The 144,179-nt window shown below is 38.1% G+C and overlaps 1 protein-coding gene across 1 annotated transcript; it reads left to right on the top strand.

Moving 5' to 3' along the window:
• Window positions 1-63,799: 63,799 nt before the first annotated feature.
• PAM (peptidylglycine alpha-amidating monooxygenase) lies at window positions 63,800-141,316 on the top strand. The gene is made up of 25 exons (XM_082497971.1): window positions 63,800-64,121; window positions 65,267-65,387; window positions 73,042-73,099; window positions 79,757-79,844; window positions 84,855-84,940; window positions 86,639-86,722; window positions 96,270-96,318; window positions 96,820-96,887; window positions 98,402-98,482; window positions 98,598-98,674; window positions 98,953-99,056; window positions 103,533-103,720; window positions 104,297-104,368; window positions 117,280-117,585; window positions 122,652-122,781; window positions 128,096-128,212; window positions 128,705-128,777; window positions 129,316-129,523; window positions 130,202-130,433; window positions 133,134-133,272; window positions 134,254-134,353; window positions 135,734-135,787; window positions 138,103-138,306; window positions 139,871-139,927; window positions 140,467-141,316. The coding sequence occupies exons 1-25, from the start codon at window positions 64,030-64,032 to the stop codon at window positions 140,646-140,648; spliced, it is 2,970 nt and encodes a 989-aa protein (XP_082354097.1). The 5' UTR covers window positions 63,800-64,029; the 3' UTR covers window positions 140,649-141,316.
• Window positions 141,317-144,179: the final 2,863 nt, after the last annotated feature.

Here is a 144,179-nt window from a genome sequence, read left to right as displayed (position 1 = left end):
CAATATAAATCTCTAGAAAAGAAGGGTATCTCAAAAGTTTAAAAAAAAAAAGTTGTTTTAAAATCACCTGTCTCTCTGTCGTGGTCCCTAGTGTGTAGGGTTAATCAAGGCTTAAATAACTTTTAAAAGTTTGCTTATGAGACTCCCATTGGATGTTGCAAGTGGCCTGCTTGAATTCAGTCTTCTGTGTTGGTGTACGCCTCAGGTCTTTCATACTTAGTAACAAAAAGGGATTATTAGTCTTTCATACTTGGGAACAAAAAGGAATTATGAAGAAATGTTTACAGTGAATTTAAGATTGGTGAAACCTTTCTTTAAAAAGAAAAAAGACGACTAAAAAATACAGGAGTAGATTAACCCTAGAGGACCAATATAAAACTATAGAAGATTTGGTTCTCTTTTATTCCCTCCACCCAAGTATGCAAATGAGGTTTTTATTAGCTGTACATTTGCTTTCTGTTGCAGGCCTGGAAATAATGTCTTTCAATCCCTATGATAAAACAATTATTTATCTTAAAAATTATTATCCACAGCATACCCCTTCTGGCTTGTTTCAAAAATGTCTAATTTCCAGCCTAAATTATTCGCAGCCTTCGTATGCTCATTTGTTCTTGTTTAGTGTCATTCAGTAGCTTAATTCTTAGTTCTTTCCCTGTGATTGGTATATACTTTGGTTTATTTATAGAGATCATGTTTACTTTTAGACATTATGTTGCTAGGCTGAACAATCCAGGCTGTCTTTGTCTCATTACATACTGGAAAAATTGAAGGCTTGTTGTGTTCAGCTTGGAGAAGGATGAGGAGTGCTCTCATCACCGTCTACAGCTTCCTTGGGGCATGGGAGGGGGAGTGGGGGGAGCGGTGCCGATCTCTCCCTGGTGAACCAGGGATAGGACATGAGGAAATGGAATAAAGCTGCATCAGGAGAAGTTCAAGTTGGACATTAGGAAAAGGTTCTTCACTGAAAGGGTGGTTGGTCACTGGAACAGGCTCCCCCGGGAAGTGGTCACGGCACCAAGCAGCATCTGGACAAGACTCTTAGTCATATGGTTTAGTTTTAGGTAGTCCTACAATGAGCAGGCAGTTGGACTCGATAGTGCTTATGGGTCCCTTCCAACTTGAGATATTCTGTGATTCTAGTAGCCCTTTCTCCTACTGCCTACAGTTTGAACACATCTTTCTTGTACATGGTGACGGGGACTGTATTTGATCTTGCATGTGAAGACAGTGAAAATAGTGTAAGCAGATTGGTAACGGAGAGAAGTTGAAATGACTAAATACCCCTTAAAATTGCTTTTTATTGTTGCTGTTTGTTATTTTGAGTACATCATAGTAGCTGTGATCATGTAATCAGCTGATACACCTGTTCTTTCCAGCTGATAAACTGGTAGCTAAGAGCAAACAGTCCTGAATTGTTTGACATAAAAGCAGAAATAAAAAAAAAAGATACTTTTGTGGTTTTGGTTCTCAAAATTACCCATTTCTTTTTTTTTTTTATGGCGCTCTGATGTTCTGTGAATGAGTAGTACCACTTCAGCCCTTCTTCGGCAGATTCTATAGGTTGTCTCCTATATTTTGTGCCGGTTTCCTTTATGCAAATGTTAAGGCTATATTTTTGAAACACCCTTAGTTAATGAAACTCTATCACTTGACTCTTGTGTCAATGCTAGTTGCAGCTGTCTTTGTTTAGCTACTCATACTGATATTTTTAATTTTTTTTTACATCTTCTAATCCAGTTTCTTTGCGTTTAATAGTTTTCCATGTTGTAGTATAGATAAAAATATACTGAATTTCCCCCTCGCCCCAGACCAGCCCTACTGCATTTTCTTTTGTCTGGGGGGAGGATCTTCTATTTCATGAAAGAAAGATGGTATAATCTGCCAAGATAATGTAAGTAAATTCATATTTCATTCTTTTGCCACTCCATTTTTCGTTTCCCTCTGTCTCTAATTATTCTTTACTTCAGAATCTGTTCCATTTCCCCTTCTCTTTGATTTTGTTTTATTAAAAGCACCTTCAGTGAAACTAAAATCAGTTCATGTGCAGGTACATAGATGTTAAGTAGATGTAGCTCCAAGGTATGTGTCTAAACTACAGTATGATGGTCAGCCTTGTACACTTAAAAAGGCTGTCTGATACTTCCTACAGTAAGTTTCTGAGGTCTGTAGCTTATAATGTTGACAAATTGTTAAGTATTGCTGGTGAAGTCTTCCATGTCAAGGTTGAAGTGTTGCTTTGCTGTGAAGAGAATAGAGGACCCAGAAGCTGAGATCAAAAGAGAACTCGAGGAGAAGTAGGTGAACTGGGAAGAAGAGGAGGAGTTGAGATGGAGGTAAGTCTGCTGAAGCAAGCCAGTGTGCAGAGAAATGTGGCATCTGTAGATACTCTTAGGACCGTGACCCAATAGGGATGTTTAGCCAGGAGAGGGAGAAATCCTGTGAAGTGTGGGGATGGGCTGACAAGGATGTGGATCAGGTGAGGAACTGGAAAACTGTAATAGGAGAAAATTATTGACCAAAAAAATTAAGTGAAAGATGGGAAGATTGAAGAGTAGGATAACGGTAGAAGAGAGGAGGAGACAGGAAAGACAGACTGGAATGGGTCATGCCTCTAGCCTCTGTTGCAGCAAATGTCTTGCTTCTTGTGTCTTTGTTAACAGGTACTTAAAAGATTACATCAGTAATTATTGAGTATAGTCGGATGCTTTGTTCTGGGAGGTTCATTAACATGCACTCATAATCCAGCATCAGTGATGCACAATTATACTTACCTTCTTCATCCACATCTTTGCAGGGAGCCACAGGCTTTTCTTCTAGCAGCAGATACCTGTCTGTCACCTATGATTCCTCCCTGAACCCCTTCCCAGTTGAGTCAACTCTGTGTGAAACTACACCTTTACGTCTGTTCAGGTACTGAAGTTGGTTGTAGTCCAGTGTTTTATCTATGATGAGAGTGCTTATTCCTTTGGGACTGTTTTTGTTCTGGAGTGCCAGCGATTATTTTGCTTTACAAGTCAGCTTCCTTTTACACAGTTTTTTTCTCCTTGAACCTCATTCATGGGCCTTAAAGCTGGATATTTACAGTAGTGAAGAAAAGGAACTTGAAAACTGATCAAGTCAGCCTGGCATGCTTACAGCAGTCCATTTAAAGAGAAGGAAAAACATTATGAAAGCTGGCATTTGTTTTAAATCAGCAGTGCTCTGTTGCAGACTTCTATGGTATATTCTTTAGTTTTCCATGGATTATTTATATTCAGACTGGTTAAATTCAGTTGGTTTTAATTCCTTTCTCAAGCATGTTGTATCCTGAACTCCAGTTAAGGAGCTGGATTGCATGGTACTAAGAATCCCAATCTCATTATGGAAGAGATTAAGGGTTTCTGGTGGATTTTAAAGGATCTTTTTATCCTCACTTAAAATAGCTTTTGCTTTCTGCTTGTTTGCTGACATTTGTATTGAAAAAGTGTTAATGTATTTTGATCGCAAAATTATTAGTTTTTAAGTATGTTAATTTAGAGTAGTCCTTTCAGAAGAACTTTCTGTGATACCTAATTTTAGAGAACTTAGCTATTCCTATAACATAGCTTTTATTACATGTGACAGTTATGAGCATGTTAATCAAACAGTGATTTTTAGTTTTGTTTCTTTTTGACAGAAAAAATGTAATTACTAATATTTCTTTTTCCTTTGACTGTTTCACCCAGCTTTCTCCCTGTGAGATTAATATAGAATCACAGGATGGTTGGAGGTAGGAAGGAGCCCTTGGAGATCATGTAGTATAACCCCACCCCCCTAGTTAAGCAGGGTCAGCTAGATCAGGTTGCCTAGGACTGTATTCAGTCAGGTTTTGAGTACCTCCATGGATGGAGTCTCCACAGATTCTCTGGGCAGCCTTTTTCCATGTTTGACCACCCTCATAATAAGCAAGTATTTTCTTTTGTTCAGACAGAATTTCTTGTGATTCAGTTTATGCCCGTTGTCTCTTGTCTTGTCCGTGGGCACTGCTGAGAAAAGTCTGGTACTCTCTTCTTTGCTTCCACCCCATGCCAATCAATCTGATATTTGTATGTATTGATCACGTTTCACCCCCTCCCCAACATGCCTCCTCATTTCCAGGCTGTAAACAGTCCCACCTCTCCTCCTGTGGCAGATGCTGTAGTCCCTCAGCCATGTTTGCAGCCCTTTTCTGGGCTTGCACCTATCTGTCAGTGTCTCTCTTGGACTGGGTTGTCCAGAACTGGACACAGCCCTCCAGGTGTAGCCTCACCAGTACGGACTGGAAGTCGAGGGGTCATCTCTCTCAACCTGCTGGTGATGCTGTTCCTCAAGCAGCCCAGGATGCCCTTGGCTGCCTTTGCCATGAGTGCACATTGCTGGCTCCTGTTTGCCTTGTCCACTGGGGTCTTTACTGCAAAACGGCTTTCCAGATGGTCAGCCCCCAGCCTGTACTAGTGCATAGGGTTGTCCCTTCCCAGATGCAGAACTTCGCGTTTCCGTTGGTTGAACTTCGTGAGGTTCGTGTCAGCCCCTTTCTCCAGCCTATCGGGGTCCCTCTGGATGGCCGCATGACCCTCTGGTGTATTCGCCACTCCTCCCAGTTTGGTGTTATTTGCAACCTTTCTGAGTGTGGACCCTGCCCCACCACCCAGATCATTAATGAAGATGTTGAATGGGACTGGAGCCAGTATTCACTCCTGGGATACGCTGGTAGTGACTGACCTCCAGGTGGACTTCATGCCACTGATTGCCACAGTGCTTTGATCGTGGAAGTTCAGCTAGTCCACCTAGCTGTTTTTCTAGACCATATTTCACCAGTTTCTCTGTGAGGATGTTACGAGAGACTGTGTAAAATACACATACTTGGTTGACTAAGTCTGTTTAGTTAAAATACTACTTCTCCAAACCAGTGTGTTAAATGCCTGTTCTGGAGATTCACAAAGAAGGAGAAGCCGTGTCTGGGGGTTCTGCATCCACCTGCTGCTACATGGTAAGGGTCCAACTCTAGCAATTGCTTGAGGTTGTTTTTGCTGACAGCAGGTTTGCAGGCCTGAAAATGTGTTTCTTTAGGATGCGATCTCAAAATCTAAAGTGGGATTAAATTGTTAGTTAATAAAACAAAGTGATTTCTGGGAAAATACCTTCTAATACCCATAAAAATTTGCCCATATAATTCACTTGGGAAAGACAATCACCTTTCATATTTTCCATAAGTCACAAGCTGTGATGGTAGTGGCAGTGAGTTATTACGGTCTTTCTTGGAAGTGTTCAAGGCCAGGTTGGTTGGGGCTTTGAGCAGCCTGGTCTAGCGGAAGGTGTCCCTGCCCCTGGCAGGGGGTTTGTAACTAGATCTTTAAGGTCCCTTCCAGCCTAAACCATTCTATGATTCTTTTGTGGAATGGACCTTAATAACTCTATCATGCCAAAGATGTTTTAACATTATAGTTTGTATGAAAGAAAGAGTAACTCTTACCGATGAGAATAATCTCTGTTTCTCTCTGTAAGAGGTCAGTAGTACATAGAAGTGGTTATAAAGCAATCTATGTGAGGGTCATCAAGGCATGGGGGTCTTTCCACACACACCCCCATTTCCAAGGCTCCCTTTTCTGGCATCCTCAGATGTTGACCAGTGTACACATCTCATAAAAATTGTCCTTTTAGTTCCCACCAGAGTATCCGTTGTCCCCAGAAACATGCTAGGCAGGGGGGACTTTGGGCTTCACTTTAAACCCGCAGGTTGCCAACAGGTGTCGCTGCGGGCCAGTGCGATGCTGAGGCTTCTGGGGAGGACATCCTTATCTGCTTTCTGCAAAACACATGGAAAGCACAACTTTTTATGAAATGTATGACATTAAGGAGTATCGGCTAAGTGTTCTGAAATTGAGAACGTAGTCCCCGGCACCTGGGACAATGTCTTGGCAGGGATCACTGTAAACAAGATTGTCTATCCAGTGCCAAGAGACACCCCTCTTTGGTTGCAGACAGGAACCTAGTGCGCATTGCTGCAGGGTGGTGGCCTAACAATGGTTTGCCAGGGGTGTAACCTTGGACTCCCGCCCTGCTATTCAGATTTACTAGTGCTCATGCCAACACTGTTGGCCAATCCACCAGAGTGTGGGTGGGTGGAGGAATTCACCATTGGTTTTTTGGTAAGGCATTAATATGCTCTGCTAGACTGGCTCCTCAATGTTGATGGGATATAGGATAAAGCCATGCTACCCGCTTTTCACCAGCCCACTGCTAGACCATTCGTCCTGGAAATGACAACCATTATCTGATTTAATACACGTGGGATTACCTAACCATTGTCTTAAAAAGTGAAGGCCTTTTATAGTGGCCTTCTGGTCAGCATGGGAAGTAGGCAATATGGCCAGGTGGTTGTACATGTACCTGCCATCACCAGTATTTGTTGCAAACCCTGGCCTTTTGGAAGTGGCCGGATGTAATGTATGTCACGTGTGGCCTGGGGCCACCCACTGCTCTATCTTTCCACAGGGCTGTTGTGGCAGTTTTCTTGCTTCTATTAATTTGCAGATCTGGTATTCTTGAAAGGCGTTTCAAATGGCCTCTCAGGAACAAGGAGTGCCTCTATTTTGTCCCCATTTGTAGGCAGCAGCTGTCCCTGAATGGCTTGACTTTTTAGGAGCCCACTCAGCTGACACTTCCTCATTGAGGAATATTGTAGAAATATGTACTTTAGCTAACTGATCATCATCAGCATTGTATTCCTACTCTGGCTCACCGTGATCTTTCATGTAGGCACCTACATGTCTTACCCAGAGGGCAATGGTTTTGCGCTTGCTCCCTAGTGTTTACCAAATCCTGCCACCAAAGAAGTTTACAGTGTATTGTCCAGTCATCTGCTTGTCATTTATTAGCCTACCTTTATATACCACCCAAGAGTCAGTATAAACATGTCTGAAGCTAGTGGTTCCAGCACCATGGCTACTCCCCCATCTCTTGATAGGTTAGGAAGGTTTGCCCAGCTGTCTCAAAGGCTGCTGCTTTTCATTGCAGTTTTTCTTTCCCATTGTCTTGCTGACCCATCAGTGAACCATACATTCTGCTCTTGGGTTAATTGCTCGTATGGTGTGACCTGCTGTGCCCAAGGTGGAAGCAGACCAGGTGGTGGAGGCACACTGTCATTACCCAGGCCAATTTCTGCTGTTTTCTCCTGTAAGGCATTTCGTTTGGGCTGGGAGATGTAAATGTAGAAATGTACCATTTCCATTTCACAGTGCTAGTGTCTTGTGCCCTCCCGATTTACTGACTGGAGTCACTGGATGGTACCCACTGCAAAATTGGGAGCCCTGCTGTCAGTAACCTTGGACTCTTGGGTGATTCTGTTTCATCTAGGGCTGAATAAGCAGCCCAAAGCTGTTGTACTTTTGTACTGATGAAGCCAACCTCTGAGACCGAAAGCCCAACAGTATGTGCCACCTGTCCCCTTGCTGCCAGAGGCCCTGATAAGCCGCATCCTCATCTGATACTAGGGCTTATTGGCTAGTTTTCAGCCTAAAACTACTGCAAAATGGAAACTGCTTTCTTTTCTCGTTCAAAGGCAGCTCTTTTAAGTTTTCTTCTGGAAAGAACTGATCATTTTTTTCTTACTGTATTATATAATGATCTTAATATCTGGGCCAAATATGGTATAAATTGCCTCTGAAACCCAGAAAGACCAATAATCTTCTGTGTTTCTACTTCACTCTGCATTTCTGCCATATAAAGTATGGTTTCTTTAGTTGATTTGGGCATCATTCTGCAAAGTCCCTGCCAAATTATCCTTCCAAATTTTACTTCTGTGGCAGCTCTCTGAATTTTCTCGGGGTTAATTTCCCAACCATGATTTTGCATTGTCCCAGAAACATTACTCAATGCTTCCCGTACTTCTTGTTCAATGGGACCAGCGGTCCCCCCAGCGATGCAGATAACACCATCCGCATAGCTGAGCGATTTATGGCGTGTGAAAGTATTGAAATCTTCCAAACGCTGGGCTACCAGCCCATAGCAAATCGTTGGGCTGTGTGGATACCTCTGGGACAGTACTGTGAAGGTGTACTGCTGACCCCAGCACGAGCGTGCAGATTGCTCCTGTGGTGCATCAGCAGCTGGAATGCCAAAGAAAGCTTTTGCTGGATCCCACGCAGAGTGCCGCAGCTTCAGATACAGCTTGCTGGAGGAGAGCGGTGACATTAGGCGCTGCAGCTCTGAGTGTGGGGCAGCCTTGTTGAGCGATCATTAACCAGCTGTCACTCTCTGGGAGCAGTCAGGCACTTTCACTGTCCAGATGGGGCTGTTGAAGAGGTGAATGGTTCTCTGGATAACTCCAGCCTCTAATAGCTGTAATCCTCTGGGTGATCTCTATATGACCTCTGGGCAGCCTGTAGTGTTTGTATGCAGCCCATTTTGAGGGAGGCTCCAAATTAGCAGGAACTATGACCACTTTTCCCACAGTGATGCTGTAAACCCCAAAAGAATATTTGCCCCCTGTTGTCTTGAAAGTTTTGCCTGCCAGCAAGTCATGCCCAGTAAAGTATTTTGCCATAAAAGTCAGGTAGGAACCCAGTTGGAATAGCAAAGAGATTTAACAGGCAGGTTCTTCTACCTCTGGTTCTGCCGTCCTCCCACCCCCCCTTCCCCTAAGGGTTTAATTTTAATGAGTTATATTTCAGAGGTTTGGATGGGTCCCTTTGAATTTCAGTGACCTCAGACCTGTAACCATTAGAGTGATCACCCACTGATGGTTACAGCTGCTCCAGCGCGCTGTCAGTGGAATATAAGGGTAGTTACCTCCCTGTGGGACCCCAGCCACCCATTGCACCTTGGGGGGGGAAGATCCTAATCTAGTCAATTGGTACGGGTTTTGTTATGTGAGCCACCAGATTGGGGTAGTTAATTGGTCCTGATGTACTCTGCTTTTCCCCACTGAATGGGGGAGCAGTGGGTGTAATCAGTCTATCCACTGATAAATATCCCGATTTCTTTGTGGTCTGTTTTTTCCTTTCACTTGTTTATATTTTTTCCCATGAATAGAGGGCGGTTCCCTATCAATTTTGTCTTTTGGGACTCCATAATGGTGTAAAACTAAAACCATCTCCTTTTGGGTAACTTTTTTTCTGTTACAGAGGCTATATCCACAGAGCGTACACAATACATCTCCTGACAGGCAAGGGGGTTGTCTCTTTCATTATACCCACCAGCACGCAGCACATGCCGGCACGGGGTGCTCCGGCAGATTCCCTTGCAGCAGCTGCCCATGCTGATGTAGGGGCTTCCCAAGCCTTCAGTACGAGGCGTGATAGAGCAGCCATGGCTTGCCCAAGATCATTAACTCCTCAAATGCAATGTCCCCCGCAAGGGCTACCGATACACCTCACAGTTTGTTGAATTTGAAATGATTGGGCCAGCGTTTAAAGAGGAGATCGTGAACAGGATGTTTCAAAGCAGGCTTCTTTTTAGTGTAAAAACAGAGGTCTTTTTCAGGCTTATAGTGATACCACTTTTGAAAGCAGAAGTGCACATAAGGAGTATTTGTACATTGATGTTGTATGGTGAAAAAGCTGGTAAAGCTGAGACTATATTTGACCTGAAACTGAGTCAGTAATGGCCAGACAGATATCATGAAACAGAGCATGTTGCAGTGAAACTTTCTCGCCTTTCTTTCTGAAGAGTTGGTCAAACAAAAGGACATTGTATTTGTCTGCCTCAGTTTTGGACTATGTTCTGCTTCTGTCCCGAAAAGTTTGTTATCGACTTTTCTCCCCCATGGGATATAGAATTCTCATTGCTTCTTTGTAACTGCTTTTATCTAATGTGATCCGTTTCATCTTCAGAAGAAATTGAATTGAACAAAGTGAATAGCAACCACATCTTCTCCTGTTTTGCTTGTGGCAAAGAATTAAAAAAAAAAAAAAAAAAAAGATATTCAGAGCTGTATTAAGAGACCCATTGCTAGTTTTGTGTGGTTTTCAAAAGACATCTCTGATTTGAAGGTTGGTCTTCTAACAGTAGTCTCAGCGTGATGCGATACTTGGCCTTTTATTCCTAAGGATGTCTGAGGATAATACAGATAGATAATTCAATCCTACGTTATCTATGTTATTATATTGATTCAGGAACTGTTGTTGCAGTTATGATACATATCAGTGGAAATTGTTGACATGCATAGTGAATTGGTGATCAGTTCAGTTCTTCCACTTGCCATGGTCAGCTTTTGAATATAATCAAACTGGATGCAAAATTGTGTACTTAGTTGGTTTTGGTTTTTTTTTTTTTCAAATAGGCATCAGAGCTAGCAATGTGTTAAGGAATTGGGAATGATTTTTGGCTGCTTGCAAATGAGCTTATTGGATATACTTCTACCATTATGATAACCTTGTGGGTCTTGTTTATGCATTGTAGTAATGATTCTTTTTGATAGTGTGCTGTTTCTTTACCCTCCTTTCGCCTGCTGGTAGAGGTATTCCATAGTTAGCTGATGCAGCAGAGAGTTGTCTGTTCATTTGATTACTTGTGACTATTTCTTGCAGTAGCTGCTGGTTCAGAAATGAATTGCAAGCATGATTTTGATTGATCAGAAGCAATCTACTTCAGGAAACTTGCTTTGAAGTGACGTTGCTTTCCTCAGATGTCTGTGCTTAGTCTCAGACCAGGGCTTGATCATGGGAGAGGATCTTTGATCTGTGGAAATGTTTGGTTCTTTGCTCTTCCCAAGGCTGTACTCTGGCTTGCACTGAGGTTTGTCTTTATCCTCTTCTTGCTGCTTTGGAGTGAATAATTAATTTCTGGCACTGGTTCTCTCATTTTTTAGGTAATAAAGTAGTAGAAAACTTGCTGGTATTCTCAGTGGATTCATTATGCGAATGTTTTTTTTCTTCACATGTTATGTTTTGCAGCCTTGAGCTTCAGGGAGATGCCTGAAAGATCAACTTTTATTTGTTACTTTTCTGTAAGAGTCTAAATATAAATAAGTATTCCTATGTAACTAATCTTTGGCTTTACTGCAAATATCCTCATACTTCAAAAGAGGGTTTCTCCGCAGTGTTGTTGATATAAAACTTATTAGCTGTGCAACACTTAAGAGATGAACCCATAACTGTAGAGTTAGAGCGCACTGTCATTGGGGAGGTTTGGTGATGTATTTTGAGCAAGTATGTAATTGAGATTGTGTGAATCTTTTTTTAAGATAACATGGGATTTAAATGATTATCAGGGCGTTAAAAGAAGCGTGTCCTGTGCGAACGGTGTCACTCAGTCTGTAAGTTCTGTTTAAAATGTATTTTAATACAGTAGTTAAACTAGGTATTTTTGTGGCATATGGATTTTTTTTTTCATTTGCTACCTTTTTCTTGTTTCAGGGTAGTTGCCATCACTAGCCAGTTTTGTTGTTGTTCTCATCCTATGTGGTCTTGCTCCTCCCCCCATTTAAATTTTAAAATTTTAATTTTAAATTAAAATTTAATTTATTTTTGAAATGGCCTTGCTCTAGATCCAGAAACTGTGACTAGGTAGGAAATGAGATCTAACAGACCTAGTATAACTCTTATCTCTTTAGGGAACTCAGTTTTCTTTACAAGTGCTTCCTTTATTGCCATCTCTGATACTTGAAATGTGTAAAATTAAAATTGGAAAAATGCCTTACTAGTGTAAGAACAGCGACACTGGTGTTATATCTCAAAGATAAAGTGAAATAAAGCATCAGCATAGTGTAGCGATATTAAGCAAGTGCTCTCAAGTCAACATTGGTGCTTAGACGTCTTAGAAAATCCACATTGGGGCTTTTACAGTTACCATGTCACACTCCCCACGGAGGGCTGGAAATATTAGTTTTGCCTCAGGAAAGTACTTCTGGGTGAGTTTAACAGTGTTCTATAGAATCTAGTGTTAGAGCCTAACAAAGTGAATCAAAAGCCACTGGTTTTGGGCAAGCATATTACATTGATTTTAGTAGTTTCAGGGGGACCTTCCTCGTAGTGCTTCGTAGCCTAACACCTTTGCTGTTTTCAGGATCCTGTATGACAGTGAGGAGTAAAAGAATAAAGTGGTGTCAAGAAGGTTTTAAAATGAGTTCACATTGGAATATAAGCTTTAACCAAAAAATTGACCAAAAAAAAAGCTTCAGAAACTGTAAACTATTTTTCTCAGGAATACAGAAGTAACATCAGTGTTGAAGATGGCTTGTATAAAATACTGCACACAGAGTACTTTCCTAATGTCAAGCTGAAGTGTTTTCTGAAAATGACTTGCAAACAAAAAGGATTAATGATTTAATTAATCTCAAACCCAACTCTCTTTATTTGCATAAGTGCAGCTTCCTGTCATCTTCAGGCAATTTGCAGATTTTTGCCACTATAAATAGTGTTCTCATTATTTAGTTACTCTATTTGACCTCTTTTATTCAGATTCTGTTCTGACTATCCATTTAGTGGACACGTTTGCACTAAATACATTTGCAAAATAAACTATAAATTATTATCTTGTTAGGTGCTTTTTGAAGAATTTGTATTCACTGTGAAATACAGTATGTAAGCTTCTCAAGGTTCATGTTTCTTGGGATGTGGGCAGTTTCAGCTATAGTACACCATATGTAGTTACTAAGGTTTGTTGGTAATCTTGATGGACAAATATGCGTGCCAGAAAAAGGGGTAACTGTGGATTAAAGCCGCCTTTTGTCATTGAGGTTCTTGATGCTGCCAAGATTTTCTGGATGCAAGTTAATGGACCGTTCTGGCTGTGGGCAGAGCTGCCTGTCACTCCTGCCTGTTGTTTCTTGTCCCCATGGCTCCAGATCCCCGTCCTCCCAGTTGTCTCTCACCCAGGCTGACTTTTTCTCTATCGTGTTCTGTCTCTCTGATTAGCCGTTCTCAATTTTTCATTTCTTCAGCCAATCAGCTTTCAATGTGGATCATATTTTCTTCAAGGTTGCTCCCATTAATTTCTTTCTCGCCATAGTCAGGCAGACTCTGGTTTGAAATTTGGGGATTTCTCCCCCGTTACAATGGCAAGGAAGTTGGGGGAGGGGGAGAAATTAAGGGAAAAATAATTTTCCTGATTTAGTTACTGGATCTGTAACCTGCCCTTGTCAAAACCTTTTATGTTGGAGGATTGGGGGGGGGCGGGGGAGTGCTGTTTTGACAATACTGCCCACAAATATGTGAGTGTTTGAGCTGTTAAATTGGTACTTGTAGTCTTCTTGGTTTGTTTTATTTTTTCCACCAATCCCATTTAGAACAATTGCTTATCAACAAATACTGTTGCTGGAGGATAATCTCATGTCTTTGCCATACTTCTGAGACCTTTTCCTCCCCTCCCTCCTCCCCCCTATTTTTGGAGACTTTTAAAAATAACTATCAGCTTCATAGTTATGTTTTCAAAATACTCATTCAAAAGAGTTGTTTGCTTAGAATCGGCTTTTCTAAATTGGGCTGGGTTTCTGTAGTTATTGTTGTTTCCTATTTCTATTCTGTTCATAGTTCGTTAGTTTTATGCCCTCTTTTGAACTTGGTTTACTTCTGTCATGCGGTATTTTCATTTAATACTGAGTACTTTTCTCCCTGAGCAACTGAGTTGAGGAAATCAATAGGAGTTACTGCTTTATTGAAATTTAGAAGGCCGCTGTGGAAAAATTCTTCATTCAGACTGACCTGAACTTCTGAATTTATGTTCTTATTAGATGTTTTCAGGAACAAATATTTCCAAAGAATGGAATATGTTTTCTAGTAATATATAAGATTTAATTTTTTTGGTCAGTGCTAAGAAACTGTATGTTCACAACAGGGCTCTGTCTCCCTATAGTTATTGTGGTTTTCAGTAAGCACTAAAGCTTTTCTTTGGATTATGTTCAAATCATGAAGATCTCCATCTGTGTCTTATTTCATCTTCTTTCATCCCTGTCAAGACAACTTGACCTACATAAAACCACAGTAGTTTGCTTAGGAAAAAATTTTGAATTAGAGTGTATGTGTGTATATATTAATGGAATATGTAATCTCTTTTCAATTGTAATTAGTATATATACAGTTATTAGTAATGAATTGACACTTAGACTGTGCGCTTGAAATTCATCTTTGTCAAGTGTTACAGTATCTGGTTATTAGGTTTTTTTTGAAGTTGGGGAGTGTTGTTTTTTCTGTTTGTTTTTTACTGAATGGATAGTAGTTGTCAAAGGCACAAATTACCACTTACTGACCTTGTTCTGCACTGCAAGTTGAAATTTCACTTGAGTCTAGATTGGCGTGGTTGCATCTAACAGTGACTTGGTTTGTTTCACAGCTGCATTGCTACTTCAGTGAAATCAAATTCTGAACAGTTGTGTCAATCATTTACTGTGAATATAGCCTGTTCTTTTAAAATCTTGGTGGAGTGTGATGTGAGTCAACCTCGGCTGGCTGCCAGACCCCCACCCAGCTGCTCTCTCACTCTCCCTCCTCAACTGGATGGGGGGAGAAAATAAAATGAAGCGGCTCATGGGGCAAGGTAAAGACTGGGAGATCACTTACAAGTTACCATCATGGGCAAACAGACTCAACTCAACGAAGATTAATTTAATTTATTGCCAATTAAAAATAGAGTAGGATGGGCTGTCCGTGGGCTGCAGCTCACTTGTGGGCATCTCCACGTGCTCTGGCATAGGGTCCTCCAGAGGCTACAAGGTGGGTATCTGCTCTGATGTGGGGGGCTGGAGGGGAATCTCAGCTCTGGCACTCGGAGCACCTCCTCTTCTCTTTCACTAGCCTTGGTGTCTGCAGGGCTGTTCCTCACTCGCACTCCTCTCTCTCACACTCTGCTATGCAGCATTTTTTCCCCCTTTCTTAAATACTCTTTCCCAGAACTGCCACCACCTTGGCCAAGGGGCTCAGCCGTGCCCTGTGGTGAGTGGGTTGGAGCCAACTGGAACTGTCTGTGTCTGGCACGGGGCAGCCCAGGCTTCTTCTCACAGAGGCCACCCCACAGCCACCCGCTGCCGGCACCTCACCACCCACACCCAATAAGACTGTCAATGAAAAATCAAAACTTGATGTTAAAAATAATATGGATAATCCATTTTGGGTACACTTGTGCTCCTTGGTTTATATAGTCCTGTAGAACAAGTTACGTGTTTAAATGGTTCCATGTTTCCTGGTTATGTTTGCACATACATGCCCTTGAAAATACCTGGTGAAGGGTAAAGTAACTATGAGTTTTCTTTACAAAATCACAGAATAGTCAAAGATGGCAGGGACTCTGGAGATCATCTTGTCCGGCCACCCAACTCAGTCAGGAGCACCTAGAACAGGTTGACCAGGACTGTGTCCAGATGGGTTTTGAAAATCTCCATGGATGGAGGCTCCACAACCTTACTGGACAACTTGTGCCACTGCCTGCTCACCCTCACAGTTGATTCCTTCACTCTTTGAGTACCTCTGCCAGTCTCCATGATCAATCAAAGATTATGGAGAGTGGCCTTGAAGTGACATCGTCCAGCTCCCTCAGCACTCATGGGTGCGTCCCATCAGCGCCCTTAGACTTACGTATGTCCAGTTGGCTTAAGTATTGCCTGACATCATCAAGGGTGTGTCTTCCTTGCTCTAGACTTGACCCCAGTGTCCTTGCCTGGGATGTGAATAATGTAGTGATATTTAGTATGACATTTCCTCTCATTTTCTGGTTCAAGTAAGGTTCATTATTTTCCTCTACAGGGACATAATGCGCTTTATGCAGTAATACGGTGGGTTTTATTTATTTTAATGGTGGTCGTTGGTGCTGTTAGCAGTTTCAGCTCCTTCTCTGGGTTAGCTTCCATCTAGTATGTGAGAGAGTATGGCTTCAGTCGGCTGTCTGCCTTGGAGCAGTCTTTTCTGTGTGTCAATCTAGTGTTGATCTACAAGTTCAGAATATGCTTTTAATGAAAACGTGATGTTTAGGCCAAGGCACATGCACTAGGCAGGTGGATGGGCAGTTACTTCAACCCCTGCAGCTCTTGTCAGCCGCATTTTTACACAGATAACTGAGTTGCTCCTTGCCTGCTCTTCAATTTCAAACGTGAGCTTTGTGTGTGTGTACTCAAAGAATGTCCTCTGAGCCAATTAGAACAAATATTATTACAGTCAGGATTTTTGTCTTTGATTTAACATAGCTTCCTGAAAAGGGATGGTAGCACAGGCTTTGTAAAGGAGCAAACTAATTCTCATCTTAAAAGCAATTCTAGTATCTTGCATATCTAAATCTTCTACGGCCATTTCTCTTGCTATGCATGAGGTGTCAGGTGGGTTTTTTTTCTCCTTGCTGTTAATCTTTGAGATGTCTGTAGCAGATCTTAAATATACACAGTTATAACTTTCAATGAACTATACCCTAGTTATTTCCTTCTTTCAAGGGAGGATTAGGGAAAATTATATTGTTTCATCTTAATCACACAATATCAGATAGGATTAAGCCTGGCATATCCAATTTTGTGACTCTCATTAACTCGTTTGCAAGCCACAGCTTTCTTTTAGAAGTGAAGCCTGTCATGTATCCATATTTAGAAAAATAACTTACTGGTAGTATAATGAAACATCAACAGTTATGTAAAATATAAAGCAATCGTACTGCACTGTGGACATGAAGAGTGGTACACCTAGTAGGAGCATACTGCGATGATACTTTGACGTGAATTTTTCATTTGTATCAAATTCTAAGTCAGTTTTTCTTCTGTAAGTTCTTGTGAGCTGTGTCAAACTGTCCTTTTGTTCTCTAATTTTGCTAAAATTTTAATGCATATCTATCTCTCTAGTATTTCTTGAGGTTCATTTTGTAGACCAAGTACAGCAGCTACATAGGAGGTACATTATGGTTTTGGGCCTTCTTTAAGTGCTGTGTTGACATGGCAGCGTCAGCTCTCAAGTATAAATGCTGAAACTGTCTGGGGGTAAGATATTTGGGTATCGGTGTGGTGCATGTTGCTTGAAGGAATGCCTCAAGCATCCTCTTCCATCATTGGGAGCTAATTGAGAGCATGTTCTGTGAAGTTCTGTCTCTGCTTAGGCAGGGGAGGAGCTCATCAATTACTGTTACTTGCTGCCACCTGACAGTACTACACTAATCTAAACCAAAACCAAAATATGATTTACTCAATTAGATCTGCTAGCTCATGTTGTATGTTCCCTTAGCTCATCGTTTTGCTTTCTAAGCAGTCTGTGATTCCCGGTTAATCTTTAGGAGCCGTAGCGTCATATCCGTTGTTTATATTTTTGTTAGAGCTGTTTGCTCTTTGTTGGTGAAACTGAAGCTGATTGTTACAGGGAGTATTTTGTTTTTATTTAAACTGGTGTTAAGGGCAAGAGTTGCATTTGTTACCTGCAGATACAGGTTTAGGATTATAACTGCATGAGGGTTTTGTTGTTGTATTTGAAGGACACCTAATACATCAGAGGGATCTTTTAGTGGATTTACATGCAGATAAGCAAAAAGGTGCTTTGAATGCTTGTTAAAGTCCTGCTTCTCTTAGCATGCTCTGTCTTTCCAATTTACTTTAAAGAAAATCTTTTCACTGATTCTGTTTACTCTTTGTTTTCTGCACACTGCCAAAGCAAGTTGCACTTAAATGACAAATCTTCATCAAAAGCAATTTTCTACATGTTTTATACTCTGGCAAGGAATTATAAATTTGCATTCTTTATGCCTGCGTAGGTCTGTTATGCATAGAACAAAGAAATATTTCAGTAATAAAACATGATGCAGTGGTAATGGGTTCTGTTTTCTTTTTATATCTGTGCTTTTCTTGTTTGTATGTGAAACCTTGGAGAAAACATTACAGCTCTAGATATTGTTGTTGTGGTTGTTTTGCAAAGATCACCACTCTAAGTCTCATTTCACTATTCGGTATAAAACCTTTATTTTAATGGACTAAATCAAGCATGTCTGTCGTCTGTAATAAATTTGGCCACTTTGAGTCATCTTTAAATAAAAATAAACCTTCCGCCATAATCTGTATTTGCTCACCTGTAGGGCCAAGGTGGACAAACAACTGGCAATGCAAGGTGCTTATTTCACTGTGAAGTCTGTCTCAGCTGAGCTAATTTAGGGGTCATGGCTTGCCTTGCTCAGCTTGCTTACCAGATGTTCTGCAAGGCATTCTCTTGTCCTGATTAGATATTAAATGTTCCTTGATCAAAATTTACCTTTTATATTTCTTTGTAAAAGCTAGACAGGAGCTACTGGAAGACACAGGAATAACACACTCCATCTGTAAAATATCCAGTGCGGAGATTTACCAGTTGTACAGCGCTGTGACACTGTAAATCATGTCAGCATGAAAACAAAGTCAGATATTCTAACCCTTCTTACATGCCCCTCTGTCAGACTTTTAATCGTTACAGGAGGGAGATTGTAGCTACAATGTTAAATTTTCTCATTTTTCTGTTCAGTTGAGAGTTGCTTATCTGGAAAAGTAACCCACTTAATTTGGGACAGTGGGTCTTTTATTTGTCTAACTGAGAGTAGAGTTTGAGGGTGGGAACATTTATGGCAAGTAATTCGCCCTTGTGCCATAAGCAGGCTGAGGTCCTTTCATAACTCATTTTGCTATAATAAAAGCTAGAGGCATCTTAAAGTGTGATGATTGTGGAAAGGTCCTTCTTCTGGAGATAAATTTCTGGCTCAAGAAAACAAGGTATACATGGGTCACTGAGACCTTTTTGAGATGTGGAAGCAGTGTGAACTCGTACGCTCCCTGAAGTGGAAGTGTTGTTAAAGTTACTGCAGGATGCTGGAGTGGAAATAGGAATTTAAAGGGATCGGTATTTGGTTCTCAAGCATTTAGCTGACCTTTGGTGCACCTTATTCAGCTCCCATGCCAGCAAAGCAGTAAAGAAATGGTGGCAGTCAATGACTGAGGGATAACCCTATTTCAGGACAAAGCAGGAAATTTTGCTGGAAGTATTGAATGAAAAGCTGTGTTGTCATTCCATTGCCAGAGCTGCAGAAGGTATGTGATAATTGAACATGCATATATAAAGCTAAGGGTGTGGAAGGAGGTTATCATGTATTTCTTTTTCACTGTCTCTGTGAGGAACAGTCGGACAGAGCAAGACTAACATTTTTACATGATGGAAAGTTGGGATTTACTTCGGCATTTTTGTCTGAAATGCAGAAATGTAAAACGAAGTGAAGTTTGAACAGTAGAGACAGCAGTCTTGGAAAGTGCCTCGTTGTTTGCTCTCTAACAGGGTGATGTGAACTGCTCCAACCTTACAAATAAAAGTAAATACTATTGTGTGCACTAATGTTCCTTTTAAAGATATGTATCAGAGTTATGAGAGGTTTTGTTTTCTACAAAAAAAACCTGCTTGTGTGTTTCAAGGATCCATGTTTATAAGCATTAATTGCATGTGGGTATTGTGGTGCAGTGTTGTAAGTAGACCTTAGTCTTCAGGGCTATGCTTGAACTATAGGAAAGATCTACTGAGCATCTTTCTTACATTTTTTCAAATGTGAACATATTAATACAAGTGCCCGTTTGTACATGCTGTTTGCAAATATGTTACACCATATCTTTTCCAAGCATTGTCTCATTCCGATTTTCATTTTTGTAGTTAATCCCTGTGTATTACATAGAACAAATTTGCCCAGGCAGGAGATGATCTCTTCAGAACTCTAATTTAAGGGATGCATAGAAGACTTAGAAAAATAGGATGTGTTTCAGGCACTTAAGGGGAAAAGATTTGCATAGCTGGAGATGGAATCACCTGTTCAGAACCGAGTTATGCTGCTGCTTTTTTTTTTTTTTTCTTTTTCCCTTTTTCCTTTCCTTTCCTTGAAGAGTGTACTTGAAGAGATGGGTATTGGTGGTCATTCCAGAAGTGTGTACACATGTTTGTCCCCTCCCCCAGCATTACAACATTGGAAAAGATGTTTGTCATGAAGATATGTGCAGGAATAAACAACATCTGAAAAAATAAAGTTGTGTTAGCATTCTGCTATTTAGTTTGGTAGTAGAACCACATGAAGTAATTAAAATACTTTATTTGGCCTGTAACTGCTGTATATTACTCATGTGTGTATACTCTATGGTATGACCAAATTCAGGAATCGATGCTATAGATTAAGGAGTTGTTGCCTAAGAGTACTTTCCCTCCTTTTTAGCACTGGTGTTGGTGGTGATAAGAATTGAAGCTCTGTTTTGACAACATATCACTGTAGAAAATTAGATGATCCTTTGGTAGTGTACGTATATGAAATAAAACACAATTATTTCCTAATTCAAAATGTTTTCTAATTGAATTTGGTATTCATAATCCGTTACATTCTGTCATACTAATAGTATATTTTTTTATGTATAATACTAATGTATCACCTCCTGCTTTGACAAGTAATCATCTGATTATGTTCAGCAATATTCTAACGTTGTAAATGCTCATCAGTTTATAAGCTGGTGCTTCTTATAGCTTGTCCTCTACCTACCTGTTTAACAGTTACTGACTTAAATGGCTTATGCCCAGGTTTCAATATGGATGGGGGGTAAAAGCTGCTGAAAATGTTCTAGGAAACAGTGCTAAATTTTGTGTGTGTTCTTGATCTCTTTTGCAGAAATTGTGGGTGGGGAAAGAGCTCTGCAGAAGAGATGGGAGTAAGTAGCTTGGAATGTCTCTTAATAAGAACAGGACTTCAGAATATGCCATTGTGATTGCTTGAGCTACTCGCTTTCATTCTTTCTATTGCTGTAGAAATGAGATTCTTGGAAGATTATGGAGTCAGTCTAATAGTCTTAGAAGCTTAGGCATACGGGGAAACCGTTACATGTGTCTGCAAAAATGAAGTCAAGATTGTTCTACATACCAACCTTAATTTCTTTAGTACTTGACTTTTTGACCTTAAGAAAGAACGTGTGCTGTGCTCACATCATTATTTGCAATCCTGTTCTAACCTATACTGATATCCTAACCTCATGCCTGTCTACAGGCATATAAAATAATGTGACTTCTTATTGTTGTTGTTTGGGTTTTTTTTTCCCTCTTGGAACCCACACTTTATCCAGCTGAAATGTAGACCCTAAGAAGCATGCAAAATTGTCATTTGGCATTTTTTCTTCCCTTCCCTCCCTCCCTGCCCCCTTTATTGGAACTTGTATCTGATCTAATTTGGTTAGGTTTCTCTGGGGATTCCAAGAGATTCTAATTGGAAAAAAGTAAGCCCCTCACTTAGCTATTGAATCAAGACTTCTGAGTTGATGGATTTTTTGGATTTATTTATTATTACATCCTCTGAGGGGATGGATGTAATTTACTAGATGTGGCAGATGCCGTCTGTTCCTCTTCTTCCCAAAACAGAAAGGAGATTCTGGGAAAAGTGTTTTGGATAGTTTGGAGCTACTTTTGTGTCATCTAACAATTGAATATTGTATACATCTTCATTTTCATCCTCTCTAGCTGCATTTTCAACTTCGTAGTCAAGAGAGTAGTCCTTCAGTTCTAAGATAAGCTTTTATATTTGGCTTTGGGCTGATCTACGTAGGTTTGGTGTTTGGCTTGTTGTTTGTTTTTTTTTTTTTTAAACTATTTACTTAATTATGAATTGGAGATGGTAAACACCTTTGCATCTTTCACACCCTGGCTTTAGATGGAGTTCCACTGTTCGTGTTGCTGTGGCCCTTTTGGCTTTTGGGCTTCCTAACATGAGCTAAGTAACCTGTTACACATCTCTAAAAGTGAAGTTGGAGGGAATAGACTGGGTACTATCTTCTGCTTTTGTTGAGCTACTATTTTGAGCTGCTATTTGCCTCTATATCTATGCATTCATATAGATGAGTGCTGTTAGTGTCCTTTAGGGACCTCGTACCTGTCTCAGCAGAGAATCAACCAAAAAACCCTAGTTATGGCTTTCTACATTGCTGTAGTTAGAGGGAACTTATTTGAGTTGTATATATAACTTTTTTCATAAAGACAATTCTCCAACTATTTTCTACTTCTGTTTGCTATCTTTTCTTTTCCCTAAAGTGTGCATAGAATTACATGCATAAAGCAACAGAGACTGTGATGGAGAGCAGTACACTTCATACTTTACATCAGTGGTTTTGAAACCAGGTGTGTGTGCAGAAAGTTTGCTATGAAAAGCCCTCTATGTACATGAAGTATCTGAAGCATTTTGCACTTGTATTTGAAAAGGGGCCACAAAGTGGTTTGTTTTTTTTTTTTTTTAAAAAAAAAAAAAGGCACGGTGTAAAATTTAGTCTGCAAGATTTGTCATGTTGAATGACAACTAACTGTGGAAGTGATTGGCCCAGCAGCATTCTTAATCTGTCATTTCATGATCAGAGTTTTCAACCTAACTGTGGAAAGCCCAGCTTCTTCGTGAGGTTTTGGAATTGAAAAAAGGACATTCATTAAACAACCAGTTTACAGCAGCTCTTCTAGATACTCCAAATCAGAGGAATCCTAACTAACTGTGTGTTGAGAATCTCTGTGTGTGGGTAGGAAGCTGACATCAGCCTCCTTCATAGGAGGCGACGTTGATTTCCTTAGAAAGAGATATTTTTTGCATTGTCAGACTGCAGTCTAGTCAGAACTATGCATGTTTTAATCAGCCCTGTGTACTCGATACTGAGTGACAGTGGCTCATAAAGGAGGTCAGGTTGCTGACCATACAGTTCAGCACGGTGTGCTATGTTCTTTTCCCACAGGTGCGGAGTATGAACTGACTGCCTCAGCTGTGACATTAAAGAACTTGTGTAATGAAGAATCCTGTGAACTATTTTTTTCTTTGGAATAGGTTTTCCGATGAAGCCTTTAGACTTCTAAGTGTCATAGAAATTAATGAAAGCACTGTAGCATTACTTTTGAAAATTGATGTATTGATACATTGATAAACACCAGTGGGTTTTGGTTTAATTGTTTGGTTTTTTTTTTTTTGTTGGTTTGTGTGTTTTTTGGTTTCATGGTGTGTTTTTTTTTTAATATCTAGCAGTTGTGGGGAGGGGGAGGTTAGGATTAGTTTGTAATAGAAACTGTCAAAGATTACCCAATAATCTGGTCTTTAAGGGAGAAATAAAATTAATTTCAAGATTCTAACTTGCAGCTTTGAGCCAAACTAAAGCCAATGTGACTTGGAGGTTTCTTTAGTCCTTTTTCACCTCCATCCCCTATGCTTCCATTTTCATTTTATGCAATTCTGATTGGGTCGTTAGTCATGAGTTTATTCTTTAGTTTTGAAAAACCAAATAAACCCCAGCTGAGTTATTTGTATGCAAAATGAAGTGGTAATACTGCAGTCTTCTCAAAAGCTTAGCCAAAACTTCTTACTCAGCTATCCATTGGCCATATCATGTCACCGCTGGTAATATTTACTTGAGCTTTGTCCTTCCTAAGTGATATATTGGCAGAGAGTTATTGAAGTTGAGAGAGACATAATGCTGGGATAAATACCTCACATTACAGCACGTCAGTTTATATTGTACCTGAGCCTTAGTATTAGGACTTTAGGTTCTGTTGTGATCAGTCTTTGACCCTCTGGTACAGAAGAACGCTCTATACTTAAAACTATGCTATGACTTGCAGAAGAGAGCATCTCAATGTGGGGGTATCAGTGTGTGCAAACAGAAAGAACAAAATACAAATGCTTATGAAATTGCTACCTGACAATATTACTTCTTGACCTGTGACTCCTGGCAGATCTTGCAGATGTCAGAAAATTTCAGTAATGGGTTCAGGCTATGACACTTGTCATTTAAAAAGTCACATCACAATTAATAGATTCAGGATTCAGTGGGGTTTTTTTCTGCATAGTGTCACACTCGTTGCCTCTGTGACAACCTTCATTTCCTTCTGAGCAAATGGAAGCCCAGTAGCACGAGCCTCAGGAAGTTGTTAAAGCAATTAAAGGCTTCTCTCTCTCAGCACATTGCATGGTTACCATAGTATCCTCTGCCTCCAAGTCTTTACTGATGATGTCAGTATGCATACAGGGGCTATTCACAGCATCTACATGAAGATGATTCAGCCCTCGCTAAAGATCATAAGCATCTCTCCATATGTTCTGTTATCTAGTGTAATTTTAGGAATTTGCGAGACTGGAAGGTAAGTGGCTTTTTGCTTTTTATTTAATAATTTTTATGTATCCTTACACTGTGAGGTGTCAGGGTTGCTTTTTTTATCCTTTGTTGCATTGTTCACTAAATGCATAAAGTGTGTTTTAGCTGAACCAATTGCATAGCCTGTGTAATTGAAACTTGGCAAAGTCTAGCTAATCTTCAACAATATGAAAAAAAGGCAAACTAAAATCTTCTGGAGTTAAAAACTGATTTATTAAGTAATTAGAGGTTTTTCACCAATTAAAATTCCCAGAGCTTTTTTTAATCATGAGAACACAAATTATGTAATGGGAGCATTACCTAAGAGAAAAATCTTCCAGCTTTTTTTATTAAAACAAAACAACAACAAGAAAAATTAACCCCCAACTTACCTTACCTTTTCTTTTTTCTTGTTTTCTTTATGTGTATAGTAGAATAGTGGATGAACATACTGTCATGCAACTATTTTGCATGCAATTTTGTTTGTATAAGGAAATGTGAATTCTTATTGAAATCTTCTGTTACTCTCTAGGAAAGCAGAGGTTCTGTTGTTTATCTTGAACAGTGGAAAAACATAATAAAACATTGAAGGAACTGATTTTATGAGAAACTCAGGGGACTCCTGCACATTTTGGCCTTGCAAGCTAAGTTTATTTGTAAGCCTGAGATGCTAAGCTGTTAAATGTTTGGTTTCACAGTTGGAATTCTTTTCCTTCTCCCAGTCCACTTTCTGCATTGCTTTAGATTACCATGATTGCAAATGGCCATGCCCAGTACGTAAAGTGTCTGATTCTGTCTTTACCAAAAAAAAAAAAAACCAACAAAAAAACACCCCTAAACAAAACAAAACTCCCCAACCCTGCAGGAGCTAAGCTGCAGAACTATAATAAATGTACTTTTTTAAGTCATCTTTTAATGCCTTATAACTTCATTTTCGGTTTATTGTATTTTGATTTTCCACCCTGAAAACTCAGGGGGGGGTTACTTATAAAACTATGTATTTAATACTTAAATGTAGACAAATTTTAGGATGCGGTTGGGAAATGGGGAAAGAACTCAATGTAAATGGAAAGAAATTTGTAAAAAGGGAGTTTGGTGTTGCCGGAAATTCTACATTAAGATGGTATGTTTTGTACAAGCCCCCTTTTACCCCTCTTCCCCTCCTGCCTCCCATTAAGTATACAGTATGCAAATAATTTTTCTTTCCCTCAACTTGTTTTGTTTTATGTTTTCTGACCATAAAGTCCGTTGGTTTATTTAGACACTAAGTCTTTTTGGGAAAGGGGGTCCTTTATTGACATATCTTAAGCAAAGTGCTTAGTATGCGCTGACTAATATGACACTTAGCCAGTCTAATGCTACGCACAAGGTGAGATGTGGAAATACTATTACTCACAATAGACATGCTGCATTAGAAAAATGAAGACGACAGTCTACCATGGGGTTGGTATTTTTAAGTCTGTGTAGGCTGAGGACTTTTTGCTTTCTAGTACAAAGATATATGTGCTATTTTTTTCTCTACTTGACTGCCTAGCAATTAGTTTGGATAGTTATGTAGAGAAGAAGAGTATTTCAGGTACACTGAAGAAGCCAACTCCTCTTCCAATGCTGATATCTAGTAACTTTCATATTTGATACTTGGAAAAAAAAGTCTGTTTATGTATGAAATGCAATCTCATATTGTACTGCTTTATTTTATGGCTTTAGGTGTTGTTGATCTTTTCTGGAATGTTATCTAGGACATAAGGACAGCAAGGTGCATAAAATGTTCAGGAATAGAATATTTAACTATATTACTCTATTTAACTATAAGAATTTGAATTTTTTTAAAGTTGCTTTCCAAGATTTTGGAGAAAAACCCACCAACCTTGAGGGTTCTATAGCCAGAGCTTTGAAACTCCTTTGGTTAAATGTCAAAAGTTTTCCATAATTGTGCAGAAGAAATTAAGACTTAAGATCCACTCATAATTTCCCCTCCTGTAAGCTTTGAAAAAAATGCTGATTCTGAGGATATGTTGATTGTCTTATGTAGCTTCTCATGAAGTTGAGAAGGCTTAAATGCAAACAAAATTATGATCCCAAAAATCCTGTTTTCAGCCAGGAACTGTTTTAGAAGACAGGTGAAGATTTCAGTTAGGAAAAAAGTGCATAACTGCAGTACGTGTAAGTGGACCAGGCTGTGTACAGTTTTCATGTATTTATAAATTGTTTTTATTAAACAATTTTCTGTGTACTTTTTTGCATGTTTTTTTCAATAAGCCAAAGTGAACCTATAGATACCGAGGTGATTTGCAAGTTGAGTTATCATATATACAAAAGAAAAAACAAATACTTTGAAAAAAGGAAAGTCTTATACTTCAAAATCATATTTTAAATTTACCATCAATTAGTGTAATTGTCACATTCAAGGTTAAAATTAATATGATGTTTTATCATAGAAAGTGTAACCTGTTGATCTTACTTGAATAAGCACTTTAAATGTGCAAAAAAGAATTAAAAACTTTACATACAAACATAAATACTTAATCTTTGCCAGTACAGTTACTCACTAACATTGAGTACCTACTATATTTAAATGTAAATGGACCCTGTTCCAGCCACAAGTCAAAGCTGAATATAACAACATTTTGAAAAGTTGTTAAAATGAGTTATTAATTCAAAATATCTTATTCAGATGTAAGTGGAATTTATAATTCTACCCTATTGAATCTAGATATTAGCAATAAATGTTGTAGCATATTTAACCACTGAAATGGAATTAGCAGTTTCCAATGTTTGGGGGTTTTTTTGTAGCATGTGCTAGCAGCAATGACATTTTTATAAACTTTAGGATTGTATTTCTTGTCCCAAAAGACACTATGGTATTAATTACCTTTTTTATGATGGTATTTTTTCTCAAGCATGTGCGTTTGATTTTAACTACAGTCCCAATTAAAAACAGCATACTACAAGTCATCCTAAAGTTGTTAAAATGACAGTTAGCTATTGAATGTTACTTCCTAAATTTGCTTTTAAACTGCTTTGATTGTGTTATTTTGTGGATGCAAGCAATGTTACAAAGGCATCACTGAAGCAAAACAAAGGCCCGGGGGGGGAGGGGGAGGAAGAAGTCATTTTGAGTCATTTTGGCTATTGGAGAGAATTCGTTGAAGTGTTATCGTCAAGGCTAATGATCTGACCACAGATTACATTGACTGTTTGCTGATGATTTGCATACATAGATGGAGATTTTCAGTTTCAGTTCTAGTTCATTTTACTTCTGCATAATAATATCCTGAGCAGCTCATTAAGTGACTTTAAAAGAAGGAAGGAAAAGTAAGCTGTGTTCAGCGAGTAGCGGACAGCTGGCGGTTCCTGTACCAGAGGAAGCCTGATTTTTAATTTTTTTTTTTTAATGTTTTTCTTCTCTTCAGGAATTCTTCCTGCTTTGTATCCTGGCACAGGAGGAAAAATGAAGTTCTGTACCCAGTGAAAACTATTTTGTATTGTTTTGGGGGAGCATTTGTAGGATATTTTTTTTTACTTACTTTACTTTACTTTTTTTACTTACTCCGTTAGACGCAACCATCCACTGAGTAACACATGTAACAAAGGAAAAGTGATTGTCCGAGGCACAACTTGTCTTAATGACTCTTTCTGTCTAATGACATAGCAGTAGTTTGGTGTTGGGGGCTTCTGTTTTCTGCTTTATTTGTAGGGTTTTTTTCCCCATCAGGGCTTTTGACTCTATATTCAGATTTCACATTCAAACAATTTGTTACAGAAACAAGACTTCTGTTTGTTGTTCCACTGTAATCCTGTTAGGTCATTTATAGGGGGCATGTTTGGGTGTACTCTATTTGTATTGTAGTACTTGTAGAGGTACTTGAGATCTTCTATTACAGTGGTGTCATTAATCATTGGCATGTTTTCTCCATTCTGAGCAGAAAACAAACAGGATATAGGAGGACTGAGGTAAAGGATAAAGAGTACTTTAAAAAAAGAAACATGCTTTTTTCAAGTCTGTAATACCAGCCCAGACAGAGGGACATTACAGAATTAGAGGGAGTTTTGAAAGGATATTGAGAATAAAGGGATGGAGATAATTACCTTAAAAACGGACTGAAGGAGAAGTTATTGAAAATAAAGGCTTGAACAGAGTAAATTGGGAGCCCTTTCTGTTTCTATAATAAGAGAACAAGATTATGTAAGCTAATGCTAATAAATTTTGATGACGTTAAGTCAATTCAATGTCTGGCTACTGCTGAAAAGAGTAGTCTTGCTCTTGCTTTCCTTGGCCTCATTGTCTTGGTGCTCTTCTCTCCCTACAGCAGTCATAAGGCGAGTTCATCAAGCTGGCCAATGCGACAGAAACCTTGTCTCTAACAAAACACACAGCTTTTCCACCAAATTAGCCAGACAAACCTACTCCACTTGAAGCTGTGGACTCACAAAGTCTGTCACAGTAGCGAAGATGGGATCAGCTGCCCCCATGGAGCACAAGCTCTGAGCACACCCCGGGTTTTTGGCTTAGTCTTAAGGTGGAACCATACCCTAAAATTGTGGTGGGGTTTTATGGTTTTTAAAATCTCCCTGTTTAAATGCAACTGTGAAATAGATGAGGCGGCTGGCACAGGAGATTTTAGTTAATTGATTTAGTTGATTTAAATGGACAGTTTCTGAATGTCTTCCCTAAAATTTAGGAAAGTTAGTGCTCAGATAGAATTCTTAGAGAAACTTTTGACCTTATTTGAACAAGGGAATTCAATCCAAGATCTGACATTAGTACTGTTTCTAATGATAACACTTCCCCACCTTCCCCTCTGCCTTTCAAGCAAAGGTGGTGTAGAAGACCACTGCAGCAAGATTAACCTTATAATTTATTTTCTACCTGTTTGATTAAAATCTGAAGTGTTCGGTTATGCGATGAAAGCTGGTCTGCACACCCATGAAGGAGCAGAGAGACAGTGATAGGTGGGGGAACCTGAGTGACCTCCTGCCGTGGCTGTGCTCAGGCCCTTCACAGGAGCCATCAGCACATCAAAGGCTTAGTCTCTGCAAACCCAGAAGAGCACAAAGGTAGGCGGTGGGGGGGTATCCTAAATTAGGGACTCAAAGGAAGAGTACACCTTGCCTGGGCACCCTTCCAGGGATGTCCCGGCAAGATTCTCAGCTCTGGTGTCCAACCGTGAAACCCATCAAGATGAATCGACGTGGGAGGACCTTTCAGACTGAGGGCAGGTGCTCCCCAGGCGTATGGGACACATTATGGGATGCAAGCATTTTGGCTTTGTGCAGGGCTACTTCCAGGATGTGTAGGGGAGGAACCAAAGGTGGGGAAAGGGTTGGACCAAGGGGCTCCAAGAATGAACAAGAGTGGGAGAATAGAGTGTTGAGTGGTTGAAAAAGGGCCATTCACGTGCAAATAGCCTGTTGATCAGTTCTCTTTTCTGGCCGGGCCCTGCGCCTGGTCAGCACAGTCTGTCCTGGCTACTTGTTGAACTCCTTTCTGACTCCTTCCCCAGTGAGGTCTCTCTTCTGTGTGCACGGGGTCCGAGTGCAGCTGCTGGGGGGACACACCACAGTTGGAGGGACCACGTGTCAGTGGTGCAGTGACCAGAGATACCAGAGTGAATGGATTTAAGTGGTAGTAACTGGAGTGGGACCTGGGGTCATGGGGGCCTGTGTGTCCCTGCCACCTGCAACTGGGGCAAGTATGGGTGTTTGAGTGGGGGTATGATGGCTAACAAGGGTGAAGCCAGACTAGCTGGTGAGCAGGTGAAGCGGCATGGGAGCCACATGTGTGTGTCTCTGAGGGCAAGACCATGGGAGGAGCTGGCTAGTGAGGGGACCAGGAGGCTGCCAGCCAGACTGCAGGTCTGGGTGTCTCTGGGGCTCTGAGACCATAGGGGGTTGGCTGCTGGAGGACCAAGGCGGGGTCTCAGTCAGCTCTGTGTGTCTGTGTGTGCGAGTGAGATTGTGACAGCAACTTGAGCGCACCAGTGGCCTTAGGGGCTCATGTGTCCAAGTGCCAGCAACTGGGGAGGCTGGGATCCAGGCACCAGCTACTGGACAGGCTGGGCGTCTGAAGCCAGGAGCTGGAGGGACCCATCTTGCATGTAGAGAGTCTTTTTGTCAGTGGACCTCCATCCTGCTTAGCCAGAGGGGAGCAGGATGAGGCTATTGGTGCTCTTTGTGTCATCTGTGTGGCTGGCCATGTGTTTAATCATATGCGTGGTATATATGTGTGCTTTGTGTTCATGCGCTTAGTGGGAATACATGCTTAACCTCACTATACTTGGGCATGGGGATATGTAGCTGCAGCTCCCTTGCCTTTCTGGGCCTGCTCCATCTGGCCAGATTTTACCCCAACACAAAGTTTTAAGCTGTTTTGCATAGTTACATCTTTAAAGCATGGAGCTTCTGCCTCTTTTCCACGCAAGTTAATTATAATGGAGGAAATGCGTAGTCTTTCGGAATCAATCAGTGATGTTTACTCAATCGCCTCCTGTCTCTTAGGACATTATTTGTACATCTGTATGTGGAATGGGGAGATGAAGGCCATACGGCTTGCATTTTAGTCAATAGGAGAAAAATTGTGCCCTAATCTTGCTAAGATTTGCTGACAGGATGTATGTAATATTTTTAGTCTTGTCAAAATAAACGAAATTACTGCAAGATAAGCACTCACGTAATTCTGTAGGATTGGATCATTTAATCAGGATGGCTACAAATGCACAAAAATCCATATGCAACAGTTGTGTATCTTTTTTTTTTTTTTTTTTTGCATTATTCCAAAAATCTCCTGTCTGCTGTGCCCCAAGATGTAGAATTTCCCTTCCGTAGCTGTATGAAATAGAAGAACAATCTGCATAATATTCTTTTAACTGGCTTTCTTTTAAGTGCCTTTCTTTGTCTGAAACCATGTGTACGTGTTTGTCTAAATGTGTATAACAAAATAGTAATAAAACAGGCAGAACTGGTAGTTAGAACTGGTATTCTTCTGAATGGATTCCTAAAGTTCTGGGGGTTTTATAAATACTTCCCGTCCATACTGACTGGTAACCTGTTTTCATTCCACTAGTGCATTGATTTCCAAAATGATATTCTCCTGTTCTAAAAATACTGCTTTCTGGTCTTGGGATTATTGTGATATCCTGTAAATATGATTATTTTGCAATGGCAGGTGGCTTAGGGGATCATTCTTTAGGAGGAAAAAGCTATAAAGGCAAATGTACAACAAAAATAATAGTGTACTTAGAAAAACATTTTGGCATTCTGTAGACCTCGTGTTATCCTGAACTGGCTGTTTTGTGTCTGCTGTGTTTATCTACAACATACAATTCTTGAGAATCTTTTAAAAAGCAAAAGAATCCCTGGACAGCATTTATCTTGTTCTGCATGAGAGGGAAGTTGGACTTCACTGATTTTTTTGAGAATTGCATTTTGGGCTTGTGTAGTTTTTTATCTGTGTTTTGGTACTTGAGCCCCCTCCTCCATACCCCCTGAGTTGCAGTATTGTTGTTTTTGGGGTGTTTTCCTGAGCATAAGTCAAAATTATGAAGCCACATAATTATTTTGCCTTCTGCTCTCAATCTTTTGACTGTTTAACCTCAGAATATAAGGAGTGCTGTGCATCTAGCAGAGGCATTAATTTATGATTCAATTAAGTACCGCTGTTCCTGCAGTTCCATTGTGTATTACCTCAGAGAGGTTCTAGGTGAGGGTTTTTTTCTTTTTTCTTTTTTTTTTCTTTTTTTAACAGGGCTATTATTTTCAAGGCACTAGAATTAATATTAGGGTAACAGGATATCAGTTGGAGGTGCTGCAAAAATCTTGGCTGAAAATAAACTATGCAGTGAAAGCTGCACAGTTTATACTGGGAATGAATTTGATTTTCAGTTTTCTGAATATAAATCTGTAAGCGATTTACAATAGAAAAGAGTGGGAGTCAGAAGGGAGCTTTAAGTCCAGAACTAAACCAGCCTGTCTGGGTCTCTACAGGAATGAAACAGTCTTGGACCTCTCTGCAAGATCTCAGTGTCTGACTTCCATTACTTATTGAGCAAGTCCAGTAGCTTATTTTTATTTTTTTGTTGTTTTAGAGTTGAGCAGTAGAATTAGGCCAATGAATCTTTTTACTTGATGGTATGTAATAGGAGTTACCATGTAAAAAAGCTCACCAGTAATAGAAGTTACCATGTAAAAATTATGAATGGGAGGTATTGTATTTCTGTTTGACTGTAATGAAAATGTGATACTGTAAGAGGAAAATGCTGTGCCTGTTACTTGACTCCAATATAAGCTTTTAGAAGTGTCCCATTTAATTGTGGCATGTACTAGCTCTGGTGAGTTTTACTGAGGGCAGCATGACTTTACAAAAATTGGTGTGATGATTTGTTGTGAACAGTGATCCAGTATGGCTGGACTTGATTTTAGCCCTTGGCTTGGTCCTAGGGCACCTTGCATGAACTTCTGTTTCAGTTCCCAGTCTGTGTACTGAATTAACTACTTCCTTGTATCATGGAAGCACTAGGAGTAGAATTTAGTAACACTTGTGAATTAGTCTCTTAGATATACCCATTGAGATATGCACATACATGTAAAAGTACCAAAAGAATTTGGTTTTCTGTTTCATACTTGTCATTCTCAGTATTCTTTAGGAATAATTTTGTGACTCAGTAGTGTAGAATTTTTTTTTTTTTTAAGCTTTATATGCTGTTTCAGTGCTTCTTAATATGTGTGCTTTACTCTTCAAGTGGCATTGAATATTGCACAATTCTTTGTGTTATGTTGAATTTAACAGAGGTAGGTTATGTCTTTTATCTTTTACTTTTATGTCACATTTATGTGGGACAGCGGAGTATGAAAATCTTTGGTGTTAATGTAGCCTTCAAAGCTTTGTGCTAGATTTGAGAAGGATGTCACAAAAATGAAAAGGAAAACAAATACCCAAACATAGTATTATCTTCTGTATTTGAGTGCAAACTATAAGCCCAAGACTTGCATTTTTATTTTGTGAGTGAGTGAGAGTTTATTTAAGTAGATATTTTCAACATACACTTTAACAGAAAAATATTTTTTTTCAGGAAGCTGTTAAGCTTTATCTATATTTCAAAAAAAAGAGTTTATCTTTTAATATTACAAAACTGTGGAGCCATTGGAGCTATAATGGATGGTTTTGATACAGTAATTGAAACATGGATCTCCTAGCTGAAGTGTTACTTGGTGTTGAACATGGGCACCACGTGCCTTTGGTCTGATTGAATGAGTGTTCTCAGGAGAACTTTTTGCAATTACCATGAGGTAATTTTAACTTCTCTGCTTAGCAAAATATCTAATTTACGCCCAGAGATACTAAAGATCATTGGAAAACAAATCTACACTGTTGGGTAAGACAGAAATTTTATGGTTGTAGTATTTACTAAAGTGACAATTATTAATGATGTCATTGATTGGTAGCTTTTTATGAACATTTATTGCCCACTGTTGCATCTGGTAAATTGAGAGTTTGTAATGCAATAAAATAGCAATGAGAGTGTTTCCTATTTTAGGCAATACAATGGACTACTTTTTGTAGATTTTCTTGAAAAAAAGATTTGTTTTGGATATAATATATTGTAAAATTTGGAATTTATCTACAGAAGAGAACTTTTCTGGGGGTTTTGAAATAATTTAAATCAAGTTTAGATTGATGAAAAAATCTGTGTAAACATTTACTTGGTGGTTTTGAGGTTGTATTTTTTGCCCAGTAAGGAACTGCCTTAGTTGTCTTTAAATGTATCCCTTTTCATTTTTTTTTTTTTTTCTTAATCTCTCAAGTAGTCAAATCTCAAGTTTTGTTTCATTATGTAATATAAAACCTTTCCGTCTCTTTTGTGCTTTCCTGGACATCCTTAAAAATGGGTGTAAAGTAGAAACAATTCAGTCACGGCTATTGGAGCTGACAGATCAAAGACAACGGTGAAGTGTTCATGCTTTTCATTTCAAGCAAATACTGAATTAAGTCTGAAGTACAATGTTTTAAACTTCAAAAGTAACCATTTCCTTGCTGATCAAAGCAGACACAAAATAGTTGCTGTAGGCAAAGGTTCAAACAGTTGGGCTGCAGTTTCCCACTTGAAATGCAGTTGGTTTTATGGATTTTAGCTTGTAAGTAAAAGTAGTCTGGTATCTGGGCTGGAAAGCCAGACCTGCCTTCTCAGGCAGCTTGATTTTCTCAACTGAAAACATGTTCATGACCATCCCAAGCTGTGGAAATTACAGCAATTTTTGCTATTACTACTTTTCTTTCTTAGAGTTTTCAAAATGGGCTGAATAGCGAGTGACATACTTAACTGGATAAATCCACCACTCTGTACTGTACAGGTCAGGTGGCTTCTTAAAATTAAAATAGCTGCTTGCATTGTTTTAATTTGGGCTTCTTGAGTCGGCTGACAGACTGCATTATTTAGATGCAATCTACATTTTCTCATTTCGGTCAGCAGAAATCTGCTTAATTTGACTTCCCTACTGGAGCTTACCTCTCTCCTGCCTGCCAGGGTAGGCCAAGAACTCTGTGCCAAATTGGGAAGGAACTTGCCTAAGTTTGGACAAACTGCTACTTAAAAACAAACGAACAACAAACAAACAAAAAACCTCTTCAGTGAATTCAGCTGTCTGTTATAAGGATGAAGATGTTCCTTTTATCTTGGAGGCACCATACACAAACAAATATTTAATTTGTTATGGGTGAAGCACAACAGGGTATGAAAAAAAAAATCTGTGATTTCTGACTTCTAATGTGAATAGTTATAGCTATTACTGAAATACAGTTTTGAAAATGCTTGTTCTGGTAAGTCTGTTTTGAACAAGAAAACCTTTTTTGATTATACTTTAAAAATGGGTCTTTGCATCACTTGTGTGAATAGATAAACTTTTATGAATAAGCAGATTCACTTTATAAATATACTTTTTTCAAAAGAAAGTTGTCAGGCTTTAATTTGTCAATTTATTTTATGGGCGTTTTTATTTATTTTCTGATTCTTAGTTTGTACAACGTTATGACTAACAAAACTGGAGTTAGGGCTTCTACTGAATACCTGGTTTCCCACTATGTTTGATAATGGATTTTTATGACTGCTTTGTTTCCTGCCTTTAAAGTCAACAAATGCTTAACGGGAAAGCAAACTTCGGATACACACTGCATCTATTTTCAGAGCAGTGTCTGGGAAGGGCGGTCGTAGTTGATTTCTTTTTGCTTAACTTTCTGAAACCGGATGGTAGGAAAGCACATGGTGCAAATATGCTTCAGTGTAAACCTGTTGTCTGCAGCGTGTCAGCGGTAGCTGCTGAAGCCCCCTGGAAAGCTGTCAGGCTTTCTGTTTGGTACTGCCAGTGTTGCGGTGAAAGGGAGTAGTACTGGCTTTTATTCGTTCAGTGCTAAATATAGCTTGTATTAACACAGCTGCGGTTTTGGGGTTTTCGGTCTTTTTATTTTCCTCCTCAAAAGCATCACAATGGTCATCAAATTACATCAGACCTCTCTGACTGCTAAATAACTTATGAATATAGAAAATGTTTTTCTTTGCAGCTTAATGCAGAACCTGATTTGATCCTTTTTAGCCAAAATACAGTACCAGGACCGATAAATGATGCAGCTGTTTTGTCATTTGATACATCTCATGCAAAACACCCGTCGAAGTACTGGATAAGTAACTAGAGATTAAAGAGAATTGCCTGTTTTGAGAAAGGGATGAATAGGAAAATTCAAATGTGTGAGGAAAGCAAAAAACAATATTAGAAACAATTTTACCTGTTCTTACTAGAGAATGCTTGCAGCATCCTGTGTTTGTCTTCACCTTTAAAACCTCAGTGGTAATTTCTTCTAGAGTATTAAAATCTGTTTAAAGTGTTTGAAAACAAATTTGAGATGACTTAGCTGCTGTTCCTGAGTTTCTGGAAAGTGCTTCCATGTGGTAGGTATGTGGTGAGGAAATGAAGATCACCTTCCATCTAGTAGTGATGTTGAAAATGTGTGAAGAGTACATGCAACCAAACAGCATTAGGCTTGTCTTTGCTCTGCCACCTTTTTTCTGCCTACGTGCTCCTCCTCTGCATTGCCCATCTGCTTCGCTTGCACAGAAGTTAAACTCTTGTTTGCAGCCGTCTCCTTATTAACTGCCTTTAAAAGAAGCGTGGAGCCCAAGTAAAGAATAATCTGTGGCTTCTCTGATGCATCTGGTTGCTGGTGTAGTAGACACTGGTGCCTGCTGCTTCAAAAGTGCTGCTTTGCACTTGGTCCGGATAGTTTGTTTTACTTCAGCAGGTTGCATCCAGGAAGCTCTGTGACACACTGTAGGATTTTGTTGATGTATTTTGTACAGTTACAGCACTAATAAATAAAGCCTTTATCTGTGATTGAAATCCCATGCAAATACGCAAATACAGCGCAACTGCGCGGCTCAGGCTCCTGGCAGCCTACCACAGTTTGTCTCGTGGTGCTTGCGGAGCTTGCATGCACACTGCTGTGCAATTACAAAAAAAAAAAAAAAACCAAACCAAAAAAAACCCCCCAACTTTATCAGTCCTGTTACTTCGGGTAGTTTACATGGAGGAAGCAGGCAGGGCATACAGTCCCAAACTGAGAGCTAAACTTCTAGGTGTGCTATGGTGGGTCTGGTCAGGGTGTGACACTATGGAATTGAATGGTGAGGACAGCTACGTTTCTCAATGAGTGAGTATTAGTTTCACTTACTGTTTCTGCAGACTTCCTCATGGAATAAATAAGGAGTGCAAACTTTAAGGCAATTAATTTTCCAGCAGGAGCTTTTTTTCATTCATATAGCTGTCTTCAACAGAAGAGTAACATCACTATTTTTGTTCAAGCGGTCACTTCTGTTGCACTTGGGAGGAAGATGGTTTTGAAACTGGTACTTCTCTGCACAGTGTACCCCCATCTCAAAGAAATAGTAGCATACATTAGATTACTCTTGTTAAAGCATTGACTTAGTTGATGCTTGCTTACTGTATATTTTCTTAAATGTCATATATATATACCAAAACGTGTCTGTGGGGATATATGGTTTGGTTTGGTTTTCTGATTGTTGGTTTGGTTGTGGGTTTGGTTTGGTTTTTTGGTTGGTTTGTTTGGTTGTGGGTTTTTTTGTTTGTTTGCTTTTATTAGTATTTTTAAACTAGCAATTTCAGCTTCATATTTTTTAAAGTGGCTCTTACCTTCACAATAATAACAGAATCCATCTACATAAAACTCTATAAACCTCACTAAAAATTTCCATAGACTGTCTTTGTTTATTAGTGACATGTGGTGGTTGCAGAATGCGATAAAGTTTTAAGGACAGTACCATCAAAAAGAAGAGCTTAGGTTATTCATTAGCAATAGAGTGCTGACAAGATAAGGACATTGTAAAACTGAAAAATCCCAACAGATTGCACCACGTAATCATTTGATACAACATGTAACGAGTTTCCAAGGACTTGTAGGTGATGTGATGGTTGGAGGCTGTCCTGGGCACAGCAATCATTAAATGATAGAGTTTTCGGTTCTTGGAGAAGTAAGGAGAGGGGTTAGCAGAACTGTTACCTTGGTCTTCCGAAGGGCAGACTTTGGCCTGTTAAGGAGCCTGGTGACGAAGTCCCTTGGGAGGGCAAAGGAGTTCAGGAAGGCTGGACGTTCTTCAAGAAGAAAATCTTAAAGGCGCAGGAGCAGGCTGTCTCTGTGGGCCAAAAGATGAGCTGGTGGAAAGGAAGACCAGCCTGGCTGAACAGGGAGCTTTGGCTGGAACTTGGGATGAAAAGAAGAGTTTATGACCTTTGGAAGAAGGGGCAGGCAACTCAGGAGGACTACAAGGATGTTGTGAGGTTATGCAGGGAGAAAATTAGAAGGGCCAAATCCTGATTAGAAGTTAATCTGGCTACTACCATAAAAGGCAATAAAAATTGTTTCTGTAAATACATTAGCAACAAAACGAGAGTTAAGGAGAATCTCCATCCTTTATTGGATGCCAGAGAAACATAGTGACAAAGGAAGAGGAAAACGCTGAAGTACTTAATGCCATCTTTGCCTCAGTCTTTAACAGTCAAACCAGTTTTTCTCTGGGTACCCAGCCCCCTGAGCTGGAACACAGGGACAGAATGAAGCCCCCACAGTACAAGGGGAAATGGTTGGCGAGCTACTACAACACGTAGTTGTGCACAAGTCTATGGGGTCAGATGGGATCCACCCAAGGGTACTGAGGGAGCTGGCAGGAGTGCTCATCAAGCCACTTTCCATCATTTATCAGCAGTTCTGGCTAACCGCAGAGGTCCCAGCTGACTGGAGATTAGCAAAGGTGATGCCCATCTACAAGAAGGGATGGAAGGAGGATCTGAGGAACTACAGGCCTGTCAGCCTGACCTCAATGCCAGGGAAGGTTATGGAGCAGATATCTTAGAGTGCTGTCACACAGCATGTACAGGACAACCAGCTGGTCAGGATCAGTCAATATGGGTTTATGAAAGGCAGGTCCTGCTTGACTAACATGATCTGCTTCTGTGACAAGGCAGTCTGCTTAGTGGATGAGTTAAAAGCTGTGGACATTGTCTACCTAGACTTTAGTAAAGCCTTTGACACCATTTCCCTCAGCATTCTGCTGGAGAAACTAGCTGCTCATGGCTTGGATGAGTGTACTGTTTGCTGGGTAAAAAACTGGCTGGGATGGCTGGGCCCAAAGCCCGGTGGTAAATGGAGTTAAATCCAGTTGGTGGCTGCTCACATATGGTGTTCGCCATGGCTTAGGACTGGGGCTAGTTCTGTTTAGTACCTTTATCAGTGATCTGGATGAGGGGATCAAGTGCACCCTCAGTAAGTTTGCAGATGACACCAAGTTGGGCAGGAGCATTGATGTGATTGAGGGGAGGATGGCTCTACAGAGGCATCTGGACAGGCTGGATCGATGGGCTGAGGGTAATGGTATGAGGTTCAACAAGGCCAAGTGCCGGGTCCAGCACTTGGGTCACAACAACCCCATGCAGTGCTACAGGCCTGGGGAAGAGTGGCTGGAAAGCTGCCTGGCAGAAAAGGACCTGGAGGTGTTGGAGGACAACCGGCTGAATATGAGCCAGCAGTGTGCCCAGGTGGCCAAGAAGACCAACAGCATCCTGGTCCTGTATCAGGAATAGTGTGGCCGGCAGGACTAGGGAAGTGATCAGTGCCCTGTACTCATCACTGGTGAGGCTGCAGTTTTGGGCTCCTCACTACAAGAAAGACATTGAGTTTCTGGACCATGTCCAGAGAAGGGCAACGAAGCTGGTGAGGGGTCTAGAGCACAAGTCTTATGAGGAGCGGCTGAGGGAACTGGGGTTGTTTAGCCTGGAGAAGAGGAGGCTGAGGGGAGACCTTATCACTCTCTACTACTACTTCAAAGGAGGTTGTAGCAAGGCGGGGGTTGGTCTCTTCTCCCAAGTAACAAGTGATAGGACAAGAGGAAATGGCCTCAAATTGCACCAGGGAAGGTTTAGATTGGATATCGGGAAATACTTCTTCACCAAAGGAGGTGGAAGCATTGGAACAGGCTGCCCAGGGAAGTGGGGGAATTGCCATCAGTGGAGGTATTTAAAAGATGTGTAGATGTGGAGCTTAGGGACATGGTTTAGTGGTGGTTTTGGTATTGTTAGGTTGATCGTTGGACTCTTATGATCTTAAACATCTTTTTGAACCTAAATGGTTTTATGATTCTATCTGTCACCCCCTAATGTGTGCTTCTCTGGTGCCTGCACATGACTCCTTAAAGGAGAGCCTCCCTGGGCTCAGAGACAGTCATGGCAATAAGTTAAGACTGAATGTGGGAAGGAAGAGGCATAATACAGGAGAAAGTTACCAAGTCCCTTGCAAGGTAATGGGTATTTTTTCCCATTCCTTTCAGTATTGCCTTCCTATTGAATAGTTCTATTTCATCATATAAATGTCGTAAGTAAATATGTCCGAAACTTCTCTGTTATACAAGTGCACAAAAAAGTCTGCTATCAAATTTTCTATTGAGATGCCAACCAGTTACAAAGTGATAGAGTTGCCTCTGCTTTCAAGTATTGTCTGAAAAAACAGCATTAACACTTTTTATAAAGATCTAATAAAGTGCTGTGGCTAATTGTTATATCAATTGGTAGATGTGGGGTCTTTGCTAATGATACAGCAGACAACTTCTCCCTTGAAGGCTTTAGTTAGAAATAACAGTTATTCACTGCAGAGAAGCCTTGCTGTCTGATAATTCTTTATTCCACACAAACAGTGTGACTTTAAATAAATGATGAGATAGCCATAAAAAGATGATTGTAAAAATGTGTTACCAAAGGAAACTGGGAGTGCTTCCTGGGCTGGCATGAGTAGCTCTGAGTAGAGAAAACTGACACTGGTTCTCAAGCCTAATTTTCAGAATTATGTGTATATTTGAAAGCAATACACTATTTTTGGTTCACAGTTTGCAGTGCCCCAATGATTGGATACCAAATGCAGTTTAGACCATGGATTTTCAATGGTGAAGTTTCCCATGTCTGGGTTTCCAACTTCCCCTCTAGTATCTCTGGCACTTATTTGTTTTTTGTCATCACACAGCAATTCTCACTCCAGCTTTCCTTTTTTATTTTATCTTAAAATATCCAAATTTAAGTTTGTTGTGGCATCGGTGAATCCTCTAGGTAGAAGACAGAAGAATGCAAACCTGAATCCTCATGGTGCTGTGGGCACAACTGTATTGAACGGGCGCTTTTATGGGTTGCTGTACCATATTAGGTCTTGACACAAAGGTGGGTGTCCCTAACAGTACAAAAAATTTTGCTGAGAAGGTGATTTGAAAGGCAGTCTAAAAGCCAGGTTTGTCGTCTGGATTTTTGTGACAGTAAGCTTTCACGGGTTTGGTTAAAAACTGGGAAGGATAATTCTGCTTATGATGCAATGCATAAAATGCAACAGCTCTACAGATTGTATTGGTATTATCCCTTCCCACTACTAAAGTCTGAACTGAAAGATAGAAGCCCACTTCTGGAGGATAAGGGATGATGAGAATAAAAAGTAAAAGCATTTGAGTTACTGGAGCTGTCGTCTGATGAGAGCAAATAGTTGTATTTGGAAAAGAGCTGCACATCATCAGACCTACAGTCCTAATTTGTGGAAGAGTAAGAAAGTACTCCTTGAATAAAAAGAGGGAAGGTAAACATAAGATGCGATTTCAACCTGGGGAAAAGACAAATCTCTCTTTTGGCTGGTGTGGAAGTTCTGCTGTATGACTTAAGCCCTCGTTTCTCACACTTAAAATATCTTGTTTCCAGCTGAAAAAGGCCATGCCAATTACATTGTATAATACAGTATTACTGTCTTTTTTGTTATTTGGTCATCTGGCTTCCATCTTTGACTTGGAGCTTGATGACATCATTATGCCGTGTTCTTTAGTACTTTGATTTCAAGCCCATATTGCCAGAAGGCAGTTCAGGTAAAAATGACATTTTTACAAGCATTATGGTATGCTTGTAACTGTGGAAATTATGTATTTAAATTTGAAAGGGTAAGGGCAGGTATCACCATACTCCAAGGTGAGTTTGGAGTATGTTGTATGTTCCCTGCCGAGCTGTATGCCTCCATATGGGAATTAGAGTGTCAGAAGTGGAATTAATGTGTAATATTAAAAAGTCTTTTTCTCCTTTCCATGACGGTTGTTTAGGCTATCCAGTTTCTATGGGCTAGCTGTTGGTGGTCAGATTTTTAAAAACACTTTATTGTAATTACAACCTTATTTTTATTTTACACCAATTTATTTCAGTAGTCAGTGAAATAACTTGCCTTATATTAAACTGTGAATTAATGTAGTCCATTGGAAAACCAAGTCTTTCGTCGCTTGAGATAGTAATAGTGTTAAAAACTTTAACTGTTCTTATCTGGTGTAGGTACTGACCTTTCTGATAGTGTGCTTAAGTCTGCTGATAACTGACCTGCTTCTCCAATATCACAAACTGAGCAAATTTTGTTGTACTAAATTCTTGTCATATTTCACACCAAAACACATTAAAAATATGGTTTCTTTCTGTTTTATCAATGGTTAAGGAGGACTTACAATGTAACAATGAAATGTTTGTGTGAACAATTTTTAATGATGACCTAAAAAAATAAATTTTGAAATTTTTTTACTTTGCTCTCCGATCTCTTTTTTTCTGTCTGATTTCTTTCAACTACTTCAGTGCTGAAGTCTTTTGGAACTCAGTTTTTGGGACTCAGCTTGAATAATTTACTTCTGAGTAAAAATGCATGTCTGAAACAAGAAGTAACTTTATGCTAAAAATCATATAATGTTTTGCTTAGCACTTGAGAGGTAGGTGAAAGAAAAAAAAGCTGTAACTAATTCAAGATGTAGTAGTCTGCCATTTTTTTATTGAGCATTTTGGTAAATTCTATACTGATTTTTATTTTTTTTTTCCTGTATAAACTCATTTTCTTGTCCCAGGAGGAATAAAATGTAGGAAAACTAAATACCCTATAATTTACAGAGTAGTAGATAGGTAAAAAATGCTACAGGCTAAAAAATATTCTGTTCAAAAATCCCAGTCTTTTTTTTTTTTTTTTTTTTTTAAGGCTTTTCTGCTGCTGTTTCTATACAGCGTATAAGTGACTTATTTCTTCTCTCCTTGACCCACACCCCCCACTGCCCTGTAGCTTTCACCTTCTGTCAGTAAAATAAATTCTGTAGAGTGGGGAACTGGGAGTGGGAGATTCGGGAGTTCTTGCTAAAGAAACAGATGATGTCATGCTAGGAGGAGCTAAAATACTACTTTGAAAAATTGTTGCATGGAGGTAGGTGAGCCTGTGTTGTGTTTAGAAAAACTTCTAATAGGCACAGCAATACATAAGAAACCTTTCCATCAACTATTTTTCCATTATCACAAAGTTCAGTCATATGCCCTTAATAAGAATTACTATGTAAAGGGAAACACTTTCTAATTAACTAGTCGAAAACTTTATTTTTATTACAGGTTCGTAAATTTCACTAAACTAATGTGAAGGTCCTGTAGTTGAACTAGACAAAATACAAACATGTAAATTAGTTTCTTCACAAATCTGATTCTGGAAGGACAGTCTCTTATCTCTAATTTGTAGTTGTTTCATGCCACTGCATTAAAATGAGATTAAGACTAACAATTTTATACAAATTTTTGATAGCAAAGTAGTTTTCCTAGGCTTTAATGAACTAGTGTCAAAACAGTTTTTCTTTATGGGAAACCTGATTGTTAAAATACAAATCAGAAAAAATAACATCGGTACATGTACTACAAATGAAAATCATTCCAACGTTCCTGCAAACATACCTGTGTGCTTATCAGTTGGTGATGGTTATGAAGCCTGGATTGTGACCAGGTTTCCAGAACATATGCACCTGAGTGAGCCTTCTCATGATCAGTCCAATTGAGTTCATGGCATTAGGCTTGTGCTCAGGTGGACAAATCGTGTCTCTGCTGATTTAGTCTCTATAGGCTGTATTTTTAAGAGTACTCAGTATTCGATATGATGATTGTCTTGGAGAATCTGGCATAAAGCAATTGTGAGTCTTTCTGACATTTGGCTTGTCAATATTTGTGCGGACAGCTTGAATCTCCTTCCACATAGTGGTTAGTTTGAATAGCGGACTGTTGATCTTACATGTTTCCTTTTTTGGCTAACTGAAAAACTTGCACATAAAAAAAAAGGCGTCTCATCTGTGAATAAGAAATGTTTGTGATGCTTCATGGGTTTGTATATATCAGAGTGAGTTCATGGGCTGCAGTAGATCTGATACCCTCTAATGGATTGTGATTATATTTTTATTTTTATTTTTTAAAAGATACTGAGTTGATCTCAATCTTGGTAATGTTTGTCCCTGTAATCTCTTGACAAGCCCTGAAATGTGGTAGATCTCATTGCTACTTCTCTAGGACTTATGACTAGTTGGCTAGAAATTCACGTTCTGGCCATAAGGCCGGGCATTTCTGCCATGTCTAAAAATGTCTTGCATATCAGGGTAAACTGATTTTTATGTAGGAGATTAAAAATTAATAGGACTGAAGACATTCTGGTTACAAACGAAAGTAAACCTGTAAGTGATGAAGAAAAAAACAGGCTGAATGTTTTTCCTCTCATGATTCATTTTATTTATAATTTAAACAGATCAGACTTGTAATATAGTGCAAGTAAATGTCCAGGTAAAGAAATGCTACCTTTCTTTCTGACACTTGTCAGACTGTAACACTGTCCTCAGGATTCTGTTAAAGCTAGCTGTAATTGAAGCAAAATCAGAAGAAAATTACCGTATTTGATTACTACTTTCTAGGCAGACTACCTTCTTCTCAAGTGGAAAGAAATCAGTGCTGCTCAACAGAAAACTTGAAAACTGTTGAACGTTTTGCAGATCTTTGGAAGAGCTCGCATGCGGCTTGTTCAGCAGCTTTCATTCACCATGTCTCTCTCATTTTCTGTTAGACTGTGTCCAAAACTTTTAAGTCAAATTTATAGCTGTGAACAGCAGAATAGGATGCCCTGGCTTCCTCTGCATTCATATCTGCCCTCCTTATCTACCACCACACCTTTCTCATTTTGATGGCTCACCTACCTGCTTGATGCCTTCATTTTCCTTTCCCCCCAAAGTCCCCACTAGAGTCCCAGATCTCCTGGGACTCTCCCTTCATCTCTGCCTGTGCGAGAAGCACGACTTGGGGCTGAACCAGCAGAAGGGGTCGAGCAGGAGGCCAGGCGAAGCCATGCTCTAGCCTTTCCCCGGGTGAGAAAGAGGACTGAATCCATCTCTTCTTATCATCATTGGCCTTACTGGAGAATTTTGAATCTGCTTCCAGTTTGGCCAATTTCACACAAACTTGGAGTGGGTTGAGAAGAGGATGCACAATGTCGCTGCATAAGCCTTTATCTTAACCAGGTTAAAAATCTTTACTGTTATAACCTGATGGTAGTAAGCTTAAGAATTATAAGATTTCACTTTCAGTATTTAAAATTCTGACTTTGTATTTGTTTTCAGCATGCAGTATTCCTCTAATAGGAAAGAGTAGTCTGTGGCTACATATGTGTAAGTTGTCTGACTTCAGGTGTTAGTTGTCAGCAAGTTCTAACATTGGCTTCTTGGAGTGTTGGCAGTGTCACCGAGCCTGTAAAACTTAACCTCAAAATGGGAAAAACACTGAAATAAAATATGTAAATCAGTTCTTTGTATCCATTATTCTCCTTTAATTTTCAATTATCTGCTGTTCTTGCCATAGTTTTATTACTGCTCTCTCTCTGAGTCTGAGATGAACTTTTACTCTAGAGTTCTTTTGTAATGCTGGACAATTACCTAATTAAACAGTCTTTGGTTGTCTCTAATGAGTTGTTCCTGACTTCAGACATTTTGGAAGTAGTAAATGCTGGTTTTAGTCATAGTCATAACTATGCTTTGAATTTATGTAATATTCTAAAAGTGGGGGGAAGGGAGGGCTGGTGGTTGGAAATGGTCTGTTCTCTTTTTATTCCCAACTCTATTTTTAAAGCATGGTGTTCCTGATTGACAGGTGGTGAATATTCAGAATTAATTTTATTTGGGAAGAGGTTTGGCATGGCTTTTATCTGCCGCCTTTTCATCAGGAAGGATTTGTTTACTTCAAATTAGTAGAGCGGTATTATTACAGCTCCAACATACATCTTATAGTTGAGTTGGTATATTAAAGGTTACTGTTTTGGACTGTTGCTATGTGCACTGGCAACTTACTGTGTGCTGTACAATTTCAACCTAAATATGTTGCTGCAAGATAAGGCTTGTTAAACAATTTGTAATTACTCTGTCATTTGTTTTCCTTAAGGGTAAAGAGTGTAACTTAAGTATTGTGAAAGATTTAAATTTTTTTTTTAATTTTTTTTTCCTAGAGATTTCCAGAATCACACCTGTTTTGTTCAATTACCAGAGTAAGTACTAAAGGCCTCTTATTAAAATAGTTTGCTTATTTCTAGACTTTTATTCTGTTTTACAAAAGGCGCTGTGTTTGAACTTTTGTTCTAGTTGTGTATTCTTTGCCACTTTATTTGGATCATTAGGAAAATAATGCCATAGCACATGGAACAGCAATATGTGTTGCTTTGGAGAGTGTGCCTTAGGAAATCTTCTGAGGGGTTTGAAGGAATTGATGAAGAATGGATGAGGGACAAAGGGTAGTCTTTTGCTTGGAAGTACAAAGCAGTTTCCCTGAGGTGTGTTTTCTGCTGGGGTTTGCACTGTCTGAATCTGTTCTGCACTATAAAACCCCGATTGCATTTATGGGGTTCTTCTGTGTTTTTTATTTAATTCTGTATCTTTCAATGAGCTGGACAAAAGGCTGTGTTTTAAAGCATATGTGGAAAAAGGAGTTACATTAAGTCTGGAATCAAACGTTCTTCCATTCACATCCTGCTTTTTTGAAGTATTTGACCTTGTAACCTTATAATCTCAACATTTTCCTAAAAGCCTAATTCAACACCAGTATCTGCTGAAAAAGTAAGCTTTCTTACATTGTGACCTTTCTAAATTATATACAAACAGGGAAATTTAATTTTTAAGTGTTTTATGGTTTGCCATTTCTCTTGATTCTACTGAATCTGTTGTGGAGAGAGAGTTGAGGGTGAAATTTTCTTGGGTCTGTCCCTGCATGCTTCAAGCATGGTATTCAAATACAATTTGTTATCTGTCTGAATAAGCTTTTTGTTACTACTTCTAGAATTTGTTGGAGTAGCACAATAACTTGATATTAGGTACAATAAAAGTCTGAAAATCTGGACCTCAAGGTTTTTTTGTAAAATTATTACTGGTTTTGAGACATTGTGGGGTGTCCTATTCCAGCAAAAGTCAATCTTCTTTCAAGATATCTCTCTTTCTCTTTTTCTCCAAGAGGTTAGTTTATGGTTTATCTCTTTGTATTAAGTTATTACTGTTAAATAAATAGTAGAATATTGTTAAATAAACTAGTAGAAAGATTGGTACAAGATCCTGAAAGTATAGGTTTCTCTCTTGCTACTTTTATTCTGTATTTGATTACTGACAAAGGACAAGAAAATATGTCCAATTAGAAGAGTGAACTATTCTGGAGAAAAGTAAAATGGACACATGAAGGGGCATCATAAAAAAAAGTTATTACAGCCTGTAAGGTATACTGTCTAGGCTATTCTTAACTCTATTCCATAAAGTGAAATCTTTAAGTAGAATGATAGTAAGGAAAAAGTTGTAAGTTTTTTGTTCAAGATCTGTATGATAGTTAAAATTATCTTTGAAAGGTGTTTAAAGGCTTTCTTCCTGCAATGTTTAATTTGTTGCCATTGTCTGTCAAACCGTCCCGTCCCCTCCTCCAGTAGTGGATTGATTCCTGATAAATTCTGTGTTTCCAAGTCCTTTCTGGCTCACTTGCTTCTTAAACTGTTACTTAACGAATGCCAATCATAGCAGTGTATTGGCATAAATCAGTTACATTGTGCATAATTAGAGATTGTTGTGGCATGACAAGTCACCAATAAAAAGACCCTTTTTAATTTCTGCCTTTTCAGAGAATCAAAATAATCACCTGACAGATGGAATAGTACAGGAGAGGGAGATTACGTTCTGAAGAAAAAGGCAAACAATTCAAAAATCATTAGCATGTAGTTGGTTTCTTTGGTGGTTGGTTTGTCTGTTATTTTAAATTCATTAAACTTTGCATTTAAATACCTATCTACACATTTACCGCTGTTGAATTGAGTGTGGGGAGATGGGGAGAAATCGCTTGCAACACCAATATAGTGTCTGTAAAACTGGTCATAAGCAATGAGGCAAATACTGAGCCAAAGAACCGAGTCCTTTCTTTAAAACTGATAAAAGAGATTTCATTACAGCTCTTGAATTATCTTCCATTTCCATCCCCATATTAGAATTTGGGAGTCCAGAGGTCACTGGGATTCACATGTACTCAGGTTAGGAAAAGTAATCAATTCTGGTGTTTCCTAAGGGAGACTTCTGGTACACCTTAATTTATTCTAATTTTCAGTAAGCAGTGGTTGTACTTATACATCTAAGAAAGCCTCAATGTGTCCTGGCATATTCCAATTTCTCTTTGCCATGTGTCTACTGATTTTAGCAAGGGGACTTCTGTAGTGAAATGCAAAGCTTTTTTTTTTGCTTTCTGATCTACAGGCTGAGAAGGGACTAAAACAGAATTCTTAGGTTCTCTCCAAACTATGTATTCTAGAAATGCTTTTCTAACTGATTTGTTGAAATTAGTTAACCTAAGACAAGCCAAGTCTTGTGCTTAGTTTTCTTTTTATTAGAGAGATATGATTCTTCCACATTCTTAAATCACAGCCATCATGCAGGAATCAAAAAACATAAAGCTTGAGAGTTTTATAGAGTGGTGTAGGAAAGGCAGTGTGATGACAAGTTTTATACCCACGTCTCTCAGAGTTTTGTGGAAAATAGCAGTAAACCAGTATCAAGCAAAGCTATTGTCATTGCTTCTTATATTATGGTCCTTACACATTCTGTGCAAGGTTCTCTTTAAAACACACACACAAAAAAAAAAAACTGTAGCAGAGAAAAACTTTAGAAGACTGAAAATATAGATATGTGTTATCCCAACTAAGATGTAGGAGATACTTGCCTGAAAAGATGGCTTTGTGTTCCAATGCAGCTGTTACAAAGCATGCAGGTGTCTATTCAAATTTGTGTTCAAACCACGATAAAAAAAGTAGTCTTAGTGAATGCTGTTGCTAAGTTCAATACAGAAGTGAGTGGGTGAAGTGTACTGCTGTGCTGGGGATGAAAAGAGATGATCTTGCAGATCTTTCTGACCTGACCCAACAGCCACATACAAGGTGTGTGTTTTGTATGTGGCTTTAAATCAAGTTGACCTGCGATCTGATTCTAGCCAGTCCTGAAGAACTTCTGTGTGCAGTGAAACTTTGTAAAACTTTATTGTTGTTTTATTGGTGCTATGAACTCGTGTCTGTGTATACATATATAAGCTGAATTGTAAGTATATGTGAAATTAAGTCAGTTTTGAAGATTGTTGAATGGTAGTGCACAGTACAGCTGTGTGTGTGCAAGCTGGATTTTTTCCCCCTGCTTAGTGCCATTCTGTGTTCTCAGATGTGTGCTATTGTCTGTCACACAGCAAGATCTTGTTGCTTAACATTTGTCCATTAGGAATTGAAAGTACATAGTCACGACACATTTTTTTATGGTTCATAATTTAACTGAATGAAAGTGTGTGTATCAACAGATCTGTTATGAAAAATGTTTTCTTTATTTTTGCAGTAAGGAAACTAGTACAGGTTTTAAGTTTAGAGTATTTTCTTACATAGTTTCCCCAGTTTATCTGTCTCATAGAGGTCAGATCTTTAAAAGACAGAGTATATCTTTAATTTTGACACTTGTAAGGACCTCCTCTTACAGCGTGAAAGTTTTACTTCACTAGTAGCCTCTTGTTCCTTCTCTTGTGTTCAGAGGTATCTGATTTCTCCTCATTTAATTCAAGGTCTGCTTTTAAGCTGTGTGGAGTGAGTATTGCTGACAATAATGAACTGGCTTTAGTTAAGGTAGCCTAAAATTAAGGTGACTTGCAATCTTTGAAATGGCTGAACAGACTCTGGAAGAGAAAAAAATGCATGTAACCCATGGCTGTTGGCAAAAGTTCTAACTATTTTTTTTAATGCCAGCCAAGATTTTCAGAATTAATGAACCTAATGTCACTGATGAACAGGAGTAACTGGTATGTCAGTAAGGTTTTAAAATTACATGTGCCATTGATCTCAAAAGCGTGTGATAACTAATTGTTTAAATAGTCGTCTTATGCTGTGGGAGAAGGAAGTGTAGATTTTAGACACATCTTCTTCCGTGTTACTCATACATACCTTTGAATAAGTAAAGGAAGTAAAAGAAATGTGAAGTGAAGATGTCCTTCCTTATAAGCCAAACACTGCTGTTGTGTGAGCCAAAATAGACAATAGAGTTAACTGGAAAGTTTTGGATTTAAAAGTTTTTCAGTGCCTGCAGTTTGTGGAAAAGGAGGTTAAACATAATTTGAACTACCTAAATTTTGAAAGCAACTACTTCTACGTAAATATATTTTAAAATATATTTTTTAAATTCCAGTATGCAGAAAGAGTAAACAATGTTTCCCAATGTTGCATAGATCCAATTTCATATCCTTTTCCCCTGCAAGTATTATATTTTGGTAGTAATGCCATTTATTTGGGGATTGACTCTTAAAATTAAGATGGGCAGGGTGGAAATCCTATTCTTCCTGTATCAACTTTGTGGTTTTACTGGTGTATAGTGGAATAGCATTTTCCAGGTGAGAACTCTTGATTCACTCTACTCTGGAAATGAACAAGGTTGAGTGAATTGGAAATGCTTTACAGACATGTCTTAGAATATAAATTCATACTCCAGGAACCAGGGTAAGACACATTTCTACAAGGAAATTTTACCAGGAGCCTGGAGCTGGAGGTTGGAGAGGGGAGGGAACGTGTTCAGAGTAGTTTAGCTACTAATCCTGATCATTTGTTTTCCCCTTCGTGCTTATTTCTCTTTTGGCTTGTTTTGAGTTGTGGAGATATCAAATATAACAAAACTACTTGTGGTTTAATGCACATGGGCAGCTCAGCCCACCCAGCCCCTCTCTCACCACACCCCAGTGGGATGGGGTAGACAATCATAAAGATAAGAATGAGAAAACTTGTGGGTTGAGATAAAGACAGTTTAATAGGGACAGCAAAAGCTGCGTGCACAAGCAAAGCAATCTAAGGAATTAATTCACTGCTTCCCATCGGCAGGCAGATGTACAGCCATCTACAGGAAAGCAGGGCTCCATGACTCATAACAGTTACTTGGGAAGACAAACGCTGTAACTCTGAACGTCCCCCCAGTCCTCCTCCATGTGCTATGGGATATCCCTTTGGTCGGTTGGGGTCAGCTGTCCTGGCTGGGTCCCCTCCCAGCCTCCTCGCTGGTGGGGCAGCATGAGAAACAGAGAAGGCCTTGATGCTGTGTGAGCACTGTTCAGCAACAGCTAAAACTTCCCGATGTTTTCAACATTGTTTTGGTCACAAACCCAAAACATAACCCCCCTATAAGCTACTACGAAGAAAATGAACTCTATTGCAGCCAAAACCGGTGCAAACTCCACCCCTTACTCCATACTGTTCATAATATGCTCAGGTCCCACACTATCCAATACATCCTCATTATCCACACCCCACACACATGCCCCTTTCTGTCCTTTGATACATACACAGATATCATTCCCTTAGTCTATGGGAATGTAAAATGCCCATAAAACGTCCACAGAGTTCACTTAGTCCATGACTTTGGGCTCTGTCTGTTGTGGTGATCACTCAGTGCAGGAGAGGTAGTGTGTCATCTGGAGTTACTGGGCGCCAACACCAGCTCAGGTGAGGTCACTGCTGCACTTGAACTACCTCGTGTGGGTTCATCTGCCACTGGTTTGGGTAGTCCCTGCTATAGCAATTCCTTTGACATGCAACTCAAATCATGGGTTACAACAATTTAAACGTATAGTCATTACAATGTCCACCACAGTCCCTTTGCACCAGGTTGTGGGGTTTAACATTGCAATGAGCTCCTCCTCCCTTTGCCCCTAACCTGACTAGCAGCAAGGGGTTCCTTCTGTAGTACCTCTTATAACATGCACCTCACATCATAGGTTACAACAATTTAGAAGTATATCCATTGCAATCTCCACCCCTTGTCCCTTCAGACCAGGCCATAGGGACAGTTGCAATGAAGATTGCAATGAACTCCTACCCTTGCCCTGGTCCCATGGGGGTCCCTCCCATGGGATATAGTCCTTCAAAAACTGGTCTAATGTGAGTGCTGTCCATGGGGCACAGTCCTTTAGGAACAGGCTGCTCCAGCAGGAGTCCCCTGTGGGACCTCAAATCCTGCCAGAAATCCTTCTCCTACATGGGCACCTTTCCACAGGCCACAGCCTGCTCTGATGTGGGCTCTTCAAGGGCTGCAGCTTCCTTCAGAGCACATTCATCTGCTCCTGTGTGCGGTCCCTCCTACTGACTTCTGCCGTGGGGTTGCATATTTTGTGCAAAGTAATAAATCGTAGAGTGTTCTTAGCATTTGTTTCTTGCATTAGTTTTGGTTTCTGCCTCTTTTCCTTTACTCTTCGTTCCCCCACGTGCTCTGTTTTTCTTTCGTTTTGTCCTGCGAACTACTCTTATTTTCCCTTATGTAATGGTGACTTCTAGCAAAGAAACTTGGGCTGCTTCTTGATTTTCCATGTATGTCCTATATACTCTATAGACACTTGATAGAAAAAACTAGTGCCAGTGTAATCACAGACTCTTGTGTTGTACTTATCTTCTTACTTCTTAAAAATTTGACTTAATGTTACGACTTGTTCTGCTGAAGTAGTGGTCGATCTATTGTGTTCAGTTACCTTAGTAGTATTTTGTGATAATGAAAAACTGGATCTCTTTCTAGAGATGCCAGGTTTCTAGTATTTTTTTAAATGTTTACAGAATTATTACTTTTACTTTCATGTATGCTAGTTTTGAAAAAATACAATAAACAACTATAAGAAGTTTGTAATAAAAAGAGCTACAATAATTGAGAATTCATTTATCCGCTTTTAGTATGCGTCTTGCATTGCTCAATTGTTAACTAACACTAAATTGAATTAGATTCAGCGATTTGGTTTTCATCTTCCACTCTTCTCATTATCTTTTCTTTAATTAAGAGGTGTTGTTATCTGAGTGATTTGGAATAAGGAAAGAATACAACATTGGCTTTGTAATGAACTCTAACAAACTTCTGTTGAATTATTTTCATTAAATGAAGTTGCTTGTGATTTTTATGAAGCTACAATGCTGTAAATCTCAGTTTAACTACATCACTTTGGCTGCATCTGTGGGAGAATATTCCAGGTTTGTTAGAAGTGTCCTACTACATACAATTCAAAGAAAAAACATTCTGTATTCTGTTGGGGTGGGGTGGGGGTGGGGTGTCTTCCATTGGCTGCAGGGGGACAACCTGCTTCACCATGGTCTTCTCCATGGGCTGCAGAGGAATCTCTTCTCAAGCACCTGGAGGACATCCACTGCCTCCTTCTTTGACCTTGGTGTCTGCAGAGGTCTTCACTCTTCTCTCACAGCTGCTATGCGGTGTTCTTTACCCTTTCTTAAATATGGTTGTATCACAGAGGCACCACCAGCATTGCTGAGGGGCTCAGCTCTGGGCAGCAACCCAAAAGCATCTTGGAGGTGGGTGAAACTGGCTCTGTCCAACATGGGGGCAGTTTCTGGTGTCTTCCCCCAGAAGCGCCCTGCTACCAAAACCTTGGCATGTAAATGCATGCACCATATGAAGAAAGTTCTACACGTTTTGACTGAAAAAAATCATGCTTTGCTCTTGTTTGAGTACATACCTCATACACAAGGAATTCAGGGAGCCTGATTTGAAGTCCTTCTTAGTGAAGGAACATGCAATGAATTTAATTCATAGTTCACATGTAATGTGTAATTGAACTTAAAAAATATAAATTATCTCTCATTTGCTTTATCCTTGGAGGCTAATCCTAGCTCTATAAAACATTGTCCCTTTAGTATTTTCTATTTTTGCATAACAAAGGGAAAACAAAGGGCACTTTAGTGAACCTTTATCCTTATTATATTGTGCTACTGATAGTGATCTGGATATTAAAATGAAAGCGTAGGCTTCTCGTGTGTTTTCCCTTTTTAAGTAAGTAATTAGTACCATCCAACTTGTTCATTTTTTCAGAATATGAAATTAACAGTCTGTTAAGATCTCGTCTTTCAATGAAAAATGTTGATCTTCCTTGACAAGAGAATTTTACCTGTTTTGATACCTGGTTAAAGCAGAAGTATTAGAGTGATTTTTTTTTTTTTTTTTTTTTGGTGAATAAAATGCTTTTCAAATGCTATTAAAATGCAGAATGTGAGAACTAATACATGCTCTCTCTGGTCTTTGGATTTCTAAAAAAAGTCTGTGACTCCCACAAGAAGAAAAGGAGGGTTTGCATTTCACTGTTTTAAAAGGGAGTATTTCAAGCAGTTTCATGAGTTTGTTTCACAATTATAAAATACTTTATTGTCAATTTAGTAACAATTATTGAGTTAGTAAATTGTGACCATTATTCTAAAGGATGATGGGAGGGGGATGAAAAACCTTTCATTCTTAGACTTTCCAAAAAGGCATGCACCTTTCCTGATGTTTGGCTACAGGGTTTTCTAGTCTGTGGATGTGCAGTAGTGAAAAATCAGGTTATAAAAGTGAATTTCTGCTTGAAATCTTCTAATGTTTTAGTAATGCAAACACATTTATATTAATATGAGCTGGAAAGGATCTTGTGTGGTGCTTTGTTTACATATTTCTGGTCTCTCAAAAGAAGTACAATTCCTTATTCTCAAACAAGTTTATACCTAATAGTTTAGAGTACGGTGATGGAGAAAATGAATAATAATCTTACCTTGAATTGTGTATCACATTTTGAAAATCTTAGCTTAGAATTCAGAAATTGATTTAAGTTTCCAGAATTTCCAAGAAAAATAGTTTCATTCTGGTCTGAAACACACCAGCATGTGTTTCTAGAATATATAGTATTAAATTTCCTTTTTCAGGTATTTCTTTGTCTCACACCTGAGTGTGCATTGTTTTGAAGCGTGTTATTGGTCATATTTACTTTGGGAAAAGAAAGAAAATGTGGCTGGGGAGATAGTAATAGGACAGCTCTACTTATTGGCAGATAGGCAAGTCTTAAGCAAAGGGTGCTCTGTTAAGATCACATTCTCAAGTAGCATTTAAACCATTTTGCATCTTTTTTTCTCTACACGTTTTCATCTGTTTTCACTGAGTTGTCACTGTTTAGAAAATGAACTATTCTGGAAGTTGATCTGATGAAATCGGGTCTGCTTAGGCTTTGAAATTTGCCCCTTCTAGTCATCTTGGAGGGACTGAGGACGGCAGCTGTGAGCAGAGCTGAGAGCCTCAGGTGATGGTGATTCAGATCACAGAATCACAGAATTATCAGAGTTGGAAGGGACCTCTAGAGATCATCTAGTCCAACTCCCCTGCTAAAGCAGGATTGCCCAGAGCACATTACTCAGGACTGCATCCAGGCGCGTCTTGCAAATCTCCAGAGAAGGGGACTCCACAACCTCCCTGGGCAGCCTGTGCCAGTGCTCTGTCACCCTCACCGTAAAGAAGTGTTTCCATGTATTTGAACGGAACTTCCTGTGTTCTAACTTGTGCCCATTGCCCCTCGTCCTGTTACTGGGAACCATTGAGAAGAGCCTGGCTCCATCCTCCTTCAACCCACCCTTTAGGTACCTGTATGCCATATTAAGGTCTCCCCTCAGCCTTCTCTTCTCCAGGCTAAAGAGTCCCAGCTCTCTCTGCCTTTCCTCATAAGGCAGATGCTCCAAGCCCTTAATCATCTTAGTTGCTCTTCGCTGGACTCCCTCCAGCAGTTCCCTGTCCCTCTTGAACTGGGGAGCCCAAAATTGGACACAGTATTCCAGTTGTGGCCTCACCAGTGCAGAGTAGAGGGGGAGAATGACTTCCCTCGACCTACTGGCCACACTCTTCCCTATGCAGCCCAGGATTCCATTGGCCTTTTTGGCAACAAGGGCACATTGCTGGGCCATGGATAGTTTACTGTCTACCACAACCCCCAGATCCTTCTCCTCCAAGCTACTTCCCAGCAGGTCCGCCCCTAACCTATACTGGTGCTTTGCATTCTTCCTCCCCAGGTGCAGGACCTTGCACTTGGTTTTGTTGAACCTCATTAGGTTCTTCTCTGCCCAGCTCTCCAGCCTGTCCAGGTCACGCTGGATGGCAGCACGGCCCTCTGGGGTGTCAGCCACCCCACCCAGTTTGGTATCATCAGCAACCTTGCTGAGGATACACTCTGTCCCCTTATCCAGGTCATTAATGAATATATTAAACAAAATTGGACCGAGTATTGACCCCTGGGGGACACCACTGGTTACAGGCCTCCAACTAGACTCTGTGCCACTGATCACAACCCTCTGAGTTCTGTCCCGCAGCCAACTCTCAGTCCACCTCACTGTCACCTCATCTATCCCATACTTCCTCAGCTTCCTAATGAGGATGTCATGGGAGACAGTGTCAAAAGCCTTGCTAAAGTCAAGGTAGATGACATCCACGACTTTCCCCTCATCCAGCCAACCAGTTATAACATCATAGAAAGCTATCAGATTGGTCAAGCATGATTTACCCTTGGTAAATCCATGTTGACCACTTCCAATAACTTCCTGTTCCTCAACGTGTTTGGAGTTGACATCCAGAATGAGTCGCTCCGTTACCTTCCCAGGGACAGAGGTGAGACTAACTGGTCTGTAGTTCCCTGGGTCCTCCTTCTTGCCTTTTTTGAAGATTGGAGTGATGTCAGCCTTCCTCCAGTCCTCAGGCACCTCTCCTGTTCCAGATACCTTGACTTGTGGTTTTTTTGCTTCTCTTGGTTCTTGCCTTTTTTCCTTATATGTTTCCTGATGCTCACAAAAGAATTCTGAGGCTGCTTTTAATTTCTATTTATCCTATAAATTAGTAGAGGATAATAATTTTTTTTTTTTTTTTGGCCTAAGCCTCCTGGGAATAACGTCCTTGTTCTTTCTTTGCATAAACATGTCTCGTAAACTGTTTTCTTATGTCCTTTTGTTTCTGATTTCCATGACCGCTATTGCTGTATGAGTTGCCAACTAAGTACAATTTGAATGTTTCCTTTATTCAGTGCACAGGGCTTGCTTATGGCTTGGGGTGATAGGCTTCATGTTATCTTTGCAATTTTCACTCTTTGTAGCAGTTAGGAACATGCAAGTCATGTTGTGAACCTGTTGATCTCCAGAAGGGAAGGGCAGAGTGTGAATGACAATGCTTCATCCTCAATTTCTTTGCTGTATAAAACTTCAATTAATTTCAAAAGAAAGCTGTCTAGCAGGTAAAACTCTCCATACCTCCTGAACTGACAGAGCATTTGAAGGATTTTGCTTTATTGATTTTTCTCAGTACGGATAGCCTGTCTTCAGACAGTAAGTTCTACTTCCTTTCCCAGCAGGAAACCCATAAAAAGTGATTCATTTAGCAAAGAGCATGTAAATGATTAACAGGTCAACAAAATCCCTCAAATAACTTTAGATATTCCGGTATTCAGCTTTTTTTATAAATGATGTTGCCCTTATAAACCATCCTTTTAAGCACTGCTTAATACGAATTTTCATTTAATACTTCTAGTGAAATAGGAAAGAAATACACATTGTCCAATTTCAATATATTCAGAAAGCATGCAAAGAGTAAATCCATTTAGAAAGCATCCAATTTCACTGCTGTAATACATAGAAGAAAATTCAAGTCGCAGTTCTTCAATGTATAAATACTGTGCTTCCTCTGATGGAGTGCACAGTAGGTTTCTTATCATCATGAAATATTTATTTTAAAAATATCCACTGTGCTTATACTCAGCAGATCAAATTTAAGAAAAGGTTGTTCATAAAAACAACAATAAGGGCAATCATATTTCTCTTTTTTTCCTCTGAAAAATGCTTTGGTAGCAGAAGATACAAATTTGTAAAATCTAAATTAAACCAAGAGGCAAACTATATTTGACAACTTAGAAGTCTTATTTTAAAAAAGTGTCTTTAATGTTAAACCAAATCCAGTGTGGATTGCTGCCAAAACAGGGGTTTCCTTTCCAGCCCTGGCTGCAACGCTCACACCACTTCTTTTGTGATAGAAGTATGGCAGCTGCCTGTTGGCACATTGACCAGTTGATAGGATGGAAAATTAACACATTACCAGGGTAATTACATGGTATTCGAGGTGTAGACTCACCGGTACCAAGTACAGGGGGATGATGACTTCCCTAGTCCTGCTGGCCAAGCTATTCATGACACAGGCCAGGATGCTGTTGGCCTTCTTGGCCACCTGGGCACACTGCTGGCTCATATTCAGCTGGTTGTCAACCAACACCCCCAGATCCTTCTCCACCAGGCAGATTTCCAGCCACTCTTCCCCAGGCCTGTAGCGTTGCATGGTGTTGTTGTGTCCCAAGTACAGGACCCAGCACTTGGTCTTGTTGAACCTCATACAATTGGCTTTGGCCCATTCATCCAGCCTGTCCAGATCCCTCTGTAGAGCCTTCCTACCCTCAAGCAGATCAAGACTCCTGCCTAACTTGGTGTCGTCTGCAAACTTACTGAGGATGCACTTGATCCCCTTGTCCAGGTCATTGATAAAGATATTAAACAAGCTGCCACCTGTCTTCATCCTCTTTGCACTCTCCGTTCAGGTATTTACATACATTGGTGAGACCCCCCTGAGTCTTCTCTTCTCCAGGCTGAACAGTCCCATCTCTCTCAGTGTTTCCTCAGAGGAGGGGTGTTCCAGTCCCTTCATCATTTTTGTGGCCCTTCCTTGGACTCTCCCCAGTATGCCCATGTCTCTCTTGTACTGGGAAGCGCAACACTGGACACAGTACTCCAGGTGTGGCCTCACCAGTGCTAGTATAGGGGGAAGGATCACCTCCCTTCATCTGCTTACAATATGTTGGCTAACACGGCTGAGGATACCATTAGCTTTCTTTGCAGCAAGGGCACGTTGCTGGCTCGTGTTCAGGCTGGTGTTCACGAGGACCCCCAAGGCCTTTTCTGCCAAGCTGCCTTCCAGCTGGGTTGCCCCCAGCATGTACAGGTAGCTGGGGTTGTTCCTCCCCAGGTGCAGGACTTTGCACTTTCTTCCCCTTATTGAACTGTGTGATGTTGCTGTCAACCCATTTTTTCAGCCTGTTGAGATCCATCTGGGTGGCAGCATGACCCTCTGGCCTATCAGCCACTTGTCCCAGTCTGGTGTGATCAGCATTATACATGTGTATTTCTGTTAATTGCTCCAGCAACCCCTAGGTATCTTAACTGTTTTGTGAGATGTTTTTTATTGATGTTGAGGCTCAAAATGTTGTATAATTTCATAGATGTTTGCCAAACGCTTTTTGTGTGAATCTTTGACCAAAGTGTCATGAGTGGCTGTATTCAGTGCATTATTAATTCTGATCCCATAACATACTGATTTTCCTGTGTTATTAGAAGCAAAGTGCTTCAGCTTGGAGGCCTAGCTGCAGGTCATTTGGTGAACTGGGTATTGTTTGAATACCCAGTTGTTGCTTAAACTTCAAGTTTTGTCTAAGATGAAATGTGGTCTCTGCTCTAGCTGAAGACAGAACTCAAGTAGTCCTTGCCCAAGTTGGCAAGCCAACTTCAATGGCTAAGACACAAGAAAAGAGATGCAACAATGAGAACTTAACACCTATGGTAGACTTTCATATCAATCCCCATAAGCTTTCACCATCTTTTTTTTTTTTTCTTTGAAGGTATTGCTGGTTGAAGGTGAGGTTTTTGCTGCTTCTTATTCACTTGGTATTGTATATAAAATGTTCTAGTGACTAAACTGAAACCAACAAATAAGTACAATGTGTTTCATTAACTCGTGGTTAATACAGAGCTTTTTTTCTATTGCTATTATTTTAAAAACCTCACTGTTTAATTTGTATAACATAACATTGATATATTACTTTATTTTACATACTACTTTGAATTCTAGTTTCTTGGCCACTTTCTTTTTTTGCCTATTCAGTAAGACGTCTTGTTGCTAGTTGCTGTTTGCTCTTTTGGTTTTTTCACTCCCTTGTTTTATATCATTGTTTTCTGCTATGTCTGAGTGGGACATGTGGGATAAAATAGCATGCTTACATTGCCAATCTAATTTTCATCTCACTTTCTCTCCTTTCACTCGAGTCTTTGTCTTTTTTACTTCACATCTTATGTTCCCATGGGATCTCTTACCCCAAATTGACAAAAATGGTGGTATCAAGATGTCCACATAATGTACCTAAGTAACTGTGTAATCTTATTTAATCTCTCATCCTCACTTTTTTCCCTTGTTGTCTGGTATTCTTGTGTATTGCATCATATCTATAATTACATTGAAATCTCCTCAGGATACTGCTGCCTTTTTTTTTTTTCCTTCTTTTCTCCCAAATGGAAAATTTGGTTGTGCAGGGGTCTAATCTTAAGTATCTTAAGGTGTATTAAACTTTTATCCATTTCATATCCGTCCAGCTGATGAAACTCCAGTTAAAAAAAAAGCTTGCATATTAAATTGGCCCATTTTTTAAGTAGAATGTACAGATAAGTAGAATGTACAGATGTTAGGCATACATGTATTGATGACACGACGGATTTAATTTCTTTGGGTTTTTTTAGATAATTCCAGATATTTTTTATTTATTTTTTTTCCTCTCTTGTGGTCATCATTCTAAAAGCTATAAATTGTTAGATGCTCCTCTGTAACTTTAATCATAGAATCATTATAGAATAGTTTGGGTTGGAAGGGACCTGAAAGATCATCTCATTCCACCCCCCCTGCCATAGGCAGGGACACCTTCCACTAGACCAGGTTGCTCAAAGCCTTATCCAGCCTGGCCTTGAACATGTTTAAAATCATTACCCCTCGTCCTATCGTTACACAAAGAGTACCTCCCCGTCTTTCCTGCTAGGCCCCCTTTAGGTACTGGCAGGCTGCTATAAGATCTCCCTGGAGCCTTCTCCAGGCTGAACAACCCCAACTCTCTCACCCTGTCTTCATAGAAGAGGTGCTCCAACAAGTCCATGTCCTTCTTATGTTGGGGACCCCAGAGCTGGATGCAGTACCCCAGATGCCATCTCATGAGAGCAGAGTAGAGGGGCAGAATCACCTCCCTCAACCTGCTGGCCATGCTTCCTTTGCAGCCCAGGATATGGTTTGCTTTCTGGGCTGCAAGCACAGGTTGCCAGCTCATACTGAGTTTCTCATCAACCAGCACCTCCAAGTCCTTCTCGGCAGGGCTGCTCTCAATCCATTCTCCACCCAGCTTGTATTTGTGCCTGGGATTGCCCTGGCCCATGTGCAGGACCTTGCACTTGGCCTTGTTGAACTTCATGAGGTTCACACAGGCCCACCTCTGCAGCCTTTCCAGGTCCCTCTGTACGGCATCCTTTCAATCCAGTATGTCAACCACACCACACAACTTGGTGTCATCAGCAAACTTGCTGAGGGTGCACTCAATCCCACTGTCCATGTCACTGACAAAGATGTTAAACAGCACTGGTCCCAGTACTGATGCTGAGGAACTCCACTCATCACTGCTCGCAACTTGGACATGGAGCCTTTTATCACAACTCTTTGAGTGCAACCATCCAGCCAATTCATTGTCTACCAAGTGGTTCATCTGTCAAATCCATGCCTCTCCAATTTAGAGGTGTTGTGCAGGACTGTCAAATCCTTTGCACAAGTCCAGGTAAGTGATGTCAATTGCTCTTCCCTTACCCACCAACACTGTAACGCTGCTGTAGAAGGCCACTGCATTTGTCAGGCATGACTTGCCCTTGGTGAAGCCATGCTGGCTGTCACCAATCACTTCCTTATTTTCCACATGCCTTATCATAGTTTCCAGGAGGATCTGCTCCATGATCTTGCCGGTGAGACTGACTGGCCTGGAGTTCTCTCGGTCTTCCTTTTTTCCCTTAAGGTGTGTTCTGGTGATTTTCGCTATTAACATGCTTAACTCTGCAGTAAGAATTGAAAGGTGCTGTAAAGAAACCCTCATATTTCAATGAGGAGGGACTATTAATGGTGAGGCTTCTTAGTAAATTTCTTGTATTTATTCGTTTACCTGGTAGATGTTTTTAACAGAGTTGGTGTAACCAGACTTCTTGAAGCTGGCAAAAGTTAAGCAGTTGGTTTTGTTTCTAGTGACTGGCAAATATCTTTTCAGAACACAAAAAGTTACGTCAGAGCATTGTAATTCTGTGTATGTTAAAATCCAGTGTGGTCCTCCTCCCTCTGTTCTTCAGACTTCTTGCTTGTCAAGTGTATTTACCGTATGGGCTGAAAATAAAGGCATCGTTGCTTGGGTAATACAAATAAAAATAGTACTAGAACTTCCAGCCAGGTGGCTTACAAAGATGCTAAACAGTTACTGTTGCATAATTATACCTTAAAGAATAAAAGTAATGAATTGTTCTGGTTTTATAGTTGTTTTAACTCTTTGTGTAGTTTATCACACTTGTCTTTTTTTTTTTACATTGTTTTTTATTTTCATCATAGTACAGTCCTTTACATGTGCTGCAGCTTTTCATAGTTCACCAGTGAAGACGATTTAGATCACAGAAGTGAAGACATGAAAATTTGCATAAAAAAAAAAAAAAAGAGAATTAGGCTTGTATTGTTGCTTGTATGGATGATTTTGGACAGCTTTGGCATGTTTTTGGCCAGCTGAAAGCTAAAATGAAGTCTATTTTTAGTTGTTTGTGACTGAATCTTTTGTGTCATCCTTCAATGAATAAAATATGCGAGTTTAATGATGGTTAATGTAATCAGGTTTTTAAATCTTACAAACAGTTCAATGCAAATCTAGTTTAGCTGATAAACCACAGGCAAGTGGCTAGTATGGCTTCTTAGTCTATGCATATGCACTTTTGTTTCACGAGAAGCCTTTTCAGTACGTGTGCCCTGAGATGGAAGTGATTTTTTGCAAAACAGATGATTTTAATTGTATTTCATGTCAGAATGCTTCTTTTCTGTTTCATCCTTTTGGCAGTATTTTGACTATGTCTTCCAGGGGCTGGGAGGTGGTTCTTTTGGGGTGATTTTTTCCTCTTAATATTTATCCTAAAAGAATTACTACATAATACATTTTAAGGATTTTGACTTTCATTATGACTTGAAATTTTGCCTCTGCCAGAATTGGAATGTTCAATAAAAATACCAGTATATGTCTTCAGTAACACACAGTGTGATTTTTCTAGCATACTTATAAAAAAACTTTAAATTTTGAAATTAAAATGTTGCATCAACTAAAATGGGAAAGTAAGAACAGTTAAGGCAAAGAGAGTGATGGTTTACGATGATACAACCTCAATATATGAAAGGATAAAAAACTAATCAACTAATATAAAGCAGTCTGATATGAATAGTTCTTCTTGCAGTATTTCCAAAAATAATTTGTAATTATCAGTTTTCTGAAATGGATATTAAAAATAACTAAAGTACATGAGAAACGGATACCTTAATGACGTATGGTGTATTACAAGGTGTATTAAAAGTAAAATATTCTCCCAGCCTGCAATACATGCAGAAACATTTAGTATAGTTGATAAAATTTACAAACCTTGATTCTTGCCATGTCAGTGTTCGGCTTTTTTTTGCTGCTTGTGGAACACATACTAGTGTTTGTAGGTATGAAATACTCCGTGCTTTGCCCTTTGCATATTGAGAGTTCTTTTTTATTTGTTCCTATCACGTAAAATGTGTTTGGGAGTGTGTTTTGTATAGCAGTATGAAATATGTCAGTTTCTGACCCTGTATGGATGGGAGGGGAGGAAAAGGAGGAATCAACAGACTTGGTGCAATCTTCACTGGGTTGGGCTAAAGCTTGTGAGGGAACTTACTAATGTATTAAAATGCCTCAACAGGGATTTGCTGAGAACTAATGCTGTAATGTGTTAGTCATCCTTTATTTGCTTCTATTTTTACAGGTTCTGAAGGATGACTGACGCTGGTTTCTGCGATGCTACTTGGAGTCTCTGGCACCGTAGATTGATAAGTAACATGCAGATTTAACTGCACAGCCCGGGGAGAAATCATCAGGAGTGCTACTCCTTTTCAGCTCCTTAAGTGGACAGAAGTACAGTGTCATCTATCTGCAAGGGAAGATTCTTCAACAGACTTTTACAGCTAATAATAAAGACAACATAGCATCATCCACCTTCCTGATTTACAACGCATCACCTTCCAAGACAGATGGTCTGTCAGACGCTGGAGGATGCCCGCAGAGCACATAATAATGAAGTAGTGAATTGATACTGCTGCTGCTGCCGCCTAATTGTCAGGATCACAGCTGATAGAACTGCACTGCCCTTTTTCTGCTCACTTAATCAGGCCAGAAACAGCAGGGTGGACATGGCTGGCCTCGTCAACAACCTGCTAATACTGTTTCTTGTTTTTCAAAACATCTGTTTGGGTTTCAGAAGTCCACTTTCTGTCTTCAAGAGGTGGGTTATGCAGGAAGATCCTTCTGTGTTGAATGCATGCAGTCACTTATGATACTATGGAAGTACAAAAAAGCATGTCCTAGATAAAAATGTGCATGGTATTTGTCCGGTTTTGCTCACTTGCTCTGAATTTTCTTTCTGCAAATTTGAAATGCCACTCTTGTCATATTGAAGACTCTTGTTTTATCCAAAGATTGCTCTATCAAGTGCGAGTTTAGGATGATAAAATAACAATTAATAGAACTTTTTACATAATGCCACAGGTGTATTTGAGACTACACGGGGAGTAAATATATTGCAGCCACTCAAGTTAGCATGCAGTATAAAATCATGTTTTGATGAGAAAACATCAAATAGCTTAAAACTGGGAAATCCTGGGAAATTTGGGGAGGCGTTGAAAGGAGAATTACATAGGTAAACTCCAATGTGGTGTGGATAAGAGAAGTAGCCTCTTAGCTCTCCAGAAAAAGTGTTTTACTGTTTTTGAGGTATATTGGCACTGTAGTTACCATGTCACTTCTATATTTATATATATATGAATATGCATATCCGAAATTTCTATCAATGTTACGTCATGTCTTACCATTTAGTTCCTTAGTGATCTACATTTTTTTACAATTTGTTTATATATTGCATTCAACACAGACTGATATTTATGTGAAGTTGTAAAACTTACCATTTTACTTTGCTACTTATAATAGTTGCTATAAATGTCATGGTGTTGAATTAAAAAATTCCCCTTTACACATTACTTAAATTTAATCTGTACTGAATTTTACTTTACATTAGGTACATAGTCTTAAAAAAAAACGACAAACTGTTGTGAATGATCAACAGTACTTTACATTTTCTAGTGCATTAATTTTGTCTGTACATCCATGTACCTTAGACAATTATTTAGATGACATGTTACATTTTCAGCTAATGTTTTGCAAACTAGTCTGTCTGATTGCTTAGAGGAACTACTTCACTAAGTGCTTGATAAATAAGATGTTTTCCTCAGCTCATGAAGGAGTGAAATTTCCAGATCACTCCTGGAACTACTCAGCATTGTCAAACTTCTTTACTAGTTCTGAAGACCCTTCTTTTTAGAAAGACATAATAAAAATCAATATGTTTAAAAATCTTTCCTCCTTCTTTTCAAGGTATAAAGATACTACCAGATCTCTTTCCAGTGAATGCCTTGGAAGTGAACGGCCAGTGATTTCACTTGGTCTGTCAGATTTTGCATTGGACATTCGCATGCCTGGGGTGATGCCTAAGCAGGTGAGAGAAATGCAGTTTTTCTTTTTGCCACATACTCTTCTTTTTTTATAAGCAAGGAAAATAAAGCCTTGCATACACATTCACATAAAATGAACAAAAAAAGCAGGTTTTATAGATGTATGTATGTCCAGAGAAAAGTAGGAGACAGAAGAGTAATCTCAAATGAGAGAAAAATCTTTTCATCTGATTCATTTTATTTGTAAAATGTTAGTTTCATAAACTGAGTTGCTGAACTTTATTAAAAAATGGACTATGAGTTTTATTAAAGTTAAATATTTCCAGATGTGTTGGTAAGATACACATTTATTTAGAATTGTGTTTTACACCAAATCTCAGATGATGCCTCGGTGAATTTAGTTAAATTGAACATTACTGCAACTTGGCAAGCTAAGAGAAAACAACCAAGAAGCATTTTGTAAGGGTATTACTTTTGACCCAGTATTTTAAATGCTTAAAATACTCCAGGAAAGCTACTATAAACAAGTTATAATGGTATACTCTTTCAGGTTTTAAGTTGCTTATCTTCTACTGAGTCAAGTGAGTAAAAATGAAGACAATAATTAAGTTTTTTAATATTAGCATTAGCATTTTTAAGAGTCACATAAAAGTCCGAGGTTCTAATGTAATTTTCACATGTCGTTTCATTAAGCAAGATAAACAATGATTAATGATTGGGGTTTTTTGCAGCCAAGTTACGCAGGAAACTGTATGTCATTAAAAGACCCTACATCTCTTTTAGAGGGCTGCAGGTGCTTGCAAAGAGCAGGGTGTTGTGCTGCAGTAGATGATGACTCATTGTTGCAGATAGCACTTTCAAAAAATACTGAAGGGAAAATGATGTTTTCAGTTATTGGGGAGCACCCCTCTGGAACATGTAATTTTGAGCAGGTGGTGTCCTGCCAGTGAGTGCAAAACAGAAATACAGTTTCTACTATATTTGTCTACAGTAAAATATTAAACTTCTCTTTCAGAAAGAGTGAAAAGTACTCTGTTCATCCAGATGCACATTTGTAATTATGTTTTATTGATTTTACCTGAGGACCCATTAGTTGAATAGCTAGGAAACACACATGAAGGTGTCAGTCACTTCAGGTTCCTATTTAAAAAAAAAGAAAACCAAAACCCAACACCAACAAAAAAAGGCTGTGACTGTTAATAGAGATGACATAATGCTTTTCATGTTCATGCGTACCTGTAGCCAACAGCCTTTATGTACACAGTGAAATGAAATGCTATGATCTAGTATAAATTTGGGGAAAGGATGGGGGAAGACAGCAACAGAAAGAAACTTACCAATTTAAGTCTTAAAAAGATAGGTGAAAATAATCAAGAACTAGCCTTATATACTTTTAAGTCTAGCTTTTATTTTCCTCTCTGTCTTACCTGCCCTTATCCTCATATCTCTTCCTCTGTCCACAGTGCCCCACACTAACCGTACAGGAAACTTGGTTCCCATTTAGACAAGTTAAACACTGTTATACTGGGCAAGAAGCTATAGCAGAAAAGACAATCTTATTTTTCTTGCAGTTCACAAAAGGCAATAACCAGCAGCTCTGTAGTTCTAGTGCCGTTAGTTCATTTTTGTGGCAGAAAGAACATGGAAGGGAAGAATCGCCTTTAGAGAGGAAATTCTTCTGTAGTGGCTTCCTTCTAGCTCGCTATCTCTTCCTGTACCTCTTGGCCCCCAGTTGTGGGCAGACGTATTTAACAACCATGGATCTGCTGTGAGTTCAAGTTGTTTGTACTGATGTTTATATAAGAGCGTAAGTTGGGAGTTAGACTCAATGATCCTTATGGATCCCTTCCAACTTGAGATACAGGTTTCTGCTTCCAAAGTCTGTCTGCAAGTTTATCTCTATTCATAAAAGATGCAAAAATAAACAAAAGAGCAAGAGGACAAGTACAATTGCTAAAATGCTTTATTAAGAGCTTTCTGGAGGTGTATCACTATTTTGGTTATGACTAATAACCTAATAATAAGTGTGGTGAGGCACTGGAACAAATTACCCAGGGAAGCTGTGGATGCCCCATCCCTGGAAGTGTTCAGGGCCAGGCTGGACAGGGCTTTGAGCAACCTGGTCTAGTGGGAAGTGTCCCTGCCCATGGCAGGGGCATTGAAATGAGATGATCTTTAAGGTCCCTTCCAACCTAAACCATTCTGTGATTCTTTGATTCTGTGATAATTGCAGTTCCTGAGTTTCCAAACATAATAATTTATGTGGGAAAGGTGGGAAAAGAAAGAAACAAACAAACAAACAAACAAGGAGGGGGAACAGAAATTAGTGGAGAAGATGTGAATGACTTAAATTCTAGAAAACAGAAGAGTATCTTTAGAGCAACACCAGTACGTTTTGTGCTACTTCTTCTTTGTCATGCATTTTTTGTGAAAAGAAAATGTTGTTTAAACTGGATTGTTATGAATTCTGAATTCAGTGTTTGGCCACAGGTTAGTACTTTCAGAAGACTTCACAAACTGAATTCTTATGGCTTCTTTCTGTGTTGGTGGTATGCACTCATGACAGTCATGTTTCTTATCTAGAGTCACAGCTAGCTAATGGAAAGAAGTCTAATGGAACCAACCAGTTCTTTTGTTTACAGTTTATGGAACTAACCAGTTCTTTGTTTACAATTTATGATCAGTGTAACTTGCAGTAGACATTCAATCAGAAGGTTAATGTAACATAAGAGTTGTTCTGGAAGGGCTGGAGTCATTGGTTGTTTAGTCAAAAGTATCTCCAAGCTGGAAAAAGAAGGGGAACTTCTTAAATAGTACTGCTGCTGAGTTGAGTTCTTCCATGGCATCACTGTAGGCAATTGTATTTAATTTTATTTTCTCAGGTCCTTGATACTTCAGTTTCCCAGATAATTCTTGTGAAAACTGATACTGAAAAATAATGTCTCTGGATTCCAAGAAGTTTGTCTGCATGTATTCTCTGAAACTGAGTTGAATTTTTGGTAGTAGCAGTAAAGGTTGTACCTAGATTATGTTCATTCACAGTGTTGTTTTGGAGTGGTTACTGTAGGAATCGTTGAATTCTCTTAGCGTAGGGGCATACAGCTACCATACAGCTTAAACTCTGTAAAATATATACCTGATTCATGGAGGACATATGTACATGTTTCCAAAGAAGAGGAGAAGGGGAAAAAAAACTCCAAATGATTTTGTATCATCTGCTTTGGTAGCACCTTATAATGGTGGAGGTGTTATAATTCTTGGTGGAATGATTTGGAAACAGCTGGAGCCAAGTTTAACATCTGTCCTGGTATTGGTAGGTTAGTTGCATAAAATTCAGTTAATGTATATGTTGTACTGTCAAGGCTGTGGGAAAGTTTGCCGAAAGTCTTGCATTTTTTTTCCAAGGAGTTACTAGACTTGTAGTGACTTTGGGGGTTTGGGGCAGGGTGGTTGTGGTCTGGTGTGTGTGCCTTACATTCTGTAGCTGGATTTGCCTTGTGGGGGTGGGTCAGTGAGAACGGACCCCTCACGCAGCTTAGGAGTGCACTAACTGTGTGAATCTGCCCCTCAGTTGTGCATTCTTTCTGCACAAGTACCAAAAATGAACATTCACGTGAAACTGTTCCGAGGGCCCTTTATGAACAGGGTCACTGAAGTGTATATTCAGGCAATACAAATCTGGAAATCAATGAGGTAGGATAGTTCTCCAGCTCAGTTAATAGATGTGGTTTACATTCGTTGGTGCTTTTGAACAGTACCACCTCTCATAAATAGGGGAAACAATATCTGTGGTACTTAAGTATTTTTTTCTTAATAATTATTCCAATTACACAGTAGGGAAAAATGCAACTAATATGTCATGTGAAGAGTAATTTTGGTGCACTGCTGAAGGGTGCAGGACATCTTAAGAGCTGTGGAGAGGAAGACGGAAGGGCTTTTTCAGTTCTGATGGGAAGATTCTGTAATTGTTCTTTATACTTCAGGTAATTATAAGAAAATTATCCCTCTGCTCGGTAAATTAATAGTATGTTAGGACTTATTTAAACAGGAAGCCGTATGTTCTGTCTTCCTATAAGGGATGGGATCAGCTTATTTTGAAAACTCTAAATTTCAGATACAAACCTCGGTATTGTTAAGCAAATCGAAGGCTATTTTGTGAAAGCATTATTAAGAATGTAAGGGAAGCATGTTTACTCTGCTGATAACATAGTTTTGCTGCTGTGAACACCTGTGTTTGCTGCAAATCAAATAAGAAATAATGATAAAAAATTACAGTGCAATCAAAACTGTATCTCAAGTAATTTTGTTCATAAATAACAGTTTGTCTGGGTTTTTTAATTAATTACTGCTATGTTTGAGGCTGAACAAACTTTTCATTGGTAAATTAATTTTGCTACAGCATTGTCTGAATTCTTAAATGTACACTTGAAACTTCATAAATATTGTTAAAGGTACAGAAATGTGGTAAAAGATGTTATTTGGATTTTGCAAGTCTCTCCCTCTTTTTTTTTTTTTTTTTTTGAAACTAAACTGCCTATCTTGAGTCACTAGTACATCAGCAGTGACTTGTAATACCTACATATTCAATTTTGAAACTTCAGTTTATCAGTTTGAAGTCTTTGGTTAAAGTTTTTTTCTCATATCCAGTTTGCTTGGGTATACCATACCAGATAAAAAATACATAAAACAAGAAGGAAGTGAGATCATTTGGATACCCAGAAATTACTGGCACCTCTTTCTTTATTATTGCTACGACAATCAAGTTGAGATCTTGACCTAAGATCCCTCAAGACTTGCTCTGACTCTGAAGAAAGTTTTATGAATGACTTGGTTATTACTTAGGATAAAATTCTGCAAAAAGTAGAATTTAGTTACTTATATGAACCTGGATCCTGGCACAGTCACTGTCAATAGCAGAGATTCATGAGAAGTGATGCAATTATTAGTCAGTAATGGCCCTTATTAATAACAAAGATTCCTCCTTTAAAGAAAAAAAAAAGGGGGGGCGGGGGGGGGAGGAGATGGGAGGGAAAAATGTGGGAATTTTCCCTTCTACCTCCTTAGTATGCCTTCAAAAGGCAGCTTGTTGCACTTTGAAAGTTCTATTTGTCTCATCTTTTCACTTTTTTTTGGAAACATCTTGAATTGACAGAGTTATGAATAGTGGAGCAGTCTCACTTCCTTCCCCCTCCTCCCCCCTCCCCCCGGCTCCCTGCTTGTTTCTTACACAAGTTGAAGTCTACGTAATATTTTTCGTCTGAAGATGGATCAAATGTGCACCCTCATGCTCACAGACCTACTTATGGAGAGGTAGATAAAACAGGACAGGGTTACTGTGGATTCTGCAGTGTGCCTTTTCTAATGCTTTGGTGTCAGGATGTTCCTGCTCTTCTTGTATTTGAAGTCTGGAACATTGACAAATGGAGATAAGAGACCAGAATCCGTTTTGTTGGATCCAATAGCTGTTTTTTCATCTGCTTGTTTTACCTTATTAGCTAAATACAACCTGGCTTGTACGTCAGAAGCAAAATTGAAAACCCTTGTGACTATGCCACGACGAGTTTTCATGACGGTAATGGTAAAGACTTCAGAATGACCATACTGACTGACTGCATTATCCATTTGGCCAAGCAACCCCTTCTCTTACTATACCTAATAGGATTTATTTATGGAAAGACCGTAAAAGGTAGAACAGGAGAGTAATAATACGGAAACTAGAACATACCCTCTCTGTTTACAGTAATAATGAGAGGTTGCTGGCTTGGAGTTTCAGTCCAGACTATCATATTTAATAGATAGTGATAGTTCTTTGTGTCATGAATTTGTCAAATAAATTTTAACCCATAGATAATCTTGGAATTTTTTTTTTCAAAGATCCTTCTTTCATTCTAAGAAGTGATTGGCAGCATTTTTGGAAAGGGGTGTATTTAGGGTGGTTTTGTGGGTTTGTTTCCGGATTTCGCTGCTCTTGAAAAATTCATTTTGGTAGGGACGAAGAGGAGATATTTTTTTTAAAAACAATGTAACTAGTAGGATGGAACAGTAGGAAGGGGTAAAGGGTATGAAACTACACTGTGAGTATGGAATTTTAACAATTCAATGTTTTGCCTGTACTGATCATCTATAGGCTTGTCATGTTAAAGTAACTGCTGGCCAGGATCTCTTGTTAATGAAATGAAGTTGCTTCAGATTACTTTGGAGGATGATCTGAAGATGACTATTGGAAGGCAGTACAAACAATAACGAACAGATGGGAATTTTCCAAGTTTTTTTAGTTTCTTTTTTTCCCTTTTTGTTTGTGTACTTCACATGCATTGCGCTTTTCCAATGATTTGCTGACTGTTTTTTTTGATGTACAAAGTAAGAGCCTTCCTTTCAATAAGATTGCCATATTTAGGTCTTACTGTTCTCAATGTGTTTGTTGTATATTGCAAGTACTTTCATAGTTATCCAAAGTGCTTGCAGATGGAAAACCTGGATTTTGTTTGTGGGCATTGCTCTGAGTTTACTGTGTTTGCATTTTAATTGGTTTGTATTTTAATCCAGAAGTACATCCAGTGCTTACATGCTGAGCGTTTTAAACTCAAACCAAAAATCTTTTAGGCAACAAAGGCAACTGTAGCATCATGCAGAGGTCAGTCTTGATAAGTTTTCTGCCCAGAGTGCCCATTACACTGTATCTTGTGTAGATTGTTTGTCCAGTTGCTCCAGGAATATGTCAGTCCGTTACAGTGCTCAAGCAAGAAAATCACATATCAAATTGTTTCTTTTTTCATTTATTTTGTTCTTTTTCTTTGTTTTAAAGGACATGTGCTGTTAGTTAGAACGCCTGGGGAAGAATATTTTCCTTGATCATAATAGAATTAGGTGCATGAATCCAATATAAATGTATTTCTATGATTGCTGCTACAATGGCACAGCATTTTTGCACTTTGTGGTCCAGTTATATAAATATTGGAATAGGGTGAAATACCACTGTAGGTAGAAATCTATTTAGCTGTGAAGTTATAGAATCATAGAATTTATCAAGTTGGAAGGGACCCATAAGGATTTTTGAGTCCAACTCCCTGCTCCGTGTAGGACTGCCTAAAACTAAGCCATATGACTAAGTGTGTTGTCTGGACATTCCTTGAACTCTGACAGGCTTGGTGCCATGACCACTTACCTAGGGAGCCTGTTCCAGTGACCGACCACTGAAGTGAAGAACCTTTTGCTAATATCCAATTTGAACTTCTTCTGACACAGCTTCATTCCATTTCTCCACGTCCTATCGCTGGTCACCAGAGAGAGGAGATCAGCACCTCCCCTTCCACTCAAGTGCCGTTGAGTCTTAGGTTATAGTAAGTTTATAAATACTGAGTAAAGTAGTGCATACCGAGAACACAATGAATCAGGAGCGCAATAATTCTTTTCACTTTATGTAACACACTCATTGATTCGTGCTGTTTATTTGGACATTGAGAGGGTACTGTTACCCTTTCAAATTTTTAGCCGACAGGGAGGGGACAGTGTTTGTTAACCACTGCAACTAAATTCACTGCTCAGGCTTATAAATAAATAAATTTCATTTATTATTTTGTTCAGGATTCCCACAGTCATCTTCAGAAAGTGTAGAGAATTGTGATGCTTTGTTTCTATTCTTTTAATTCTAAATATTCCCAATTTAAAAGTAATTCCTGTTCTTTTATCTTTTAATAGTCTGATACCTACCTCTGCATGTCCGTACCCCTGCCAGTGGATGATGAAGCCTATGTAGGTGAGTATTGGTTGACTGGAAGAACCTAAGCAAGCCATTTTGAAGAACTTCAGCATGTTCTTCTTTTTCTTTGACTCATATTGACTTAATCTTTGGTTGTCACAGTTTCCAAAATGCATTCATCATGGCTAATGCAGAAACAAACTAGAGCGAGCTACTTAGAGTCAAGATAACAAACTGTATCTGGAGAGATTCATGAGTAATAGTGGTTAAAGAACTGCATGCAGATGCCTCTGGCAGTCAGTACCAAACAGTCCCATTTGTAAAGTATTGGCTTTCTGTCTCTGGCCGGATACTTAATTCTGCTTCACTGAGCAGACTGTTTATTTACCTGCTGGTACAGGCTGTAAATCCTTCGCACTTACAGTCAGTGTTGGCTGCAGTAAAATTTTACTTATCTGGGGCAGGAGGGGGGGGGGAACAACTAACCAAACCCTGTCCACTGCTTTTTTTTTTTAATGTCATGGCATGAATAAGATGGCAGACAAATAGAAGGAAATACTGTGTACAAATAGTGTACAAATGCTGAGATCATATAGATGAGCAAAACAACACCATATGTTCTGTTCAGAAAGTCTTTGAGGTGCTCTTAATTTTATTTTGCCTTACTTGTGAACATACAGTTCTTCAGGTAGAGAGAAGGCTTGTTGGTTTGGCTGAAGATAGTTTTGCTATTGGAATATGCTATAAACTGAGATTAAAAAAAAACAATGAGCAGTTAAAATGTCTATATTTTCCTTCCTTTAGTATTCTGCACTTAAAATAAATATGGTGGGAACCCTACATAGTTTTTGTTGTAGTCTATTATAAGACTGTTGTTCCATGTGGATTTTCTTGTGGAAATCCTTCAGAAATGGAATATTGTGTTTAGATTTTCATGTTGTATTATAGTAGCTAAAAAAATAGATTAAATTTTCTTCAGTGCTTTCTCTGTGTATTTGTTTTGTAAAGAAGTCACAACCTTACCTCACATTTTGGCTGTGAGTGTGACCCCAGAAAGAAAAATGAACATAAAAGGGAGTGTTCATTCTCTGATAAACTATACTTGCTGTGCAGTGTGTGCAATGAACTCTTTTGCTTTCAAGTGATTCATAGAAAGGCATACTACTAACCTGCTGCTTAAGCAATTTTTATTTAGTGCTTCACTGAGTTGCAAAATTGCATAGTTCAGTTCTTTATTAGATTGCTCCACATTTAGTTCTGTCATTTGATGTTTACATGTGTTAAAGCCATATAAACTTTTTTCAGTTGTGTGTATGTTTAAAAGGACCTACTAAAAGAATTCGCTTAAAAGTGGTATTATGCAAAGTCTCAATGTGAATCATGCAAGGCAACCCATTTTTTTCTCTGAAGACTGAGAAGTTTCTAGGTTTTAGGTGTTGACATGTTCTTCACCAGATTTTTATAGGGTTTGGTCACATTTCCAATGATCGCTGTGCTTGAGTACATGTCATTACAAAGCAGAATAAGGTCTGGACACAGAAACCATTCTAGATGTCAGGTGGAGCTTTGAAGAGCAAGAGGACTTTATGAGGAAATTAAAAAAAAAAAAAATTGTTCTGTGAATCTAAAGTTTTCTCATGACAGCATCGCTTACAACCTCTTATATTTGGATGCCTTGAAAATAAACCAAAATTGTTTGCCTTTTTTATCCTCTTTGATCCCTTCCACCAAAATAGAGATGCATGGGGTCAATCTTAATCATGTGATCAGTTGCATCTAGCTTCAGTAAAGTGACTGGAAAGTGTTTTCAGTGGAAAAGATTTGTCAGATTGAAGTCTTCACAATCAACAGAAGTTACATAATCATTGGAAATAGTAGACTCAAACATATCCAATTGTAACGACGAAAAGAATGCAGACTGACCTATCTTAGCAAATGAAATCGTCTCAGGAAAGAGATTTTTATAATAGGTATGATCATCTAAGAAATTAGTTGCTCAATGGAGTTTTTCCTTAAATACTTCTTGATACCGTTAAGTGTTGTGAAGCTAACTATTAACTTACTTACATGCGTATACTTTGTGTTGCTTAAATAAGCATAGAAGATTGACACACAGAGAATGAAATACTTCTTTTTGAAAGGATAGTGTCTAAATTTTTATGGTTTAAGCAGAAACTGCCTTCATTGCATTGACAATAAATGGTGTCATTAACTTTCATTAATTGCTATTTTACTTCATGATAAAAGCATCTAAAAAACTAACATATGAACTGTAACTCTGCGTTGCTGTTTGGTGGTGTACTGAGAAGACAGTGTGTGTGCTGAAGAGCTTCAACATGAGGAGGTGTGAATACAGAGAATTAAAACAATAACCTGGGTTTCTGAGACAGCGCAGTGGTAAAGCTGAGACCAGAACCTTCCAGTTCAATTTATTTGCGCATAACGCTGCCAAGTAAATGCCTTCTCTTTTCTGTGTGTTTTTTTTTTCCTTTAAAAGAACACTGTTATGACCAAGTGTCCTTACACTTTGACCAAGAATCACTTGTTTATTCCTTTTTTACTCTGCTTTTGTATTTTTACTCCCTTTTCTTCCCTCCTCCAAGACAGAGTGGAAGAGAAGATTCTGTTTACAGAACCTGCAGCAGGATAATTTGTTGTATATTGGCAAAATACAGGGGCCTTGGAAGAGAGAACTTCTTTTTTAGTGTTGTATGCAGGCAGTACTACATTTGGTAGTAAGTAGAAAATATTTTCAGTATTTTTTATTAAATTTGTGTTTGAGGGGTTTGAAATCAGACTTCAGCTTTGCTATTCCCCTAAAGACTTAAAACCAGTAGACAGTTGTGCTTGCATGGGGACAATGGGTATAACTTTGTACTGCAAAGCTGGAAAGATACTGTACCAGAATTTACCAACTTGTTCAGACTCAGTTCTCAGACATTATCAAAAGAAGGAACTGATCAAACTTGCTTATGAAATGTTACCAACTAGAAGGAGGAGTAGAGCAAGTTTTGCCCTAGAGGTCTTTTTCAGGTACGCGTCTGTGTATTTTTGCAAATACTGTTAGTTTCCTGTATGATACTCTTTAGTGGAAGGTCAGACTGTCAAGGCTGATACTTCTGTTTGAACCAGTTGTTCTTCTGTCCCAAAGGGCTGTGAATACTGACAAATTAGGATGGGGGGAGTTTTTGTTTGTGTGGTGGGTTGGTTTACATTTAGGTTAATGTTAGGAACATGCCTTTTGCTCCTGTGAAAAGAAATGACTGTGAGATTAATATGAAAAAGATATTAATGAGTGAGATTAATATGTAATTTTTCAAGAAAGTATTATTCTAGTTACATTTAGAAAACATATTGCGGTTTTCTTCTTTTGCCTCATGTTTGATTAATGTTTGTGAATAAGTAGCCAAGCCAGAAACTGGATTGAGTCTTTAATGGTGCAGGCATTGATAAAAATCAGTTTTTGACTACTGAGCTGTAGCAATAGCTAAAGGATGCTCTACAGACAGTCATAAGAATTGAGTCTGACAGCAGGCCACTCAGCCAAGAAATTTGACTGTCATCTTCACCTCCTTGCATGCATTCACATGGGTGACCAGTAAATAAATGTGTCTTTTTCTTACTGACTCATGGTAAGACCCTATCTGTCAGATTGTGCTATAGAAATGAGATTGGAGCCTATTATGTTCAGCAACACAAACTGAAATAATTAGATGATTTATTACTTTTTGTCCATACCTGACTCTGAGACGTTGTGTGTTTTTTTTTACTCTAGTATGGCATATATAAACTTCCCTATTGCCAAGTAATGATGACTTCACTGTATTGAAGGCCTCTAATGTCTCCCTAATATGCCAAACTTGGACACTGATATGTTAAAACATTTCTTTAAAGTTAATTCCATTATAGAGAATACAGCATTTTTTTTAAAGGATTTCAACTCTATATCATTGAATTGTTAGTTATAAAGATGAACTTCTTAGAAATAAATTTTTTAAATATATAGCTTAACTAGACACTGTTAAGATTAAACTGTTGTCATGTTCTCTTCGTTCCTGTTTCTCCTGAAGTTCATAATTCAAAGTAGTACTTGCTCAGGAAAGTAAGTTAGGGTATTCAGATTTAGTGTGTGTGTATATATATATATATATATATATATATATAATCAAAACTGTTACTGTTATTTTATTAATAATTTTGTAGCTCTTCTCCATGCATAAAAAATACTTAACTATTGAGTAATCTTCTGTTCATTATTGCAAAATATTGGAGGCTGTCAGCTAGGAATATAAGCCTTTTGTTTGATATTTCTTCAGCCTTTGGTATTGACCAGTACTGCATTTGGCTTGAATCTCGTGCTAATCTGTATGGTTTTTACAAAATAGGATTTTTTAAATGGCTTTTTTTTGACCCTCTGTTTGGAAAGGTGCAAGCTTGGGTGCGCTGCTAAGAAAATAACTATACAGGAACAGAGTAACTGACTGTACAAAGCTCTCAAGCTCGTAGGCAGACTGAGAGGTTTTTCAGCTCTTTCTTCAGAAGCAATGATAAGATACGTGAACTAAAATAGTGTATGCAAGTGGCTCACACAGAAATCTGATTTTGCTTGGTAAACTGTGGGGCACTATTTTCTATTAGTAAGAGTAGTATTTAGTAAGCTATTTGTAATAATTTTTATAATAGTGCTTAAAGGTCCTGTCCATGCATTAGAATATTATTGTAATGGGCACTGTGTGGAGGGAATAAAAGAATTCCTGACACATTCATTATAGTAAGTACACAAGATGCGAGAGATGTAGAGGAGTAAAAATAACAGTGAGACAGTATTAACCAGCTGGACCAGGTGATGGCTTTAGCAGGCAAGATGCCTAATCTTTAATTTTACCTTTCTTGAAGGCTGTCTTTCTAGGTGTTACTTACAGTACGTTATGTACAGGTATCATGTTTGGCAATAATGTTCATTTAAATTTCATGTCTGTGAACTGCTTATAATCTTCAGAAATGTAATCTCTCGCTTAAATTGGTAACAGCAGCTTAAAACACCTGAACACCTGAAAACTGAGGTGGGAAGTCCACATAGAATGACACATTGTCCCATGTGAGAGTTAACCATAGTTTCATTACTAATTGTTACTAATAAAAACATCAAAACAAAAGGTCTTTCTGTAACACAGATTAGGTTTTTAGCTATGAAATGAGCAGAATTTGCTAGTAGGAAAAAAACAGATGTTAGGTAGTCTTTAGACTTTAATCATGCTGGCAAGCTTTGCCCTTCTAAATTCATATGTGGTACTCAAGGTACCTTCCCAGGGCATGTGGGTGCATCTCTTCCTTCCCAAACAAAGCCCTCAGCTCTGGCATGCTCATTTCCTTACAACCTGACTGCATGCCTTACGTCTTCAAGCTAGAATTTGACTTGCATGCCTTAACTCTTGGCTGGGTTTCCTCACTTTTTGCAACAGGCCTCAGGTCCAAAAATAGAGACAGAAACTATTTGGTTAGTTTTTTTCCCTCATGAAACTGGGACAATAATCCACATCATCATTCACTTCAGGAACCCTGCCTCAGCTGCACCTTAAAATACTGAGTGCAGAGTGCACATAAGTCCACAAACTTCAGGTGCAGAATAGTGTTAAAGTGATTTGCACCTTCAACATCTGCCCATGTTAAGACTCCTACAAGGGCTAAAAGACGCTTACTTGAAGGCTCCTCAGTGTCTATGTACATGTAAGGGCACAAGTGACTCAGTTTTGGAATTTCTTCTGTAGGATAAGGTTAAAAACCCTCCAACGTCCTTCTCTGTCTCATGTGAAGAAAAATTGCATTGCATTCCCTGCATCTGACACATCATTTCAGTAGTAATAAAGGAAGTTACACAATGTAGCTTGCTTTATTTCTAGAAATGCCATCATTGTACATTTATGGTCAATATTACTACAGTGTAATGTTCGTAACCATTTTCCTACACTGAACTGGATCACAAATGTTTGAGAAACAAACCGTGTTTTATTTGTGGCATGCGATAAAGAACAGACATTTGAGTGCTGAACATTCAGCTTCGTCTGAGTTTCTAATGATGAGAAATATTTGGGCAATGAGACTGTGTTGACTTTAAACAGATACTATTTTCCATTCCAAAGGGTTTGGCATATTAGTGAGAATAAATTGTAATCCCTCCTTGGAATTGTTGTCCCAAGAAAGACACAGCAAAAATGTAAACTGGGTGCAATACTGGAAGAAGATATCAGTAATACATAAGATGTTAGTTGCTCTTAACTGTAACTTAGTGTTTGTTTGTATTTTTTATGAAGAAGTACAAAAGAAGTAGAAAAATATTATTAAATTACAAGTGCAAATTTTGAGGCTAGGTTGGAAATAAACTGGTTACAATAAAACTTGCTGGTTTGGGATACATTGATATGTTTACTAAGTGTCATGTTTAACTTTTGATGAAAAACACAGCAGTTTTGAGTGGGAACTTGGAGTCTCTTTTTCTTAATGCCTAAGTGAGGTACAGTGTTTTACTTAGGAGACAGGCTGCTGAATGGGAATTTAAGGAAAGCTTGTAATTGGAATGCGAAAGTAAATAAATGAGTGGGGACATACATGCCTTGTTTCTAGTATTACAGTGAAAAAATGGCACAAAATGCCCTTGCTTATGTAACATAATGAAGAGTAAGGACAGCTTATTTGGTTTGTCATTTTGTTTTCCAGTTGACTTTAAGCCTCATGCCAGCATGGACACTGTCCATCACATGTTACTCTTTGGATGTAATGAACCGTCCTCTACCGAAAATTACTGGTAAGAGTTTCAACTTGCTTTTGTTATTGTACCTAACTTCTCTTGTGTTAATTGGTTCTACATAAACCTTTTCCAGTGTCACAATTTCTTGGAAAAGTAGAAAAATTTGCAAGGAAAAAGAGACGTATAACATTCCAGTCTTTCCGTGCTTTAAGTGTTTATATTTTTAACTGGCTGCTCTGTAAGGTGAAGAAAAAGATCTGTTTTCTGATTCTTCCTTACTAATTGACTGTCTGAGGAGGAGACAGGAGCTATAGTGGGCAGGGTGCTATTGGATGCCAAGAAATGCAGACTTTCTCTATAGTTGTCTCCTTTTCTGTGTATGAAGTAGTATTGTACCAGGTGTCCAGGAGGAAACTGAGTAAAGGATAAGCTGAAGAAGAATCTCTCTGTGAAATGGTTTGGTAATGGACTTGCCTTTCAAAGTGCCTAAGCAGTGAGGGCAGAGGGAGGCTCCCAGTGCTACTAAAACGTGTGGGGAGCAGACGTGAAGAGAATGTGAAGGTGGGTGGAAATTAATGGTCTGTCCAGTAATTTTGCGGGTTTTCGCCAGGTTTTCAAGAGAGAGCAGATGAGGTAGTTTTGCTGACATTGCAAAGCTTATCTAGAATCATAGAACTGTCTAGATTGGAAGGGACCTTTAAGATCATCGAGTCCAACCATTAACCTAACACTGCCAAAACCACCACTAAACCATGACCCTAAGCACCACGTCTACCATTCTTTTAAATACCTCCAGGGATGGTGATTCAACCACTTCTCTGGGCAGCCTGTTACTTCCCTGGGCAGCCTGTTTACATGGTCAACGTTTTTACATAGCCAGTTTTTATTCAATTAAGGCATACCACACTGATTTTTTGCTTTATTGTAGTTTCTTCATCAGAATTCTGAGCAACATTAGTCAGATAGTTTGTGATCAGTTGCAAGAACATTAAAACATAACAAGTCAAGAGCTATTTTTCATACCATCGGGATGTGGACTAGGTGTATTATGGAAAATAGTCCTTTAGGGGCATTCGAATGCAAGGACAAAATTCATTTCCCTGAGGCATGAAGTTTTATTCAGGCCAGCTTTGAGTGTGAAGGAATGGGAGAGGGGAAAGTACAGCATCCAGATAACTCTACTGGGATTAGCTGCCCTGTGGCCATAGCAGCACTGAGCTAAAATCTGTGATGCCGCTCTGGTTTACTGGCTTTTCCGGTGCCTTGATGCTCTTCCTGCAAATGCCTCTGGCTTTCTGAAAGGCTGTCTAATGGTGTGGGACCTGCATTGGCTCTGCAGAGTGACACACATTCACTGCAACATGGTAGAATCTTTATGTGAAGAAGTGCTAAAGGGGTGCACAGGTGTTTCTCCCTTCAGATACCCGGGCTTTTCCACAGAAATAAAGTGGGCTTCCAGGGCTTACTTGCTTAGGTTTTACTCAGTGCACCAAAAAAAAGGTGTAGCTGCTTCTTTTCTTGATTATAATTGACCCTGAAAACAGTTCAGCCACAAGAACAAGAAGTTTTGCCTGAGCCGATAAACTGTGCTGAAATCAAAGTAGCATGCCTGAGCTGATTCATCAAAAGTTCAGATTCTCCATAGATAATCAAGAATACATTTGAGTGGTGTAAAAGAAAGTGTTGAATTATTCAGAACTCCTGAGTCCCGTGGCAAGACAAGTCTCACGCTGCGTCAAACCTAACACTGAAATGAGCTCCCATGAATGAGATGATTCATAGATGTGGCCTTTATTTTGAGATCAGGTGGGGCAACTTTAAATAGTTATCTAATCTAAACAAATGTATAAGTACAGGTCATAGATCACTAATCAGTATTTCCTCCGTCAGACTAGCTGCTTCTGTTGGCAGGAGAGTATGGTTTTGGAAGCTTTTGACATCAATAGTTCAGTAAAGGTTGCAAAAGATGTCAAGACTGGTTCAGTGAAATACAAGTATTTCACTGATTAAGGGAGAGTGGGAACCATATGAAAATTTCTGATTGTAGTTTCTTACCACTGTCGCTGCCCCAGAATGCTCTGCACCACTGAGCTCAAGAACTAAAACCGATCATTTTTATTACTCAGTCACCTCAATTGTCTTTTTTTTTTTAACAAGTCTTGATTAGAATCAAGGAGTAGAGTATAATAGGGAAAGAAGTAAAAGTTCTTTGTTTTCCTAAACAATACAAATATCCTAAAAGCACAGCCAAATACTGGTTTTGCTGACATAGTGGAATATTTTGTTTTCAGTATAGATAATCGGTCAAAACCCCAGTGCCATTAAAAAACCCAGCTCCTGAGCTTACCCAAGAATGAGGGGAATGCATTTGGAAATTCCGGGAGAGTTTGCAGAAAACAAAGATCCAAGAAGCAGTCAGTAAGCTTTATTTCCATGCCCTCCCCTGCCCCCTTCACCTCCAAATTTGGACCACAGTCAAAATTAGGTTTTAGTACAATATTGTATAGTATGCAGTTATAGTCCATTTTTAAGGTATTCTGTGCTACTCATTGTGCTCAGAATCTCATGGGGTTTTGCATGTAAAGAAGCTATGAATTGCAGTGATTAAATTTTTTTGTTTGTAGATTTATACTTTTTACTCGTTTCCTGCTTTTAAATCTGTTCATCAGTTATCTTAATTCTTCTTTGTAGTTTCCTCTAGGTTTGTTTTTTTCTGAAAACAATGTCTCAAAATCAGCATTGATGGCTAAATGAGAGGGTTGACCACTTTTTAAGCTTAATGGAAGAGCAATATGTATATTTCATCTTTCTCTCCTGCAGTCTTCCCCCTCCGTCGGCTAGTGCCTCAGGAGGAAAGTTTGAAACAGCCTATGCAGGTTTTTTTACCTAGCTAATGTGGTCCTGAAAAACACTGTTGTATAAACGAAGACTAGCTGGCCCAGAGTGTGGTGGTGGTGAAGATGCGACTGTGCTTGTGGTTTCTGCTGTTTTTCCTCCTAATCAATCTTTTCAACACATTTCCAAACTGTGCAGCTCAATACCTGATTAGATCCCAGAAGTCTTTTGGGTTTCTCAGACTGTAGCAGTTGAAAGCTGCGCAGCTTTTACCTGCAGCTGTATGAATCATTAGTCGTGAAACATTTCATTTACCCTGAAATAAGTTTTGCTTGTCCACTGGGGCATGTTTGAAGGGGCAGATGACCAAACTACTAGTTGTGAAGGTCTAGAAATATGTTAGTGGCATGTTCCTTTTTCTCTTGGTAGTCTGATGATTATGGCAATGCTTTCTGTCAGAAAAAACACAGCGGCTGTGTTGCAGTAAGGCTCTCTGGGATCGCAAAAACATATAATGTCCCACTGAGGTGGTTTTGCCTGCGTGCCAGAAGAACTGGTTATCCTTGGGAGAGCAGCCTGGAAAGCATTGTCTTCATTTGTTCTGAGAGGTGCCACATATGGTTCAGGCATCCTCAATAGAAACATTACCGAGCCCGCATCCGCTAAAAGTCCTGGTCTTTTATGCTTTTATAATCTTCTTCACACTACATGAGACTCCTATTTTCCCCAATATTTAAGGTGACTGAAACCCTGCTTTATGTGTAAAAACGTTTTCCCAGGTCTGATTTTACCAGCAATAATAAACAGAGAACGGGGCTGTGCCATTGAAACCTTGGCATGGGTATCAACCTTCATTGCATCTGGCTTGGATCAGTTGATGTAGTCTGAATAGTTTCAGGTTGAGGCTTTCTAAAAATCATACCTGTGTATGCTGCACCTGTGGAATGACTTCTATGCTCTACTCAGTACTGCGATGTTTTACCACTGAAGAAGGTACAAATACACTCTGTAAATAACCCTTTTCCCTAATAGAGGATTGAGAGGGAGAAGTCGCTTCTAGGTGGGTGTTTGGAAATCCCCTCAGCGTCCCTTTTTTATTTATCTGTGCATATCATCCTGTAGCCTACACCTGCATACAGCAGTTAGCGCCCTCTTGGATGTGGTCCAGGTACTTTGTGCTGTCCATACGACTGTGTCTGACTGGTCTTTTACAGATATGGTAGTGTCTGTGCCTCGAGTTTATCAGTTCTTGCAGATTGAGGCCCCCTCCCTGTAAGTGTCCAAGGCCAGGTTGGATGGGCCTTTGAGCAACCTGGTCTAGTGGGAGGTGTCCCTGTCCATGGCAGGGGGGTTGGGACGAGATGATCTTCAAGGTCCCTTCCAATCTAAATCACTCCATGATTTACGATGTCTAGAGTGTAGGAGTCTTTGGGGGTCTTTCACACTCCACCCTTACTGTTGCCTGCAGGGTGCTAACTGCAGAGGCTAGGGACAACTTCAAAGCACTCAGATATTTTAAGTTTTTGGGACCTGTTTGTTTCTGTAGCTTGTGAAACTTTTTTTCCCCCCCGGGTGGTTTTTTTTTTGGGGTGTGTGTGTGATTTTTCTGTTTATGAAAAACAAGAAATTGTGCAGTGGTATAAAAATTAACTGCACTGCAGTGAGATTGCATTGAGTACAGGGAAGAGCATGAGTGCCTTCCACCTGCTGGTTCAGATACAGGTTCCTGCCACCTTTTTTTTTTTGTCAATGATTTTAAAATGAATTTTAAATATCAATTTTGACTTAAAGCTTTTATATCTTCTGGGTTTTTTTCTGCTTTGCACATGAGTCATGTCCCTCTGCGTAAATGTGGAAGCCATTGTCATTTTATAACACTTGAGTGCACTAGTGCTAGAAATTTTGATACGGTTCATTCTCACAAAAGCTTCTTTTATTTTTTTCATCATGGGCTACTAGACTGGCAGGGACTATCAGAACTGTCTATGTTTTTGACCCTGTTTGCCTAACACTACCTTTAGGCAGAGGGAGGGGGAAAAAAAAGAAGATGTAGGATCTAATAGTAGCTGAGAAACCAGTCTACATTAAAAGAACTGTGTTTAGTCAAAATAGATCCAAAAGCATCTTCATGGATCCTAAAATTAGTGGTTTTACATGTAATTCACCTGCCCTTTTCTGATTTCAAACCTAAAAAATGATACTCACTTTAGTTTTCTTTCTTCCTGTTTTTAGGGACTGTGATGAAGGAACATGCAAAGATAAATCCAACATTTTGTACGCTTGGGCAAGAAATGCTCCACCCACCAGGCTACCCAAAGGTATTGTGCCACTAATGTGAAGTTCTTCTGTAGAGGGGCAAGGGAGAAAAGGAGGTGTGGAATTAAGTACCTCGCATATCTAGGAACCTCCTATAATATTTTTATTATGTCGAGTTGATGGGAGCCGTATAAACATCAACCTCATAATCTATGAATATGTTATGCTAGCTAATATACTTTGGGGTTTTTGTCATCCTGTTTGCTATAAATTATGGGTTTCACTAGGTGGGGGAAAAGGCTAAGGGAGAGGTAATGGTCATAATATAATGCTTTATTTTTATGTAGCATTAATCTTGCATTTCCTACTATATGTTATTGGAAGGGTACTACTTATATATTTTTCAGTAGCACACAAACTGCATCAAAATACTTTTGTGTGTTTGGCAAAGCACAAATTAAACATTGAATTTTTTCTGTGTCTTAAGTACACTTGACAATTTTATGTGCTTTTCTAATGCTTTGATGCAGTTAAGCAACATGTTTATATACTTGTTTTCCTGTATGATAGATGACTTTGCTGAAATCTGTCAAAGTTTTTTAAGCTACTTGGAGGGGTATATCTGGAAGACAGAGAGAAGTGGTTCTTTCTAATAGCCACTAAGGATCCTGAAAATATCTACCATCTATATAGCCTCGATCTGGAAATACCTTGAATTCTAAAAATTTTTTCTTTTATCATTTAACTGCCTCTTTTCATAACCAGGAGCAGTGCACAGTATCATGAAGAGGTTTATTTTTAGTAATCCGTTTACACACTTATCAGCACAAATGTTATTTGATTTGGTTATCAGAATGTCAAGTTAAAAAAAATGTTGCTTGGAGGTGTCTATGGAAACCTGGTATTTGCTTTGCTGTTAAATCCCAGCTAGTAATAATTTTCTTGTCCCTAAGCTGTCCATAAATACAAGGTTTGTGGGGAGGGTTCATAATGATATTACATTTGTGCACAGAGAGGCTGCAGTCTCATTTATAAGTAGGCTTTGCCGTGGGCAGTGTTTAATCTAGTGGGATTCACTGACCGAATAGGAAGAAATTGCTTTCTCTGCTTCTTTTGAAGGCTGTTCATTGTAGAATTGGTTTAGAGAAATCACTTTTGGTGATGGTGATATTTTGCAATTTCATTATTTCAAATTATATCAAATTCCTCCATTTTCTTCTGTGCTTGTGCTTACTTCTGTCAACAAGAAACATAGCTTCATAATTTCCACAAGATTTTTTCTGCATATGATATTAATTTACATTTCAAAATATTTTACTGCAGTTCTTTTTATCTTTTCATTCTCAGTGCATTCTTAGTAAGTCAGCGTTAATCAATTTGTATCGTTCACAGGTTGTATGAGAAATGAAAGTTCTACCAGATCCTACAACGATGGAAAAACTTGATTTTATTTTTTTAATATAGTTGTGTATATATATATCAAACTGTATTCATATTCTTGGATTGAGAGAATTCTCTGCTTAAAGCAGATATCTGTTTGTTAATAACTAGGTTACAATCCTAGCGTCTTAGTCTGTTTGGGAACATGTGTTGCGATGGTGGTTTTCCTTCCCAGTTTCCGGGACAATGGTGTCTTGGTGAAATTTTCTGCCCCTTCATACTAAGCCATTACAATGATTTGTATTTTTATATATGGTCAGCAGTGGTGAACCATCTTACATTTTATTGTTTCTGAAAACAATGCATTTTCCTTCTCTTAGGTGTTGGATTCAGAGTTGGAGGAGAAACAGGAGGCAGATTTTTTGTGCTCCAGGTACACTATGGGGATATTAGTGCATTTAGAGGTATGTATTTGGGAAATTTGTTCTGTAAGTTGTATCAGTTACAGCACCAAAAATATTTACATCACCTATAGAGAACAATTTTGCTGTTAGTGCTACTTACAAAGGTAAAGAAAGATCAGTGGGCGTATTTGTAATGAAGTTTGTATATTAACTTGATTTCTTTAAAAACTTCCTTTAATCTCTGTCAGTGTTTGAAAGGTGAACAGATTTCTTTTCTTCAAAAAATATAGGTCAAATGACTTAAAGTAATGAAGAAGCAGATTAATAATTTTTAGTGTAGGGAGAAACTTGTTTTTCCCTGTATAATTCAGTGTTTTCTGTAAGAAAATTGAAAAAAATACCTGTGAACACACTTAACCTGTCATCTTACTTGAATAGCTGGTGACAAAGATGACATACACTGGCCAGTTAATCACTGTACCTGTGTTTGGAAAAAGTTGTAACTAGTGGAGACAGTGTCCTGTCATATTTTTTTTTTTTAAAAGATGAAACACTCGTTTCAAGCGTGGCAATATACTTATTGTTGTCGGTGGGTGTTTCCCAGAGTCACAAAATGGTTGAGATTGGAAGAGACCTCAGGAGGTCATGTGGTCCGTCCCTCTTTGCTCAAGCAGGGCTACCCACAGCTGGCTTTCCAGTCTTTTGGGTATCTCAAAGGATGGAGACTCCACAGGCTCTCTGGGAAACCTTTGCCAGTGCTTAGGCATCTTCACAGTAAAAAAGTTCTTCCTGATGTTCAGAGGGAACCTCCTGTGTTTCAGTTTGTGTCCATTGGCTCTGGTCCTGTCGCTGAGTACCACTGAAAAGAGCCTGGCTTTGTCTTCCCTGCATCCTCCCTTCAGTTATTTATAGACATTGATGAGACCCCCCTGAGTCTTCTCTTCTCCAGGCTGAACATCTCCAGCTCTTTCAGCCTTTCCTCAGAGGAGGGATGTTCCAGTCCCTTTATCATCTTCGTGACCCTTCCTTGGACTCTTCCCAGTATACCTATGTCTCTCTTGTACTGGGAAGCGCAACACTGGACACAGTACTCCAGGTGTGGCCTCACCAGTGCTAGTATAGGGGGAATGATCATCTCCCTTCATCTGCTTACAATATGTTGGCTAACACGGCTGAGGATACCATTAGCCTTCTTTGCAGCAAGGGCACGTTGCTGGCTCGTGTTCAGGCTGGTGTTCACGAGGACCCCCAAGGCCTTTTCTGCCAAGCTGCCTTCCAGCTGGGTTGCCCCCAGCATGTACAGGTAGCTGGGGTTGTTCCTCCCCAGGTGCAGGACTTTGCACTTTCTTCCCCTTATTGAACTGTGTGATGTTGCTGTCAACCCATTTTTTCAGCCTGTTGAGATCCATCTGGGTGGCAGCATGACCCTCTGGCCAATCAACCAATCCCAGTCTGGTGTCATCAGCAAACTTGCTGAGGGTACACTCTGCCCCATCATCCAGTTTATTAATGAAGATGTTGAACAGGACTGGACCCAGTATTGACCCCTGGGATACTGCTAGTTACAGTTACCGTCCTTCAGCTAGACTTTGCACCACTGATCACCGCTCTCTGGGCCCGACCATTCAACCAGTTTTCAATCAACCCCACTGTCGGCTCATCCAGCCCATATATTATAAGCTTGAACTAATGAAATTTGGATTTCATTAATGCACATTGAGATATTGGTGATCTGAGATATTTTGGGACAAGGTTAATTTTTTTTTTCATGTTGTACTTTGTTCTTAAATGTGAAATGCCTTGTTCTGACACCTCTGAGATGCATGAATTATTATTTTTACTTTGTTAACCATGTCCTGTGTGGAGTTTTGGGGTTAGGGCCCACCGGCTTTCCAGAACAAAAAAACTGTGGGTCATCATTCTCTTGGAACTCAGCTGTGATGCATTTACTGCATAGGATTTAAGCAAGAATGTGAAGATCTTCAAGGGCTAAGTGATAGTCAAAATACTGGACTTTAAAGAAGAAAGGGGAAGTAAGCTGAATAATAGCAAAAAATTACGGGAGGAGTATGCATTACACCAGTAGTTTCAGCTATGCCCATGGCCTCTGAATGGCCCATGGCCTTCTGTGGTACCATGGTAAATGATCCACAGGTTGTACTTGCTTTTGAACAGAGGTGTTACCCAGTAGCTGACAGCTTCCCAGTGCCACGCGGCCTCTCTTCTGAACACCTCTGGTAAGGTTTGGGGAATGCTCATCTACAATTATCAGCAGCACTCTCTGAAGCTGAAGGCACAGTTTCTACCATGACATGAAGGTGTAATGTAGCATTATGGCAATAATGGTAACTGAGAAGGAAGAGGAGGAGGAAGGAATAAACTGTGTGTGCCAGCACTGTTTAGGCGGAGTACATACGCAAATGTGCACAACTGAAATTGAAAGACTTGATTTTCATGAGACAATTCAGATGGACCCATACAGCCCATGAGATTCTCTGCCTGCTAAACCCACGAATAATTAAAGTTACAAACCTCTAAAGAGAGCATGTTAGTTGAGAGCCTGCTCTTCATTATTGCTGGGGGACAGTGAGAGTTCTCATTGTTCATTTTCACTCTTAAGTGTAATTTATGGGTATGTAGTTATTAAAAAAAGAAAGACAAATGAGATCAGTAACCTCCATTGCACATTAGTTGAGGCTGCATTCAGAAATTTTTGTTAGTAAATTAACTTGGTAGCCAAAGCTTCTGTGCAAAAAATCCACTTGCCCACTTAGAGTAACTTTAGTGAAATAAGATAGCACCTGAAATTAAAACTTAATTTTACACCAACACCTCCCTGCAGCAGTCTTCCTTATTTTTTGCCCAGAAGGCTGTACAGGACTTAAAAAAATCAATGTCATTGATATCAGCCTGCAAAATTATGAAAGTTTAAGAAGTGTGAACTGATAGCACTATAATTTAGGAGATGATACCAGTGTCATGTACTGTTTCAACAGTTAAAAAGTATGACAGAATGCCCTCTGATTTATTTCAGTGATTTTTACGTGTTAGTTTGATATCTTTTTTTTTATTAAAGTGGAAAATAATCTACCTTTTCTGCCGTTTTTGTGGAAAAAAAATGTTTTTAATGTAGTCTGCCTGTGAAAATTCCAGTGGAGAAAAATATAATTTAAATCTTCTAGTAATTTAAATGTCCTAAACCTTGATTGTAGTGTTTGAGGATATTCAGTGCATGACCTTCGACTAGTTTTACAGGTATTTTTACACTTCAGGAATGACCTAAAGGGAGCGTATTTGTATGAGTGAGATGTCTGTTGATAATTGTGGCTTGTCAGAGTATCAGAATATAGTGATTACAGTTTGTATGTAAGCGCATACAGTTGTTGCAATTCAGAGCAGAGGACAAATGATGAAATATATTCGGGTTATGCTTTCAGTAGCACATCAGAGATTCAGAAGCACTGTTCAGAGTTTAATTTTCTGACTTACAAGTCATTGCAAATATAAAATATTTGGCTTAAGGTAGTAATTATTTATGTATTAGCATCCAATTCTGCTTCCTATCAATTTTGGGGGAAAAAATGTCATAGTTAAAATTTATCAACTCTCATTTTCAACTCTTTGTAAAAAGGATATTTTTCATTTCATTAGCCACTTATTAAGCTAATTCTGCTTTCCCTCACTCCATAGCTATAATCCAGAGCTAAGTATACATATTTAGATATGCACTTTATGCTCAGATATTAAAACAAACTTATTGTATAGTGTCTAAAGTACACATAATTAAAAAATAAGCTGGAAAAACAAAAATAAATTCTACCAAAATTTGGGGGTATGTGCGAAGAGCCATCTTAGAAAAACAGTAATTGCTCTACCTGACTTTCTTCAGTTTTTATACTGCAAAAGCAAAAATTATGTTGGTTTGGAGTTACGGTTCGTAGTAGATACAGTTGTGTAACAAGTAAAAAGCTGTCAGAAATTTGTCATACTATTATCTTAGTTCTTTCCAGCACATATGAGAATATAGATGTTATCCCCAAGAATCAAAGTAATTAAAAGTTATCAATAATAATCTCTTTTAACTTGTTCTGTATGAAAGGTAATCGCATTCTATCATTTTCTATATGTGTAACTGTTGCATTGTTTGAAGCAATTAATAATTTTTGTCAGTATCCTTGGAGCAAACTTTTGGGGAATTCTTTGTTTTTTGCTCAACTTTGGCTCCTTTCTCATTCCCTTTCTTGTTCCTTCTCTTTTCTTGCACAAAGTATGCATAATATTTGTGTTCTCAGCTCCTTCTCTTAACCCCCACTCTTCATTGAGAATAAATTTATTTCTTCCTGCTGTCATTCCCTACAAGAATTATGTTACTACATATAATACCACAGATGTACTTGCTTTTGTGAGGGCAATGTGGGATTCTCAGTGTTGGGTTTGGTTTTGGGTTTTGGGTTTTTTTTTTAGTAATTAATTTTGACCACCAAGCTGATAGATGTCTTAAAAATAACTGTTTTCTTCATAAGTGTGTGAATAGTAAGCTGTCATTTGAGTTCTAGTCTTCTTTGAACACTGAATTCAATGTGCTTCTCTTTGATAACAAGGAGGGTTAACATTGGTGTCTTGAATAAAATTAATTTTGCATATTCACAGAAATTCATGTCTATGATATATTATGATATCCTTTCAGCAAATCAGGCATCTGTGACCTTTACTAAGGTATTTATTTGTTACAAAATTTATACCGGACCAGGATCAACAATTGTTTGTGTCTTTTCTATTTGGAAAGTAAGTTGTGAAAATGGCACTGGTGAGTCTGTGCTCGCATTTTGTTTTTCACAAGCTGAATAAAGGTAAAGTTTCATTCTGCACATTACTAGACTTTCAAAAAGAATTTTTCTGAATTGATTTTGGATGAGTGAACAGATCAGCAAGAGCAAGCACCTTGACTCTCATGAAAAAAAAAACACGAATTCAGCAGTGTTCTTTTATGTATCAAATATTAGGTATCAATATTGAATGCAACATATTGAATTTGTCTCTTTCTTTACTAAGACTTCAAGTTCATTTTTGTGCTGCGTGTCTTTGTCTTTGTAAATATAACTTGTACAAAGTTGCTTCCCAGTGGACATTAGCTTTGGAATTGCCTTGCTCAGAGATTGTGCTCCAGCTTTGAGGCTACTTCTTATCTTTAATGAGGGAAAGCCAATTCTGAGACCATATGTGGAGATTCTGGTACAAATAAAAGGACTGAGTTTGAAATAACAAGGGGTTTGGAGCTTCATAAAAAGCACCACTCGGTTACAGTGGAAGCTTTTAAGTATTCTAGTAGCCATGTGTGAGTGCTGTACTGCTCCTATTAAATATTAGAAATAGAGCAATGAAGAAGCTGAATAAATAGTTTTCAGTGTGCTCTATAATTTATAATCCATATACCCAGAGTGCAAAGAAAACATGTTTTGAAGACTGTTTTTCTAATTCTGAGTAAAAAGCCACAGATTCTTAAGTATCTAGGAAGCTCCAGAAGTCTCAACTTCTGTGGCAGATTATTATAAATGTAACTAAAGAGTTCAGGATTGTGGATCTGGACAGACAGACTGGGAGCAAGCCTGTCAGACTTGCACTGGAAGTTTTATCAAAGTCAGCCTACAGGGAGAGAGCATTTCTCTTTAGGATAATTTGGCTTCTCGGTTATGAGTGTTTCATTCAACAGACTATTTCTAGTATTTGAGATATTTCTCCTAGAAAACATGATTAATAGAAGTAGCATAGTTGATTCTTTTTAACTAATTTAAGTGTTTATTGGCAGTTAAACTTGGAATTACCGTTACAAACTTGTCATGTACAATTTTTAAAAATGATGTTTTTAAAAACTGAATCCAGAGTTGGGCTTTAACATGCACCATTGATTTTGTTTGATATAGGTAAATAAGAGCAGGGAATAGTTACTCTGATTGTGTTATATTTGCACACCACATAAAAAGCAGTCGCAAGCACAACTTCTATTTCCATTTGAGTTGGAAGCTTTCCATGGACAATTGGCTTTCATTTCAACCTGTTTCTGAGGTATATAAAAATGCGGTTTCCAATCTTTGTCATGTGGCAAATAGTAACTGGTAACTTCTTTGACCCAGAGCAGTACATATTTGCTGAATAGCTGAAACAAAGAAATCAAAGTAGTTAGATAAGCTGGACTGACAGACTGGAAAGGAAACTTTAAGATTTTGTTTGGTTTGTGCATTGTTTAAGGATATTTTTGCTTAGGTCACACAGCGAAGCTCAAAAAGAGTTTGCACTGGGAATCAGCTTGGCCTCACTGCAGTCAGCATTCTTGGATGGATGGTTCCAAGGAGGTGAGCTGTAGGGAAGGAGAAGCAGGGAAACAGCATTTCCAGTGTACCTCTGTAGTTGTTAGAAAAACATTTAGCTCAGTCATGGCTAAATATAACCACAGACAAAATTACAACCCACTGTAGGAGTTTCCTAAAAGTCTAGACCAATGTATCCATCCATTGTTTTACTCGACACAGCAGTGCAGATCAGATTCTTGTGCCAGAAGTTGATTTGTTTCTCCCAATACTGGTTGCTATGATTGCCTTGTATAGTGGCAATAATAACTTCCCTACTGTCTTCAGTTCATTTTGAAATTGCTCAATTTAGGTGAAAATACTGAATGAAAATTTTTTCAATACTCTGAAAATTTAGATAGTGTGAAAACACTTTAATATTGGCAAACTGAAATAGTTTGGAGTTGTTTCCCTCCTCCCACTGTGCTATTTTTAAAAGAGACACTATGACATAGTAAAGGTTAGATATTTCAAACGTGACTCATGTTTGGCATATGACAGGTTTGGTTTTATTGTTTTGGGATAGTTTTTCAGCAGTGTTTAAAAGACAGGATGGTGAGGTTTTCAACTGCAAATTGCAAAACTGGGAGACACAAAACTACCGATTACATTTTAAATTTTTTAATTTTAGATTTTATTACTTTAAGTAATAAGGTAAAACATTCTGAGAGGAAGCAAGCGTTTCCCAACTTCCATTAGAATTGATGGAGTGCAAACTTTCTAACTGTGTTAAACTTATTAAAACTGAGTTCTGCAGCATCACCTGTGTTATATGAAGAGCTAGAAATTTAGTCAAAAGAATTAGATTGAAACTAGGAAGCTGGGGCAAAAGAGACTTCACAAAGACCTTTGTAACAAATGTAGAGGTATTGAGATTGTAAGTGAGGCTTCCTACAGTGACAAGTAGATGAGGATGAAAGGTATATAGATATCTTGAACTTTTTCTAAAACCATGGACAAAGAATTTAATTTCTCTTGCTCTTGAATGTTTTACCACTCCCCTGTTTGTGTCCTAATAGCTTAGTCTTTCTGGTGCTTTTGGATTCATGACTTGTCCCTTTGGAGGCAACAGTTCTCTGTGATTGAAAAGTAGTGCTTATTCTGGCATGGTATAACTTCAGTTTTTCTTTCCATCTTTAGGCAGTGCTGACCATATCTTGACTTTGAAATTTTTCCTTTGTCTGCTTTTAGTCTTTTATTTGGTCCTGTCCCTTCTCTCTCCTTCAACTTTTTCTCCTCTTCGCCTCTCTCTGCCACTCCCTGCTAATTGCTTACCCAGTGGAGAATGTATTTATGGAAAGAGTTTTTTATATTTTATTCTTTTTTAAGAAGTAACTTTTTAAAAGCATTTGAAGACTACAATTTAAATGTATTTTAAAGTCTGTACTTTAAATTGGAGAATTTTTGTCTTAAATTTTAGATTAATTTTTCAGTGTCTACTGTTTTACTGTACAAATGTGTTTGCATAATAATTATATAGAAGAATGTATGTCGAAAATGTAAAAAAAAAAAGTGAAAATCTCTATTTTCTACAATATATTGTTTTTTTGGCTGTTTTGTAGAATAGAAACTGTGGGTGACACAGTGGCAATAACTGGCTGACTAGCTTTGCCATTTTGTGCACGTGTGTAGTCTAAAATACTTCTACTGTAATTGCAAGTGAACTTTGTCAATACTCTACCAAACCTGTATTCAGTCCTTTATATACAAGATAGGTGCTGAACTCTGTGTTTGAGGCAATGTTACACGCAGCTTGACACAAACAGTTAGAAATTCCATCTGCATTGAATGGGTATGCTTTTGTTTCTGGATTACCAATTGAATTTTCAGCTGCATTCCTTCTGATTCATCACACTTGGTTTCAAATATTCTCATGAGACATGCTTTCCAAACATGCAGTGCAACTACAGTAGTGGGTACTCTTGATGAAAGAGCTACTGTTCTGATTTTTCTTTTGTGTATGTAGTGAAGACTTTCCCTTTTTGTTCTTATTTGTAATGGTAGAACTGTGATTTACTGATTCAGATTTTTAAATGCAGAAGTGTTTGTTGGGACACATAGAGCTAAAGAAACCAAGAATTCTCAGATGCCATGCTGATGAGTATTATGGGAACCTAATGAAATTGGGTTAGCTACTTTTTCACTTGCATAACATATGTACTAATTTATACATTTTGTAAAAATAGTGACTGTCTGCTTTGTGAACGTTTTGAAAGTAAGATCCAGTATCAATGGTGGTAAAACCGAACCTAAATGTTATCCCTTAATAAGGCAGTGTGGTGTGAATAAAATAGCTAATGTTGGAAAAACTTGATATTTTTTAATCTGTAAAGTCTCCCTGCTCTGTCCCACTCTAGTCATTATCATTTCTTCTGTGCAAATGCACTGCTTTTTTTCAGTTCAGAATCTAGCTATTGACACGAGGAAAATCTCTCCCAAGTTACCACTTGTCAGCAGATCCATAGCTACCCTGTTCTCTTTCTTACCTGAAGCATATACTGTTAGAGGGTATTTTTTTCAGCATTTTCTGTTCACTTGCTTTGGAGTTATATCTGTCTTCTAACTACAGCTATTTTTGTTATAAACGTAAGACAAGGAAGCTTTACTGAAAAAGAATGAAGATTGAACTCGCAGATCAACAACTAAAATTGAGTAACTATGAAGACAATAATATCTTTAAAATAAAATGTCAAACATATTACATAATGCTGATACAGTGCCATTAACAAATGAGTTAACTATTTTTACTGTCCTTCGAGGATATCCAGTGTTAAACAGAACTGCTGTCTGTATGGGTATCTCAATTTCACCTGTTGACTTTATTACAAGGATTTCTGGCTGCTTCGCTATTATGTCTAAAATCACTGTTTTTCCATAAATCTTTCAGTTTTATCTTTTGTCAAAATATACTTTTGTTTGAAGGAAACCAACTTTTACTGCTATTGTAAAAATGACACTGATCTCCTAGATGCTAGTTCATGAAGATCTGCAATTTCTAGTGCCAAAAAAAGCAGTTAGTTTTTCATCCACCAGGGTTTTGTTCTGTATTAGGGTTTTGCTATGTTGCAGCACTTTGATGTTCGGGTTCGGGCGAAGTTGAGTAGTGTTTCTGCAGTATGAAAGTTTTACTGCAAACAGTAATATTAAAACCTATTTTGTCTTCAGATTTTTTTTTTTTTATACAGCAGAAGAATGTTATTAATGTGGAATAATTTCACATTGGTTCAGTTGCTAATGATGAAACTGTTTTGTGATTTATACAGATAAACACAAGGACTGCTCTGGTGTAACTTTACATCTGACACATCAAAAGTAAGTATCTTTAAAAATACATACCTATTATGATTTTTTTTCATCAGAACAAAAGGCATGGAAACCCTTCCTTTCGATTCCTTTGAAAACGTGAAATAAAAATAATATATACTTCACAACATTAAGAATTTTGAAGCCATTTGTCATCTGTTGGCAAAACTTTTTGTTTCTGCTAAGAACCTTGATGAAATGGTGCTATCAGTACCGGGTTAATTCATCTTAAGAGCTTCATATTTAGAAATCTGGGACAAGGACAGCAATTATGTAGATGATTGTATTGTCCTATTTCACGTACTTTGTAGAAGATGCGCTAAAACTTGTAGCTCAGTACAAAAAAGAGGGAAAGGGAAGTGCTGCGAACAGCCGCTTTCTCAGTAGACCGCTATCAGATGTAATCCAACATTTAGAAATTAGTGTTGTTAAATGGTACTGCATATTGTGTCATTTGCCGTCAGTTTTTACAAAGGACTTGTTTAGCAGAGCTTGGATTTTGAATTGCAGGCAGCCTTTGATTGCTGGAATGTATCTTATGATGTCTGTGAACACTGTAATACCACCAGGCGAGAAAGGTGAGTCGCAATTCTACAAAGTGATTTTATAATTTTAGCATCTGATTTATTTTTACTGCTTATTGCAGAAGAAAATTTAGCAGAGACTTGATGTGTTGTAGGTGGACAAATTAATTGCTTAATTAAACTAATGATGAAAAAATTAGGTATAATTTTAAAATTGTATCATATTTCCTGATGACTACATCCCCCCCCACCCCCCCCAAAAAAAAAAAAACATAAAAATTTTTGGACTCTTCTTCATCTGCATTTGTCATTCATGCCATTTGTGATTTACTAAGAGTTCAGTTCTAAAAAATTAATTTCTACCAGTAAGGACCTGCTCTTTAAAATTTTTATTCCTATGTTTCAAGTTGGTTAAAAGGTCAAAATGATGAAAAAACATTGTAAAACAAAGTTTACAAACAGTTTCTATTCAGAATCCTACTCAGTGGATATTATCTGAAAGTCAGCTTGGATAGTCCCAATATCATTACTTCAAGCTGTCATAAAATGTTCTGTTTTAAGAAAGTTCGATTCTGACTTTGCATTTTCCTATACTATACCGGAATTTATATTAGATATCTGAGAACACCATTTGTCCCATTTACAATTAGCTGCCTAAATAAGATGAAGTGGTCAAATGCTCAGCTGACTGCAACTGTTTGGTGAATTAAGCAACTTGAAATCTTTTTTAATTTGAATTGAAACTTAACATATTTTGCTTATCAATATGAAAACATATCAAACACATGCCACCGAAATATTTGATCAATGCAGAAATTTACTTTTTCAGCTGGAGGGGTGAGGGAAAGGGGAATAAAAACAGTTCTGTGCCTGTTGACAACTGCCTTCTCGTGTTCAATCAAATTCACAGTTCTTACATAAAGCATGAAGTTTGTTATAACAGGAAAAATGCAGCCAGTCCCCAGATACCTCTCAGAGAGACATCAGCAGAGGAACTTCTCTGTGGGCTCTTCCTTAGCTATTGTTACTACACCTAACGCAAGTACTAACCTGCAGGCATTGTTGGTACAACACTTCTCTGCCAAAGTCTGCATCTAACCCTAAATGTTTAAGACTGGGCCTAGAACTAAGATGTTAAAATTGAGCCTTCATTATAAATTGTATCTGTTTTAGAATCATATCAGTTAATTTTAATTTTCTCCTGAGTAGACTATTTACCATAGCTATGTTTATTTTAAGTGTCACTTAATATAGTCTGTAAGGAAATGTATTACTTTTCTTTGTTAAATAACAGTAGTGTACGCTGGAAAAAATAATACTGAGTTTCAGCCCTATTTTGTGTGTACGTCATCACAGAAAGTAATTTTCAAGTGACTTACTATATTTTATTAATGTTTCTTTACAGATGTCTTGAGGTAGACAGTGCAGAAATATAAGATATTACCCAGTACCTTTTGAAATTGTCAGTTGTCCAGTTTAGGTATACCTTTCATAAACCACACTGAGTGAAGTTTCTGTTTGATAAATAATGTGTTTTTTCATTGTTTGTTGTAATCCTATTTTGACAGTGGTTGATGCAGACATTGCCTGTCATTACAAAAGGTTTCCAATGCACCTTTTTGCCTACAGAGTTCATACACACAGACTAGGTAAGAGTTTTATTGTAACATAGGAATACCGAATACTTAACAGAAAATACTGACACTACAACATATTTTTTTTAGAAGTATATCTCATGTTCACATACATATTGGTATGTTATAGGTAAAGTAGTGAGTGGATACAGAGTGAGAAATGGTCAATGGACGTTGATTGGTAGACAGAGTCCACAACTACCACAGGTTGGTTGTTTTTCTAATTCTAAGTTTAATGATCATGATTTAAAACTGAGAAGCTGTATTGGTAGTCATGAACCCACAGATTTGCATCACAGTGTTTCAACTTCCAGTATTCACTGGAAGTGAATACTGCCGAGTATTATCATGATTACATTATGATGCAAAAACCATTCTGAAATTGCTTTTCAGATGTGCAGCACTGTCATTCTTGTGTGTGTGTATATTGATATAAATTATATGAGACGCTTCCACTGATTATGGTGAATCATCCTCTCTTTCAGGCATTCTATCCAGTAGAACATCCTGTAGACGTTAGCTATGATGATATCCTAGCAGCTAGATGTGTGTTCAGTGGTGAAGGCAGAACTACAGAGACACATATAGGGTAAATTTTCTCTATTTGCTCCATTTCCTAACCATTTTTTTCCAAGGTAATGGTGATGTGCAGAAATGTATTTGTTTCATATCTTCTTCCAAGATAATCCTAACACACTGTTAAATTCTGCCAGAATGGTCTGCTTTGCTGTCTAGTCTGCTAAAGGTTTAACTCTACACAATGTGCATTGCCTTTATTTATGTAAGTAATCACTTTGCTAAAGTGTTCAGAACATTTCTCAGGTGAAGCCATGCTGCCAAACACCTCAGATGTTGGGCTGTTCTGCACTTACAGAAGGATTCAGAATACCAATTCTAAAAAATATATTTTTTAATAAGTTGAAGTTATTGACTGTTTAAAGCAAAATAATAAAGCTTCACAATTTCTCTTCATTATTTCAGAAAGAAAATTTATGGAAGCTTGCAAAATTCTGATAAATTTTTACCCATCATAAAATCTAACCTTAAATTCAGAGTAATATACCAGTTACCTTTTTCCAATATAAAAATATACAGGCTTTTATGACAAACAATAAAAATATAAATGACTAATAATGATAAATAGGAAAATCTGAACTGTTGGTGATGATATTCAGCCATAGATGACAGACAGAGCTCTATTAAGATCAAATTGACAAATGCATCTGTAAAAATAGATGCAACATTAATAGTCTCTTAACTGGCTTCAGTTCTTTGAACCATAATTTACTCCATATGTAGAGATATGAAGATACCCTGCAGAAATCTCTCCATTCTGGAAGTATGTGCTGCAGCACCCCAAAGGACGAGTTTTTTAGTGCACTGAGCACCCTAAGACTGCATCTCAGTAGGTGGTTAAGGATTCAACACAAATTTATCACCTTTCAGTGAGTAGTTAAAATACTGATGAATAGCAGCTGAAGCAAAATGAATTGTTTGAGAAGAGGTTTTTGCAAAGGTCATAACACTGACAAAAATATATCCAAAACCTTAATTTAACTGTATACCTTTTTTTCGCATGTTCTAAAAGTTTCTGTAACATTCCCCAAAGTAGTTCCTATTTGTTGAATAATCCTTACCATTTAAGAAACAGTCCTGGGGCAATTACGGTCTTTTCTTTCAATGTATTAATATGCTTTCAATGAGGAAGTAATAGGAACAGAAATTAAGGAAAGAAGCAGACCTTTACATTTTTATTATGTACTTTCTACCTATAAGTTTTGAAAAACAACACATAAGCATTTTAAGCAAATATTTAAACTATTACACAAAAACTCATCCGTAATATGGAAGCATATGTGGTTGGAAAACAAAATGAAATGGATGCATGAAAAGGAATGCATTTACAACAATGTTGAGTATATGGAAAGATATACAGCTCAAATAAATTAAATAAAAGTTGTTAAAATCTTGGAAAATGTTGCCCTGATGTTGCAATTCAGAACTCCCATTCAGAATGACTTGTCAGTCCAAGAGAAATATTAAAAGAACCTCTGAGTTCCAACTATAAACACTGGAAAAATGGGAAATGCAAACGTGAAAGGAAGGCTGTGAAATAATGCATATCTGAAAAGGATCAGATCAAGTCTGCATGTTCACTTTGCTGGTCTCTGTATTTAATTTTCTGCTGGTGTTTTTGTTTTTTCTTAAACTAGCTGACAAGATGATCTTAAATTCCCTATGTGATTTATCTCTAATATACATAGAAGGCAGGGCTAAAAAAACTTAGTTTGCTTTCTCCACTCGCCTTTCCAAAGCTGATCAGTTAAAGCTTAATCATTCATAATATATGCTAACTAATTAAAATCTGACATATTCTCGATGATATACTTTCTTAACAGTGGAATAATTTTTGTGATAGTCAACTAGTCCCTTTCATGTGAATGAAGTGTCATTTTTGACCAAGTCTATTACTTAGTATTTAACTTGGTGGGGAAGGAGAGATGTTTTCGTTTTATACCTTCCTTACTGTGCTGTTTGTTTCTTTACACATTTGGTCTTGTTTTTTTTCATGTTTTTCTGTAGTTACACTAATGGCTTGCCATTATCTTACGTTATCTCATGACCCCCATGGTTCACACTAACCTTTCTCATCCTGCTTCCTCGCCCAATCTGAGAAATTAAATTAGGTATTGAGGCATGCCTCTTAAATGTGTAGAGTTGGGCAAACCCAGATTCAGCAGTGAAACTTGATTTTGCTTGTGCAATTATCTACATACATGTTCAGGGTAATTACACAAACACAAACTTAATGTCTCTGGTGTAAAAAGGTGACGCAGGAGTCATCTCTTTAAAAGTTTCATTAATTGTCCATTTCAGTTAGCTGGATTTCTCCTCAAGTTCAAGCTTTTGCAAATTAAAGACTTGAATTATCCTTTGTCAAATAAGAAGGACATCAGCTATTCCTAATTTATAAAGCAAAGTTTCTTCTAATTTTTGCTACAGACCAGTAAGTACTCCATGCAAGCAGCCACTGCAGTTTTTTAACAGATAACTTGACGTTTCAGAGTAAACATTAGAGTTGATATAGTATCAAGTAGTATATAGCTTACCAGTCTAAGGGATATCAAGCAACTAGAGTCTATTCAGTGTAAGGATCCTATCTTTGTAAAGGAACGTGCCATTAGCCATTGTGGCTGCTTATTTTTCCAGTTGCAATGTAATGTATTGTTTAAAACTCTTTAACAGACAGTAAGTAGTGCAACCCTTTCAAAATATGTTTAATAGGTATTGTACCATTCCACAGAAGGTTTATATGCCTGTAGCAAAACGTTCCCATTCGGTATTTAAGGTAATTTAACTGCATTATCTTGTTTTTGATGCTAAACAGTCTGTTTCATTATGCCTCACTGTCTACTGTTAATATAACAAGATCTGGATATGGTTCTAGATATCTGTGGCAGAGGTGTGAAGGCGGTTAACAGGAATTTTTTTATTTTATTTCTTTTTAACTTATTCTTCAGCATTTCTACTCATTAAGCTACTTCACAAAACAGGGTTTCTCAGTTTGGATATCTAATGGAAGGATTATGGGTTTTCAAAGAATTTACTACAGCTGTTGTTGACAGAGTATTTTGCTTTTTTTTTTTTAAACTGTAAATATTTAAAATGAAATTAGTTGAAGTTTTTAGACACAGTTACATGTATCAGGTGAACCAGAGTTTGTGTGGGTTCCACATCCCCTTTTCTACTGTAGTTTTAAAGAGGAGGCAATTACAGTGACAGATACTGGGAGTCCAGCAGTGAAGTTAATGCTTTCTAAAAGCTTAAGCAGAGCTTGCCAAGTCAGAGTCTGATTTTTGTGGTCTCCAAGGGATGCTAAATTTTCAATGCATGGAAAAATACCAATTCCCCTTTTGAAACAGTCTCTTCTCCCATGTTTCCCCTGTCTCCCCTCCGGCTGGTGTCATTATTGTTGCTATGGTGAATAAATGAATGCTGCAGGATGCTGCTGGAAAAGTCAGAGCTGACGTCTTTTGCAAACAGCTAATAGGCCACCCCCGTATCTTTTTAATGAGTGTGTGCTCACTGGTTAATTGTGAAAGCTAATTAAAAATTCTTAATGTAAACCCCTTTATTTTGTGAACCATTATTTATAAGTCCTAGCTTATTCCATTGTCAGGATTGTAGCTGTAAATAAAAGATACCAACCTATATGGCAGAGGAAAAAAACAGAAGCACATCAGAGTTGCAAAGAGGCCCTATATTGTCTGCTTCACAAAGTAATATTTCTCAGAAAAAATTCTCATACCAGCTGTTTTTTCTATTGAAGACAGGATTATGTAGCAGTACAGAAGAGCCTCTTCTGTTTCAAGTACATGCACAGCATTTATCAAAGAACTGAATTTTGCTAGTGTTTAATCATTTCTCTTGCACTCGTGTTTTCCTTACAGAAGCTTGTGATCAAGTTATTCTCAAGATGGCAGTGCTATCTTCTCTTTAAGAGATATTTATGGTATCTTCATATGTGCTGAAATTAAGTTTTGCTGCATTAGAACCAGTGTGATTGGCCAATAAATGTATGCGCTTGAACATGGGGAGAAAAAAACTCTCGTAAAAGACAGCTGCTGAAATGAAATGTAGATGTTATTTGCAACGATTTTAAATTAGGTTTGCCCCAGATTGACAAAGTGTATGAATGGTGACATAATGAATGATAGAGTTCTGTGGTATTTCATTGGAGCATGTGCATAGTTGGTGACACACTGGGGACTATGAGGAGTATACTGGGGAAATGAGAAGGAAGAACAGTTTAAATAGTTGATGCAAGAATCAAGACCAAATTGTTAGGAATTTCTGAGATACCTGGGGAGTTTGTGCAAACAAGTATTGTCTAGTATAAACTGAAAGAAGCTTGATATTCACTGCAATGAAGCTATTTTAGGGTGGGACTTTAAACATTTCATTGCAGCTTTTTAATATTCTGTTAAACAAGTTAGATTAATTGAAAAATACCTATATTCAGCTCATTTTTTTCTAACGGCTGCATCTTTTCTGTGTTGTGTAGGGGAACAGCCAATGATGAAATGTGTAATTTTTACATTATGTACTATATGGAAGCCAAGCATGCTGTCTCTTATATGACCTGCACACAGAATGCAAACCCTGAGATGTTCCGAAATATACCACAGGAGGCAAATATTCCTATTCCAGTCAAGTCTGATATGCTAAAGATGTCACATGGACATCATGAAGGTGAAAAAAACTTGTAATCCATTTTATTCAAGTCTTTGTGCTCACTGATGTGTTTGTCTGTGTTAGCTTGATATGCTAAATTTTCATAAAAAGGAAATGCAATTTTGAATAAAGTTCAAGTTGCTAATTATAGACCATCATGGGATCTGCTCTTGTTTTTGGTGAAAATGTCTGGCATAGTCTTTTTTCTATTTCTTCCTATTTTCCTCTTTCAAAAATTTCCAACATATTTTTATAGCTACTTGAGCTGTGTACCCGGAAGATTGACCTCTTTTCTATGCCAAATACTTTATATTAACAGTTTTTTACTATTTGCTTTATCTATCTGTTTCCTACAAAGTTGAATCATTCAACTCATATTATTCAGAAGTAATCCGACTGGTATGTCTGTGTGGCAAAGTAAAAGTCTTATTTTTTTTATTCCAGTTGTTTACTGCTCCACTGTTTGGTATAACTACTGTAGATAGATAAAAATACAAAGTGTTCATTTCAGAAGGGCTTTTTTACCCCAGTAGTAAGATACTCAATTCCTTTCACATGCAGAGGTTAACATCATATCCTAAATCAATTTTTCAGAAATGAAGGATACTGATAAAAGTTCTTTGCTGCAGCAGGCCAAAAAAGAAGAGGAAGAGATTTTGGATCAGGGTATGTACTTGTTTATTTCTATGTCAATTAAGGGAGTCACTAATGTAAAATACTGATAAATTATATCCTGATTGTTAATGAGGTATGAAGTTTTTAATCTGTTTATCTTTAATTGATGCAATTTGCAATGTTCTCTACAGCTAATATGATTGAATGCTCTATAAGAAATAATAAAAACATCAGTCTACCAGTGATCTCTAGCCTTGTAGTTAAATTTATAGTGCATTTTAATCTCATTAGATTTTCCTGTTCTTGGTTTAATTTGCTAAAGAAAGTTGAAATTTGTCTGTAAGTGCAATCCTAAAGAACAGATACAAAGAAGTAGTCCTATAGTTTGTAACTGTCCTGTGTATAAGTATCTGCTATTAGCTCTTCGCCTATTTCCTCAGTTTGTGTGGATGAGGGAATAATACGTTCTTGTGCTTCAATATTGGTTGTACATGCAGTGGGTGGACTGCAGTTTAGGTTAATATTGAATTATTTTTCACTACATTTATACATATGTGCACATATAACGATTCATGCAAAAATGTGTGCAGTACCTAGCTGAAGGAAAAAATCCATGACTATTACAAAGCTTCTAGAAATATGCTGAATGTTATTTATGTTTCAGAGATACATTAAAATAAGACTGTACTTTAAAGTTCCTGTGGATCATATGCTATTAGATAAATATTGGTTCATTATCAAGATACTATTCTTGATACTAAGGTGAAGACCTCGTCAGCTGCAGTTTCATACTGTTTTCATTGAACAATGTGGAGGTTCAAGACCTAAATACATTAAAGGCAAGTTTCCTTTCGCCTTTAATGAGAGCAAAGATTAGGCCAGTGTTTAGAGCCTTTGATAACATCTCCCAAGGGGTTAGATTTTCTATATATTTGGCCGTTCTGCAGAGTTAACTCAAATAATTAAGTTACAGTTACATAAAAACGAGATTCTAGAGTGTAACAGCATCTTGACTGAAAGTACCTTAAACTACTAGAGGCAATATTTACAATTCTATATCTGAAACTTATCTTAGTCAATTCAAGATGGACTTTTTTTGAAAGAAATACAATTCTAATTTTTTTAAGCCTATTACAGAGCAAAATGAGCTGGCTGCTTACAAATTTATATCAAGATTTATGCTGACAAGCAGCTTCACCCTTATGTTGCTAATAAGCGTATTAGCATTTGGTTGAGGATCTTGTTATCTGTGTGTATGATTGAATTCATTAATGTTTCAAACAAAATCTTGAAACAAGGTCCTGTTTTTAAAATCTTTTCATTTTTCTTTGAAATGTATTTCAAAGCCACATTTCTGCAATGCAGTCTCATTTGCTGAAACCACTATTTAGTATACGTCCTCATCTAACATGTTTCTATGGAAACACACTGCATTGTTTTGTCCATTTGAAATTAGTTGAGTTCATGATATGAAATATCAAAACACAGTAATTATAGAATCATAGAATCATCTAGGTTGGAAGGGATCTTTAAGATCATCAAGTCCAACCACCAACCGAACAATACCAAAACCACCACTAAACCATGTCCCTAAGCACCACATCTACACATCTTTTCAATACCTCCAGGGATGGCGATTCCACCACTTCCCTGGGCAGCCTGTTCCAATGTTGACAACGCTTTTGGTGAAGAAATTTTTCCTAATATCTCATCTAAACCTCCCCTGGTGCAACTTGAGGCCATTTCCTTTTGTCCTATCACTTGTTACTTGGGAGGTCAGCCCCCACCTCTCCACAGCCTCCTTTCAGGTAGTTGTAGAGAGCGCTAAGGTCTCCCTTCAGCCTCCTCTTCTCCAGGCTAAACAACCCCAGTTCCCTCAGCTGCTCCTCATAAGACTTGTGCTCCAGACCCCTCACCAGCTTCATTGCCTTCTTTGGACTCACTCCAGCACCTCAATGTCTTTCTTGTAGTGAGGAGCCCAAAACTGAACACAGTCTTTGTGGTGGGGCCTCACCAGTGCCAAGTACAGGGGAACAATCACTTCCCTAGTCCTGCTGGCCGCACGGTTTCTGATACAAGCCAGGATGCTGTTGGTCTTCTTGGCCACCTGAGCACACTGCTGGCTCATATTCAGCCAGCTGTCCACCAACACCCCCAGGTCCTTTTCTGCCAGGCAGCTTTCCAGCCACTCTTCCCCAGGCCTGTAGCACTGCATGGGGTTGTTGTGACCCAAGTGCTGGACCTGGCACTTGGCCTTGTTGAACCTCATACCATTACCCTCAGCCCATCGGTCCAGCCTGTCCAGATCCCTCTGTAGAGCCATCCTCCCCTCAATCAGATCAACGCTCCTGCCCAACTTGGTGTCGTCTGCAAACTTACCAAGGGTGCACTTGATCCCCTCATCCAGATCACCGATAAAGGTACTATACAGAACTAGCCCCAGTCCTAAGCCGAGGCAAACACCACTTGTGACCAGCCACCAACTGGATTAGTTGATGCAAGAGAATTTTATTTCATGTTCTTAATTGCTAGTTTAAGATAAATTCTCCTGTCATTTACAGGAGCCTGGCTTCAATTTTACATTGATACAGCTCTAACTTCAGTTGAATTACGTGTGTTTAAGCAAAAAAAAAAAAAAAAAGGAAAAATCAGATCAGGCTTGGTTTTATTTTTCTCTCCAAAGAGGGAAAGTTGGGTGACTGTTTTAGAAAGTGGTTTTTGGTCCTACAAGCACATGAGCACTTGCTAAGATGCACTGGGAAAATTAGGGGCTGAATGGGGTCTGCTAAAATGTGCATATAAAAATTAAATACAAATTGGAGTCCAGTTTTCTGGGGCAAAGTGGTTTTATGTAATTGCATTGCCAATTTGTCCATCTCCTCAAGTAACTTTAGTGAGTTAGCCAATATCAGCCAAATTTGAACAAGGTCTTAATATCAGGAAAACTCTATAGTTGAGGGGTGGGAGAGTGGACCCCTAAGCTGCACAAAAGCAAATACAATCTTTCACAGAGGTAAAGGTTGTAACATAAATTTTTCCATTTATGGTTTGCCATGACATACTTTATACGATAAGCTTATCTACAAAACACAGATCCACCAAAACTCGGTCTTTGATTAGTTCTGTTGCTGCTGAGCTGTTGCTCAGTAAATTCAGCCTTTGATTTGCTAGAAGATAGTACTTCAACGATTTTTCCATAATTCTTTGTTTTATCTTGCATGATTTTTCTCGATGACTCATTATATTGTCGCAACTTAAATTTTCCCCTTCTTAGTTTCACGTAACTAAAGTAAACACTGTTACTTCACTAAAACTGAAGCAGTTGTTAAATTGTTCTATTGCCCTGGAGATACTTACAGATCTGGGTGGCAGAGGCATGGTCGAAGAGACAAACTTTGTTGTGAGTAGTATTACATCTAAGCATTTGCCTCAGAAGGAGAAAATGAAAAAGCCTGCCATGTGAAAGTACCCGCCTGCTAATTATGTGTATATCCCATGATTGCCTGGACATAGATTTAGAAGATTTATTTCCTGCTACATGTAGGCAGTTCATTATATTGGCATCTCCAGGAGTCATCATCACTCTTAAGTTAAATTTTCAATTTCGTCACCTTCACTTATCAGAAGCACATTAATAAACAACGTAAATATATTGAAATAAGTAGTAACCATCGCAAAGTGAACCACCGCTCACCATGAAGACAAAGCTGTAGTGTTAAAATTAAACTGAGCTTACCTTAATGGAACTGACCTCATTATATTGTTTCTGAAACAGCAGTGTCGCTGTTTGGTGAAGATAAACTGAGCGTAGGAAGTTAATTATTGTGGGTTATGCAATTGATTTAGACATTTGTGCATATTGTTCCTGCTGAAGTACAATGTCCCTAGCAAAACAAATATTATTTATGTTTATTGATTATGTTCATCAATAGAAGTTTTATTAAATGTTATTCAATAGATACAGTAGTGAAAAAAACTATTGTCTGTTCATAGCATTCACCATGTCTGCTAGATGTCTCTTTTTTACCTGTAGAAAAAAGCCCTAAATGTGTTTCATTCTGTTTCTTCAACACTTTCCTGACTGTAGTCTGTGGCATAATATAATATAGTTTAGGTTTATTTTGGTATGCAAGCAGTGAAGCAGCCTTTACTATTAAGAAGGTCAGCTGCTGCTGTACTTGATAGCTGTATGGACACAATAGAGGAGTAGTTTCTTAATAACAAGGAGGGAATTTACAGGTGATGGTTAATCAGATGTGCAGTGTTTCATTTGTTGACCTGTGGCTCATGATTTGATACCTCTTTTTGTGTGTATCAGATGTAATCATAAACTTTCTCTTGAAGCAGAAAAGGCAATTTTCTTCCTAGTAAAACCAATATAATTATTTTTAAATGGTTTAAAAAAAAAATCGAGGCTGTCTTGAACTCAAAATTCACTTGCAGCATATAAACCAAAAATTAGATTTGATTTTTTTCTTTTAGAAGGGCACGTGTGTACACATGTATACATTACTTACACATATACTTACACATCTTACTTTATTATCTTATTTTCAACTTACATTAATGTTTACTGTGACACTTAGAAAAGTACATTTTTGTTGTGTCTGGCTTAAGGAATTTAGAAGTTAGTACTGAAAAAGTAACATGTGTTTTTGCCTCTGATGATGGAATCTGAAGTAAGAGTCAAAGTTGTGATTCTTTGTCTCTCTGTATTGGTGAGTTGTACTGCCAATATGGGTTCTTTTTCCTCATCACCCATTATTTCATTATTACCATGAGCACAAGTTATTCCAGGAGCTCAAATGGTGAAGTTCAGTACAAGTGAACTTAAGATCTCTCTTTCTGCGTGTCCAAACTAGACTCATGTGAAGTCCCTTTTTCACAGCCGAGTGTTTCACTGAGATCCCACCAAACCTCCTACATTTAAAATAATATTACAGCTTGAGTCCAGCATTCAGAAGTTAGCTTTTATAAAGTTGGGCTTTAAGTCTGCAATTGTAGAATTGCAGACTTAAATCTGTCCTGATGGTGAGAAAGGTTGCATAGAAAAACACTTCACTGGACTTCTACCTTATTGTTTTAGAGATTGGAATGTGTATAGTGAGTGCAATAGGAAACAATGTAAAGAAAAGAACATGACTTCATGGTCTAAGGCAATTTGATGCTCTCTGATTAAAGTGTGTTTTACTCTAGACTTTTACCAGAGTTGCTGAATGGTTCTAGGTAGCTGGATACCTTAGTGAATGAAATCTGATGTCCTGATTTCTTTTCCAAGTCTTTGAGGATGGGCAAAACAAAGAACTGAAGCTAAGTCTTGCATATACACAGCTCCTACTGTGTATATGCACTGCCTGGAAATGTGGCTTGTACTAAGATGTGAAAGACAATGCTAAGTACCCTGTATTGTCACATTGTGAGACATTTCTAGGTGGGCACCCAAAATGAATGGATGCTAAATGACAGTTCTGGCTGTAATCGCTAGCAAAGTAACAGTAATTATGGACCTTAATTTCACAGGACAGGCTGTGGTAATGAAGTAATTTGGTATAAGTAAGTATTTAATAAACAGAGATGATGAAATAGAAATCTTAAGAGAAGTCTTTCTGTTCAGTTAAAACACTTGTTCAGGAGTGCTTGGAGGGGGATTCTTTGAATGAGGTTAAATACGAATATATAGTGATGGCCCATTGATGTTAAGAGGAGGTTTCTTTGTAAGAAAAATTAGCGTCTTAATCCATACAAAATGGGTGCTGAATTAAGGTTACACATAATTCTGCTATTTATTACCTGTTGGATGCCTAACCCATCTTCTAATTATTTTTGGTTCTTGTATGCTATATTTACACATGAGTGCGTGTGTGCACACAGATAAATATTTTGCACAGCATGTTTGTCACACTGCTGGAAATATTTTGCAAGGTTATAGATGAATCTGTGAGTTGAGAAGCTGAAATGTTCAGTGTTGTGTATTTTGCTGTTTACTTGCACATTTCTGTGAAAAGCTCATTACAATAAAAGTGTACTGAACAAGGCTTTTTGTATCTGGGTTAGAAATTTCTGGTTGATATAAGTGAATGGAGGAGCTATAGCTCCTCCTCTTTCTGCCTCATCTCTTTTGTTTCCTTCTTAAAAAAAAAAAAAAAGAAGGGTATTTTTTCAAACTAAACCATGACGATGCTTAAAACAAATAAAATGAAGATAGCAGATCTACTCTTTAATAAATAGTCTCATATATGTAATTTTGTGAGAAGTATATCTACAAGTGTAGTATATCCAAATGTGCGCAATATATCCAAATAAGCACAGCAAAGTCCTATGTAGTAAAACCATTGTGTTTATTGCTAGTCATTTAGCTGTAGCCAATAAATATATTTTATTGTAACAAAATAATTGGTGCTTGTCAGGAAGGAGAGGAAAGAATAGGGCAATTAGGAAACTGCAACCAGCTTGGGGTTTGAGTCTCAGGTTCTGTTTTGTTGATGAAGAACGTGTGTCTGTAACAAAATGTTATGCTCAGTGAAGATTCTTTCATCTTTTATACTTTGTCTTACCTTTAACACTCTCTTTCCCAGTTAAAAACTCCTTTAACCTAGTGATTTTATAAACCATGCTTGGACTCTCAAAACATTTGCACATTAAAACATTTTGACAGTTGAAGAAAAAAAAAAGAATTCATTAAAAACTAGGAAAATGCATTTTCATTGCCATAGTAGTAAAAGCTCTTCTTAGGGACATGCAGACATAGAATAAAACAGCTAATGATTTTGTGTTTTAATTCTTTCTTCCATCTTTTTTTAGCTCTGTAAGCTGCTTAGAAATGCTTTGAGAGCAAGTACAGTTACTGTTCTTCAAACATGTCAGTTTGCCTGTGCTATAGGTGCACGTCACTTAGGGCACAGTGATGGTGACCAAGAATCTGTAGAGCAGCTTAACCCTTTTCATTTCCTAGTATCTATGCTTCCTTCCCCCAGACTCTCAAACCCCTTCAAAAAGAAAACAGCCTTACTTAGTATTTTGTATTCTCAGGTATCTTTCATCAAAGCAACAAGTTAAATCAGTGTGGTAGGACTTGCATGAGAAATAATAGCAGACTAGAAGCCATATTGAAAGTTTTCTTGGCCTATTATATCAAACTGTGTCCAATGTCACTTCAAATAAATAGACATTACATTTTGTTCATTTATGCCATGTCTTTCCATGCCTTTGTCCCCTTCTTCTCTACCAGCAATGTTTTCTTATGTATGCCTATTAAAGTCAGCTTAGTAGCTTCGTCTAGGAGTCAAAGAAGGCAAAGAAAATTAAATTTTTGATTTTGAGAAATGTTTATTTGGAAGGCATTTATTCACGGTGGCACAGTCTTGAAGGTGACATTTGCAGCCAAATTTCTGTAAATTCACCAGGAAGGTAGTTCTTCAGCTGACGTACACATTCTGTGATATGGCTCTTAACATATTAAATAGACATTATGTGATATTTAAGATGAAGTGAAGTCATAGTTGGAGTCTGTATCTTTTGGACCCTGATTCCAGCACTTGTGAAAAGGCAAAGCACTGACTATTTTTGCCAGATGAACACGCTAAACAGAAGCACATCCAGATAAGAAATGGCCTCAAGTTGTGCCAGGGGAGGTTTAGATTGGATATTAGGAAATATTTCTTCACCTAAAGGATTTTCAAGCATTGGAACAAGCTGCCCAGGGAAGTGGTTGAATCACCATCTCTGGAGGTATTTAAAAGACATGTAGATGTGGTGCTTCAGGACATGGTTTATTGGTGGACTTGACAGTGCTCAGTTAACTGTTAGACCTGATGTTCATAAAGGTTCTTTCCAACCTAAATGATTCTATGATGCTGTGGTTCTAAGAGAGAAACATGCAGTCTCAGAATACACTCCATTTTATTCTGACATAATTAGGAAACCCAAAGTCAACTATGAAAACTTGTCTCTTAGTACAATTGTAATAGGACCAACACATTAGTCTGGAAGGACCAACATACTAGCTCCATGTCAGATCAGACATGCCCAAGAAGAGACTGTCATTACATGCATTCACACATTTATCTATGTACAGCAGTACACAGATAAACTACAGTACCATTCCCTTGTCAACACAGAGTGCTGAGAGAGTTTTGTGTTGTTCAGTCTGGAGAAGAGAAGGCTCTGGGGAGATCTTATAGCAGCCTTCCAGTACCTAAAGGGGCCCTACAGGAAAGATGGAGAGGGACTCTTTATCAAGGAGTGTAGTGATAGGTTGAGTGGTAATGGTTTTAAACTGAAAGAAGGTAGATTTAGATTAGATACCAGGAAGAAATTCTTTGCTGTGATGGTGGTGAGACCCTGGCATGTGTTGCCCAGAGAAGTTGTGGAGGCCCCATCCCTGGAAGTGTTCCAAGGCCAGGTTGGATGGGGCTTTGAGCACCCTGATCTAGTGGAAGGTGTCCCTCCCATGGCAGGGGGGTTGGAACTAGGTGATCTTTAACGTCCCTTCCAACCCAACCCATTCTATGGTTCTATGAGTGCTTGCTAGATTTTTGCTCTTAATCGCTCAGTTCTGGTTATGTCCTGGTAAGGCATCATTTTGTCAGAAAGCTGCAATAGTGTCTTCATGTTTGAAAACCTGTTCAATCTGATTCCTAACAGAAGTCTGGAATGCCAGTGACAGATGGAGGAAGCTATCTGAACTGTCTCAGTGAAAACTGTAGAGGCATTGTGACACAAATACATATTCTGGAGATGAGAATTCTCAGACCCCACCAAGGTGTTCTTGGCTTTTTTCTAAAATGCAGTAAAATTAGTTTTCACGTATGTATCATAACAGCTTCGTGTTCAAGCTCGCTGGACAGTTTTACTGTGGCTGACTTCCCCATCTATCTCATAGCTTGATCCTGCAGCACCATGGCTGGATACTTCATCCAGACTGGAAATTGGTACTTCCAACAGCATAACGGTGTACTACATAAGGACCATGGACAGCGACTGCTCGCTGCAAGTTGAGGAACTCTTGCTCTGGCGCTGAAAAAAAAGGACTGTTTTTAGATATGCATAGTTCAACACCGTTTGGATTCCATCCAGACCTTGGTGGTGAACGTACTAAACTGTTTTATTAACCTTAAACTAATCTGGTCTTTTACTGAGATCAGGTGAGGTTCAGCTCATGGTTTGTAATGAAATTGCCAATGTTATGATTTTGTTTGTTTGTATGACTGTTTTCCAGAACACTGTTCTGTAAAGCAATTTTCCTAGTGTAGAACTGCCATAGTAATTAAGTTTAAACTCACTGGAATATGCTTGTGCATTACTTCATTCTAGTCTTGACAGCTGTTGCCTCCTCCAGAATAGCATAAACTGTAGGTATTTGTAGCCAATCATCTTTTACTGCATTACATAGAGGGAAGTATCCTGGTACCTTACACATAAGAAGTGCGTGTAAGTATCCTCTCTGAAACTAATCAGTCAGCTTCCCTGAGACTGCAGTGCTAGACTTCAGTTATTTCAACAAGAGTAAGTCGTTCATTCACCCATGTCTTCTTCTAGTCTTACTGTGGCATTCTACAGGCCGGGTTGTCTTGTCTCAAATAAGACCAAACACATAACATGGTGCATCTTGCTGGTGTTCCTTTCCCACTGAGTATCTTCAGGCAAGCAGTGTCCTTCAACTGTTCCAGCTAGTACAAGACATCTGTAAAGCAGGAACACAAGATTGTGTTTTGATGTTTGCTGGATATTGTTTTGCAGAGAGCAACTGTTAATGAGAAACAACATGAGCCTGCTCTTTGCTAGTGATATGTAGTGAATTCTGAAATACTTCTTAAAAATATGTTGCTTACAGATTTATTGAAATTTGCCTGGGGATCACAAACAAAGCTGAAAAAAGTTGGTCCCAAATAATATGGGACCTCCATTCAACGTCTGGAGTTTAGGGAACAGTTGCATACATTGAATAAACAGGAAACTTCAGTTCTTCCCTTTGACACACAGACACATCTTTTCTGCTTTGTAAATACTCTGAGTCACGTCAAGATATTAAGACATTGACAGAAGTCTTCCACCTACTGTTTGTGCCAAGCATGTGGAGATGCTGGGGAGATATGTAGGCTTCATGGATATCTTTTGAACTTAAGGTGCTGCAGAGATTTCATATTAATTTTCTCCGACACATTTATTTAAGGTAAAGATCACAGTTTCAGAGCAGCTACACTTCAGACCACTTTTATTCTCTGAGGCACACTCTTTTCTATACATTCAGACAGTTCCTAAATATTCTGTTGTGGTTAAAACAACCCTGCTTAATGAAAGCACTAACAGAACAAGCTCAACTTGGAAAATATCTCATCTATAGCCTCTGATAGTGGTGTACTCAAGCCACCTTATTCTGTATTCCACTGTTCCAAAGTTCCTCATATATCTTATGATCATAGGCTAGTAGAAAACCAAACATGATCAACCTGCTTGGAGCTGAGTTCCTGATTAATATAAAGATCACTGGAATTTTCTTTGAAAGCACCTTACCCTAAACATTGTTCCTTGGGTTTTGTTGTTTTTAAGTTGTATCCCCCTGCTCTCTTTTCTTCTTGTCCTTCACTGAATCCTGTCTCTTAGGAGTTTCTTTTGTAGCTAATTTGAGACAGGTAAACTGAATGATTTTCTGTTTGTTTGCTTTTTTAAATCAAAAAGCAGTATCTATTTTAAAGGGTGAGTTAATTATTGTGGCAACCATTGCACAACAGAAGTAGAATGCAATGCCTTTGGCTGAAGCAGGAAGCTGGCAAACGTCATTGTTCAAACAGAATGAGCGTATGAGTTGTGAGTTAGGGCTCTGAAACCTTTATACAAACTGTAGCATGTTGTTAGTTTTTTTATGACCAAGAATTACAAGTAAATTGATCAGACTGTTAATACAGAACTAGGAAAGAGTCAATTGGGCAAAGATCACTAAAGCTGCTTTAAAAAGGTCTGCAGTTTAAAACAGCACCAGGCTTGCTGGTTTAGTGAGAGTTTTCACAGTTACATTAGGCAGAACACTGCTTTTACCATTCAGCTCTCTCTGTTGGAAATTATTGCATATAGAGAAGTCAGTGGGCTTTTCTTATCTGTGGGTCTCCAGCCATGGATAAAACCAAAACATTTTTTACATAGGAACTTTGTTTAACTTTTAAAATGGTGCAAAAATATAGTTAAGGCCAATGGAGAGTATTTTAATACCAAATGTTTCCTAAGTAAAGGAAATTCCAGATGTGTTTCTACATCAACACCAATTCTTGGATGCTTGAGGTAGAGACTACTGGACCCGATTAATGTAACTATAAACCTTTCTCAGAAGAAATATGGTTTGTATCCAAAAATTCTATGTTATCATGCTTTTTGAATATTTGGATTTGTTCTGAATTAGTAGTTGGACTAGTTGAATGACAGTATTGGGATTATGAAGGATTCTATCTTCACAATTGTGCTTGAAGCAAATAATTCATATTTGTTATATAGCTTAACGATATTCTCTCTTACCTAATTTGCTTTGTTCATTTCATTGAAATTGGCCCTGTTACTTCAGTAATTATTTTCTGGCAGAAGATTTCATCTGGGATATTTCATTTCCAAGGGCAAGGAATGGAATGCTACTCAAAATCATTGAACTAAGACTGTTTATAAACATGACAGATCCTCTCAGGGTCATTTCCAAAAGACTTAATTTCCTCTGTCCCAGGCTGCTAGTGATGGGGTCTGGTTCTGGATGAGGGTTTTTTTGGGCAAAAGCTTCATTAGTTATAGTTTTGCTTTTCTAAAAAACTTACATAACCTGTCATAAAATAATGCAAATTCTTAATTACAAGTGATTTGTACTTAAAATGAAATAAAGATATACCTACTTGAATTAAATCTTAAAGCATATTGGGTGTCTCTTTCCATTCAAATGGTGCAGTTGTATTTAACAGAACTGATGATAGTTTCAGGCAGCCAGGATATTTGATTAATAAATTCTAACAAGTTGGGTACCTGCTTTTTAGCAGAGAATCCCAGGACAGGGATATACTTGTCACCATGTCATCACTTTATGTAATACTGCAAAAAGAATTGAACGTTGACTTCATTGAAACCTGGTTTGAATATTTTGTGAAGAAAGTTGTGGTTTGGGAATTTGCATACCTATTTTTCGGTTGTTTGCTTTGAGCTGTTGTTCTGGAATTTACTGAAATGCTTGTTGGTGTCTAAGAAAGCTATAGTGATAACTGCATTGCCAGCAAGCAGCTTGAGAAATACTGTTCTCTGCATTGCCAGATGATACTGTGACTAAGGAGTTACTATTTGGACGAAGAAGGGGGACAGGACTCAGACTGAATTAATAACCCAAAATTTAATGGATCACTTTCTTTTACTAGTGTGTCTTCTTTCTACAGTATGGTCTATGGAATCTCTTTGCAAATGTGAAAGTCTGTTTTCTTACAGCCCAAGCTTCTTATGCTATGACAGATTTAAAAGAAATATATTTTGAAATGCATCATGACTCTGTATTATTGTCTTTGTAAGTGAACAAATTGATAAAACTATAGAATTTTTACCTCTTTGTTTTATAAAAATAGAAGTCTGCAGTAGCCCACCAAATCCAGATAATTCCATCATAAATATTCTTTTACTGAAATTTGTATACCTTTTTTTTTTTTTTTTTCCTTATTCCCAAGAATTATCTGTGCAGAGGTGCTTATTTTTTGATGCCGGAGTCTCAGGTAAAAACGGACATTTATATGTAAATTAAAGTTCATAAAGATTTGATATTATCTTGTCATACCAGAGACGTGGCTCGTTCAATTCCCAAGGCTGAAACAGTTCCCTCTTATACTGCTTTTGACAATGACTGTTTGAATAACTTTATTACATTATACTTTGCTGAAGCTTTCTAAAAGTACACGATCTGTTATAATTGTTTTTTCCCTCCTTTCCTCTTATCTTTTCTCTTTTCTGTACAGGTGATTTCTATTCACTCCTTTCCAAGCTGCTAGGAGAAAGGGAAGATGTTGTGCATGTGCATAAGCATAACCCTACAGAAAAGGCAGACTCAGATCTTGTAGCTGAGATTGCTAATGTAGTCCAAAAGAAGGATCTTGCCAGAGAGATCACAAATCATGATGAGAGGGACAATACAATGCTTGTCAGAGACAGAATTCACAAATTTCACAGACTAGAGTCTACCTTGAGGCCACCAGAGAACAGACATTTGTCTTTACAACAGCCTAAACATGGTGAGGGAAGCTGGGAAAAAGAACATGCAGGAGGTGGGTTAGGGGTTAATTTTATACAATGAAATGCAATGTAAGAGCTGTGATCCACATTAGCAAAATCTGAAGGGAATATCAATTGATGTTTGGAAGTACTTTACGTGAGAGTTTTCCTAATTATGGAAATGCTCTCCCTCTATTTTAGAGATTTTTCAGTGGAGGAGTTTACCCCTCCATGTGTGAGGAAAGAATATATACCAGTACTTGTTGGAATATTTTTTCTACTCTTAAGACTTTTACTTAATGATTTTATATCATTAAAACAAGGTAAACACAGGGTATAGTAGTCATGGGAAGCGAAGAATTTTCTTGATACAAGCAACTACTATAAAATGGTCACTGGGATAATCGATGCATTTTATGGGTTTTCTGGTTACCTTGATTTGTCAGACACAGGATTTTGTAAAATTTATTGCTGTAGTTCTAAGGGACTTTTTTTTTTTCTCTCATTCACAAAGAGCGGTAGTTAATCATGAAAAATTCTTGAGAAGTAAAATTTCTGCATATTTATTTCAAATTGGGCTTGGCTATCCAAATATTCTTGGACAGTGTGTTTTTTTATACTAGGCTTATAATTCATTCCCTTCAGGTTTCTATGACAGCAGAAACCATGGAAGTATTGTGTTTGTTTTACTTGCATTTTGGTCTCTGTGATATTGATTGTGCTTAGTCTTACTTGCTAATGTGGAAAGCCAGATAAAGCAGCATGTGACGAGTATCTCATAAAAGAAACCGGTATGTATGCATGAAAGTCATCTGTATGCGTAAGATGTAGCAGCACATGCTTGCTTTTATGTTGCAACCCACCAGCTTGATGTTTTTAAGTACTGTTGTCCACAAATATACATCACTCATCACCCATTTGATTTTTATTTCAGTTCAAAATGTTAACATGTATTGTCTCTGCTTATGTGAGATTCTATTATAGGATTCAAATCGGCAAAATTCTGGGTTTGTATTTGACAGAAAAACAAAGATAAGGAATGCCCAGTGTTATGTTATGCTAGTCCGTTAAATCAGAGCCTGTCAAGTTATTGGCATAGGGGTGAAAAACAGGTGGGATGTTACCATATGCCTGACGTAAGTGTAAATCATTAATAATTCCATAAGCGATACTGGAATTAAATGCTTGGAAGAGTAATGTGTGTAGCATTTCAGCAAAACCAGTTTGTTCAGTTCAGCCTAATAGCATGTGGTGCGTAGAGGGGGAAAAAAGAAATTTCCTTTCTGTTTTAACTGATCCAGAAGAGGGAGAATCAGTGAAATGAATAAATGGCTTAGTTGGCACACCATATGGCATGAATTCTAACTACAAGAAGCATTTGCTTGGCTACTTTAGTAGCTTTATATTCATTTTGGGGGGACTTTGTTGGTGGAGCTCTAATTAACAAATGGACTTTCAAGTGATGCAATTTTGATTTACAGGAGAAAGGAAAACTGAAATGATCTTAATTAGTATTGGGGTTTTTTTAGTGTTTGTGATACTGCTAAGTACAGAAATTCTGAACTGTAGGAGCTGTCAGCGCCATCTTTTGGCAAAAGAAGTTTTATAGCAATAAAATCTTTAAGCGCATATTTGGTTTCTGTTTTGGGAATTATTTACATATTAGAAGAACAGAACCTTCCGTAACAGAATTTTCCTCTTCAGAGGAAGAAGTGGAATATAAAGTGCTCTAACTTGTCTTGATTTAATAAAAAAATTTGCACCCTTCATAAAGTTCTTTACTGTATTAAATTAAAAAAATTCTCAGTATTTCTTAGGACAACAGTCTGGTTGATGTTAAATTCATTTAATTTAACTGTTTAAAAATTAGGGGAATTAAAATAGTTTAATATTTTTAGTCTTGCATATATTCCAATTTTAAGCATGTAACTGGCCTAAAGCAAGTGAACAATGTTAAGTAAGATTGCTATAAATGTTATGTTTATAACTTTATACAACTGCTATTCCTGCACTGTTGTTATCTTGTTAGACTGATCACTAATCAGTCAGGTTGTTAACATCACTGCAACCAATACAATTATACCTCCTAATTAAGGCAAACAGTGTAATTTTCCAATTTTTAAAACTTTTATGAGTGCTTACTTACATTTGTCAAGATTTAAATGACTACTCTGATGGCAAGGGAGTAAATGCAATATGACTAAAATTTGTAATGTTAAAAGCTAGCAAGAGCTTCCAGGGATTTCTGGACAGTAAATTGCAATTTTGCCAATAAATAAGGCTTTATTGTTTTACTTGTAGAGAGCTTAGAGGCTGATTTGCATGTTCTAAATCTATGTAATTCTTTATAGGTTTATTGATGAAAGGAATTACTCTAATTTATGAGGTAGAAGATCTGGTACTTAGTTTAGAAATCTCATTGATAATAAAACTCATGATTGTATAAGGTTTTTTTAAAAAAAGTCTTTCTTAATGGGGAAAAGTAATTTTCTTTGGTTTTGTGTGTAACTATTCCATGGACCACTTAGTTTTGTAGGGAATTAATAATCAGTCTTAGATAAATGAAATCTAAATTTAGTAAGTAAGTTTTTGTAAAAAAGCTAGTTGCCTTAAGATAAACCTGTATCAAAGGACTTTGAGTATGAGGCTTGCAAAGGGAAAAGAAAACGTAGCAATAATAAACCAATTTTTGAAAAGTGTGAGAAAATCTGAAGGTTGTGTAGAGGCTTGTTCTTGTGATTAGACTGTATTACACTGTACATTCATTTTATTGTTTTGATCTATCAGAAATCTTTTAGTCCTTTACGTGTAAGTATAAAGATTTTGTATTTTATAGTACATACCTTTTGAGAGACTGAATTTTACAGAGGCCAAAATTTAGGCCTTCTATGTTTAGCCTTTTAATTTCTCCAACCTTTTTGAAAAGGCTCAGAGGCCAAGGGGCACTGTCACATTAAACATACACAAGTTTTCGGCAAGTTAACTTAGACTGATACGGGATGAGCAAGTGAGGAAGCAGACACAGGATGTCCATCCTTTTATTTCTTTCAAAATTCTAACGTCAATGAATATACCTGGTACTGCACCTGCTGTGACCAACGGAACTGTACACAAGTAGGAATATGAATAATTTTTGTTCTCAATGGCTTTTCTTTTAGCTTGGAACTTTTGTTCACTAAAATTGCTACAGAGTAGAATTTCTTGTTCTAGAAGTTTTTGATTACTGTCTTGGGTTCACTGCAGTTGCTGATTGCCTTAGGTTTGTCTGAGGTTTGCGTTAGCCTAAAGAGTTTCTCTGTCGCTTACTCTAGCTATGGTATCTAAAACTACAAAGGTAAAATATCTTCTAGCCTGTGGTAGGTTTTCAGCACTACTTTTACCTTTCCCTTGTGTAGGTTGTAGAAAATGGTTTTCCCTCCACCCCATCCTTGCTGTTACTCCTCAGACTACATTTCTTCCAAGTGAAACGGAAGGTGGGGGGGGGGGGTTTGCTTATCAGAACACCTGGATTGCACAGGTGACCTGAACATTTTGGACATTGTTTCCCCTTTCGTTTTTCCTTTCATTAGAAGATCACTTCCAGCTGAACCCTCTTAAAACTCCTTGGGTGCTGTGTGTTAATGTCTGTGATCTGCCTTGTTTCAAAGCACTGATGCCCTGGCGCTTTGCGAGTGGGGAGGGGGAACGTGTGTTTCACCTGCATAGATGGTACCCCAGTGATCACAGTGTCCAGCATCACAGCAAAACACACGAACTCAGGGTGAACTGAAAGTTGCAAAGTACGGCATGATGCTATCAGACATGTTGAATAGTAGTGAAACAGCTCCAGTTTCATGCAGCTACAAAGAAACTGCTTTCTGTTCACCTTCAGTTTGGCTGTACCTACCTGCATACAAAAACTGCAGATTAGAAATACCTGAATTATACTGAGCAAATTAATTTCTGACAGGAAGGAGTGATGGATTTCCTAACATGTAAAAGGAATATTTTGGGGACTGTTTTTCAATTGTCTTTTAATACTGGCAGAGCAACTCAGACCAACCTCTTCCAAATAGCATTTAAGCAGTCTGTGAGAAGTTAAACCTTCTAGCCAACGCTCTGCAACTTTTTTGAATTTTGGACTGTTCATACCTTTAATCAGTGTAAGTCTATTTTTACATAAAACGGAGTGAAGTAAATATTATTTTATAGATTTAATTTTAATCTTTAAGTTGAAAATAGATTTATTTCCCTTAATGGATTTTTTACGATTTAAGAGAACGAAAGTTTTACGATTTAAGAGAAACACAAGAAGTATCTGACTTTTTAGTAGTGGTTCACTTGCTAAATCCTGTGCTGTTGATTAAGTGTGAAAATCAGATTTGTGATATTCAAAAACTAGTATTTATTCTTAAAAACTGTGTTATATCATAAACAATGACAGATATTATACCCTTCTTCATCTCCTTCATCAGATTTAGATTTAGACATCTGTTTGCTATTTATGCCTATAATATTTAGATTAGGATATGAACAGTATCCAGAACTAACACATATGTTGGCTGTAAGAAATGTTGTAGGCAAACTTCACAGAATGACTCTTTTATTTGCTTCTCGTTGCTGTTTTTCTTCCTTCCATGTATTTTTTTTCTTAGTGTTAAAAGCTTTTTGGAAAAAAAAGTCATGATTCAACCACTTCTGATATGTAGGTGGTTTAGTGATTTGTAGTCTTTGTTGTGCATTTTTTAATAAAGCATTGATATTTTAATATTTAAATTTGCCTGCTGATTTTGGATAGTTGTGTATTTCTCTAATCTTCCCATGTAGAAAGTATTCACAGAGCTCCTAAAAATTCCAGAGTCTGTGTACCTGTATCCTTATAGGATGGAGAAAATACCGGAGTCAAAAGCTGTTTTGAAGTTTCTGTCATCCTATACATAGCAGGATGCCAGTGCTTGTGCATGCTTTACTTTAATAAAACTATGCTTGAAATTAAATTGCAATGCATTAACGGAAATACTGCATGTAAGAAAATGTCCATATAATTCCCAACAATCTGTACCAAATGCTACCTAACCTTTTTTTTTAATAAGTATGCTACATGAATGTCTGTCCTTTGTTTATTTGTTTCTTTGGTCAGATTTCCACATAGAAGAGGCTGTGGAGTGGCCTGGGTTAGACCTCAGACTAGGCCAAGTTTCTGGGTTGGCCCTGGACCTTGAAAATAACCTAGTTATCTTCCACAGAGGTGATCATGTTTGGGATGAAAAGTAAGTAGACCCTCTGCCGAATGGCATGTTACAAGGTCAAATTGGTGTGTGCTGTTTGTATATCTGCTCAAGAAAAGAAAAGACGGATTGTTCCTCTTCTGTTTAAAATTCAGTTCTTTGGCTGAAAGTGCCTTTGGGAGACTCAGAATGGAAGTGGTGACTGACAGTTCAAGATGATGGGGGTACTAGGTCTTTAGACCGTAAGAATGTGTCTCCAAAGAAAAAGAACATAGTACATTAGGTCCTTCGGCTGTATGACCATGGTAGTATGATATTCACTGAGATTAATTATCCTTGCTTCTCCATGTTTTTAAGCAGGACTAATCAGCCTGGGAGAATGACATTTTAGTATGGTATACTACTATTACCTGGGTTTAAGACATGCAAAGCTAGCTCTGATCTGTCTTCATTTTTTGTGTGTTTATGGCCACTGAACAAAATTGGATCATTACAAGGCACTCTCTCAAAACAGGCTTTGTTCTACTCATTTGATAAATTTACTGTTTAATGTCACTCAAAACAAAAAAAGAAGTCCAAACATTATAATGGCCATTTTTCTAGTGTTTGTAAAGTAATATACTCAAAGTTATATTATTTTAAGAACAGAACATTCCAAATAAAGGACAGTGTCCTTATTTGTACAGTGTCCTTATGTCTTTGAGCTATAAAATAGTATGTCTAACTGTATAGATGGACACTTTGGAAAAAATTCCATGAAACTTCAACAGAACACTGGGAGGAAATAGTATTAGCCTGTAACAGAATATTATGTAGTACCCTTTTTTAATGTGCTTTTTTAATCTTCTTTCTAAGCATCTGTTCTCTATATATAACTATAAGGCTAAACAGTAGGGATTTTTTTCAACTCCCGCTGAATTCATTTTAAGGTAACATAATTTCTGAGGGTTAGAGGGTACAGCTTTCTCAACCTTATAATAAAAAATTATACTTAGAATACTGTTTTATGGAGGAAAGTAAGTTTTGAGGGTTTTTAGCTAAATAACATAATGCAGCAGATAAGGCAATCATCTTGTGCATTATATCAATGATCTCTTCAGCTCAAGTGTATATAAATATAGACTATAAAATTTGAAAGGATGACGTATGCTGAAACTTGTATTACTCAAGCTTCAAGTAAGAGCTGATATTGATTTGGGTTTTTTCATCCTCCCACACATGAAACATAAGTGCTGTTATTTGTGTCATTGAAGAAAGAATTGAAAAGATATTTGAAAATAGGCTGGCAGTTATATTCATTTCTTACTTCTGAAATGTTTATTTTTGAGCGTCTGGCAAGTGAGGTATACACACAACCCAGAGCACACAACTGGAGTTTGAGAGCAAGCAAAGCCTACAGATTTTAAATAAAACAAAAAAACATTGACGTTCCGTAAAATAGCAAGTAAGTGTAATGAATCAACCATGTCAAGAGACAGGTTGAACTTCAACTATCTCATTTTGTGGATGCAGAAGAAGGTCGGGGCTGTGGTCTGGAGTCTGTAAGTCCATATACCTACCAGCTGTACCAGGTAACAGTACAGGTTCACTTAACTCAGCCCTGTCCTTGATGGCAGCCCGTGTTCATATTCTGAGTATTTCTAGCCTGTGATTATCAGACTTCCCAGAAACACAATTTATCCTATATTTAGTATTAATAGTGTTAATCTGTCCTGTGTGGGAGCTTGCAGTATTTGCCATCATGTTGGGATTGAAGTTGGAACAAAGTGGAACTGCCTGGCTTTATAAATATCATCAGAAGCATTCAGTCCCAGATACGTAACCAAGATATAAGATGAGCTGCTGTTAATTGAAGCTGGTTATGGGCCTTTCATAAAGATAACTACACATGAAATCCTAATTAATTTCAGAGGGGGTTTTGTTCAAAAGTTGTGTTGTGGGTTTTTTTTCTTCTTCTTATGTTGCACAGTTAATCGATAGATAGGAAAGCTAGTGTTGGTAGGAACCCTTAAATCACATAAGCTAAAACTTTCATAGGCCTGTATATAGAGTACTGTGACTTTAAAACAATATGTTTAGAAAACATGCCTGTGGTTAAGATGTTCTTGCCTATCTTGTGGCACAGAGAAGAGGCACGCAGAACTGTGCTCAGCCAGTCAGCCTTCCCTTTTTATCTTTGGGTATGTCATGGGCATACGAAAGGTCTGGGAACCCGTTCATGGTTGTGCTGAAAAGGAAGAAGTATATGTGTTCTCATTTTTCAATGAAAAGCAACAAAAAAAGAGTACTTGAATGCGGTTTATCGTGACTGTTGGGATAAGAAGTTATCAGACTTTTTCAGGTAATGTTTATCATTAGCTGCAAATATGCAGTTAATTGAGTATAACATTCTTTACCAAATCATAAACACGATGAATCAATCAAGCCTGAAAGCCCAGAATTTGTTTTCTCTGTTTCAGTGCTTCACCAGCATAGTATGGAAACAAATTAAACAAAAATTATCTGTGCTGTTAGGCAATGCACAAATGTTCCCGATTCATTATTAATACAGTCATAAAAGCTGGATTCTCATTCAACTAAATATAGCTGAATGAACGGTCTATGCTGTTTTATAAGGCAACTTCAGTCTGCTTTAGAACACAAAAGCAGTTATGCAATGACAAGCCCTGTGATAGCGTAGCAGCTTTTCAGTGGTTGTAGCATTCCTTCTGTGCATGATTAAAAGAAAAAAAAAAATCCTATTAAATGAGTCAGGTTTTTCTACCACATAGTCTCCTCAGTTTCAGAACAGTCTTTGCTATATGCAGCCTGTGCTGTTCAGAATGAAAAAAAATAGAACTATTCAGCTGGCTAAGCAATGAATCACTTGGAAGTTATTTTGCATTTTGTGATGAAAAATGTATACTATTCATGCCATTTATAAAAGACATAATAAAGAATGTAAACTGCATTCTTAACAAGCCAGGCAGGTTAATTTAGGCTGAGCATAGTACCACAGTGGTGATGGATATTGATCAAGAATTGAGCTTCAGGGGTTATGAGATCAGGTGGTCTGTCTAAATTTAATATGTAGCCCACCAGAAGGACATTAGATTTAGCAGTACTTTGTTTGTATTAGTGTGAAGTGGCCAGCTGAGAAGTAGAAAAATAGCTGAGGTTTGAAATTAGATGTAGTGACACATGCAGCGTATTTTAGTTGCCCTTCACTATCAAACTGCAGAACCTATTAGAAAACCATGCTGCAGAGCAATATGACATATAATAGTAAGGTGTTTCATTATTTTGTTCAGTTGGTTTTGGTCTTGCTTCTTTTAAGCTAGCAGTAGTCAGCATTGTTTATGTCCTCATTTATCAGTTGAAACAAAGGAACATTGGCTACCTGGGAAATTGGTCTTAAACGCTGGGAAGGAAAGAGTGGCTGTGATTCTGTAGCATGCCAGACTTTCTCCTAGAAAAGGAAATTTGCCAGGGAGAAGATGCATGGAAGATCGCTCCCATAAACTCATTTCAAAGTTCACTAGGCTTCCTTTGCATAAAATACCATAGAATCTCTTATTTACACTGAAAACACTCATTTCCCAGAAAAGCTGGGTAGTTGTTAGCAGGGAAAACTTAAAAGTCCAGACAGCACTGTTACTAAGATCCAAAATAATAATACAGAAAGCAAATCATTTTTTTTAAGTTGTCTAGATAGTCAGTTCTCCAGGGGTACAATCTCGTTTTCTATGGACTTTTTCGTACAATGCCTGCTGTCACCAAGATTCTCTTCTGTGATGAGCTGTGCTGATTAATGATAACGTTAATAATAACATTAGTTCAGTCTGTCCAGTGTTGATTCTCCAGTTGTGGTTGGTCATCCATACCTAAAGCAAGTCCCTTACGAGCTTTAGACTTGTTTTAAATAATACTGTTTAAAACCAAGAGAACTTGTCACAGAAGATTACTGTCAGTAATGGTAAAGAATAAAAGAACACCTGCTGAACCGCAGTCAAACAAGCCAGATACACATCAGCAGGCCATTGTGTGCCAGTACTGTTTACTCTGTATCCCTATAGCATCATGGCAGAGTGCTTAGGAGGGCTCAGTAGAGAGTTTTAGTAACTATCACCTTGTGCTAACCCGTTCATTGTGAAGAGGACTTTCTATCAGAAATTAAGTAGATAGTCACAGATAGTTAACATGCATAATGGCAATATCTAAACATTATTTTTTAATCATAGCCTATGCAGAAACTTAAACACATCCTGTCATAGATTTTTCTAGTTATATATGTGGCCAGCAATGCTTTTCCACATTGAAAATTCTAGGCGTATAAATATTTGATGTTATAGAGAGGTGAGGCTGCTAGGACTGTACAATGTAAAGTTTTAATAGCCTTCTCCGTGACTACAGAGTATCTTCCTGTTTACAAAGTTGCATCAATCATAGCTGGATTTCTCATGGGATTAACAAATGGATTTAAAAATACAAGGTGGGAGGGGGGAGTATGTCTTGTATTTGCACATTTTTCATCCACAGTCAAATACCACTTTCTAACATTTAGATTTAAATTTTGTTCAAAATATTTTACACTCTACTTACCTTCACTAAATGCTGAATGTATATTTCCACAGGTTAGAGTAATAGCCAACTTCTCCGTAGGGGTACTATATTTTTTATTCTTTGTTAAGTGTGTGATAATTCTATGCCTAGTAAATGGTTCTTAATGTCTGAAATAGTGACATGTTTAAATGTTGTTTATAATATATACCATGTACCCTGAAAAATGAGTGGAGTTGTGAGGGTAGGGGAAATACACATCATATCCTATAGTCTCCTGCAAGTACACTCTGAAAAGGGTAAGAACCTTAAGACCTCAATTTTCCAGTAGTAAGCTCTAGCAAAATATTGAACTGTGTTTGAAAAAAAGAAAGAAGATGACACACAAACACACACACTGCCTTATACAGTACAAACTATACCTGTTTTCACTGGCAACTATGCCCTGGTGATTAGCTGTATTTTTACTTAAGCTACATTGTTTAATTTCCGATTTCTGATTTGCGACAGCAAAGAAGGGGGGGGGGGGGGAAAGGAGGCCTTTTTTTTGCTTGCTTGCTTTAGGTTTATCTTAATTGTTGCTGTGTTGATTTGGTGGTCCTTTAGTTTGGAAGTCATAACCTCAGTAGGAAATGCAGACATCCAACACTGTAACTCTTATGATCATACAGTAATGTAATAAGGCTTGTTTATAGAAAAAAAAGAAGCCAATAACCCCATACTGCAATTAAACTGCAAAACTTGGCTTTAAGGTGCGCGCATTGTTCATCAACAGAACCTTCTAACGCTGGCTTTCTATTCTGCTATTTTTGTGTAGTTCCTTTGACAGCAAATTTGTTTATCAGCAAAGAGGACTTGGACCAATTGAACAGAACACAATTCTTGTCCTGGATCCAAGTAATGCAAAACTGCTTCATTCCATGGGCAAAAGTCTGTAAGTTATTTTTGCCTTTATTAATAGAACTAACACTTCTGTGTATTTTACTCCCCAAACACATTTTCACATGCTTTATATTACACTGTATGATTGCAGCCTCTGAGTTTATTTAAATTAATAAATAAATAATAATTAAAAAACCAACAACTAATGAAAGTAGTTTGCCTTCTTTACCACCTCTGCTTTCTAGCAATTCATACAATTTCATCTATCAGCCGGATTAACATAAATGCAGAGCTCGTAAGTATTGTATATTGTCCTTAAAGATACCAAATATCAGCGTGTGTGAAATACCAGAGAGAAACTGAATTTCAAAGCCGAGACACTCTTGTCAAGAAAATTCTGTTCTGTAAAGCTATCTTTTTCATTAAATACTACAAATAGTTCGTATGTGCAGTATTTGTGGATCTGTAGATAAAAAGTGAAATCATCACATTGTTCTTCCTGAAAGATGTTTTTAACTTGATTCTTCTATATTTGTGCTTGCAGATTTTATTTACCACATGGTTTGAGTATAGATAAAAATGGTAACTACTGGGTCACTGATGTAGCTCTCCATCAGGTATGTTTTTGAAGCTTTAATACCAGGATCTTAATATTTTGTGAAAAAATGTTTTTGTTTTCCTAGAGACTTGACATAAATTATTTATCTAGGCCTGTTAAGATAAACATTAAGAATATGCCTACAGAAATTGACCCCTGTGGCCTTCATGGAATATGGTTGTGTTGAGTAATTAGCTACACGTACATAGTATTCAGAAATAAAAGTATCTGTTTTAAAAGAATTATTATTTTTTTTTAAAGAATAGATTTTTCTGCTACATCTTTGCTTATCAATTCTCCTAGCTACTTAAATCCAGAATGTGAAAGTAATTCGTTTGCTGTAATCACAGGAAATTTGTACTTTACGTGAAATTTCCTAGAATCGACAGTACTGAAAAACTGGTAATAGATGTCATAGTCAATATATTAAGATTATGTTTGGTATATAAATGCATTTTATGCACAGCAATAGATATTTTTCCATAAGCAGTCATCCCTCTTACATTTCACCTTCCATAACTGAAACCTCTTTTCTTTTCCCATTGACTGAAAAAAAGGTTTTCAAACTGGGAGCAGATGACAAAGAACCATTACTGGTATTAGGAGTGGCTTTGCAACCAGGCAGTGACGAAAATCATTTCTGTCAACCAACTGATGTGGCCGTGGATCCGACCACTGGCAGCATTTATGTCTCTGATGGCTACTGTAACAGTCGAATCATTCAGTTCTCTCCAAATGGATTGTACGTGATGCAGTGGGGAGAAGGTACAGATCAGAGCTCTTGGTACTTTACCCATACTGCTGTTATCATGAACGCACTGTGAACCATGAGATTGCTGATGTTACTATTACTTTTATTTATGAATTTCAATTACTGAAATACCTTCCAGACCCTAGCTGAATTCCAGCCTTGTCATTGCATTCCAATTTTCTCTCTTCTATTCATTCAGCTACTTATAGTAGTTACATTATTCACTAAAGATAAAAAATGGGAATTTGTTAGCGTGCTTTCAGTACGAGTATTAGCATGTGCTGCCTTACCAGGAAAATGTTCTGACTTTCACAAAAAACTTACTTTTTTCCTAAACATTTGATGAAATAGCATAAGCCTTTACCATTTTTGCAAGATTTATGCCCTGATCCCATCTATTTTAAGTCTTATGACTAATTACATTTCTGCCTGACTCAGATGTATGTATCAGGCTTTAAGCTATGCCAAGTATTTCAGGAAATAGTGAAGCCATAAATTTAGGATTTACAAAGACAGCACAAAAGACTACCACAGACTACCTAAATGAGTAAAACTGCTAGGAGCAGAAAGCAAGCCGACTTTATTATTTTCCCAATGTTGTATTGCGTTATGTGACATATTGCCGTTTCTAAGCAAAACTGATGAGTTTCAGTGCATACTTTAACACAAACTTGGATTATTTTGTATTGCAGAGACGTCTTTAGGCAGAGCCAGACCCGGACAGTTTCATATCCCTCACAGCTTAGCCCTTATCCCCGACTTCAGTCAGCTGTGTGTTGCAGACAGGGAAAACGGCCGAATTCAGTGCTTCAGGTTAGAGACTGGGGAGTTCATAAGAGAGATCAAGCACAAATCGTTTGGAAGAGAGTTGTTTGCAGTTTCATATGTTCCAGGTAATCTTTTTTCCTGTACTTCAGATTTCAAGTAGTTGCTTTATGCCAGTATGCCGCAGTACACAGTGTTATTTTGTGAAGAGTGCCATCATGTTATCTTAGACCAGCTATATATTCTCTTTCAAAGTAGAGCTGATGTAAAGGGAAATGTTAGAACTATCCTGTTTTCCTGCTTATGGGATGAGGAAAGTTTGCATATAGTCTCTGCTTCTGAGAAATGACTGATTAGACTCCCTAAATGTGATGTCAACAGGTAGATGATCTTGTTTGCTTCCTAGTGACTGCACAGTCAATAATCAGTTAATAATAATGTTTTAAGATAGTAATTTCAAGCTCCATTGATGAAAGCAAAATAAAGATGTTCCAAACTATGAAGAAAAGTTTTGGGTTTCATAAAAAAAAAAAAAAAAAAAAACAAAACCAAAACCTAAAAGAAAACAGTTTGAAAAAGTTGTAGTTTTTAATATCATAATATGGTCAACAATTACTGCGTTAAGTTTTGGGGTTAGATTTTTAATACCGATACTGAAGGCCATGTAAATGTCAAGAAATGGATGAGGAATTTGGGCATGTCAGGCTCCTGACTCTGCAGTTGATATAAAATTTCATATCAGGGTTATCTCTTTTGCATCTGCCAAGACCATAAGAAACGCTGTACTGAATGAGATACTTGATACCTGTAGCTCTGTCTCTGACAGTGGCAGCAAGAGAGGCATTCTAAGGAGAATGCGTAAGCCTAGCTGCATTTTCTTGTCCATTCCTCTCCTACTCCCCATGCATACAACAAGCACTTTATTTACGGGTGTTAAGAGCTCCTGACCTCTTCTTCATAATATCTTTCTATAGACCTACTGCCCATGAGTTTTCCTAATCCCATTTTGAACTGTTTTGTAGTGTCTGCCTCCTTGACCTCCTGCAGTTACGGGCTCCAGATGTTCTCTACACACTTTATTCTTTTAATTTAAAAAAGTGACCTAGTTTCATTGAGTGCTTCTCGGTCCTAGTACTTTGGGAGTTGGTGAATAACAGTTCCACACTCCCCGTATCTGCTGCCTCTTAGCCTTCTCCTCTCCAAACCAAAGATCCCCAGACACCTTAGTCTCTCACTGTAAGCCACTTGATTGCGTTGATCCCTTGACTATTGTAGTTGCCTTTCTCCTCTAGCATCTTTAATTTCATTAGGACCTTCTTGAGATGCAGAGAGTAAAAGAGCACTCAGTACGCAAGATGTGGGCATGCTAAGTTTTTGCATAGCGACAGAACTCTCCTCTCCATTCCTAATTCTCTTCCTGATGATGCCAAACATTCTCTTGACATTTTGGCTGTCACTGTATGTGGAGCCAAAGATTTCAGAGACCTTTCAGTGGTGGTTTGGAGGTGTCTCTCCTGGGTTGTAGCTGCTAGTTCTAAGCTAAACGTCATGCAGGCGTGATCTATATTATTTTTTTTGCAGAAGCATCACTCGACATTTGTCCTTGCTGAAACTCTTATGCCATCTGTTTGACAACTCACTTAACCTTATAAAAAGTCTTTCCGGTCTTTCTCCATATCATCAAGGTTTTGACAACTCTGCAGATCTTAGTACCTTCCTCAGACTGGGAGATGTCACTGTTCACCCCATTTTTCAGGTCACTGATGAAGACTACTGAATGAAATTGTTTCTGGCTCTGATCCCTACAGGATCACACCACTCAGGCTTGTCTGTCCTGAAAAATTATATGCTCTGCTCTTAAGATCTGCTCTTTACTTCCTGTTTATTAATGGATCTTTCATTCAACCCTGGGACAACTCACATTCTGTAACAACCTCTGATGCGCAACGTTGTCAAAGGTTCTCTAAAACTCCAAGTATGTCTGCAGAATCTCATTTACATGTGTGCTCTTTCTTCCCATTCCAAGGTGTGGCACAATTTCCCCTTAGAGAAGCCATACCATCTTGTTTCCAACACACCGCCCTTACCCATGATGTATTCTTCATTATGGATTCTACCATCTTACTGGGGAGGGATGCCGGAATTGTTGACGTGTAGGTCACAGGCACTCTTTTGAGCCGTTCTTGTAGATGGGCGTTACTTTGGCAGTTTGCTAGTATTCTGGAGGAGTGGCTGTTTGCAGTGCTAGGTCACTCAGCTTGGCCTGAGGTCTGTAATTTCACATTTTACTTCCTTCTGAACTTGAGTGAATGCCATCCAAACCTAGTAAATTATTACGCTCCAACTTGTCTAACACCTTTTGTGTATCTCCTTCCAGTTAAGCTGGCTCCTCTGACCTCTTTGCTATGAAAAAAATTGAGTGTCAGAATCTCCCCAGCTTATTCAACAGAAAAAACTGAGAAGAAGTGAGCTTCTGTGCCACAGGCCCCTCGTCCTGGAGTCCCCCTTTCACACCTTCTCCTCTTGTGGTACCATGGATTTCCTAGCTGACTTTCTGCTTTTGATGTATTTAAAGAACTTTTCGTTATCAGATCAAGCATCCTTAGCAAAGCATTCTTCAGATTGTTTTTTTAATGCTTTCATATTCTATTTACAATTAACCAATCTGTAATGAATGTGTGTTCATCTTTTAAATGCCAAACTTCCACCTGTTATACCTTACTTAACTTTCCTCTTGTGATTCAGTTTCCTATTGAGTTACTTTTCTGTCTGTCACTCTCTTGCTCTCAAACAGCCTCTTTTCATCTATACTATTACGATTCATCTTCCCTGTAGTTTGCTATGTGGGGGTTATTAAAGCAAACCTAATGTTGTTGCAGGTGGTCTCCTCTTTGCAGTTAATGGAAAGCCTTATCCTGGGCAGGCAGAACCAGTGCAAGGATTTGTGATGAACTTCTCTACTGGAGAAATACTTGATACTTTCATTCCGCTTAGAAAGGTAGAGTATTGCACAGAGCATCTGGTGCATATCATTACATGTTTGAGAATGTTGGCAACATCCTACTTCTCCAACTTTCCTAAGACTATTACAGGGAATAAGATGGTTTCTAATGTAAGGTCTTAAAACGGAATTCTTTATAATAATAGCTTAATAAAGACACGAGAATTTTGGGTCTTAGTTTCTACAGGTGGTACACGTTTGAAAATTATACTACCCTCAAGATGATTCCTACAGATAATACCTTCAGTCAGGACAAGCCTACTTCACTGCAGTCAGACAGTTCTTAAAAGCTAATTTAAGAGAAGAATGAACAATTTTAAATATTTGTATATTTAGATGCTAGTAATTTGTCAAAAATTAGAGTATGCTCCTAAGCAGAAATAATATTCAACTGTATGGTTACATCCCTTCTTTAGAGAAGATTAGTGTGGAAGTTAAGGCTAAATGTCATTCATACAGTATTACACATAAAAATTATGTTTATTTTAAAAAGTTTCCATAGATTGACTTAGACTAAAGAATGAATGTTAAGATTCCCATTTCTGGAAATCTGTTATTTGCAGTCCAGGTTTAAATAATATAGAGCGAGTTATTTTTTCCGAGTATAGAAAATAGCTGTGTTGCATACAAGCTGTGACAAAAACTAAATATGTGGGCTTGAAAACAAGATCCCTGATTTTTTTAATACATATCTTACAGGATAAAATTGAAAGCAAGAATGTGAATAAAAATATTATAAATATAAAAATTGTTTAGCATGAATACATAAGAATCATCTCCATGTTGTTATCCCTGGAGAAGGCAAACATATGACAGAGATGGAATTTCTCTCCCTTCACTCACATTAGGCCTTCACACCAGCACCTGCTCTGTTTTCCAGTCTAAGGACTGAATATGACCAGTCTCAAGTTCAGGGTTAAGGAGACCTCGTGAATGTGTAGACACTTAAGAGTAATCTGTGTCTGCTTATCTTCACAGAGCTTTGAGATGCCACATGATGTTGTTGCTTCGGAAGATAAAACAGTATTCGTTGGAGATGTTCATGCCAGAGCAGTGTGGAAGTTTGCATCCACAGAGAGTATGTTTTTTGATTTTAATGTCACAACTTCACATTTTATGTCTTCAGATCAGGGCCAGTTATCTGATATCACTAGCCAAGAGCCTGGTGGCTTAGTGACCATGATTTAAGTACACTACAAGCTCTGCCTGCAGAAGTTGTGTGCTACTGCTCAGTTTTTGTTAAAAGACCATTCTTCAGCATTGCTGCATGCTCTGTCAGAGGAGAGTCCTGAGCGCCTGACTTCATTTGTTGCAGGAGGAATCAAAATGCATTTGCCTCATGGTAGATCTGTCCCTTGTCATGTCAGTACCTGCTTAAACAAAAGCATAACTCTTTAGCATTTTACTAATTTTAATGTATCACTTTCTGAGAAGTCAACTGCTTCCTTTGAGGTTATCATATAGGAGACTCCCAGAGGCTGAAGTAAAAACACAGGTCAACTTAAAATTTATATTCATTTCATTGGGAGTATTTATCATTAGAAAACGAATCTAGTATAATTTGAAGTCCTATTTCCATGAAGTGGAAGCACTTCCCAGTTTTAATCTAGTAACCCCCAAGGCAAGCAGCCTGACTTCGGGGAGAGCGACCTGATTAGTCAGACATCAATTTAGCAGGATTCAGAGAGAGATTAGACATTTTACAGGAATAAAAATATAATCCACTGTTACATTATATTGGATAAAAAATGTATGAGAGAGATAAAGCCTCAGGCTTCAGGGTGTTAGTCAACCAGTAAGAGTCTGCTGTTATAAATGAACTCCTGACTAAGCTAGTTATTCCATATTTGTCTGTTTATAATTCATGGGTTTTCCTTTGGGGCATCTGGTATCAGCTGCTCTTAATAACAGGAAACTGGACCAGATAAGTTGTAAATCTGACTGGATGTGGCTTTTTCTGCATATAGTAACCTGAACAAGAACAATTCTAGCCTTTTATTCAAAGAAACATGAGAACAAAAAAATAATGGAATTATTCATCACATACAGGTTAGATGAGGAAATTCATTGTATATCATCTTCTTTTTAGCTTTTGCTGCAGTATGAAACTGCAGTAGCTGAGGAGCACTGATTCAGCCCAGCCTCCAGCCTTTAATCCATCATGATTTTTATTATAACGAACAGTTTTATTTTTGTGGGACTCCCTGAACCTTTATGCATGCCCATAAAATCTCTCTGTTAACTATTGCAAACACCTTTCATGAATCAAGCTCTTTCTTTTTTCCATGGCCTTGTGAGCTATAGAATGCTTTATATTGACTCTCCTTGGTGAACTTCAGAAGCTGATGGGATTGTTTACTGTAGGATTGTACTGTACATTTGAGAAAGCTATCAGGAAAATGTCACTGAGCGTCTTTCTGAAATGTCAGTTGTCCTGAAGAATAATTTTGTTTTACAGAAATGGAACATCGGTCAGTTAAAAAGGCTGGTATTGAGGTACAGGAAATAAAAGGTTAGTCTGATTCATAATGGAAATGAAGGAACCAGTATTTTCACATAGACTAGGACTGCTTCTGCCATGTTGGAGGGAAAAATGCTAACTAGTTCAACTGTTTTATTTTTCACCATCCTTTCATACAGATAAAATGAGCTGGCATAGGAAGCACTAGAAAGCAGCTTGTAACAGTGTTACCTAGTAGATGCTATTTTACAGCCAATCTAAACATTTCATTTTCAGTGATGACAAGTGCTTCACAGACACTAAGATAAAAATTTAACTAGTGGATTAATGCCGTACCACCATCTGGTATTGTCCAGATTGGTATCTGTGTCAGCTCCCTTAGATGCAGAAATAGCTCTGAATTATAACAGTGACAGTTAGTCCCCAGCACCCTTCCCTTGGTCCACAACCCTCAACCACTAAAAAAGAGTTATTTGAAATGGTAATTGATTTATCTTTCTGCATAGTCTTTCAGTACACAGACTTGCCAGTCACACCATATGGAAAAAAAAAAAAAAATCTATTTAGATTTATTTCCCTAGGTTTACTGCTTTCTTTTTTTTTTTTCCAATTCATCTGCATGAAAATGAAAAAAAAAGAAAACAAAAAGAAAATAAAAACATGTAGAGATAAAGAAATGCATGTAGAGGAGATTGAAAGGGGTAAATAGCAATTCATGAAGATGAAAAGTAATTTGAACCATTTGTATTCTGTTACATAGGTCTTTTAAGTTGAAAAGGAAAAGTTCATTTCCCTTTCAGAAAAACAGTACCAGGCTATGGAGTGGCCTTTATAAGGTGTTCAAAAGTTCTTAACTGTTTTTCTTTGGCTGAGTTCAGAGCTTGTGGGATTTGCTTTAGCCGTGTGTATGCATACAGAGGAAAATACCAAAAGATCCCAACTGCCAATGGCAAGCATGTAGAATAAAGGAGCTGACATCATAAATCAATTAAATCCTTATTGCCAAAACTGTTATCCTTCTGTTTTATCTTTGTTGGTACGTCAGCCCTCCTGAAGCACTCAGAAGGGAAGTGTTGACGTTGCAGCATCCACAGTACAGCAAATACAGGGATATATTAATGCATTTTGGCTTTCTTTAGGAAGATAGCATGCTAGCTGACACTTCCAATGTTACAGAGAAAAATGCAATAGGTGTCACCAGGGTAAGAAACAATTTTTAAGGAACAGCCTCGAAAACTGCTTAGGGTACACAGACTGACATTAACATCTTTCAACTCCACTTGAAGAAAACAGATAGCCAATGGACTTTGTGTCCTCCTCTGCTTAATAAACGGACAGGAGTGGCGTGCACTTTCACAGGCTCCGGGTGACAGACTGTTAGGGTCGCTTGCACTGCAGTGAAGTGGGGGAAAATAAGTGGAGAACTGTCGCTTTCCCCAGAGATGGGCAAGATGGTGGAGGAAAATTGCTGTGGGCTATAACTAGTACTTGAACAGACAGCATGTTACAATTGCTGTGGTTGTGTTAGTGATAACAGTGATATCATTGTTACTGTATTACTGTATAGTGTAAACTGAAGCATTTGCTCTTCTTTCAGAATAGAAAGTAATTTTAAGTTTGATACAGTATCAAAACAGTTGATTCAGAGTGTGTTTCTGATGCGGCTGCTGCTTAAGACGTGCAGTGAAGTCAGGCTTTAAAATATATGGCTAGATGGTTTTACTCGTTAAAAGCACAAAGCGTGTGATCCTTTATGCACTCACAAAACAGCATAGAGGATTTTAATGAGATTGGGTTTCTTCTTGTAGGTGGATAGGTAATGAGTTAGTCAGGAATGACTGGATGGAGTTTTCAAAAGCTCTCCGGGTTTACAGAGACAAAGTTCTTTCAAGGGATGTAGCAGTTCTGAAAATTTAACCCTTTGGCAAAAGTTTATTAAAAAGAACTTTAAATGCTTTCCTTCTCCTTTATGATAATACAGCATATACTTGATCTATATATATCAAAAGGAGTTATTTAATTGATACCACATCACGGGCCTATTTGCAAAAATAGATCTTTTGGGGATTTCCCTGTATTTTAAATGATAGATACTTTTTTAATTCAAAACTCTCCCTGACACCTCTCCTTTCCCCATTTGAGAAACAGGGAGGGCATCTTTGCTAGCCAGTGATATCATTCAGACTCCTTCTGCCTTGCGTTTGGGATAACATCAGCCAGAGCTAAAAATATCTCCATAAGTGTTTGTCTTTTGTTTCCTTGTTGCTCAACACTGCAGGTATTCCAGCTTGTTCTTTTCTGTAATGCCTTGTTCTGTGTTGCTTGATGCGTATGGATTACATACTGAAATTGTCTTCTTTTTAAAGAATCAGAAACAATTGTAGAAGCCAGATTGAAAAACAACCCAGAATCAACAGACCCTCTAAAGAAGCAGGAAAAACAACATTTGGTCCAACAGACCAGCACCGGAGTTTCCTTTGTTCTTGTTACAACTCTGCTAATTATCCCTGTTGTTGTCCTGCTGGCAATTTTAGTATTTATTCGGTGGAGGAAGACAACTGTCTATGGAGGTAACCATAAGTAACTCTAGGGAACAGGCTTTTACTATTCCAGTTCAAAACATCACTGAACACTGAGGGATGAGGGTATAAAGAGAGAGGCGTAATGTCCCTTTACCCTTCTGAACAGTTACTGCAATGCTGCATGCAAACTAAGAATCGGCGTGCACACAGCAACTGCATCCCCCTGTGCCTTTAATATTACATCTCAAGCCACCACCTTTTCAGAACACGCATCTAAAACTTTAATTGGTGTCAAGCCGAAAATTGTTATGTCAGAAATTACTAGAATATATTCATTTTACTGTCTAGAATACATAAATTTTAATACTCTGAGCATAGTTTGACTTTCAGTTTGAGATCTTTAAACTGTTGAAAACAAAAGACTCTACGGGTATCATAAACCTGTAAGTAAAATGCAAACAGAAAACATTTACAAGAGCTTATATATTATTGTTCACTACTACCTTGTGCATTTTGTGAGTCAGGCATGTTTCCATAATGCACCTCCATTCATTGCTGTGAGAGCTTTAATTGGTACTTACGCTATGTAAATTTGTTCTTAATTCATACTATATAATATTATTTTTGAGAAACCGGTAGATTGCAGTAGGATTTTGATCATTACACTTGTTATTTTGTATCGCATAAATAGTTTTATTGAGCTATTCTCATCAAGAGAAGAAAATGTACATGCAATAAACAAATAACACAGTTCTGCCACTATGACAGAGTAGGTAATTCAGTGATGTAATATTGCTGTGCAACTGAATTTGATGTATTCTATTTGAAGATTTCAGTGTGCATCTTCCTGACTCTTTGTGTTCAACCATGTTTAGCACATCAAATGTGCTAACCTTCTAGACTACTGCAGTACTGCCGTTAATGGAAATGATCTATAACAGCATCTTTGCATTCCATTTGGATTCAAGCAGTGCTTGAATTTACTGTGGCAACGAGCATGATACAGTTACATTGAAAAAATAAATTTCTTGCGCAGATTTATGGAAACTGAGTAGTATATAGGAAGACACAGTTTGGTTATGGCATTTAATTTTTCTTCAGGTGAAGGATGTAAAGAGTTACCAGGGAGGAGGATATAGTTTGTGAGGGGGGAGAGAAAGTTCCTCCAAAATAGCTGAAGAAATTTACAGATCAATGTCTTCTAGAAAGCCAATCTTCTCTGAAGGGAAACTACCGTTTCAAATGTCAAGCTGTATTTTGCAGTGTGCTGGAACGTAGTTGTGCACATTATAAATGACAAGGTTCTTGTCCTTCCTGTAAACTCTTCACAGTAACATAAGTGAACAATTGAGGGAATGAAATTATCAGAAATAACCTAACGTGCATCTTCTTAATGGCTGAATTGACATAAACTGAACATCCATGGTATGATAATTTTGTTAGTAACTATAATTTTACCTTAATCAAGAAGCTGAAAAGTATCAGTTTGGCTTGATAGAGCTGCTGATCAATTTGTTGAATGTCTGTGCCTTGTATCAGAAAATACAGACAATTATTTAATCATAGAATATTATTATTTTAGCTTATTTTTGAAATCTACTTTATTTTTCAGCTGATGGGGAACACAAACTTGATTCAAGTTCAGGCAGAATTTTAGGCAGACTTAGAGGTAAGTCTAAGTCATTGAAGATCTTTCAAGAACAGTAACTGAAGGGTTTTTTTCTGTACACAATTCTAGTTGAATAACAGATTTGATGGAACTTTCTCAGAGGAAGGATTGGGATCAAACCTCACATGTTTTGTGGAAATATCTTTTACGACACCTTTCATCCATCATTATCTGCCCACTGCAGACGATGTGTCACTACCAGTGGGAGAGCAGTAGCTGTTATAATGAGTTATCTGTGGATCTGGTGAATAAAGTGAAGCACTTGGAGACTAAGGGCAAACTGGTGGGAGCACAAATAGCCTGCTTAAAGACCTAATGAAACAACGGATGCTGAAAAAAATAGTTTGAAACTTCTACTTTCAAGGAATAATTTCCGTCCTCCTTCAGAATCTCTGTACTTGGCTTTTGTGGCTCTTTACAAACAGTTTCTGGAAGGACACTTAACATCATCTCCACTATACTGTTGAATGGGTAGATAGATTTTTATTTCCCCTGGGTACAGCAAAGCAAACCTTATGACAAGCCTTTCCTTTCCACAGGGAAAGGCGGTGGTGGCCTTAACCTCGGGAACTTCTTTGCGAGTCACAAAGGCTACAGCCGAAAAGGGTTTGACCGACTGAGCACTGAAGGAAGTGATCAAGAAAAAGATGAAGATGATGGCACAGATTCAGAGGAAGAGTGTTCAGCGCCTCCACCCCCACCAGCACCTTCATCGTCCTGAAACCAGCCTTTGAGTTCTCCATTATATGATTCAACCCAGAATGTCAGATTCCTTTTCCCTTAAGCACGTTTAAGATTTTGTGTATTTAATTGTAAACTGTACTAGTCTTTGTGGGGCTGTACACTGGTTCCTTTAATTTTTGTTTGGTTTTACTTCTGTTTTTTAAGTGGAGGAGTGTACGGAAGTTCCATATCAGTGCCGTTGTTTTTTATGTGAACATCTTAATAAAGCAAACAGTCTTCAAATTGCAGCACTGATTTAAAGCAGTAGTATTTTCTCATCTCTTGGGGATCAACTCATCGTTTTCTCATCAACTTGGGGATCTTGTAAATAAGTCTTACTATCTGCTTCATCAAAATATTTTTCCCATAACTATTCATTTGCCAATTTCTGTTTTGTGCCTTTCCTCTTCAATGTCCTTAACCTGTTGCAGTACAGAGAAAATACAGTGCCACAAGAAAATGAAGCTGCTAAATCTTCTTCTATTTTTTTAAAATCACTAACATTATATTGCATTGAAGGAAAGAAAAAAGTCTCTATTTAATTTTTTTTCTTCTTCCTAACTTGATGTGTTTCTGGGATGTCTTATTTTTAGATGGTATCACTGTTAGAACACTATTTTCAGAAGCTGAATGTAATTTGTGTAATAAAGTATTTGCAGAGCATTAGTTGGAGTGTACTTTGGAATTTTTGCACACCTTTAAGTTTTTTGTATACAACTTCTGTAAAAGTTACACAGACCACTTACTACAGTAAAAATTTTAATGTCTTCTACCAGCAGAGGAAAAGTGCTATTTTGTATGGAAGGTGGAAAAATATTTTGGTATGTCACAAGGGTTTTTTTTTAAAGACTAATGATTTACATACATGTACAACGTCAAGCTAAAACATTTAAAGAGGAATTTAACTTGTATCGTAAAACTGCAGGGTATTTACTTTAATAAAACATGGTCACAGCTAAGAGAAAACCTGTGTCTCAAATTAAATATGCAAATTAGTTAGGGTAGGCATCTAATACTACCTGATTCATAGTACTGATTTTCTTGTTTCTCCACACTTCCTTTTTCATTCATACAATGGATGTCCTCAATCCCTTAATGGGCTCACTTATTGAACAGGAGACTTGCAGAAGACCTGCTAGATAATTATCCTGGCTGTGTGAGTCATCTGAAGTGTGAATCATTGTGTGACGTCATCGTGAGTTACCAGTCTAGTTTGAGGATCAGAGCATGATTAATCTCCTTTTAAAACCTGTATTATGAGCAGAGTGTACACAGCTGTAATTGCCGCAGGGTTTTATGGAACAGCTTTCATTATCGTCATTGCAGGTGTTGTAATAAGCTATTGCTGGTGTTGAGCTTGAAAAATAGGCTTTAGGTTTCTTGCGGCGGCAGGTTTTGCAAGGTGTTTTTTGAGGGAATAAAGGTAATGATAGTGGAGCAGAAGATAAGATTTTCTCCCTCAGCAAGATTTTATAAATCCCTTTTTTCTGGAACAAAAAGTTAAAATCCTTGACAGGTTGTTTTTTCTCAAGTATAGCAAAATCTTCAGGATAGCTTTCTAAAGTGCTGGAGTACAGGCTCAGTCTCATATGATATGTATTTAGTGCATATTCTTAAGTTGCTTCCTCTCCTGCTAATTTCTAAGGGCCTGTTCCTGTCTCACTTTTGAAAGCAAGGCAGTGTTATTTTTAGCTGTGGCCTTGATCCCCCGGTATATGAATAAAAACAAAGAGGTAGTTGGGAAGGATCTGCTAAAGCTGTCTGTAAAGATCAGTCACTGGTTTACAGGAAGTTTTCAGTAAGACCAATTAAGGAAGCTGTGGTGGCACTGCTATCGTAGGTGGTGTGTATGTTCTAAAAATCACAGCCTTTTCTCAAAAGCGATCAGTAAGGGTATATTTTTCTAACATTTGGGCAGCTCACATTATATCCATCTGATGTTGGGTGTTCTCTGCTTCCATGGTATTAGATCGATGATGATAATATGCATCTGCCTCCTTCCTCCTTTCCTTTATTTGATCCTTATTTCCAATTTAAAAAAAAAAAAAAAAAAAAGAGCTTTGTTGAGGGGGGAGTAGCTGAACACAGTTTAATTGCAAGTACAAGCTAAGACAGATTAATTCAGCGTTAGTCATAATCTCTGCTGTCTGGAATTCAGAGGTTGGTCTCTACAATCATCCTGGGCTGTTTAAAGCGAAGCATGTCCGGGGAGGTGATTCTCCTCCTCTACTCTGCTCTCTTGAGATCCCACCTGGAGTACTGCACCCAGATCTGGGTCTCCAGTGCAAGAAAGGCACGGATCTGTTGGAGCGGGTCCAGAAGAGGGCCATGAAAATGATCAGAGAGATGGAGCTATGGAGAGAAGCTGTGAGAGTTGGCATTGCTCAGCCTGGAGAAGAGAAAGCTCCCTGAGACCTTATTTTGCCCTTTCAGTGCTTAAAGCAGGCTTATAAGAAAGACAGAGAAGCTTTTTACCAAGGCCTGGGGGGACAGGACAAGGGGTAATGGTTTTAAACTAAGAAAGGGTAGATTTAGATTGGATATTAGGAAGAAATTCTTTACTATGAGGGTGGTGAGACACTCAAAACAGGTTGCCCAGAGAAGTTGTGGATGCCCCACCATTGGAAGTGTTCAAAATCGGGTTGGATGGGGCTTTGAGCAACCTGGTCTAGTGGAAGATGTCCCTACCCATGGCAAGAGGGTTGGACTAGATGATCACGGTCCCTTCCAATGCAAACCATTCTGTGATTCTTTGATAACTGCATTGACAAGCAACCAACTACTTTCCAGCAGCAAGCAAACTTCTGCATCTCAAGTTGCATGCCGTAATTTCATACAGGTACAATGGCAGAAAATCTGAACCTGCTTGAAGGCACTGAATGTTCTTTATCTTATTAAAGCTGCATCTTATGAAAACAATGTACCAGAGGCTTCATACTGTAATAGAAAATTAATGTAAAACGGAAGACACAAGCTTTCTGTAATCATAGCTCTCGTCGTAATAAGCCAGCAGACCATCCTCCATCCTAGGAGGTTCTATGTGCTAATGTTGTTACTTATGTATTAAATGTTGAATACTGGTTATTCAATCGCAGCTAGTGGATTTGGAGTGCATGTGTTTAATTTAGTTTCAGCAATCGTCCCAGTTAAGACTATGCTTTTTAATCGACAACAAGGAATTGCACATTTTAAGACTTCAAAGACATGACACTAACTTTCACTATTGTAGGGGCTGCTTATTTTTTATTAAAAATAGGCTGATGAAGTAGCTGAGCACCTGAGTACCACTCCCTGTGGTACTACCATATTGGGCATCTCCCTGTTTTTGAATAGTCTGACGTATGGGAATTCCTTGACAGTGATGGGAAGGTGGCCGGTGTCCACCAGCAAGCAGTCGGGTGAGCTCGGTGTGAAGCAGCTGTAAGTGAGGGCAGAGGGTGGCAACTGCCACCTGCCCCGAGGAGGGTGCACTGAGCGTGCAGGTTGCCACCCAAGTCACCTGAAGGTGTCCCAATTAAATGAAATTACC

This window comes from Vanellus vanellus, assembly GCF_965231255.1.
Source record: "Vanellus vanellus genome assembly, chromosome: Z".
NCBI classification, from domain to species: Eukaryota; Metazoa; Chordata; class Aves; order Charadriiformes; family Charadriidae; genus Vanellus; species Vanellus vanellus.
Note: the sequence above shows the minus strand (reverse complement) of the source record. Positions and strands in the feature narration are given on the sequence as shown.

Excerpts from the sequence above, each read along its gene's own strand:
- PAM (XM_082497971.1), top strand. The coding sequence starts at position 64,030 with ATGGCTGGCCTCGTCAACAACCTGCTAATACTGTTTCTTGTTTTTCAA. Across the intron at positions 96,888-98,401 it reads AATACCACCAGGCGAGAAAG|TGGTTGATGCAGACATTGCC; the intron begins GTGAGTCGCAAT and ends CTATTTTGACAG. Across the intron at positions 139,928-140,466 it reads AATTTTAGGCAGACTTAGAG|GGAAAGGCGGTGGTGGCCTT; the intron begins GTAAGTCTAAGT and ends TCCTTTCCACAG.